General features: G+C 40.2%; 7 protein-coding genes across 7 annotated transcripts; 6 read left to right on the top strand and 1 right to left on the bottom strand.

The window, feature by feature from the left end:
- The first annotated feature begins 4,178 nt into the window (after nucleotides 1–4,178).
- mks1 (MKS transition zone complex subunit 1) lies at nucleotides 4,179–14,393 on the top strand. Its single transcript, XM_022194337.2, has 18 exons — nucleotides 4,179–4,548; nucleotides 4,723–4,844; nucleotides 5,799–5,851; nucleotides 5,950–6,117; nucleotides 6,642–6,739; nucleotides 7,534–7,662; nucleotides 8,692–8,796; nucleotides 9,029–9,137; nucleotides 9,231–9,287; nucleotides 10,211–10,253; nucleotides 10,335–10,397; nucleotides 10,482–10,552; nucleotides 10,645–10,714; nucleotides 10,792–10,899; nucleotides 11,183–11,316; nucleotides 11,831–11,913; nucleotides 13,483–13,580; nucleotides 13,882–14,393. Exons 1-18 carry the CDS (start codon nucleotides 4,472–4,474, stop codon nucleotides 13,983–13,985), a joined length of 1,692 nt encoding a protein of 563 aa, XP_022050029.2. The 5' UTR covers nucleotides 4,179–4,471; the 3' UTR covers nucleotides 13,986–14,393.
- A 704-nt stretch (nucleotides 14,394–15,097) lies between these two features.
- ap2b1 (adaptor related protein complex 2 subunit beta 1) lies at nucleotides 15,098–35,690 on the top strand. The gene is made up of 22 exons (XM_022194353.2): nucleotides 15,098–15,240; nucleotides 17,332–17,386; nucleotides 17,509–17,614; nucleotides 18,439–18,574; nucleotides 18,852–19,097; nucleotides 20,344–20,534; nucleotides 20,670–20,891; nucleotides 21,188–21,308; nucleotides 21,688–21,783; nucleotides 22,634–22,749; nucleotides 22,922–23,087; nucleotides 23,698–23,796; nucleotides 23,992–24,251; nucleotides 25,870–26,062; nucleotides 26,850–26,891; nucleotides 28,404–28,556; nucleotides 28,912–29,057; nucleotides 29,171–29,300; nucleotides 30,984–31,068; nucleotides 31,490–31,576; nucleotides 32,932–33,086; nucleotides 33,521–35,690. The coding sequence occupies exons 2-22, from the start codon at nucleotides 17,350–17,352 to the stop codon at nucleotides 33,593–33,595; spliced, it is 2,862 nt and encodes a 953-aa protein (XP_022050045.1). The 5' UTR covers nucleotides 15,098–15,240; nucleotides 17,332–17,349; the 3' UTR covers nucleotides 33,596–35,690.
- An 883-nt stretch (nucleotides 35,691–36,573) lies between these two features.
- zw10 (zw10 kinetochore protein) lies at nucleotides 36,574–49,954 on the top strand. The gene is made up of 16 exons (XM_022194352.2): nucleotides 36,574–36,932; nucleotides 39,393–39,527; nucleotides 39,614–39,715; nucleotides 40,185–40,262; nucleotides 41,682–41,841; nucleotides 43,111–43,263; nucleotides 44,340–44,537; nucleotides 45,052–45,188; nucleotides 45,331–45,513; nucleotides 46,056–46,273; nucleotides 46,408–46,479; nucleotides 46,568–46,737; nucleotides 46,917–47,047; nucleotides 47,646–47,777; nucleotides 48,309–48,511; nucleotides 49,307–49,954. The coding sequence occupies exons 1-16, from the start codon at nucleotides 36,828–36,830 to the stop codon at nucleotides 49,425–49,427; spliced, it is 2,298 nt and encodes a 765-aa protein (XP_022050044.2). The 5' UTR covers nucleotides 36,574–36,827; the 3' UTR covers nucleotides 49,428–49,954.
- Nucleotides 49,955–52,077: 2,123 nt separating this feature from the next.
- Nucleotides 52,078–63,450, top strand: pom121 (POM121 transmembrane nucleoporin). Its single transcript, XM_022194351.2, has 13 exons — nucleotides 52,078–52,677; nucleotides 54,460–54,666; nucleotides 55,542–55,691; nucleotides 56,041–56,121; nucleotides 56,231–56,402; nucleotides 56,949–57,037; nucleotides 57,118–57,197; nucleotides 58,575–58,696; nucleotides 58,782–58,881; nucleotides 59,004–59,267; nucleotides 59,353–60,849; nucleotides 61,292–61,390; nucleotides 61,956–63,450. Exons 1-13 carry the CDS (start codon nucleotides 52,148–52,150, stop codon nucleotides 62,054–62,056), a joined length of 3,492 nt encoding a protein of 1,163 aa, XP_022050043.2. The 5' UTR covers nucleotides 52,078–52,147; the 3' UTR covers nucleotides 62,057–63,450.
- Nucleotides 63,451–65,077: 1,627 nt separating this feature from the next.
- Nucleotides 65,078–70,652, top strand: tbl2 (transducin beta like 2). Its single transcript, XM_022194350.2, has 7 exons — nucleotides 65,078–65,291; nucleotides 66,720–66,841; nucleotides 67,201–67,385; nucleotides 68,423–68,574; nucleotides 68,676–68,802; nucleotides 69,039–69,191; nucleotides 70,046–70,652. The coding sequence occupies exons 1-7, from the start codon at nucleotides 65,165–65,167 to the stop codon at nucleotides 70,503–70,505; spliced, it is 1,326 nt and encodes a 441-aa protein (XP_022050042.1). The 5' UTR covers nucleotides 65,078–65,164; the 3' UTR covers nucleotides 70,506–70,652.
- A 2,933-nt stretch (nucleotides 70,653–73,585) lies between these two features.
- Nucleotides 73,586–110,042, top strand: mybbp1a (MYB binding protein (P160) 1a). Its single transcript, XM_022194349.2, has 27 exons — nucleotides 73,586–73,853; nucleotides 74,410–74,505; nucleotides 75,329–75,412; nucleotides 75,504–75,578; nucleotides 76,422–76,529; nucleotides 77,893–78,083; nucleotides 78,694–78,861; nucleotides 80,202–80,319; nucleotides 81,617–81,906; nucleotides 82,002–82,109; nucleotides 83,200–83,325; nucleotides 86,096–86,302; nucleotides 86,476–86,584; nucleotides 88,364–88,460; nucleotides 88,918–89,096; nucleotides 89,315–89,428; nucleotides 89,517–89,684; nucleotides 90,870–91,043; nucleotides 92,186–92,343; nucleotides 92,933–93,067; nucleotides 94,502–94,592; nucleotides 97,480–97,611; nucleotides 97,716–97,784; nucleotides 99,993–100,106; nucleotides 102,928–103,029; nucleotides 103,125–103,249; nucleotides 108,064–110,042. The coding sequence occupies exons 1-27, from the start codon at nucleotides 73,677–73,679 to the stop codon at nucleotides 108,392–108,394; spliced, it is 3,846 nt and encodes a 1,281-aa protein (XP_022050041.2). The 5' UTR covers nucleotides 73,586–73,676; the 3' UTR covers nucleotides 108,395–110,042.
- Nucleotides 110,043–120,749: 10,707 nt separating this feature from the next.
- LOC110951344 (uncharacterized protein C11orf87 homolog) lies at nucleotides 120,750–123,156 on the bottom strand. Its single transcript, XM_022194348.2, has 2 exons — nucleotides 122,621–123,156; nucleotides 120,750–122,238 (listed from the first exon to the last, which is right to left on the bottom strand). Exon 2 carries the CDS (start codon nucleotides 122,134–122,136, stop codon nucleotides 121,708–121,710), a length of 429 nt encoding a protein of 142 aa, XP_022050040.1. The 5' UTR covers nucleotides 122,137–122,238; nucleotides 122,621–123,156; the 3' UTR covers nucleotides 120,750–121,707.
- Nucleotides 123,157–135,005: the final 11,849 nt, after the last annotated feature.

Genomic DNA, 135,005 nt, shown 5'->3' with positions numbered 1-135,005 from the left:
TCATCACCTTCAGGTTTTTTGGCCTGTGGAACCTTCTGACCCACCAACTGAATATTGCAATGACCACATGTTCCCATGGCAGAAGTAGCCAATGACCAAACTGGACACACTTACAGAGACACCTTTGCTTTGCAGCACTTTTCATAAAATAAAAACATGTGGAGTGATACACAAGTGATGGAATTTGTGGTGTTTAGCTTTATGCGTTACATTTTGTGTTTTCTGCATAATGCATCATATTTTGAAAATGGAAAAGATGAAGAGAAGTGGTGGAGATGGTTCACAGCTTCGTTAATTTCGGTTTAATTGTGATTGTAGTCCAATGTTTGTTATTCACAAAGTCACAACGTTAACAGGGACGCCGTTACAAAGAACACTGACTTGCTGCTGCTGCTTCGTGTCTCTCTCCATCTCTTTGATCGACAACTCAACCTCAAGGATTCTCATCTTGAGTTCATGTTCTTCTTTTAAATACTGCAATTTACGCTCATGGAACTCCACGGCCAGTTTCTCGTGGAGGTTCAGCCGCTTCCCTTTCGGCCTGCCGACTGGGTTGGAGATGACGTCTGCTGCTGCTACAGATCGCTGGTTTTCTTGGCTCTGCTCCAGCTCCTCGAACATCTGGTTCATGCTCTGTTCATCTTTTTCTAGAAAAGAATTCCAACGTTAGACATAAGGTTTCAAGAGTTGAGGCCATGACAGTATTTTTTTAAAATCAGAAAACAAAAGACAAGACTACTAAGCTTATGCTAATCTGCTGGGGAAATTAGTACACACTAAAGCTAAACAGTTTGGAGTGTTTCCCCACCTGAACTGTCCAGATGATCAACATCTAGGATGCCTTCCAATGGCTGCTGCCTTTCAATCACTTCTTGAATTTCCCTCGAGATTAATAAAGTATCTATATTAACAAAGAATTCTCTTGCCAAATTTGGGGGATTTTTTAAAATAAAATTTTTAAGGGAAACTTTTAAGCAATTATTGGAATTTTCTTCCTGAAGGTTTTGCAAACTTTCAGAAATTTTGGGAATTCTTTGTTGATTTTTTTTTTTTCAGACAAGGAAAGAATATTTTTTGGTGCCTGTAAATGAAGACAACAGGATGGTTAATTGCGTCCCACCACTAATAATAATATATAACCTAACTGTAGTTGCAAACTCTGTTTATTGTGCATTTTTCCACAGATATAGAAGAACCTAGACAGGTCTAGGCCTTGGATGTTAATATATTGAGAACCAGTTTTCCAGACAGCACTACCGCCATATCCTGTTGCTGTTGTTCCAGGATTTTGAATGGCAGGAAACCAAACCACTTTTGTTCCATGTGGCTGATTTCAAACAGGCCCTGATAACCTTGTTGTTACATGACACAATTTTTTCTAAAAATAAACATTTGATTGATTTTAATATTTCGTAAAATAAAAGTTTTAATGCTTAAATATCATTGTTGTCGTTTTTTTAATATGCCACTGTGATTAAACTCCATGGCCCCCCAGTAAAAATAGTCTAGAACCGCCCCTGTAAACTACATCTAGGCTGCGAGTGTTCAATCAAGATTTGAAATCCTTAATTTTCGACAACTGATAGCTGTTGGTCATCGAGTATAATGAAGTTTAGCAGCTTCCTTTTAGCTCTTCTGATGTCTGGAGGAAGTTTACCTTGTTTCAGGAATGCCTCCAGCAGGGGTTCCTGCCCCCTCCTCTGGTCTTTCTGCCCCATGGATAGAAAGTCCTCGTGCTCTTTAGTGTGGTGCGTCCTCAAATGTCTGATTAAGTTCGTCGTGTTGAAAGTCGCCGCGCAGGTTCCGCCTCTCGGTACACCGGCTTTACAGACATCGCACCTCGCCGTCTTGCTTTTCGGTGTTTCTAGTGAAAAAAACCTCCACACAGCCGACATGTTGCTTTCACAGACCGTCTGCGCTTGTGATGAAAAGTTGGTTTGTAGCCGCAGCGCTGCTCGATGCTAGCCTGCTAGCTGGCTGCAAAATGTGGAGTGGATATTCTAAACGGAGGCGGATCTCAGTGAGCTCCAACAAATTCATTGAGATCCGGTCAGGAAATCCAGTCCACAGTTTGCAGCCAGCTAAAAGAGCAGCCCTCAAGGAGTCTCAGTCCATTCAGCCCAGTTTGATCTCCAGTGGGCCGGACATTTTGTAGTTTGTCAATTTTTTTTGTCGTTTTGTAACGTTTGTTTGATTTTTTTGCCTCTTTTTGTTTTGTTTCTTGTTGTTTGTCTCATTTGTTGTCGTTTTTGTAGCATTGTGTCTCATTTTTGTAATATTTTGCCTTGTTTTTGTCATGTAGTGTTTTCCGTTTTCGTTGTTTTGTGTATCTACTTTTTTGTTTTTCACTTTTGCCATTTTTTGTCTCATTTTTGTAGTTTGTCAAGTTTTTTGTCACTTTGCAATGTTTGTTTATTTTTTGTCCCCTTCTTGTTTTGTTTCTTGTCGTTTGTCTCATTTCTTGTCATTTTGTTTGTTGTTTTGTAGTATTGCGTCTCATTTTTGTAATATTTTGTCTCATTTTGTTCTTTTTTGTCTGATTTTTGTAGTTTGCCTCATGTGTGTCGTTTTGCTTCTGTTTTTTGTCATTTTGTGTTTCCTTTTTGTCTCATTTGTGTTTTTTGTCTTACTTTTGTCATTTTGTGTTCCACTTTATTTGTTGAGACAAAAAATTAAACAAATGCTACAAAGCGACAAAAAGTGGACAAACTACAAAAATGACAAAGAATAACAAAAGCAAGAAATAAATGAGAAAAAATAGACAAATGACAAACAGTACACAAAACAATGACTAAAGCAAAACACAAAATGACAAAAAACAGACAAAAAAGACAAATGAGACAAAAATGAGACACAAAATGACAAAAGAACAATTTAGTATTTTACTTTATGATCAAAACAACTTGTCATGGTCTACAAATTACTTTAAATTTATAGTTTTACTAATTTACAATCTGCAGCTAATGTCTTCTCTGTAGTTTTTAGGTTTTGATTTGTGGGCCGCATATTTGACACTCCTGAATTACGGAGTCATTTTAAGAGACAACATTCAAGCATAGACATGGATCACAGATCGGAAATCTCTGCAGGTTCGATCGGAAATTTCCGATTCGTGAATTATGTTGGAATCGTATGGAAGTTCATTTCCGCCACTTGAAAAATAAAAAAAATCACATGCTACCTCATCATTATGAGATACACAGACATATTTATGAGATCCTAAGTCATAAGCCTCCACCCCCAACGAGTCAACGAGTGGCTGACAACCTCAACCAGGTCTACTGCAAGTTTGAAAAGAACTTCAAACCCATACCCACACTGACCATCCCCCTTCCTGCAGCCCTGGACCTCCTACCATCTGATAGTCAATATGCAATCGAGATCCCTGAAGAAAACGTCTGCCGGCTCTTCAGGAAACAACAGACCAGGAAAGCAGTGGGCCCACCGAGTCTCAGATCAGTTTTCACCTGTCTTCACTCAGATCTTCAACATATCACTTGACAATGCGAGATTTCTGCCTGTTTCTTGAAATTTCTTAAACCCTAATTAATATCATCTCTTCAACGGCCATCCATCTATTTATCTATCAGTCTTAATGACCAAGCTCCATCGTATCCTAACAACCTTATTGTACCATATCATCCTTACAGAACTCTTCTGTCTCAGACTACAGGTTTACTTGGGGGTCCCACAGTTTTCAGAAGCAGAGTGGGAGGCAGATCCTTCAAATATCAACTCCTTTGTTCAGGAATCAGCCTCCAGTTTGGGTTGGGAGTCTCTCTACTTTTAGGATTAGGCTTGAAACCTTCTTATTTAAGTAATAAAGCTTGTTGTTAGGGCTGCTCGGGATCACCTGAGCTGTACCTTAGTTAAGCTGCTGTAGGTGCTGTAGGAGACGGCATCTGTAGTGACTCCATGCTATATAAATAAAATTGAATTGAATGGAATTGAATTGACGCCTCCATGTGTTTCAATGTGGAATAAAGAGGATTAGAATCAATTTTGCAACAAGCAAACCACATTATGACATTAGAATGTCTTCAAGTGTGTAAATAATTACTTTAAAAAGACAATAAATAAATAAATCAGCAGAAAGATCGTAGTCGTTTCCTTCTTGTTCTTGTCGTTGTCTTCTTATAGGTCGATAGGTGACGGTAACGCTCTTGGAAGCTGCAACAAATCCAGCCACGAAGAAGAACCATCCGGATCTCCATGGCAACGACAACTATCCGTCTTTAGCTGCTCACGTTCGCTGTTAGTTACAAGACCAACTATTTGGATCCGATTTTTGCTGCATAAATCTACAAATGTGACAAGAAACTAGCTAAAAATTATCATTTTGTTTTTTCAAACGGTGTTTAAAGACAAAAAGACAGCAAACGAGTTGTGTGCTAACTGAAGCTACTGCTGCTAAGTGCTACTAGCTAGCATCGAAACAACATTCTTTCCTAGGCATTATTAAAGCGCATTCATGGCAGACTGCTGGAACACTGATACCGGAGAAGCTGTGTATCGGTCCAGGGATGCTATCAAGAACTTGAGAATAAAGTAAGTAGCTAACAAAAATTGAAAATTAAAACTCCAATCCTAGTCCGATTGACACCAATGAGAAGAGTCGTGGTTGCACATTTTAGCTGTGATGCTAGTGGGTAGAAGAATCTGCTTCTGCACACACAGTCCTGAGTTTGACAGGTTATTTCCGCATTTGTTTGCGTCCTTTAGGGTGCGGATAGAGAGGGTGACCTCTACCGCAGCTCTCTCTCAGCACCTCCAGCAGCAGGTTCTGTCCCAGCAGGACAGAGGAGACATCGAGCTGGAGACCCTCACATCACAAGGCCAGACAGGTAAAAGGTGTTCTGCTGCACAGAGAAGCAGCTGATGGCCAGGAGAAAATCCACACTTTATTCTGAGTCACAGCACGAACACCAACATGCCTTCTTTGTTTAATATTTAGTAAACAGTGTGTGTTTTTTTCTACATTTGCCTGATTTGACTTTTGTCAGGTCAGCTAACAGCAGAATCATTTCAGATCACAGTGTTGCTCACCAGCTCAGATTTTATTCAGTTTACTTTGTTATTTTGAACCCCAAATGAAGTTTGTAAAATATCTTGGCTGAATTTAGAGGATTTCATGTGTCAAACCAGGATTTGTTTTTGTATTTTCACCTTACAGAACAAAATGTCTTATCTCTTAGGCCATTTGTAGGCTTCAATGTTTCCAGAAATATTGCTCTCACAGCTGTTAAATTTGGTGAGGACCTGGACATAATTGTTCCTGTACATTCAATGATTGAATGACTCCAGCAGAGACCAAACATTAAATTAATGACCTTTGAAGATGGGGGAAAAAAATTAACCTTTTTCAAACAATACATGATATTGAGGCTGCAATTTAAGTATTGCAAGATACTATTCAATTTTTTTTTTTTTGCCATTTTGATCCACCAAAACCCTCATATGTGGATAAATTTCAACATGAAGACAGCATGGAAGCATTTTTTACTGTGGATATACAATGACAACATATATACCTCTTTGCACACCAGTTTTTGCATCATAATCAACATTTTGTATGTCAAATAACAAAAAACTGCAATATTGGATTGCAGTACTTACCACACATAAAAAGCTACTGATGTTAGTGGCTTCAGAAGCTGGTGAAATGTTGATCAATGACAGTTTTTTTTTAAGTAGGAAATATACCTGCATCTTTGTCTAAACATTTACAGGAAGTTTGTGGGGTGTAATGCCACTCTTATTTGACGTTTTTGGTTTGATATTTCTGTTCCTGTCTCCAGGTGAAAATGAGGAGGAGGTGGTGGTGGGCTGGCAGGAGAAGCTCTTCAGTCAGGTAGAACTTTGAGTGTTTACTGTCTTTGTCTTTCAGCCAAATATATACATAAATCTGTTTATGAACCTCTCTATCGTCCTGTTTCTCTGTGGGTCCAGTATGAGATGGAGCTTTTCCAGAGCGAGGCGGCGTGTCAGACCCCTCTGGACCGTCAGTATCACGCAGAAGTCAAGGCCCTCAACAGGACCAAGGGGCGACGGAATCACAGGATTTTCACTTATACCGATCACGACCGCTACACCAGCTGTCTTCCACTGCACCAAATGGTAGGTTCTGAATCAACACCACCATTCAACATCTTTTTTAATAAATTTGCAAAAATTTCTACATTCCTGTTTTTTTTCTGTCAAGATGGGGTGCTGAGTGTACATTAATGAGAAATAAAATGAACTTTTTTGATTTTGGCAAATGGCTGCAGTGACACAGAGAGTGAAAAATTTCAAGGGGTCTGAATACTTTCCGTACCCACTGTACATTATTCTGTCAGGTGTTCCTTTATTTTAGTCTTTATTTTTGGAACGTTTGTAATAGTAAGATCTCAAACTCAAACTTTATTTATTTGTATAGCACTTTTCATGCAAGAACAACACAAAGTGCTTCACAAGCAATTAAAAACAAAGAAGACAATAAATAAATACAATTGACATGTTTCTAGGAGCCAGACTTTCAACGGCTGCTTTCATGTAGCGCTCACTCCACTGAAGGCTTTCTCAAAATAAATGTAATATCTTAAATTGTACAGTTCTTTCTGTAACTATAAATCGCTGTTTGTCTTTGATCCCAAATGCAGCAATCCGGTGACTTACTGACTACAACCAAATCCAGTCCGACCTTCCTGGCTGAAAGGATGGCCAGCGTGAGACACAGACGACAGGAGAGACGCACCACGTAGGTTTATTATAGCTCACGTTTTCACATAGCCTAGCCGTGTTAGACCCAGGTCTGAAGACGCAAGGGTCTAGGAACTCTCGACAGGGAGGGAGGCGGGCTAAAAGGTTGTCTTTCAAATCACTCTGCAGCAATTGGGTAGGTATACACCCAATCAGCAAATAGGCTGACGTAGTTCCTAGAGCGCCGGAAATCAGAGGATGCGGGAGTTCGTCTTTCTTCTCAATGACACACTTCAGTGCCGTCCTTTGTTTATCTTTCAAGTTGAATTTTAGCTTCAAATCTTTACGGGCTGTGGCCAAAGCCGAGTCGAAAGATAACTGTTTATTGTGCGCAGCCATCTTCTTGTCTATCCTTGTTTCTGTGGTTGTTTCCGGTTGTTTCTGTCAGAATCGTCGCACCTCTGTTGTCACTTAGTTACGCCCGCCTTCTGACTCTACACTTCATGGTGATTCGTCGACCAGTTTTAGGAGCATCCAACCTCGAGGCTTATGGAGGGTAACTAGACCCACCCTGGCAGAGAATTAAATTTGTTGCCGTGGGTTGTCTAGCGCGGCTAGGCTAGTTTTCACATGGATAAATGGGGAAATTTTGATGCTGTTTCCCATTTCTCAAAACTGTGCTTTGTATGAAACAGTTATGTAAATCTAGCAAACCAGTTAAGATTAAACTTCTTCAAGGAACTTTTATCCAAATGATGTTTTGCAATGTTAACAGTTTCCCCTCAGAAATGAATAAAGTATTAATAAAGTAGTAATTTTGATTTATTAATCCTGGTCTGTTGTGTTTTTCAGGGATTGTAACATCCCAAAGACCAAAATCATCAACTGGGAACCCACAGAGGAGTTTGTGAAGAACAGTCATGTGGTGAATAATGCCATGCAGACGATGCACATCATGGGAGACCTGGGTCCTACTGGAAGGTGAGACCTTAAACACAAACCCCCTGTTTCAGCTCAGTTCAGTCTTATCATCCTGCGTCAGTAATACAGAAAAAAAAAGACTCATCTAGTAGTCTAATATAACAATAATAATGATAATCAAGCAAGATAGAGGAGACAAGTCAGAGCGGTCGATTAAAATAAATAGTAAAAATGATAAGAAATTAAATGAATAATTAGCTAGATCAGCACTCATATCAAACAAAGAAACTTGGCAGTTTAATCAAAGTCAAAGTCAGCTTTATTGTCAATTCTTCAATATGTACATGACATACCAAGAATCGAAATTACGTTACGCTCTCTTCGTGCAACAATAGACATTAATTAAACATTTAGAAGGTTCTGAGATAAAAAAAAAAGGATAAATTTAGAAATGAAACGTACAAAATAAGATATAAAAAGACAAAAACTACGTAAATTAAGAACTAGAAAGCAAAATCAGGTAAACTAAGAACAAAGGAAGCAAAACTAGAACCAAGCAAAAAAAAAATGAAAGAATAAGATTAAGGGTTAAAAGTAATAATCAAAAAAATTTGAGAATTAAAGAATTAGAGAGACGACATCACGCAGGCAGCTAAAAGTAAAATAAAACCAGAGAGAACATCTAAAATAAACAGAACATGATAAAAAAATAGAACACTACAACTAAATAAAGCTAAAAGGAAACTTCACATAAAAGCAAATGTATAAAAGTGGGTTTTCAGAAGTAATTTAGAAGAAGTTAATGACTCTGCAGGTCTGATGTCCTCAGGTAGATGGAGTTTTACCTGGTGTTACACGTTTTCTGTATGTGGATGATGACATTTTATCAAAACCTTTAGATTTACACCTGGAATGAATTCTCAGTGTTGATGAGTTGATTGTCATAAATATGTAAATTAGACATTTCATTAAATTAAAGCAATCTATTCTGCTGTCTCTATTTGCTGTGGTTATTTTTCCTTCTAAACTGTGGATGTTTTGTGTTTCAGCTGTGCTTATCTCTCTCTATATATTTGCTTTCTGTCTCAGGCTGGGCCAGAAAGAGAATGAGTTTTTGCTGATGACGATAAAAACAGACGGCAGTGGAACAGTCATCGTAAAGCCTGATTTCAACAAAAACAAGGAGCCCTACAGGCAAGTTCACAACACACCTAAGGCACAGTAGCAACAGTATTGACTGATACGGCGTCCGATCAGCGTGTTTTTAGTGTTTGACCACAACAAAATGCTCTCCTGTGACTTTTCAGAATAAATACACTGACAAATGTTGAACAGATTACTAAAAAACGAATTCATCTTTGCTTCTAGGATAAAAAATACTTGATAATTGAACGAATGCCGGTGTGATGTGTGCGTTGTCGTGCAGAATTGTAACAGACGGGGAAAAGAGAGAAGTTTGGCGTCTCACTGTGGAGAATATATCCACAACCATGAAGCCAGAGGAGAAGGACAGGGAGCAGAACATGTACAAAGATGTGAGTTTATCTTCATCACCTGTCCTATAGATCATATAATGTTTGAAGTTCACAACAGAGGTACATGAAAACATTCATTTTCTTTGTCTCTAGCTCTATGTGAGGCACAAAGAGTACCTGAATAGCCTCGTTGGACAGGACTTTGAAATGGTAAGACATTTTAACAGGGGGAATTCCAGAGCTCAAAGTCACATATTCAGACTGATTCACCGTGAGAAATTCCGGATGGATCATTTTTGTGTCTTTAGGATAATTTCCGAGTTATGTAGGACAAATTTCATGTCATTCTGGACTAATTATCTGTAATTATGGACCATTTTCAAGCCATTCTGAACACATTTTGAGTCATTTTGGACCAGTTTGAGTCATTTTCAACAAGTTTTTATCTTGTCATTTTGAATAATTTTGTGTTTTTAGGATTATTTTCAAGTGATTTAGGACAAATTCACGTCATTCTGGACTAATTTTCCGTAACTCTGCATCATTTTTAAGTCATTCTGGATGGGCCAGTCTATAGTTGCGGGACTTTTTGTAACATAGTTGACATTTTAGTGATATCCAGTCATTTTTTATTAATCAGTGATTATTTCCATAATAAATAATTCTGGAATTTGTAATGACATGATCATAATGAACATAAAAATATATATATATTTTTTAACTTTAAATAAAAATGTGTGCAAGATTTATCCCATGGACTTCAAAAGTTCCTCAATTATATATTGACTCAATGACACTACAGGGTCTTAACCTCAATATTTTAACTTGTTAGGTCATTTTCATAACACAAATAATAATCCGTTTTGCTGAAAAGCACTTTTACGCAATGGTTGTTGTCATAAATTTGGTACATTAAACACATTGTCTTGACTAGATGTAACTATTTGATCTTGTTTATGTCGAAGGTTTGGGATTGTAATAATTAGTTGTCATTGTTTGCCAAATCTGACATTTGTTTTTATGTAAACTTTTGTTATAAAACACAAAGAATTCTCATATATGACAACAAAAAGGATCAAAAGTGTGTGACATGTTGAATAAATGCTGCTCTATAATCGTTCTTGCTCCTTCAGCCTCCTGCAGGTATTCTACGTTACCTCATGAACGGAGAGATAGGTGAGTAGGAAGGCTGTTCTCATTATCACAGGCACCTTTTAGAATCTGTAGCGTTTACATTCCTTCTTCTTCTCTCGACAGTCTCAGCTAAAGGCTTTGAATATGATAACTTGTACATCCACTTCTTCATGGAACTGCCCAACAGTGAGTCAAACGCAGTCTGTGATTATTTTTAAGATGTCTTGAATTCTTTTTAATTTCGCTCGTGTTATTTTTGTCTTCTTTAAGATTGGTCCAGCTTGCCCTTCCAGTCTCTGTCAGGAGTTACTCAGACCTGCCGGACCAAAACATTAGGGAAGGTGTGGATTAATTAACTGTCAGAAACTTGTTAACCGCTTCAGAAAAGGGCTACTTATATTTTCTAAACTCCCAACTTCCTGTCTTCCATCAGGAAAACGTAGCTCTCTTCAGTTACCCCTTCAACTTTGAGGCGTTCTACATGAGTGAAAAAGAGAGTGAAGGTCAGTATCAGTTGTTTCAGTGGATTACTGCATTTTAAAGAGCAGACTGATGCGTTCGTTTCTACTTGTAATTCCAGAATCTATTCTCCAGTGGCCGGTGCTGTACTTCAAGGTTCTTTCTCTGGACTCCTGGCAGCGCTACCGAACTGAAGGCTATGGATATCTGCTGTTTCCTGCCATGCCTGGTACGCAGGCCGGACTGAGAAACAAGATAGTTTTCCTGCTTATTAAGTCTTTTTTTCTAGAAATGCCAGAAAGTAGTGTCAAAATAATTAGAATTCTCAGCTGATTGATAAATAAACCAAATGTTGCAGTTTAAATAAAGATTTACAAAACATTTTTTATGTTTTCTATTTTAATTTGGATTGTTTCAGTTCAGGAAAAGGTGTATTTGCTGTAAAATGCTCAGAATAATCACTAATTATTTCAGTTTTGTCCTAATATTTGTGTGTCTGTGTGTGTTGCCAGGTAAACACACAGTGACGTGCCACACATGGAGGCCTCTTCAGACGGGGACTTCTTCTGTACTGAGGCGCTTCTTTATCGGAGGCTCTCCGGAGCTTGAAGACCACAGCTACGTCCGAATACCGGGAACCTTCAAGGTGAGCTCAACCCTCTGGAGAAGCTCTCTAGAAATGACAAAAGATTATTTAGACTTGTATGACACGTACGTCACAGTATGTGAGTGACGACTTCCAGCAAAAATTGAGTTACGTTGCACCGTAGGAACAGAATTCTGATGTAGGTGGAGGACCCCCTGTACTTCAAATTATATATTAATGTTTATTTTTTAGAATTAAAAAAACTAATAAACCCAAGAGGATTGCTACCACATTACTTAATTGCTCTGAATAAGATTTACTCAGAAATATCTAGTAGATTATAAAGGTGCTCAATTACATTTTTTCTTCTTAAATTAACACTTTTCTTGTTGCATTCATTGTTTCTCATTAGACACAATGTCTGCGCGCTTGATGCCGAACAGATGCAGTCCATTCATTTCCCTCCTGATAGAACATATGCAAAGCCTGAATATTTACATACATGTTTCATGTTATGCAAATACAAACACAAATGAATGTTATTTTAAGTTAATACCCCCATGTGTGTCTGCAGGGAGAGAGGCTGAGTCGCTTCGGCTTTTGCACTGAAACCACAGGGAGTGTCACCTTTAACCTGCACTGCATCCAGCAAGCCCGGTAAGATACAGGGTGGAAAGAAGACGTACAACACTACATGTCTGGGACTGATTTATTCTGGATCCACATTATTACAGATTGATCATGTGTCTCCTGTAGCTTGACTTATGTTGTTTTCCTCCTGGTGTCAGATGAAACATTATCAACTAAATTCAGTTCACTTGATCAGAGACACAAAACTCAAATTATTTTACAAGAAAATCAGTGTCTCAGGTTTTCAACCCACAAACCTCAAGTTTCTGGTGTTGCAAACTGGCTTTAAATCAAGAAAGAATTAGCAGCTCCAATTAAATTCACATACAAAGTTCTGTCAGATGTTTCAGATCATGTTCCTGGCAGACTCTGTCCATCGTCTGGGTTAGTAATCTATAAAAATAATAATAATAATACATTTTATTTAGAGGCGCCTTTCAAAACACCTAAGGTCACCATATAAAGGAAACAAAGTTAAAACACATTGAAATTAACAACATAACAACTTAAAGATGTAAAAGTAAATAAATAAAAGAAGGAAATTTAGCACTTTTAAAAACGGCAGAAGAAGAAAGAGGAATGGAGGTCAAAGTGAGTATGCTTGTTTGAACAGGTGGGTTTTCAAATGGGATTAAAAATGGGTTTTAAAAATTTGATTGCTTATGTGGAATAATCAATCAATCAATCAATCAAACTTTATTTGTATAGCACTTTGCATACAAAATTTGTAGTACAAAGTGCTTTACATGGAAATAAAAGGACAAAATAAATTAAAAATGAGAAATACAGCCACCCCTCCAACCCACCAATCCACATACAGCAAACACACTCACTTGAACACACACACACACACACACACACACACACACACACACACACACACACACACACACACACACACACACACACACACAAAGATATGTGGGACAGATTCTAACAGAAAAACATAAAAAGAGGACTGAGGAAACGCCATCTTTCATTAAAAATGAGGGAACACTGGAGCTAAGACTAAAATAACAATAAAAATAAATAAATAAATAAAAATGAATAAATAAATAAATAAGATCAAAAGGTATTGATAAATATGATTATCTAAAAGCCAGACTAAAAAGGTAGGTCTTGAGTTTGCTTTTAAAAATATGAACAGTAGGTGCTGCCCTCAGGTCTTCAGGTAGGCTGTTCCATAGACGGGGGCCGTAATAATAAAAAGAGGCTTCACCGTATGTTTTAGTTCTGACTTTAGGGACTATTAAAAGACCACTACCTGAAGACCTGAGGGCTCTACTGGGTTCATAGGGTAAAAGCAGATTGGATAAATAAAAAGGAGCAAGACCATTTAAAGACTTAAAAACTAGTAAAAGAATCTTAAAATCAATTCTAAAAGATAATAAAAAATGAATCATTAAAAGTCTAATGGAATTCTTTCATTCGCGCTTTAAACACAGTAAGACAAACATGGCTTGAATATGTGAGTGTAGGTGTCCTTTTTGCATCCAACCTTCTGTGAACTAAATCATTATTTATCACAACATTAAATAGAAATGTTTTATTTGCTCTACAGTGTAGTTTAATGTGTCCATGTTGAATGTGTTGCAGGTCCTTTGTGGATGCCGCCATGTTGAAGAAGAGGAGACAGAAGGTTTTTGATCAGCTGGGAGGATTCAGTCAGCAAGGAGCTGTTTGCAACATTCTGGGTAAAGAAATCACACTGAGCTCAGGTTCCAGAGGTTTAAAGTCTAAATTAAGTTGGAGATCAGCTTGTTAGGATATAAAGTGGTTCTGGCATTTCAGCTCCAAATATTTAAAATGTACTACATCTCTTAGTTGCAGCCGAATGGAGCCAAAGACTGGCAGAAAAATGAGGTGAACTGTATCACTTTTTAGTGCTACGTTTAGACCCAGTTTGTGTGAAGACAAACGAGCACATACGTTTGTCATTAACTGTTGACAGATTTTCATTCTATACTGTTGATAAGTTTTTGTTTCTTTTATCAGAGGCCTTCCAGAGAGCTAGGAGAAAGATGCAGGAAGCCAGAGAAAGTCTTCCAAGAGACCTCATCAGTGCCACTTCCCAACTCCAAATCGAATCCTCTGCTTAGGTGTGACAAATGCAGCTGGACTCGATCTGTCAAATATGTTTAAAAAGTCAAATCTCTACTATTTTGAGGTTTTGAATCATCAGTAAGTGTGAAAACAGACCTGGTGATGGACTGTAACCTGATGTACAGCTAACATGCAGGATGCTGGGAGGAGTAATAATTCAGTTAAAATGGATTTATGTGTGGCTTCACCGAGCAATGCTTTCTACGTACAGTCAGTGTTTGTGTCAGATTTGAGTATATAGTTTTAATTTTAGAGTTATGGGCAGTGAGTATTTTCAAAACTGATGTAATAGAAAGTAAAGCTGTTTTTAAATGTTATATATTTTTTATTATATTTTATGTATATCGGTTACTTTAAACATTAGAATCATATTTGCTGTAATATACACTTTTTTATATGAAATACTACTGTTATTTTTGTATCTTATTTCTTTTGTGATTATCTCCACTTTGATTCATATTCAAAATTGCTTTTACACTACATATTTGGGATATGATAGTAAACTGCCATCCAAGTTTAAATTTACAGATTTAAATTTTACATTAAGAAAACACTGATTCATCACTACGTTTTACTGTACTACATACTAAATTAATAGATTAAAGTAAAAATCCCTCTACACTGGCTTACTGCATTTAAATACTACTTATTACAGGACGCCATGAAACAGATATCTAGTACAATGAGTGCAATGAGTACTTTTACTCTAGATATTTGAAATTAGTAGTAGTTTTCTGACAGTCAGGATATCAGAGAGACTTTTCTCTCGTGTTGCATTTATAACTATGGGAAACTGCGGCGCCCTAACCAGTTACTGCTGAGATCCATTGTGTGTAATTGTAAAACTCAGTATCAGTTTAGTCTCAGCTTAGCTTACACTAATTGATTTTCACCTGTGAACCTAAACAACAAATTAACTAATTCATCTGTCTACACAGAATCGGTTATGGGTGTTAATGGACAAGCAGGGCTCTGGATGTCCTCACCCACTATACTATGCTATACTTTACTATACTATACTATACTGCCTCTTTGCTGTACAATCTTACAAAAACCAACCTTCAGATAACGTTCCCTGAAGGTTCCCGTTTGCTGGCTCTGGTCTCAGCTGAATAGGGAAGCGCTCCAGTTTCCGATGACAGTGAACGCACAACAGTCCCGGTTCTCCATCTTCCTCCAAACAGGCGAAGGACCAACCTGCGTCTTAACCCGCTGGAATATTTTCCCACTGACAAACCCTGACCAAACCAGGTATCTGACTCATTTTACACTTCAGAATTTCTATAGCATTATAGTTATTTTAGTGTGATGTTGACCGGGCAGTTCATCGTCTAGCTACGGTTAGATCGCTACTCGAAACTGGGCCGCTGCTCACTTTTCTGGTTTCATGTCAGATTTAACAAAATAGCTTAATGAAAACATATCTTACGAGACTGAAAACAGCCTGCTGGTGCTACAAACCCCGCAGATGGTTGTTGTTTTGGGATTTTTATCTGTTGTGTCGCTAGAGGCAGCTGATGCGGTTAGCATGTAGCTAACGTTAGCTGAGGCTCCAGTCAATAGAAGCTAACTGGATGTTGAGGAGAGGTCAAATGTTGTCACGACCATTAAGAAGCTGTTTTAAATGTCTCTATGATTAGTTATAATAACAACTGAGTTAATAAAGTTGGCAAACAGCTGCTTTACCAAACACTGGAGATGTTAATTTGCTAAAGATGTAACGTTAGCTACGCTTAAATCACGTAGAAATGCATTGATCTGTTGTAAAACGCCAACTAGCTAGCTCCTGAAATAAAATTGACTAAATATAGTTTATCATGCAGACAAATAAGTCCGTGATAGTCAGTTTAAATGTTAAATATTGAACCCTGGGCTATCAGAACATATATGACCAAAACGCTAGTGCCTTTTAGAGCTGCAACGATTAATCGACCAGCTGTCAACTATTAAATTAGTCTACCAGATTTCAAAGTTCTTATATTTCAGTTTCTTAAATGTGAATATATTATATTCTCTTTACTCTTCTGTTAGAATAAACTCAGTGGTTTTGGGTTTTGAACAACACAAGTCACTCATCATTTCCTGGCATTTTATTGACCAAACAACTAGTCGATTAATCATTACAATAACTGACAGATCCACTGACAATGATAGTAATAAGTAATAGTTTTGTTGATTTGTTTCTTGTTTTTGTCATGTTCTGTCTCATTTTTGTCATTTTCTGTCTCAGTTTGTCGGTTTGTGTCTTGTTTTTGTTGTTTATTGTTTTTGTCATTGTCTGCTCAGTTTTTCTCATTTTGTTTCTTGTTTTTTTCATTTTATGTCTCGTTTTTGTTGTTTCGTTTCTTTTTTGCCTCATTTTGGTTCTTTTGTGTCTTATTTTAGTGGTCTTGTTTTCTTATTTTGTTGTTGTCTTGTCACCACATATTGGAGGTATTTAACTATTTTCATGTATGCATAAGACTTATGTCTTCCTAAGACAAGTGCAAAAGGTTTGAAATTAATTTTATAGTGAAGTTTGTGTCTCAATTCCCTCCCAGCAGAAAAAATTATCAATCATTCTGGATTTTGTCGAGCCGTTTTAATGAAATTTTGTTCACCAGCAAGACAAATGTTGGCTCCGCAGAATTAATTTCTCCCTAAACCAGGGTTCTCAGTTTGACATCTGCCAACATAAGCCTTCTTCTACACAGCTACTAATGTATAGCTGGCCCCTAAATTATGAAAAACAACCTCAGATTGTTATTTCTTCTCTACCAAACTTCCAACTTCTAAATCTGGAATGGCCCGCTCCAATCCCTGATAGTAAAGCCTGATTTATCTCCATGGAAAACATGCTTCTAGTGCTCCTCAGTCCAGAGTCGGCCTGCCTTAGATCATCCCAGGAGACATTTGGCAAACAACGGTGCTGGCATTACGTCCCAGTTCAGTTTGGAAGGATTTCAGATGATCTGGTGATCCCGTTCTGCGAGCTCTTGTGGCTTGCTGCTTCGTGTGGAGACCTGCTGCTGCTTCCAGACAACTCTGTGTCACAATAATAACATTTACAGTTGAATTAGACAAAGCTAGCAAAGCAGAAATCTGACAAACTGAAACCGACTTTTAGGAAATATGGCATCCTGTGGCAGTTATTTAAAGGTCACTGAGTGTATTTCAATTTTTATATTATTTTTATATCTGTAGAATAAGTAAAGATGTAAACAAACCTGCATTGAACTTCTCTGTGGTTTTGATCACCACTGTGTCACGTGGCAGATCTGGGAGGAAGGGTGGAGTTAGAGTAAAGAAATGAGCTGTATGTAGAAGGCTGACGGCGTAATTCTGTGCATTTCTTTCCAACAGACTTAAAGGACCACAAACATGACGGACTCCAAATATTTCACGACAAACAAAAAAGGTGAGTGACTGAATTTCTTCCATTCAGGTGATTTAAGGTGGAATATGTAATCTTATTTCTCACAGAGTATCAGTAGGTTTGAACTGTTCTGCTGTCAACTCTGACTGTGATTCATCTTTCAGGGGAGATCTTTGAACTGAAGGCCGAGCTGAACAATGAGAAGAAGGAGAAGAGAAAAGAGGCAGTGAAGAAGGTCATCGCTGCCATGACTGTTGGCAAAGATGTCAGGTACAGAAGAAGATTTAAGCTTGATGTCAAATCGTCATTTCTATATTTTTATCAACAAACTGTGGTATGTTCAGCACAGCGACATGAGGCAGCGTTTGTAGTTTTGTTGTACCGGGTTGTTACCACATATCATTTACTGGGCGGCATGGCTCAGTGGGTAGAGTGGCCGTCTTGTAACTGGAAGGTTGCCAATTCGGTCCTCGGCCCGTCGTGCTCATGTCGAGGTGTCCCTGAGCAAGACACCTAACCCCTAATTGCTCCTGATGGATCGTGGTTAGCACCTTGCATGGCAGCTCCCACCATCAGTGTGTGAATGTGTGTGTCAATGGGTAAATGTGACATATCATGTAAAGCGCTTTGGATAAATGCGCTATATAAATACAACCATTTACCATTTAGGAAGATAATTGTGGTGTTACTGACACTGAACCTTCTGCTTTAGTTAGCAGATTTAAATAACTGAAATTTGGGCGTTTGCGAATCGATTCAGATTCGTCTACGTCCGAATCGTGATGCATCAAAGAATCTGAAATTTCCCCCACCCCCTAGAATTGACCGTTGAAAAACGAGTTTGTTGAGATCTGGAAACTCTGGCATTTTCACGCTTCAGCACATTTGGCCAGTACCCTCTGAAGTCAGGCATCAAATTGGCGAAAAAAGATGTGGATTCTCATCGGGAGGTTGAGCTATTTGTCCTGTTTAGATCGTCGAAACAAGACCTCTGAGAGAACGTATAGAGGGCTTTGCTTTGTTAGTGTAAGATGAAAGAAACAGCATTATGGCCTCAGACTGTAAACTCTGATCACGTCTTGTTCTTCTATCAGTTCTTTATTTCCAGATGTGGTCAACTGCATGCAGACCGACAACCTAGAGCTGAAGAAGTTGGTCTACCTCTACCTGATGAACTACGCCAAGAGCCAGCCCGACATGGCCATCATGGCTGTCAACAGCTTCGTCAAGGTAATCAGTTTTTTTTAACTGCATCTTAAGCTGTAGCTACTCTCCTCTACAGTCAGGTAGACGGATCCATACATGCTTTTTTTCTTCCTTTTCTGTGCTCACATGAGAAAAGATAAACTATCAGAATTATCTGCCAGTGTTTCTACATGAGCTTCCCACAGGCCACAGGAGGTTCTGATTAATCTGCTCTTTGCTGATGACTTTCAAAGCCTTACAAAGTGAAGAAATGTTTGCTTTGTGACTGTATACTTACTCTAATGAAATCTTTCCTCTCCAGGACTGCGAGGACCCCAACCCTCTGATCCGGGCTCTGGCTGTCCGGACCATGGGCTGCATCCGGGTGGATAAGATCACAGAGTACCTGTGTGAGCCGCTGAGGAAGTGCCTGAAGGATGAGGACCCGTACGTGAGGAAGACGGCGGCCGTTTGTGTGGCTAAACTTCACGACATCAACGCCCAGATGGTGGAGGACCAGGGCTTCTTGGACTCCCTGAGAGATCTCATTGCTGACTCCAACCCCATGGTAGGCATCGGTTGTTTTCATCTTCAGTCTGTTTTTGATTTTCACGACAAGAAAATCCTTTTTGCAGAATTTGAGCAAAAATTCTGGTTTGTGCAGCTGTTTGTTATCGAATCTAGTGGAACAAAAATATGCTCTAATAGTTGCAGGGAGTTTTTCCTCAAGCTTGCGTGCATTTTAATGTCGGTTGTTCTCCACTGGTCCTCGTTGTTTCAGAGGAAAATGCTAGATTTATGTTTCCCCCTTTGATTTTAGCTGTAGCTGTGGTAATTGTGTTGAAGCAAATGTATTTTCCAGTCTTGATCCAAAGATCAGTATTGGTGCTGAAGAAGGCAGTTTTGTTTTGTATTAAGCTCTGAGGGTGGCTGTTGCGCATCTCACTGGGATCTAGGAATTCTGTCCTAGTTGATCCTCAGCTTGATGTAACACGAGTTCACTGGCTGGATGTCATTATGTCTCATTGTAGTGTCATTGTCATTGTGGTGGTATCCCAGTGTTAATTTTTGACATCCAAATACTTCACTTCACTCGTGTTTGTACGCAGAAGACAAGATGCTGAAGACAGATCCATGCTAATGCTGTCAGACTCGGACATGAACGCCCTGAGAGCAAGAGGAAGTGCCAAGTGGGAGATGGAGCAGGATTTGGTGGATTCTGCTTGAGTCCAGTCTGTCCCACTTGGATGGTGGAAACTAAACTTTGACGGCTGTCCTAAGCTGGCATTAGCAGCCAAATGCTGCTTGTGCGTTCCGGCCACTTCCACACTATCAGAACACATTTTCTCATTACTTTGTGAAAAAAAAACAAAAAAAAACAGGAGTTCACTCTTGTCCAAAAATGTAGATATGCTCATCTTAGTGGCGCATATCATGAAGAAAGTGTAGGTAGACTACTGAAAGGTCCGTTCTTGTAGCTGAGCCGAATATTCAGATATTCGTCATTAATTGGGCCCGGATATCCGGAGACCAGAAAATGTTATTCGGACCAGCCCTAGTGCTCCTTTACTAAAACCCCACAGTGCTCTCTCCTTTACAAAACAGAACTGTCCACCTCTTCTTGCTACTGCAGTATTAAACTCTGAGAGGGAAAATAGTACCAGCTATTGCCACATACTAAATATTAGATTGGATCAGGAGCAAATAAAACATCCGTAGTGCTGACTGCTGTTTTAGTTTCTTGTGGGTTACAGTAATAACCTCCTTACAGTCTTAAAGATGTGCTGAGTAACAGCTTCCCGTCTGTCTTTCAGGTTGTGGCCAATGCGGTTGCTGCCCTGTCAGAGATCAGTGAGTCTCACCCCAACAGCAACCTGCTGGACTTGAATCCTCAGAACATCAACAAGCTGCTGACGGCCCTCAATGAGTGCACAGAGTGGGGGCAGATCTTCATCCTGGACTGTCTGTCCAACTACAACCCCAAGGATGAGCGTGAGGCTCAAAGGTAGCAACGACGCCAAACCAAACCAAACGCTTTTAGATATGTCTAGTTAATCTGTGCTGCTCAGGAAGAAAGACTGATTCACCCTTCTCTCATGCCTGATTCAGATTCTCACCTCTCTCTGCCTCCCTCTCAAAGCATCTGTGAGCGTGTCACTCCTCGGCTGTCTCACGCCAACTCAGCGGTGGTTCTGTCAGCTGTTAAGGTGCTGATGAAGTTCTTGGAGCTGCTGCCCAAAGACTCGGACTACTACAACACGCTGCTGAAGAAGTTGTCCCCCCCGCTGGTCACCCTGCTGTCTGGAGAGCCAGAGGTCCAGTACGTGGCCCTGAGGAACATCAACCTCATTGTCCAGAAGAGGTGTGTGATCACAGATGGCTGAGCTGTATTTCTACGTTCACTGGATTTCGTATCGCTAATATGTTCTTAGTGGAACTGGATTTAAGCAGAGAGACAGCAGTATGAGCACTAGAAACAACACTTTTAGTCGTATCTGTACTTTTAGAGCTGGAAGTTGCATCTTTTAAAAGATGTGAAGAAAACACTGTCTTATATTGAGACGAGTAATTTTTAAAAAACCATCGATATTCTACAGAGTCGCTCCTGATTCCTCTGTGACTTGTTTAATGTGGGTCTAATGTGTTGATTGTTTTCAGGCCTGAGATCCTGAAGCAGGAGATCAAGGTGTTCTTCGTCAAGTACAACGACCCGATCTACGTGAAACTGGAGAAGCTGGACATCATGATCCGCTTGGCGTCTCAGGCCAACATCGCCCAGGTACGTAAAATGGACACTTACTATTTAGTGACTGGAAACACTTTTTTAAAAATCCGTATGGGCCCAGATAGCTCAAGGGGTGAAGCGGGCGACCCATAAACAGGGGCTGTAGTCCCCGATGCAGCGGCCTGGGTTCGATTCCAGCTCGCGGCCCTTTGCTGCAGGTCCTCCTCCCATTCTTCTCCCTATTTTTCTGTCTGCCTCTCAACTTAACCTGTCAAATAAAGCCAAAAAAAAAGTTAAAAAATAAATAATAATCTGTGTGTCTATTGTTATGCCCTGAAACACCAAGTCAAACTCAAACATTAGTTTTTAATTTCCAAATCATGTCGTTCATTGTTCATACCCTGAAAATCCATCTGAAATGGGTCCTTTGCAGGTTTTGGCTGAGTTGAAGGAATACGCCACAGAGGTAGATGTCGACTTTGTGCGTAAAGCTGTACGAGCCATCGGACGCTGTGCCATCAAAGTGGAGGTAGGAAATGCCGTCGCTGCTTCTTCACTTCAGTCTTGTCACCACAGTGGAAATGTCAGAACACAGGAGCAGAGCAGACGGATGCTAGCTTTGTGAGGACCTTCTTGTCTCCATGTAATCTGTGTTATTAAACAAATTTTGAAAGAAATCAAATCAGTTTGTGGGGAATTGTTTGTGCAAAAGATAAAAACGTGTTTGTATATTTTAACATCTTATTAGGGCTGAAACGATTCCTCGAGTTATTAAAGTAATTCGATTAGTAAAATTCCTCGAGGCGAAATTCTCTGAATCGATTCTTTGTTTAATCCACTACATACTAGACAACAGGTCACAAACTGATGGACCCTGACTTCATCCTATACAGACCCGCACCTATGATCAATAAATGTTGTAGGAGTTTTAAATTTGATGGGACGCTTCTATTTTAACCGGCCTAGCTTTTCTAGTGTTTGCGGCGTTTAACAGATCAGAGGCTGAACTATGAAGACAGTTTGACAAAGTCAGGTTTTCTTTGTGTGAGTCGACAAAAACTAAAGCTGCAGCCCAGTATCTTATGCTGTGTCCATGTAATCTGTATTATTAAACACATTTTCATTGAAAGAAATAGAATCCATTTGGGCTGAATTCTTTGTGTAAAAGAAAAAAAAGATTAGTTTGTTTGTGACTTTTGTATATTTTAATATCTTATACTAGGAGATGCTTCATTTGTTCTCATAGATGCTTCTGGTGAAAAATGTTTATCACGTTTGTTGACACTGCTGGGGTTTGCTTTTTGAAATTATGCTGCACTAGACTTTTTGTGGCTCTTTTTTTCCAATTAAAAGTGATGTTGAACTCTGTTCCTCTCCAGCAATCGGCCGAGCGCTGCGTCAGCACTCTGCTGGACCTGATCCAGACCAAGGTCAACTACGTGGTGCAGGAGGCCATCGTGGTCATCAGGGACATCTTCCGCAAATACCCCAACAAGTACGTTTCTCACAGCCTCCTGAGAAGTGCTCAACAGTTAACACATTGCTAATCAGCTTTGGCGTAAACGTTTTTAGTTGCTGTCGTCTATCCAGGACTGTGAAGCTCACATGTTTACGGTGGTTACATGCTGGATAAGAAGTTAATCTTTCAATGTCCTGCTGTTCCTCAGGTATGAAAGCATCATCGCCACGCTGTGTGAGAATCTGGACTCTCTGGATGAGCCTGATGCTCGAGCTGCCATGATCTGGATCGTTGGCGAGTACGCCGAGAGGATCGACAACGCCGACGAGCTGCTGGAGAGCTTCCTGGAGGGCTTCCACGATGAGAGCACTCAGGTGGGTTCATCAAAAACAGCAAATGTCAGGTTTACACCGGCAATTAACTGAGTGTAATCATGTAAATACGGAGTCTAAATCAGTTATCAGGTTAAGCAAATATACAAGTATGGAGAGAAAGGGAGCATTATGTGCTGATTTATTTTCTTACACAAAAATGAAATAAAATGTTGGAAAAAAATTTAAGTCCAGTTTAGTTTGGACAGTTTATTCAGCACAATAATTTTCCTCCAGGTACATAGTAGAGAATTTTATTTAGCCTAGAAACTCAGACAGCTTCTAGTTGTTTTTACTGACTGTGAGCTAATTTTCATTGCAATATGAAGTCCTGCATCTCTGTGGAAACAACACCAGCATGGCTCAGAAGCAGAGAGAACTCAAGTTGCTGTATGTGCAGCGTAACATAGTTTTAATGCCATGAATTATTAAAAACATTAAAACAAAAGCTGGGGTTTCTTTCAAGAATTAGGAAAAAAGGGATCAGCCCGTCCAACCTCTTCAGAGCCTGTGACATAAAGACCTCACCACACATTTCTTCAGTTCCCAGTGTTTGTTAGGCGGTGCACTCTGAAAATGACCACAGTATGGCTGGATGTTCTCTGATCTGCAGGTCCAGCTCACTCTGTTGACTGCCATTGTTAAGCTGTTCCTTAAGAAGCCATCAGAGACACAGGAGTTGGTGCAGCAGGTCCTCAGTCTGGCCACTCAGGTGAGTGTTGTCTTTACTCTGAAGAAGAGCAGCTCAGTTCATACCAGAAGCCTTCAGAAACACGTCTGTCTTCAACATGTTTAAGGGATTTTCCGCCAGTGTTCTTTAGTCCAAATGCTGTCCTCAAGCTCTGATTCCTCCTCTGAATTAACCCAGTTTACAGCTCATGTGCTGACCTCCTCTGTTCCCCTGCAGGACTCTGACAACCCTGACCTGCGTGACAGAGGCTACATCTACTGGCGCCTGCTGTCCACCGACCCTGTGACTGCCAAGGAGGTGGTGTTGTCGGAAAAGCCCCTGATCTCGGAGGAGACGGACCTGATTGAACCCACCCTGCTGGACGAGCTCATCTGCCACATCGGCTCCCTGGCTTCCGTCTACCACAAACCTCCCAGCGCCTTCGTGGAGGGAAGCCACGGAATCCACCGGAAACACCTTCCTGTTCAGCACAGCAGGTTCGACACAAATCCACGGTCATCACAACGTCAATACGGCACGTTATTGCTTTGTTTCATCTCATCTTATTAGCAGAAAACATTTCACAGTTTTTACCACCTGCTGTTCAGCCTCTGCAGACGCAGACACAATGCTGCTTTCCAGCAACATCCAGTCACTACAAGCAATGATAGACTCTCTCTGTGCCGCATGTAAAGCATATGGGATGGAGTTCAGTGCCAAAAAGACAAAGGCCATGTCTGTTAGCAAAACAACACCAGAGAACTTTGTGATCAGTGCAGAAGGAACGATCATGAGCAAGTCCATGAATACGTGACCCTACATGAAGATGGGAAAGTGGATGAAGAAATTAAGAGAAGAATCGGAAATGATATGACCAAGTTTTGGGAATGCGAAGAATTCCTTTGTAGAAACATCAGCGTTCCACTGAAACTAAGACTGTTGAGATGCTACGTGTGATCTGTACTAGCTTATGGATGTGATTCACAAAAAACACATCCAGAAGAGAATGCAATCCTTTGAGATGTGGTGCGTTAGTGAGAATGTTAAAAATCAGCTGACGAGAAAGAGTGACAGGCATGGAAGTGTTAGAGAGAGCTGATCCAAAAAGGAGTCCAGTGTGTGATCTAATGCAAAGGAAAATGAGTTCTGGTGGCGGTGCTGGAAAGCTCCATGACGTAATTCTGGAAGGCAGAATCAAAGGAACATAAAGAGGAAGGCAGAGAGGTAAATGGAGTGATGGTGCAGCCCTACACTGAAGCAAAGACAGCTGAGGAGAACGGGCACAAATGGAGATCTGTGGTGGCCGACCTTCAGAACGAAGACGGCACATGATGATGATGATGATGATGATGATGATGATCAGCCTGCAGGGCACATCATGATGTAGAACTTTTACCAGTTGCGTGCACGTCTTCCTTACATTAAAACAATCTGGCAGCTAAACAATGCAATGAATCCTTAAAAAAGTCGACATGGACTTAAATAAACAGTTGTTCTTCTTTTGATTACATGCAAATGAGTCCTGGTGGTTCCAGCTAACACTCTGTGTTTCAGCTAAGAGCCCGTAAATCAATATCCTATCGTGTGTTTAGCGCTCCAGCAGCTGCCTTGAATAACAGGATGTCGCCCAACTCTGAAGAGATTGCCTCACTGATATTTATTAGAGAGAAATATGTTGTGTGAAAAGAGGATCCAGTGCTGCTTATGGACAGGAAGTGAGTGGATGGGAGGTTTCACTTTGTCCGCTGAAATCACTGCCTTGTATCCACTGCAAATAGATTTGAGAACAGAAAATCAGAATTAGCTGCTTTCTTTTTACGCCCCCAATCAAGATGAAACCCCTCTGATACTTTGGTTTAGATGTGGCTTTGGCTTAATCCGTCTAAAGATGCTGTAAATTTGACTGTTTTTAAAATTCTACACTTGAAGATTGTAAATTTCAGACATAGCTTTTAGTAATATTCATGCTTTAGTGTGTGTGCTTTTGATTTGACGGTTACAGAAAGCATTCGCGTGACTTTTTGATTGCTATCTGAATTAGATTTTTGAGCTGCAGTGCCTCTCTGTTGACATGGGATTAGCCCCTCACCGGTCTGCTGCTTTCTCCTCTGACAGCATCGACACAGGTGAGAGCCCAGTGAGCGGTGGACCAGCTGCTGCCATGGACCAGCCACATGTGATCCCCAGCCAGGGCGACCTGCTGGGAGACCTGCTGAACCTGGACCTGGGCCCTCCGGTCAACGTGCCCCAGGTCTCCTCCATGCAGATGGGTGCAGTGGACCTTCTGGGAGGAGGCCTGGACAGCTTGGTGAGCTGGAACGCCCACATGCGCACGTTTGTTTACACACTTCAGAGTGGAGGCTCAACACGGCTAAAGATCCAGTCAGCCATAATGGTTTCTGTCTTTGTAGCGATGAGACTGATTATCCTGAGCCGAGCCGTTAGAAAACAACAGCTGAGAGGCACAGACAGGACAGTCGGAAAAGTAGAACATTATCGGCTACATATGCACAACAGAGCATAGTTTTTAAAATCGATGAAGCAGCAGTTTCTTTAAGGAAGTGATATGCGTTGAAATGTTGGCTGCTAATTTTAAGGTGTGCTCATATTTCTGATTCTTACTGTTGAACATCAGAACAGCAACTGACATTTTTACCATGAACTGAAAGCTCATTCAGGACTTTCTATCCTTTTAAAGTAAAATTCTTATTAGAATTTGTAAATATTTGTGTAAGTAAACTGATTCAGTCACTGATTTGTGCTTTTGCTGCAACACGTAAATGACTCAAACTTCAAACACGTCCCTGAAATGTGTTAAAACAACGAATGACGGTGGTTCATTATCAACAGCGACAGTATATTTCCTCTGCTTCACCGTTTCTCCAAGCTGCTGGAGTATCTGGATCTCCTCATAATCTTCTCACAGATTAATTTTTGAAGCCTAACATGCAGAGTTAAGCTCCTCCCAGACGGTGAGGGCTCCTCTTGATGGGCTGCGGTTGCTAAGAAAGTCTCTGTCTCTGTCTCTGTTTGTGTGTTCGGTGCGTCTGTGATGTTTGGATGCTGTCTTTGGGGGCCTCTCCTCTCTCCTGTAGCTGGGGGGAGACCTGGGCGGAGGTGTTGGGGGAAGTCCAGCAGTAAGTCCAGCCCTTCTGTTTGGCCGTCTGCACGCTGCATGCCTCCTGACTTTAACCCGCCACACTCTCAGATCTTCAACTTTGAACCCGGATTCTCTGTTTCACACTCACGTATTTTCAGTTTGAAGATCCACACAGATGTTTTGAGTTGTTTTAGCCCATTTTCTGGCAGGGAAAAGCCGTCATTTTAGCCGTCAACTTAATTTCATGCAACAACTATGCGATAAATGACTGGAAATTTTCTCTTTGACTCCTCAAACGCAGCAGTCGCTCGGCTTTAAAAGAGCTGCAAAGTCACTCGTTCCCTCCCTGGCTTCCAGTTTTATTTTTCTCAGTGCAACAATCCTACAAATCTGGCTTCTCTTTCGGCTTCCTGTTTGAATTATTTCAGCTCTGATAGTGGGAAATGTTTTGTCTTTCAGCTGGTACTAGACTTTTCAACTTTCCCACACTGCTGGTCTTTGCTTTTGATCTGTAAAGACAAGCTGTAAATGCCACTTTTTTGCCAAATTATTCCTCAAAAAATGTTTCTAAATTCTTCCAAAGTACTAATGAGCCACTATAATTATATTTAGAAGCTTCCAATGTCTCTTTATGGATCCATTAAAGGGCAAACAGTCTGACTTTGTACATGCAGTGGTGGAAAAATGTTTTTAGACACCCTTAAAATTTTACACAATCTCAGATATCTTGAAATATTTGTGGAAAAATCTTTTTTGTGTTTCTAAAGGCGCATTAGACAGACAAACAAATACAAATTATGTTTTTTTTTTGTTTATTGTTTACAAGAAAAACTACTCAAAATGTCTTTTTTTTAATGGAACCAATCAGTTTTAAGTTTTTAGTGACTTTTTTTTAGATTTGTTTAGTATTATGGCTGTGATTGGGATAAAATAAATCACACTTGAAGACTTAAGAGTGATTCTTAATGCAACATACATGCAGATGTATGAGGTGTCCACTGTTCTGTTAGATTTGGCTGCATTCAGATATTTTGCCACACAGTTTTTATTGTGGTTAAATTCTCCAGTTTTGTTGGAGCAGCGTGGACGGTCACTGAGCGTGTTGCATCATTTGTCAGGTTTTTAGGTCACAAAATTAGACTATATCTCATTCTATCCAGCATAATCCACCACGATAGAGATACTACTGCGTCTTTTTATATAGCTAATAATGAAAGGTTAAATCTATGAGTCTGAAGTATGTAATATATCTAGATTAACGGCTTCATAGTTTATGGGCTAAAACACACAAAACCCCTTAAATTAACCTCACATTTTATTTCTCTGGGCTCTTCAGCAAATCACAGTCTTGATACGGTTGAAATTTTGTTTTCCTCATAATGCCTAAATCATCATAACTCCTCTTTTCTTTTGGCATGACCTCTCTGTGTGATTCTTTTTGTAGGTTTGTAGTAAAGTTTCCCATGATGCCTCCTGGAGTTGCGGTTGTACTTAGATTGTGTGTTTCTGTTGTGTGTGTGTGTGTGTGTTTTTGTTGTGATTTCTTCAGGTGGGACAGAACTTCATCCCGTCGTCTGTCCCCAGTACTTTTGCTCCGTCTCCAACTCCTGCTCCTCCGGCTGTCAGCAGCGGCCTCAACGACTTGTTTGAGCTTTCCACAGGCATGGCCATCACCACCGGAGGCTACGTAGCTCCCAAAGCGGTGAGTTCACGCAGCGTTTGCACAGCTTTTTTCACAGCTTTTTTCACTGTTAATCGTATTTTGTACATGTAGAATGCTCCATGTTTATGCCTTTTTGCTCATATGGAAGACATGTAGAATGTCTGAATTTCTACATATGAGGAATCTGTTTCCAGTGCTGGACCCGAATATTCGGTTGTGATGGTGGTATTCGAATATTTATTTTGAGATCCGAATATTCGCATGATCGGTATTCTACTCGTCAGTTCGTCTGTCCCTCTGTCAGACGTTACGATACAAACGGATCCAAATACTCGGCTCGTTCCCTTGTCCACCGCAGAACTGTAGAATTAATCCCATTGCCGTGTTCTGCCAGGTGTGGCTTCCTGCAGTGAAAGCTAAGGGGCTGGAGATCTCTGGAACCTTCTCTCGCCGTCAGGGCCACATGTACATGGACATGACCTTCACCAACAAAGCCCTGCAGCACATGACTGACTTCGCCGTCCAGTTCAACAAGAACAGGTCAGTGACGTGAAGGGACGGTTACCTCCGGCTTCTTCTGCTTTACTTTTAGCTCCGTGTGCCTCAGAAATCTGCAGCTGAGCGTTCACCTTTTGTTTGTTTGTCTCTTGTAGTTTTGGGATGATCCCCACCAGTCCGCTGCCCGTCCACACTCCACTGATGCCCAGTCAGAGCATCGAGGTCTCTTTGCCTATCAACACCATCGGTCCAGTCATGAAGATGGACCCACTCAATAATCTGCAGGTACAGAGACACTCACACTTTAAACAGCTTTGTGACATGTTTGAAAGATGCACAGCGGCTGATAAGTGTACTAATGCAGGACAAACAGCGGCTCGTTCGTGCACACGGCACTGTTGGGGGAAAAAAGCATTTATTTAATTAAAAGTTAACCCGTTGTGCTTCAGTGTCCCGCCCGCGGTACACTTTGAGATCTGCATAAGCAATTTGCTAAATGTCTGAAACTGCAAACGCGATTATACAAACACTATACGCCGATGGAAAGCTTAGATTCTCATGAATCCGCCGGTATAAACCACTTTCAGATGTGATTACCACAGCGGGTAATATAAACACATTTGTCCGACAAACAACGAATATCCATCCATCCGTTCTCTATACACGGCTTCAACGCACACAGCGCGACTCACATTTCCGGGTTCATTATTACACACAGATGAAAATATTCCACAAAAACGGCCATAATCCAACCTTTTACATCCAGATGACACAAGCCAGTAAACTATTTTGTCCAAAACATGTCCTGAAGTCGGTATATACTCCACAAATAGGTTGTTTTAAAGGAAATGCACCTCACGATGCGCGTCCAATATTTCCTGTATTTCTCGTCATATTTTTATTTAAAAATAGAATATTAGCGATTTTTTTGTACTGAAAATGGCTGGAATTGACTGAAGCTTAAAGGGTTAAGAAAATCTTTCTGTGTAAATATCTCATGACACAACGTGGACACCTGCGGCTTACAGACAGGTATGACCTATACATGTACAAAAATGTTTTTCTTTTTAAATTTAGTGGGTGTGGCTTATATTCAGGTGCGCTCAATAGTCCGGAAATTACAGTACTTATATTTTCCTCATGTATGATGACAATAAAGCTCTTCTGTTCTGTTCTCTTCTGCTCTAACTACCAAACTGGACACGTAGAGAAAGCTTGGAGCTCATTTCTCCGAGTTAGTGCAGTTTTTTAAAATCTCCTTAAAGAAGCAAAGCAGCACAATGATTGGAAACACCGGTGTAAATTCTAATAAATGCATAATTATTAACACTGTGTAGTCATTCGTAAGAAAAATTATGTTTAACCGTAGACTGTATATATAGTGGACGTAGCATCTGGCTCCAGAATTGAAGCCAACCCGGAAGTATCAAAAACTTGCAATATCACGCCGTCTGCTAGGGTTGGCTCCAAAAAGCTTTTTCTCCATAGACCCCAATTCATTTTTGGAAAAAATAAAATTTGATAGACTGATGTTCTACAGTTCAGGATTTTTTTCCCGTTAGTTTTCGTGGTCAAAATGAGAGATCAGGTGGCCGATCTTAAAGTAAATCAATACTGAATTTTAAATAAATCGTTAAAGTTGGCGGAGCCAGGGGGCGTGGCTATACTTGATAGACAGCAACAGAAGCCTCTGCGGTAAAATGTGGGCGGGACAAGAGCGTCTTCAGCCAATCCTGCCCCGAGTTGCTCTCTGGTCCAGCCTGTTTGATGACGCTTTTTACGTCACTGGCTCCAAAAAAATCCGAAACGGCGACCAGGAAGTAGCAAAATCCGGGCTTCATTTTCTCTGCGTTGAAACCAACCGGTGACGTCACGGTTAGTTTACCCCTGTGTTTAACTCACCCTTTTTACCTTTGTTTTAGTGCATGTGTACTCATCCATCTGCTGTTTTTGTTTACTTGTGTACAGGTGGCTGTGAAGAACAACATCGACGTGTTCTACTTCAGCGTACTCATCCCTCTCAACATATTCTTTGTTGAGGACGGGAAAATGGGTATGATAGTTACTGAGCTTTTTAAAAATCTGTCTTTACACCGTCATGGCGAGACGATTACACCAACAGTGAAGCAGGAAATAAAGTTCTTATTAATTCATCTAATTTTCATACTGGATGTGAAATAGTTCATAAAAGTTAAAGACAGAAACCACCACACTGAGGTTTCTGAAAATAGAGATTACAGCTAGCAGTTTGAGCCGCTAAAGATGATTAAATCTTACAGTTAAATTAATGCTTTGTTGTAAAATTTAATTACTGTTGAATTCCTAATGTTAAACTGTGAATGAATCATTAAAAATACAATTCCAGATAGAGACACTTGAATATCTGTGGTACACATGACAGAATAGCAGACTGTCGACCATCCAGTGGTTTGTGTGTCTCCAGCGTTGATCATTTTGTTGTCTTCCTTCCTCAGAGCGACAGGTGTTCCTGGCTACCTGGAAAGACATCCCCAATGAGAACGAGCTGCAGTACCAGATAAAGGAGTGCCACCTAAATGCAGGTAGGAACATTTGTCACCAAGTTGTTTCACAAACAGATCAGAAAGTCTCTCTTTCTGTACGTTATTCTTCTATTTCCACATCATCTGGGCCTGTTCTTCTGGATAAATTAACAGTGAAACCCATTTGAAGATGCATGTTTTGTTTTCTTATATGTCAAAAATGGCTCAGAAAATATAATTTTTCTTGAGGGAATACGATTTATGCATCAAAGAAGGTTTCTTTGATTGCCAGTTGCTCTTTGTTCAGATGATTCATAGAGTTTTCGAGGCCTAAAGCTGAAAACATCCAGCTGGACATGTCTGAGAGCGTAGTGTGAATGACCCTGCTGTAATTCAGTCTACCCGCTAAAGACCAGTGATGATCAGGCAGATTTGTCGAACATGTGATAAAAATCAATTCTGGATCAAAGGGTGGAGTCTTCAAAAAGTTCCCAAGAAAGAGTCTTCAAGCGAATAAAGTTTGTTCAATCCAAAGGCTGTAAGAGCAAACATGAGCTCCAGATTTTAACTGACTGCACAAAGCGTTACTTCGTCTTTTGTACCCGTGAAAAATTCTTCTAAATACTCCTCTTCCGTTCTGGAAAGCCCCAACCCATCGCCTTAACACCCAGTCAGGACGTATATAATGTAATGGCCTCCTCTTTTTTTTATTCCTGCTAGGTTAGCTTTATTTCTGCTCAGCTCAGTGGGACCTCGCTTCGTGGGCTTCCGTTGGGTTTCCATTGCTTCAGTTGACACGTTAGGACTTCTAATCTTACCATTGTTGGCTCTAAAATTTGATTTCCACGTCACATTCGTCTAATTTTATCATTTGTTCAGTCTTAAAACCACAACAGCCTGAGGACATTAGGTTTATGAATATGAATGCAGTAAATGTGTGTTGGTGCAGCTCTAGTTGACTAATAATAGACACATGATTACTGAACATCAGCTAGAATTAGGACTTCTTCCTACAGATCGTGGCTACAGTTGTGTTTCTTATGCCTTACACTTATCTCTGTGTTTTCTCTCTCCACCCACATGCCTGTCTTTGGATTCTTCCTTTTCTTTTGTACCAAACAGCCTTTTCTACAGTTTCTTTCCTTTTAAAAGCTGCCAGTAATCGTGTGACTGTAGTCCTGGCAGTAGGATGGCTAGCAGCACAGCTCGGCCCAGTGGTCAGCTTTACTGAAATCTAAGAGTCCATTACAATCCTAGTAGAGCTGTTTAACCTTGTAGTCGACTTAGCTCATGTGTCCGCTAGCGTTCGTACCTGTAGTGATTCCTGCCTCTTTGCTTTTGTTCAGTAATTAGATGGTAGCAGTAGCTGGTCTGTTGATTATCTGAGGTAACATTCTGTCATTCTGGTGTTTCAGACACGGTGTCAGGGAAGCTGCAGAACAACAACATCTACACCATCGCCAAGAGAAACGTAGAGGGCCAGGACATGCTGTACCAGTCTCTGAAGCTGACCAACGGGATCTGGATCCTGGCTGAGCTCCGTATTCAGCCCGGAAACCCCAACTACACGGTAGAGTCCTCAGCACTTTCTCCTGATGTGTTCTTCTAGATAGAAACAGATCAAAAAGATTCTAAAAAAATGTTTTAGGTCTTCATAAGCACTGATGGTCGAGAACTATGAATAGAAAACTAGCTAAAGACTTCTGGCTGCTTGAATGTAGTAGGCATACAGACTTCTGTGCATGTGTCTGGTGTGTTTTTTTTTACTTTTATCGTCAAAATTTACTTCTAAAGAAATGTGTATGCTTTGAAAGACTTATTTTCTGACCATCTTCTTAATTTCTGAAGATCTGGCAGAAACATCCTTCTAGAGCAGAAAATAATGATTTTTTTTTGGTCTAGAAAATGGAAAAAAGCTTTTTCCAGAGTTCAAAGTGGCGTCAGTTTCTATTAATCTCTGAGCGACTCTTGGTGATTGAAGGCGTCTCTGTCGTCTTTCCACAGCTGTCCCTGAAGTGTCGGGCCCCTGAAGTGTCTCAGTACGTCTACCAGATGTACGACTCGGTTCTGAAGAACTAACCTACTCCAGCTCTGCTTCATCCTGACTACAAACTGCAGTGTTTTATCATTTCCTGTATCTGCAGCTAACTGCCAAAACAAGAGAACCCAAACAGCAAGCGATGGATTAAGTCTGGAGTAGCGGGCGTATTTGACAGCTGACACAGAGGTATTATAAAAGATCAACACACTGTTGGTGTTTCCTTTATTTTGGCAGTTGAACGCATTATTAAATCCTGTACTTCAGCTCCCCGTTTAGATTTTTACCTCCCAGTGCAAACACATTCGCCATTCCATCCTAAACTTAGTGTCTTAATGTTGTGAAGATGATGAAAATGTCCTGAGTGGAAAAAAAAAAATCCCCCATGAAGCCATTGTTTTTTATTACTTTGTACAGCGTGTCGCTCGCACTTCTGTCAGTTTATTTTTGATACCGGCTTTGCTTTAGTTGTGTTTTCAGAATGATTCCAGTGTTGATTTGCTCCGTTTGCCATTAATGTGTTTGAAGATTCAAACCCAGAAGCTTTTGATGTCTTTTTCCTGCCGTGACTTCAGCACAGCTTCTTTCCTGTTTGCTAGAAAGCAGCTTTTAGCTACTAACGCCTCAATGATTGAAAAACTGTGAAGTGAAATTTCAAAACATTGGGATGAGTGACTGTATCCTAACTCCTAAATCGTGGTGTTAAACTGTGGGTTTCCACTGCCGTTTATAGTGGAGGTGGTAAAACCCTTTTCCAGTCTTCTGCACATTCTGGCTTTATTAGCATTCCACCTTTTCCAACTCAGCTACTTGTGAACATCCTTACAATAATTTGGCTTTTCTCCTGAATACTAAATTGTTAAGAATTTAAAAGAAACTTTTAATCTATAGGGAACATCTTCATGGAACCTTTTCTGTCATAATTTGCTGCAGCCTCGTCAATACTGGATTTCTGTGGCTGAATGTATCGATACGTCGGCTGATATTAAATTGATAAAGTTAAAGGATGGCGTCACTGTTTACCTTCCAGCGATGTGTTTCAGAAGACACCCTTTGACTCCGCACCGCCGTCTGTTAAACTGCGATACATTCCCTGCTACATGTGCTGCAGACAGTGCGCACTCTGCTGGACAAACTAAACAATGACGCCATTTTTAAATTATATATTCTGAATTATGTTCAATAAAGGTGAAACTTTTACATCAGCACATATTATACAACATATAATGATGAAATCTGATATATTTTATACCGACCAGGCTCTAAAATTTGCCACCTTTACAAAAATATTCAGTATAGTGAGGTGTCTGTGGCCGAAAATCCCCAATATTTCCACCTCCAACCACAAGACAATCCACAGCAGCTGCTTGTAATGTGTAAACACACCAGTGCCACTCCGCGTTAAGAATATTTGCCAATTTGTTTTGCCCTGTTTACCGTACGCAGCTTCATTCCTTTATTCTGCATCTACCTCTGCCTCTTTCCTTTTAACTGCTCCACTTCTTTGTGCTTTAATGCCTCCACTGTTCCTCTCAAGAATGCCAGTGTTCTTTTTCTTTTTTTTTGTTTCGTAAACTTCATGCCGGTCTAAACTTGTGGCGACTCGGCCAAACTGAACCCACAGGACCAAGCATTCAGAGTAAGCGTCTGTTTTAACACTCCAGTGTCATTCTAACCTGAACGTTCCTTGCAAACACCCTCGGGTCCAGAGTTGTAGTGTAGTCCAGTGGTGGTGTAGTTTGTGTAGCTAATAAAAGGTTTTGTTGTTGCTCTGGAAATGAAACAAAGCATCGCCTTCTACCTGTCCAACCAGCGGAAATGGCTTATTCCATGTATGTTACACGATGACACAGAATATGTTTATGTGCCTGCATGACCTCGCTGTCATTTTATCCTTTTTCATTTCAACTCGAGTTAAAACTTCTCTCCTCCACACCTCTGTCGTAGATTGTTTTTTTAACGCAGCATCATCACCAATAGAAGTATATCCAAAGTTGTTGCCACTAGTACAGAACGTACGACCAGATCCATCATAGCAGCTTATGAAATTGAATATTTCCAGCGTTGTTGATGTAACCCTGTTGTAAATGATTTGTTACTGTCATAGTACCTCATGTCAATAAATTGTTAAACTCATCATGCAGCATTGTGTATGTGTTCTCTAGACCGGTATAAACACAGTAGAGCAGATTTTAAGAGACCTTAGAGACACTCTGGTGGATGATAAGAAAAAAGGACAGATTCATATGTGCCTTCATTTCTGAACAACACAAGCACCTCGATGGAACTCTGTAGAACAAAGTAAAAGTGTCCTGTCTTTTAAATTGATATTCTACTTATTACTATGAATATTATGCATGTAGCATAATCTAGAAGTGAAGTTTATAAATATATATACATATATATACAACAAGCTGCTAGTAGTAGCAGTGTATTATTCATGTCAGTTACAGTCATGGGCATCAGTTTCATTTCAAAGTTGGGAGGAAACGTTGAGTAAAGAGCTGATCATTCTTTTCCAGGAAACTTTGAACATTAAACACTTAAACTACTTTATTATGGTGAACATTTATGCAACATTTTTTCTGCATGGGTTTATGGTGGAAACATTTCATGTGAAGGAAAACACTAAATTCAGACACCAGGTTACAAGTAGGAATAGATTAAGGATTCAAAATTATATGTGTGTGTATATATATATATATATATATATATATATATATATATAATATATACATACATACACGCATATATTAGAACACAGGCGTGATGGTTGCTGGAAATGTTCGTCTGTACCCGTATGGAGATATTCCATTAAAGATTTCTAATCTAAATCTAGAATAGTCATTAACGATGTCTACACTGGATTTATGATTCATTTAATGTTATCTTCATTGAAAAAAAACTTGCTCATTTTGTCACATTTTCTGCTTTTATAATAATATATCTATATTATAATATCGAAGCCTGCTTCCAAGTTTCCTCCTCCAGCAGAAGTCATCTGCCACCTCTTGTTCTGCCCCAGGGTCTCCACCCAGGCAGACATGTTTGGTAAACCTCCAAAGGAAGTCTGTCTGGAGGCATCCCAATCAGATGTCCAAACCACCTCAACTGGTTCCTTTCGAGGTGAAGGATCAGCAGCTGTCATCAAAATACCAACGAAGAAGAAGAGGAGCCAATCAGCGGTCCTGGCGGGTCCTGCGCTGTTGCTGCCATAGACATATAACTGTCACAGTTTTCTTTAAACATTTTAACACTATTTAATCAAACGGCATGGCGTCGTTTGTGGCCGAAGTTCTCGCCAGTTCCGGTAAACTGGAGAAAGAGGACCTGTCGGGGAAAATAAGCAAAATGTCGCGCAAGGTGGAAGATACGAAGGTAATCCAGTGGCTAGCTTAGCATTAGCCGAGTAAAGTTTGAACTAGCTGTTAGCTGTTAGCTCTGACTGTTAGCTCAGTTTGGATGGTTTAACGGTGATTCCTGGAGGAACACTCGACTGTAAATAAACGTTAACTGCACCGTTAGCGAACACAGAGCAGAGCTAAAAAGTTCAAAACAAGTTTACGGCATCGTTATTAGAATAACCGTTAGCTTTCCATATGTGATGTAGGCTCAGTTGCTGACATCTGGGCTACGTGGCTCCTGCTGAGTTCAACATCAGGGCATATTTGAAACTCTCTAACTTTACTTTCACCCTAAAAACAACGTTGATACTGAATTTAAACTATAGAAGACACCGTGTTGATGCAGAGACTTCTCATTATGCTCATAAATAAACTATTGTAGTATAGCTGAATGAGGTAAACAAACATCCAACCGTCAAGTCAATGTAAACAAGCTAGAGTACCAGCTGCTAAAGTAGTCTGATTTAACATTTGTGGAGCAATTAGAGCTGCGACTAACGACTATTTTCAGTGTCGTTGTATTTGTTCATTTGCTCAATTAATTTGTTAGTTACTTGGTCTATAAAATGTCATAAAATAGTGAATAATGAATCTTAAAGTTCAAAATGATGTCCAAAAATACTTAATTTACTGTCAACGAAGAACAAACAAACCAGAAAATATTTAAATATAAGAATCTGGAATGAGACGGTTTAGATTTCTTTTTCAAAAAATGTATTTATTTCAGCTATTTGACAATAATTTTAATAGTTGATATCGAAGTTGATAATAGTTAATAAATATCAAATGACTAATCACTGCAGCTGTAACAGGAATGTATGACAGTTGTTAAAATTAACGTTAACGCCTTTAATCTAAGTATTTTTTGTCTTAATGTATTAATCATAAGTATATATGGGCAGGAGTAGTAGTGCTGCAGCGACTATTGATCAGCTGAACACTGAACAAATTGTAAGATCCATTATTTATTATAAAGCAATCCCTGATTTGTTCGATTCTCTCAAATGTGATGATTTGTTGTGAATGGACAACTTTGACTGAGTGAATGTTTTCATCCTGTTACGGCCACCAGTATTGATGTGCAGTCTGGTTTTTGTGGTGATTGTCCTGCTGGGCCTTTGTGTGGGGGGAAAATTACATGTGTGGGTTCAGCTGTGGTTGTTCCAGAGTCTCTGGAACCCCAGCTGCCAGCCATTCCAGCTGAGAACACGAGAGCTGAGGACCTGCACTGCAGCCCTGTTCTCCCCGCCCTCCGACCTTCCTGAATAGGCCACCGTCCAGCTCTCCACCTCTTACCAACCAAACACAGCCACTGCCACACCTGCAGGCTATATACCTGCAACCGTGCTGTCAGTCAGTGTGGCTGGTATTTGTGATCTGTCCGCCCTGGTGCTTCTGTGTGTAATCATTTGTTTGCATTTTGATGAGTTGTGGTCTGCAAGTATGTGTGGTTGGGTTGGTGGGTACCGCAGACCACTTTGGTCTGTAGACACTCGTGGTGAGTGCTACAGACACTGTGGGCTTAGTGAAGAAGCCATTCGAGTTTTGAGTCTTCGTTACCTGTGTGGTCAGTGTGTGTTTGTGGTCAGTGTGTGTTTGTGACCTGTGTGGTCAAATGTGTGAATGTGAGGCACCAGTTTTGTTGAATTTGTCTTTGCACTGTTTCATTAGTTTTTGTTACTGGCGGTGGGTGTTGCTGTTGTACTTATGTTTGGCTAGGGAGTTTAGTTGCTTTGTTTTGGGTTTAGATAAGTTTGGGAAACTCTGTTAGCCTACGTTTGGTTTTATTATGTTCTTTGATTTAGCAACACTCACCAGTCTTGTGTTCATTGTTGGAACTTTTATGTTCCTTTGCTACTAAGCAATAAATCCCTTCACCTCAACCAATAACACATTCTGGTTATTTTTGTGGGCTGCACAGTGGGCTAGTGGTCAGCACTTTGCCTTGCAGCAAGAAGATCCCCGGTTCAAATCCCGGCCTGGGCCTGGGATCTTTCTGCATGGAGTTTGCATGTTCTCCCTGTGTGTGCGTGGGTTTGCTCCGGGTACTCCGGCTTCCTCCCACAGTCCAAAAATATTCTGAGGTTAATTGGTTACTCTGAATTGTCCATAGATGTGAGTGTGATTGTGTGTCTGTATATGTAGCCCTGTGACAGACTGGTGACCTGTCCAGGGTGTCCCCTGCCTTCACCCGAGTCAGCTGGGATAGACTCCAGCACCCCCCATGACCCTAGTGAGGATAAAGTGGTGTATGATGGATGGATGGATGGATGGTTATTTTTGTTACATCCAGCCACCCCCTAGAAGTTGGATCGTAACAATCCTTATATGATTTTTGCTTCTACATAACTTTAGTCATCCACAAACGGTTGGACGTCTGTTACAGTAATAAAGTTTGTCTCATAGCTCAGTTTTCTTCATGCGTTTCCCCCAGGAAGAAGTATGTGAGATGATAAACAAGAGGTACAGCGACTTCCTGCCGACCCTTCAGGGCTCTGAGGATCTGATGGTGCAGGTTGAGACGGTCTCCAAAGAAATGGACGCCCTTAAAACTTGTATTGAGTCTGAGGTACGTGTGAAGCGTTTTTATAAATTACAGTGGGTGGGTTTAAAACCGTGCTGTGATTTTTAAGTATTTGCTGTTTGTGCATCCAGATGCAGCCGAACATCCACATGGCCGTGGCAGAATACACGAAGCTGAAGCAACAGCTGGAGAAAAATACGGTCATCATAACGATGCTCCGACATCTGAAAGAGGTAAAATATAGTTTATCAAGTCAGCTTTCATCTTTTTCTGTGTTTTCAGACATCTCATACATTTGTGAAATATTGAATCACTCTTAAGTCTTCAAGTGTAATTCCTTTTAGTCCAATCACAGCCATAATACTAAACAAATCCGAAAAAAGCCATTAAAAACTTAAAATTGATTGGTTCCATAAAAGTAAGGAATTTTGAGTATTGGGTCGTTTTGTTACTTTCTCTTGTAAACAATAAACAAAAAAAAACTTGTATTTGTTTGTGTCTGTTTCATGCAGCCACACCTTTAGAAACATTTTTAAAAAATCCACAAATATTTCATAATATTTGAGATTGTGCAAAATTTTAAGGGTGTCCTAAAACTTTTTTCCATCACTTTATATAAATAAAAGTCTTGTCTTCAGCAGAGAACAGTGATATTTTATGTCTGGATGTGCATGAGGCTGATCTATCTTCTGTATGATTCAGTTTCACAGTGCAATGGAGGAGTCCAACAAAGCTTTACAGGAGAAGAAGTATGTGGATGCAGCCAACCAGCTGGAAAGGGTAAGAGCTGCTTCTACTCTGAACCAGAACTGGACTGGGAATGTAAAACTGATATTTTTATCCTGCAGAATGAACGAACCTGAAACTGCAGAAGACAAATCCATCTCCTCGTAAAAACAACAAACCACTGCCAGTCAGTGTTGTAATCTGTAGAGGGAAGAACAAAACAAGCCTCTTGTGCTTACTGTCGGATAATAGAGCATTGTTAGATTAGCGCTGCTCATTTGGGATCACTGTGTGTTTATTTGTGCCTTGCAGTGACCAGTCACACTGGTGATGTCTATAAAAAGACAGCCTGGATCAGATTCATACCAGACTGTATCAGTCAAACACATACTGACAACAGAAAAACATGGCTGACGGCCTCCTGTGTGTCTGTTGTAAACGCTTTTACCTCCCTGCAACAGCGCTTATAGATGCACCACAGTCCAAAAGTTTGGAAGCAAGATCAGATTTGTACAAAAAAAGATTATAGTTTCATTTGCAACAGAATAAACATGATTAATATATAGAGTCGCTCATCAGAATGTATTTTTGTTCCTTTATGCAGCTGTTTCTTTCTGTGGTAGTTATAGAGATGTGGACACAGTTGAGCTTTATTGGAAGTTTTGTTTGCAAACTCTCAAAAGCAAAACAGCTAAAGGGAAAAAAAGCTGTTTTTTTTTTTAAACTTCTGTACTGAAGTTGTGACCCTAAAATTCAGCCCTCCTTTTCTTTTGTTCACATTTATTCAGCGATTGTCTGGTCACTTCAACGTATAGCTAAAGGTAAACTGAGGAAAATGGTGCACATCAATGAAAGCAAAGTCTGATCATGCAGGAAATGCATCCCAGAATTCATACTAGGTTTTAGGAAAGGCATTGTTGGCAGAAATTTGAAGTTGCTTCCAAACTTTTGACCTGAAGTGTTTAAGAACTAAAGATCTATTAATTGACTGAAGACTGTGCAGAACTCGGCTACCAAAGATCACTCCTGTCGTAGCGTCTTTCCATCGACCCCCAGCACGTTTTAGGAGAAACTTTAAAGGCTTCCTGTCCTGTCTGTATATCTGACCTCAAACTTTCTCTTATTTCCTTTAATATCTTTTAAGCTTTTCCTTCATTGGATTAGTGTTTAAGGTGAAATCACACATTGCAGCAGCTGGATGATAATAAAACAGAGTAAAAAAAAAAGTGGAGATATGACAGTTTTTCTCCTCTGTCTTCTGCTTTTATGACTTGTCTGTATTACTGTTATTTTTATTATTAAATTGGGCAAACTGCCTCTCTAACTGAGGTGAAGGATGGAAGAAGTCTTATCACAAATATGCTGATTTACAGTTCCTATGGAGCAGTGCGTTTTCTGATGACCTACCTGACCTGATTTCTCTTTTGTTTTTACTTTGAACGTAGTGATTGATGGGTCGTATTTTTCTTCCAGGCGAGGGATAACGCGGATTCACTGAAGAGCTGGAAAACTTCTCAGCTGCCGCTCCTCAGTGCGATCAGCTCTGAGCTGACGGTGCAGAGAGAAAACTTAATTTACCACCTGGGAGACGAATGGAAGCGCCTCGTCATCTGGACACTACCGTCCTCAAAGGGTAAAGCGTCCTGAGAAAACCCGCTAGAAATGTGTCAGATGTCGAGCCAGTACTCTACTGATTATAGACTTATATTTACATTTCATTTAACAAAATAAGCTCATTAAATGCAGCGCTCAGTGTTGTCTTAAAAGCGCGTGGATCTGCTTTTCTTCCATACAGAATCTACATGTTTGTGTGCTTCATGGTTCTCCCCTTTCAGCTGCATGAATTCTAGTCATAATTTTTCAAAAAAAATGGCTTTATTTGCTGACTGAGAGAGCCTTTAATGTAAATATCTTTATCATGCACAGATTGTTTAAGCCAGGTCTCAGATAAGACTCGATGTCAGCGTTTGTTGAGTCTGTCCAGATCTTTATCATGTCCAGTTTTGCTTTAAATAATCCCATGACCAGATCTAGCTTTAAAGTCTGCAGGTGTGTCTGGCCCTGGATTAGTCTCAACATTTCCTGAGAGCAAAAACAATAATACAACCAGAAATGTTGTACTTTGTTACCATCTACTGGGTCAGCTTTCAGTCTGACCAAAGGGGAGGTTGCAGTAGTCGTGCAATTATCTCTCAATAAGAATTTAGTCTCTAATTGTATGCAGCCATTTTGCTTTGTCCAGAGTCACACAGTTCCTCAGCTGAGATTAAATTTAGGGAATTTTGTAGCTGCCGCAATGATGATTTGTTAAATTATCAGAGCTGTCAAACTGCATCTTGAAGTAGCATAGCTGTGGCTGATGTTATCAGGGATGGCTTCCACTTGGCCTGTACACAGATATATTTTATAATGTAGTGTTTTAATAGTACAGGTGGTCCTCGGCTTACATCGGAGTTCTGATCCTACGGTGTGACCTAAGTCCATTTTCAACTTAAGTCGGAACTACGGTGAAAATGTGAACAAAGCCGTTACGTACATCACGATGTCGGTCAGTTTACATATTTGTACAACAGTAACGACAAACGGTCACTAGCTCACACTGAAACACAGCTCTGTAGGGAATTACTGACAAAAATGTAAACTGTAAGTCTGACTTGTGCTTGGGAGCCGTAACGAAGTTGGTGAATGTAGCATAATCCAATGTGGCGGCAAACGTAAACAAAGCTGTCTTGTAGCACAGCGTGACGACGTATTCAGTCGCTCCACTCACCAACTAGTTCCACTCAACCAGTACTGAGGTAACAACAAAACGCCGTAAGTTGAGGACCTCCTGTATTCCCCTTATTCTACGTGTCAAAGCTTAACAGACTATCTGAAGGTGTAGCTGGATGTCTTCCCCCAGAACCTGCAGGTCAGAAGTCCTTCCTGAAGGTGAAGCTGAACCTGAGCAACGCTTGCAGTGAAGACGGAGAACTGAAACCATCCGCTCTGCTGTGCTGCGTCCTCCAGGCTCTGGCCATCCAGGGAGAGCTCCAGCACAAGATCAAGCTCTTCAGTAAGAACCAGAACTCAATGACATGATAAAATATGCCTTCCAGACACTTATCTGTCTTTGATTGAATATTATTAGCGTATTTTTAGTGACTGAAAATAAACCGCTGAGTGGATTATGCAATAGAAACTAGGGATGGGAATTTCGACTAATTTCCTTGGCGACTAGTCGGTTCCGAAAACTTGCAATTTAACCCTTTAAGCGCCAAAGTCGCAATATTGCTACAAGCAGCATTGCTGAACATAACAAGCCATAGCTTCAAATATACTGCCTCGTGTGCCTCATGTACTGTACACCAGGAGATGGCGGACATCTGGAACTTCAATCTGAGCATCAGTTGTGGACGTGTTTTCATTCAAAGTTTTGGAGTTTACAGAGTTTGAAAACCGAGGAGACGAGACTCGCCGTCGGAGCGTATCAGAGCGCAAGACGGCACATTTTAGAGTGAGAAAACTCACCGTACCGAGAGGTCTGGTCAACGCTGACAAAGTACTTTGTCAAGTAATGGCTTACTCATATTCTGAAGAGGAATATTCACCCTCTGATGAAGATGTTCAGTCGTCCACTGAGACAGAAAGTGCCGCTGCGTCTGTGCATAACGGCAGCGGGTCGGTGCGCCATGACAGTCCACGAGCAGCACATACTGGAACCGATGCTTTGCTTCGGGGTGGCAGGAAGGGACGTGGTGGGTGTAGCTGGAGTGGTCAAAACACCACTAATGATGAGGGGGATAGCGGGGGTTGAAAGAAGAGACAAGCATATGCTACTGGCAGGATCAACCAGGTAGTCCAGACGGGACGAGCGTTGGGCTGCATGGCGACTAGTAAAATACTAAACGTTTAATAAATGAGTAGGCGGTTAAACGATTAAACGACTAGTGCGCACATCCCTAATAGAAACACTATCTTCTTTAACATGATTTCTGTCATACGGTTTGTCTTTGCTTACTCACTGATGTATGCTCTGATACTGATGAATTTTGCAGTAAGCCAACACCGTGTGCTTTTTTTTTTTTTTTTTTTTCCTCCCCAGTTACTGTATTGATCTAACGCTCAGCCTGTGTTCCTCTGGTCGCTCAGGTCAGGTGCTTCTGAAGAACCTGCTGAAGCCGTTGGTGATGTATGCGTCGCTGTCGGTGAGGGTGACGGAGCAGCAGGACGAGGGAACCATTCTGGCCTTGCAGTGTTTGGAGGAGAGCAACGAGGAGCGATCGGCGCCTTCTCAGGTCTACAGCAAACTGCTGCTGGTGCTCAAGGCGCTGCACTCACACCTGCTAGGTAAAGCACAGCCGCACAGAGCTTATATGTTATTATATACACCGATCAGCCACAACGTTATGACCACTGACAGGTGAAGTGAAGAACATCGATCACATTGGTTCTATGTGGCGCTCTGCTGGGAAACCTTGGATTCTGGCATCTGTGTTGATGAGATTTACGGCCTCGACACAACAAAGATAACAATCGTGGTGACATCTTTGACTTTATTATGCCAAATAAAGTAACTCAGACGCATTTCTTTCATTGCACCGATCATGTTTACTGTCATTAGTAGTCACCGAAGAGCTGTTCTGAGTCTGGAAAAGCCTTGAAGAGTCGTATGTGTCAGTTCAGTTTCTCATTCCCAAACCAGTCAGATCACCATGAAGACAGCAGCTGGACAAATTGTCTCTCTAACTTGGATTTACAAAGTAGTGACAGAGCCTTTAAATGAGAACAGATTCCCCTCGTTTACCTCAGACTTTGTTTGCAGATTCCTCAGTGAGCAGGCTGCTTTTGTGCTTTTTTTCAGACGTTTCCATCGGTGATAAAAAGCTCTCGGCTATCTTGGGCGAGCTGATCTGGGAGGAAATGTCCCGGTGCATCATCCACGAGTGTCTGGTCCACTCCATCCCCACCAACAGCAGCCAGCTGGAGAAATACAACACTGTACGGACCCAGCAGATGTTTGTGTAGCGTAAAGGTTACCTACAGAGAAGAACTGAGTCTTGCTGATCTATGAGATGATTTTCACATCAAGGACTATTGATGAGAGATACGTTTTTACTGAATATGTATATTTTTGTTCAAGGTGATCAAGGAAACGGAAGACTTTGAGAAGTCTCTGAAGGAGATGGAGTATCTGCAGGGCGACTCCACAGACCTGCTCAAATACGCCAGAGACGTCAACTGTCACTTTGCGAGCAAGAAGTGCAAAGACGTCATCGTGGCGGCGCGGAAACTCATGACCTCCAAGATGCACAACACCGTCAAAGTAAGTGAGCCGAAGCTGAACGTGTGGACGGATGAAATGGATGCTGGGGATTGATCCATTAGCCTTACACTGAAATAGAAGCTAAGAAATATTGAGCACGCGTCATATTTGTGAAGTCACCTGAACATGCTCTTTCTTGTCTCTGAACGTTGGACTCTGTCTGGTCTACCAGTCATCTAGAATTGTCCTATATTTTGGATAATTTGCCTTTGGGGTGTGTCCACATTTTTGCGTGATACAGACAATTATTAAATGCTTTGATTGTAAGTCGTCCTTTTCTGCTATAGTGCTGAAATCCACAGGTTCAACTTGAGTAGTAGCTGAAGAATAAAACCTGAGAACTTACCAGTCAATGATCCAATTATGTTTACACCTCAACTGTTCCGCTAAATGTCCTGAAAAATGAATGTACACTAGTCTTAATTCTGAGAAAGATACGTATAAATAATAATTCTATAATCGTTTACAGTGAGAATTTAACTTGGCACAGGTCAGATTGTCTCACCACAGTCATGTTTAACGTAATACATCTTCTCTGTTAGATCACACCGGAGTCGAAGCTGCGTCTCCCCAAACTTCCTGCTCAGAGTTCGAAGGTGAAACAAGACATCAAGAAGGAGGCGGCGACGATGGAGAACTCAAAGCAGCTTTCTGCTTGGAGTCTGTGTCTGCCTTCCTGTCGAATCAGTGAATCCGTGCAGCAGCTGATGGAGCTGGCTCTCAGCACCCTGTGTGAAGCCGTTGGAAGCTCCACTCAGTGGTAGGTTTCAGTCCTCAGAGACGTGAATATGAGCAGCATGGACTTAAAAGGATTCCTGTAACGCATGTTAGTGCTTTACAGGCTGGGTTGATTCTTGTCAGACATCATCTAATGAGTCTTTCTGTTCTTCTTAGCGCTCTGCAACTCTTCTTCACTGTGAGAAACATTTTCCAGCTGTTCTGTGACGTTGTGCCAACGTACCACAAGTAAGAGTGTTTCCATCACAGAGCACACATCAGACCAAACCGGCACTGGAAGTTTAAACGGTTTGTCTTATTTCTGCTCCTCCGTCAGGGAGAATCTGCTCAAGTTTCCTCATCTAGCTGCCATCCAGCACAACAACTGCATGTACCTGGCCCATCACCTGCTCACTCTGGGCCACCACTTCAGAAACCACCTCCCAAATCCCCTCAGTGACGGCGTGGCAACCTTTGTAGACATGGTGCCCGGATTCAGGAAGCTGGGTAAGCCAGAAACGAGCTGCTAATGATTTTACTGATCTTTTGTTTAAAACTTTTCATCTATGACACGATATCTGCTGATGTCATTACGGTATCTTAATATTTGATCCTCAGCTTGCCTTCAATTGTGAGCTCATGCTTGACTCCACCAGCCTGAACACTTTCCGTTATTTTCCTTGCAGGCGCCCAGTGCTTCCTAACGCAGCTCAACGTTCAGAGAGCTGAACTGCTGGAGAGACTTTCCACCGCTCACAACTTCTGCAACCTGGACGATGAAGACAACTACATTGCAGCCAGCAAAGCGGTCAGACAGGTGAGAGATGATCCTTTATCGCTCCCCACGCCAGGGGGAATTTGAAGAATTAGAATTTGAAGAAGAAGAATTAGAATTTGAAGATTTAAAAGAATTTGAAGAAGAAAAATTAGAATTTGAAGAAGAATTTGCAACGATTTCCAACCTTTTTTACACCACAGACTAATTTCAAGGAAGACAGTTTTCTGCAGTCCGGTCATCACACACATAATAAATAATCTTTGTTTTTATTATTTAAAGTGTCCATAAATTAATAAAATGACTTTTGTAGCCAAATGTGTATTTAATTCTTACTTCCCTCTGTCTAAGCCACTCCCATTTATCAAAGAAGCTCTCCAGAGACCTTTTTTTTTTTTTTAATAATCTTGGCAGGTTTTGGATTTTGCGTCTGAGTCAAGTACAGAAAACAAGCACATACGGAAGACAATCTAGTCATTTTTTTCAAAATAAAACGCAGTTTAGACTCCGCAGAAACTAAAATGAAACATTTTTCTTCTTTCTGTGCGGCCCAGATTCTGGGGACCGCTGAAATAGACGACTAAACACTCAGCTCTAAGCTTTTCTTCTGCCTCACGCTCTTGTGCTTGTTTGGCTTCAGGTCATCCATCAGTTGAAGCAGCTCGGCACGGTGTGGCAGGACGTCCTTCCTGTCAGCATCTATTGCAAAGCCATGGGCAACCTCCTCAACACGGCCATCACTGAAGTCATCGCCAAGATCATGATGCTCGAGGTTCGTCTTTGTCCCATTGCAATGCCCAAACATATATTTAGACCTTGTTTCACGCCGGTGCGGACGTGTTTCTGCAGTAAAATGCTCATGAAAATAAGTATCAGAAGTACCATTAGTATTTACTGTAGAAGTTTTGCTTAATCTAATTAGTTTTACAGGCTTGAATGTGTAGGGATCTGAGGCTTTTAATTATAAAATATCTTCTAAGTCTGCATGAAAACAGATCTAAGACCAGAAAACAAATAAATACTGATTAATAATGACATCCTAGTGAGGAAACAACAGATGATAAATTCCTCCTTCCTGCTGAACTAGTGGGTAAAGATTCTGATCGCCGGTTGGGTTGATAAACTTTATTAAATTCAAAAAACAGCCAGTCTCTTAAACAAAATGTTACTGAGTAAGATATGAAGATGCTCTGCTGTGTTTTCAAATAATTCAGAATAAGAAATACTTTATTGATCCCTGGGAGGAAGTTGCTTAAATGCTAATTAACGGTGTATCAAAGATGATATTTTTGGCCGTCTGCAGGACATTTCGTCTGAGGACGGGGAGCACCTCCACACTCTGTGTCAGACCATCATCGAGGAAGGTCCGCTGGTCTTCATCCCTCTGGCCGAGGAGCACAAGAACAGGAAGTACCAGGAGGAGGTGCCGCTCTACGTGAAGAAGTGGAGCACGTTCAAGGAGCTCGTCGTCGTGCTGCGGGCGAATCTGCAGGAGATCGTCGACAGGTAGGAAAGAAACTTCGCAGCAAAATACGAATAAATAAAACGCATCTGGGATGAAAAAAAGAATCGAACGGATGTTAGACATTTCCTAAATCTATTTCTACATACAGACATTAAAGTACTAAATTTCTTCAGTAAATTTTTATGTAAAGCTGTACTTTGTTTGGGTTTGTTTGTCATTCCTGATGAATTCCCAAAATATACCAAAATCAGATTATTAAAGCTATTTTTGTATTTTTTTTCTGTCTCATTATTGTCCAATTTTGCTTAATATGAAATTTATTCTCAATAATATAAAAAAGAATAGAGGACCAATAAGGACAAAAAGGAAGTTATTTTATTCAATATATTTTCAATTCATTGGTTATCGGTATTTTTTTCTGCCAAATACTGGAAACGGCCTCAAAAAATCCGTATCGGTCGGGCTCTACTTAATATTATTACTACTGACTTGAAGAGCCTTTTTTCCATAATGCACTTTAACGAATTGCATAAAAAACTATTTATAAAAAGTACAAAAAGACTTTGTTTTGGTTTTTTTTGTCTTTTTCTGCAGTCTGTTTTTGTTTTTTCTCTGTTTATTACTGCCTGTTATATATTTTTGCCTTTTTCCGATGCCACACGGCCTGTTTACTCCAAACCTGTGAATGGAAATGAGCCTAATTTGTTTTGTTTTTAACATTTTCTTGCAGCATTTCAGTAGTTTGCAGTTATGTGCAAACATGAGCAGCGATAATGAAAGAACATCATGTTTTCTCCCATGTCTGAACGTCTGACTCCTGTGGTTCTCCTCCACAGGTGGGCCGACAGTAAAGGTCCGCTGGCCGTGGAGTTCTCCAGTTCGGAGGTGAAGAGTCTGATCCGAGCCTTGTTTCAGAACACAGAGAGGAGAGCTGTGGCTCTGACTAAGATCAAGTAGATTGTTGGATCACACAGACGCCAGGAAGATACGATAGCACTTTTTCCTCTGAGGAAAATTCGCCTTTATTCATTTCCATTTTCTGTTGTATCCACCGATGTAAACGTTTCCATGCGTGTAGGCTGAACGGTTTGAATTGGAAGCATCATGTGGCGATATCAGCTGGTCGTAATCCATCTGTGCTCCTTGTCAGGCTGTAGTTAGTCCTGCAGAGATTACAGGGAGGCTTCTTTACCGCCACCAAACCGACTGGGGTTGTGTAACCAGTGACTGACCCTCTGTTGACGTGCTGCAGGATTCAGGGTTAACTTTGCTGCTCGTTCTTAGTCAAACTTCTCACCCTCGCTTCTTCCAGAGCTCTCAGCTTCTCTGTACTGATTGTTCTGTCTGATCCTGAACAAGTTCTGACAAACACACTCTGGACCTTTCATTTGTTATTGATTATTCTCATGTACGATCCATTAACCTCACCTCCACCATAATGTATTTATTACTTGTTCAAATAAACCCAAAGACTCGGAACCTTTTCTAAATGTTTGGTCTTAATGAATACAGAGCGGGTGCTGAAATGAAAATGCTTTGATCAGCGGCTGTAGCTCTAATAGCTACCTGTTCATTTCTTTACCATTTGCTTTGTCTTGGATCTCCTATAACTCCTAATGTATTGAGGGTTTTTTCTGAGGAATTTAATTAAATAAGGAGTTAGTTTGAGCCCTGATTGCCCACATTACAAAAATACACTCTAAGATTACTGGAAGCCTTTAAGGACAGTCACTGAAAGTAGTTTTGACTTTCTCGTCTTTTCCTTTTGCAGACGGTCAGCTCTCTACAGCAGCTCACAGCTGAAATGATGTTCAGGGAGCAGATGGAGTTAGCTTGGCAGGGCGAGGCTGAAACCACCTGAACGTCCCACAGAGTTGTGGGTTTTGAGTTCACTGATTCACGTCAGGTTGGTGCTGACAGTTTCCTCAGTAGGTCTGATCAGGATGAAAGAATCAGCCTGCAGGTGGACAACAGTTGTCCTGAATTACTACGTTCTGCATTCTGTAAAGAGAGGAACTTATTAGCCTGTTGGATGATAGAAACTTAGTGAAGAGTCCAGGAAGATTATTCTACAAAACAGTGTGACTCCTGTAATGTCATTAAATTAAAACTGAACACATGAATGTTTGTGGAATCCTGAGTAGCCCAAATATTGAAAAGAAAATGAGCAAATCAATAAAGAAATATAAAAAACAAACTATATATGTATCTAGGTGTGTGTGTGTGTGTGTGTGTGTGTGTGTGTGTGTGTGTGTGTGTGTGTGTGTGTGTGTGTGTGTGTGTGTGTGTGTGTGTGTGTGTGTGTGTGTGTGTGTGTGTGTGTGTGTGTGTGTGTGTGTGTGTGTGTGTGTGTGTGTGTGTGTGTGTGTGTGTGTGTGTGTGTGTATACAATAGCAAAAATAAGAAGTCAAGCAAAAAAATATAAAACTAAATATAGGAAACAATGACCAAAAACTGCATAAACCCAAATACAGAAATGAATATGTATAATAAAATAAAAATAACTGATGTATTTTTGCAAGTTTAATTGCATTTATCAATAAGGGCTTGCTCACATCTTTAGCTTGTTCTGTCTTATTGAGGGTGAAGCCTAAAGTACTGCTTCTATTACATATTCTGTGAACAATAATGGTCTTCAAATAATAGTTATGTACAAGACGACATTGGTAAGCCTTCTGCAGCACTGTATGGCCAAAATTGCATCTTAAACAAAAGAGAAAGCTCATTCATGCTGCCCAGACGATGAACCATTTCCATTTAAGATGATTAATAAGCATAAAAGAACTTCAGCTGATGCACACAAGTTTTCTGTTGATGTTTATGTGGCTGAATTAATAATAAGCAGTAAAAGTGACAGTATCGGTCAGGGCCTCATGTGGAGCTTTGGGTTGAGCGTTGTCAGTGTTTGTTCTGTTAAAGCTTCAGGGGGAGGAGACAAACGGCAGCTCTTTGCTTCAAACTGTCTCCGCCTTCATCAGATGAACCTGATGACTGCAGAAGTTTCATTCTACCAGCTGCTGTTTCATCTTCAGGATGCTCTGCAGAGGTACGTCATCACTCTCTCTTATACTGTGGAATGTTTAAAGTTTTTAGGACAGCAGCTATTTTTTTCTTTTACTGACATTTTTGTTTATTGTTTTCTTCATTAATTCATCAGTTGATGGTTGTCTCATAAATAGCAAAAAAGTTGCTCAGACTTCAGGTGACATTATTATATTGTTTTCTTCCTAAACATAAATATAAATATTAGCAACATTCAGTCTGTTGTAAACGAGGAAAAGCAGGAACCACAGAAAGTTTTGAATTTTGGATTTAAAGAAATAATTGATCTCTCATATCTAAACGACACACTTCCCTAAATGTTTCCTGGAAGTAACTAATAATAAAAATATTCGCTCTGGAAATCAGAAGTTTCACTGTGAAAATATGCTGTTTTCCCCCACATTTTCACACTTTAAAACGGTTCAATTTTGAGATGCAGGACGACACGAGGGTTAAATTTGATGCATGGAATTCGTTTCTCTGCATTAGACTGTTCTTGTCGTCCCCCAGCAGCTCTGCAGGTGTCGCTGCTGCTCAGAAACAGGAATGTGACCGCCTCAAATTCCGCCGAAGAAGAAGTAAAGTGAGCAGAGCAGCATGATGGGATATGAGTCCTCCGGCGGCGCGCTGCCGCCATGTCACCGAGAGAGAAACACTTAGCGCTGCTCTCCGCTGTGGGCCTGGTTACTCTCGCTTTTTACTATAGTCCTACTTTCCTCTACGCGACTTTAATTCTCGCAGTTTGTTGTTTTGCTTGTTACTATCACAGCGGAGAACCTCTTCCCGCCAGACTAGGCCCCAATCCTCGGGGTGGGCTGAGCATCCTCGGCGGGCTCCGACGCTGGCTGTGGGGTTGGGGGGAGACCGGCGTGTCGGTGGGCGCCCGGGGGAGGACGAGGAGCAGCAGCAGAGCCGAGCTCCGGGAGTCGGAGGGACACTTTAGACAAAGGGTCGGTGAAACCGGGATTTACCGCAGGGAAGGTTTGGCGAGTGACTCGTTTCTCTTCAGCCCCCGGGATTTCCTCATGGGGAGCTACATCGGGAAGCCCGAGAGCCCGACAGGGAGGCCGAGAGCCGTTAGGAACCCCCGAGAGCAGCTGCGGGAGAAGCTATCCAGACCCAACCATGCCGTCTACACCCCCAACAGGAGGCTCTCCTTCGCCGGGTATGTCATTTCATTCATTAAACTGGAGCTCCAGCAGATAAACGGTCTCTTCTTGGCGCGTTTTAATTATTAACTCGAGCCGTTTGAAATCTTTATCGTCACACACACGAGAGAAAACACTCTTTAAGTTCTGCATACAATAAATTCACAACAATAGCAAGATAACTCATAACATAAAGTACAAGAAGGACAGTCTATCCACCATATATTATCATGTATTTACTGACACTGATAGAAACTTTAATCGTGAGGGAAATTGATGTATTCAGCAGCTTACATACTACAAAAAACGCAAGATTAGCATTAAAGGCTAGTATATAGTCTAAAAGACATGCTCTACAATACTATAAGCTTTAAAACAGTACTATAAACTTACAATTTTAATATCTATAGAGATGGTAAATGTGAACCCAAAAGTCAATAAACATTATTTACATATTTCAAGGCTCAGTGATTTAAAGTTATTCATGCAGGTAGTAAAAACACAGGTGTAGTTGTAGACATTCTCAGAGTTTATAACTGATGGGTAGAGACATGTCCTAAACACCATTATTGTCAACTTGTGTGCTGTTGTAATAATTGGAAACATATATGATCTAAAAATATTTAACTTAAATACATCTAACTGGTTTTGGTTTATTAACTATATTTTACTCTATTGTGTTCCTGAAGCACGCTGTTGTCGGCTTTTACCCAGAAAATAAAATAAAATCATGGCTATTTGGTCTGTAACATGTCAGAAAAGGATGAAAACTATCCATCGGTGTTTTCATGAGACCCAAAATGATGTCTTCAAATGTCTTGTTTTGTCCACATCCCAAATATATTCAGTTTACTGCTGTAGTTGAGTAAAGACAACGTTCCGCTTTTAGAAGCTGCCGTCAAAGTATTTTTAATTATTTTTTCCTTTAAAGTGAATCAAAAGCTTTGATTCAATAATTAAAATAAATGACAAATAATTGAATACTCAGTGCTGCTCTAGTTTCTTGTGTTTTATCATCTTTATCTTTCCTTTTATAGTACGAAACTAGAAAATTTAATCATATAAACAAAAAAACAACACTTTTTCACTACCTTCAGTCAGTGATGTGTATTTTTAGTTTCCCATCATGTGTATCTCAAATAACACTCACCAGGCGTCTCCAGTTACAAATAAGAACAAATAACTCACTAACCAACGCTTTTTCCAGAAGATTCAGTCACTTATGTAAGTTTTTAATGTCCCACAATGAGAATACATCCACTCAGAAAAAAGTCCAGCAGCTTGTTTTCTTTGATTAAAAGCTGCCATGTGTTCAGTTAAGGTGGATAGTCAGCTGTTTATTTACTCGTTTATGACAATTAAGTGAATATATTTGGGCAAAACAAGACGTTTGAGACACTGGTTGATATTTTTCACTGTTTGGGAAAATGTAAATTTCAAAATGCTTTGCTGCAGCAGATTTAAGCTTCAGAAGAACTTCTGATGAAGTCTAAGATGTGTGCGGTGATGAAATGTTGGCTCGTGGTGAAATCAGCGTTTCAGTCTAGTATTTCTATGAACTACGTCGGTCTAACGTTGCGACTTCAAACGCTGCAGTGTGTGGAAATATTAAATTTAGTCGGCTTGCAAACATTTTATCCTGCACCAAAAATATCTTCAAAAATCCAGATTTCCTCTCAGACTTTGTGATGAACACAGAGGAATATTTAAGGGTCGCAGATGAAGCTCTGTGCGATGTAGATCTGTAACATCTTTGCTGTATTTTTCTCATAACATTATTGCATCTTTTTCCTCCTCAGGGAGCCGCTGGGCACGGTGGGCAGGTTCACCATCACCCCCCAGCGTCACTACCCCCTGCAGCAGCCGGGTGTGTCGCCGGTGGGAGTCCTGCCTCCCGTCAGATGGGACGGCTTCAGAAAGAAAAGCATCCTCAGTCCTCGTAATTCTCCGGCCGCCCTCAGCCCCGTCACCGTGAAGATCGCCAGACCCGACCACAGCAGCCCCAGGTCTCCACACACACTGAGCGTCATGTTACTGTGGGCTGTTTTACAAATTAAATGATCAGTAAAAGTCAATCTGAGGCAGATCTTTGGATTAATGCAGTAGAGATGTACAGTTGTCCTCTAGCATGGTCTCTTTTTAAGGTAGTAATATTAGTTGACACCATAACCTCATTTGTTTTTTTTTTTAACCGCACACGTCAGTCCCTCCAGGATTTCTCTGACTTTTTTCCAGATTGTTCCGGCCTTAAATGTCTGAATTTGCAGCAGCTTTTCTGAAAAATCACGATGTTTAAAGCAGATTTGTTGCGGCAGAAGGCGATAGCTGCGAAGAAGTTGCATTTTTTTGAGCTTTTCGAACATCTTCCAACGTTTTAACTGACAGCATTTATTCCATTTTGTACCCAACAAGCATGTTTCAGTCATGGCTAGAGAATGATTTGTTCTCTGCCATGCACAGTGTCTATTCATAAAAATGGTTACTGTTTCAGTAACGTTTCAATTAATTGTTCAACGACTGAAATTCCACCACAATATTGCACGGGTGCAACACAGTTTAGCTCCGCTTTGGTGAAGAACATCAGGGAATTGTTTTTACGGTCTTCAGCAGTAATTTTTGTTGGTAAATGAGACATTAGAATGGGACATGTCTGCATCGTCAAACCAGAAACAGGAAGTGAATTTGTTGACGAACGTGCATTATGACTGGTGGAACTCACAGGAGGCGGGCTAAAATTGCGTTAAAGTGGCAGTGATTGGACAGAAGTGGGACTGTATGCTGTTCTGTGTTTATTAAAACCTTGATTTGTTGCTGTGGTTTTTCTGTTTTTCCGTTGACACTGACCGGAGCTGCACCGTCTGTCTGTTGTTTGTGTTTTCAGTTTGGACCATCTGAGTTGTGCGGGGCTGTCCAGAGCCCCGGCAGATCCCTGCTCCAGAGAAAACGTCCTCAGGGTGTTGAAGGAAAGCCGCAAGAGAGAGGTGGAGGACGAGGACAGGAGCTTCATAGGCGAGCAGAAAAGCAAAAGAAGGTATCGGGCTGAACATGAAACAGTTTGATTGTTTTTGCTTCAATATGTAGTTTGATTGGTTTTATCTGATGGCACCACAAAATAGCAAGTCGATGGTATATTTTCGCTTTTTTTTTTATTAAAGAGGTCCGTTTGGTTAATGTGGCTGAAAGTTGTTCTGTGTTCAAGCTCTTTAACTCGAGTAAATTTAGTAAATACTCATGAGAAGCAGGACAAATCTAAACACCAGTGTCTGTCAGAAAAATATCAACCATGTATTTCCCTCTGATCATTCAGCACGACTTTCTACGACTTGATTCCAACATTCAGCCGGCTGACGCATGTTTTTAATCTGTTTTCATTCCTCAAGGCGTAACGACAGCGGTGGAAGTGCACACTCTGCGTTTGAGCCTCTGCTGCCCAACGGAACGCCGTCACAGCTGGTTCCTAAGTGAGTCAAAGTGTTCCGGAGCAGCTTCAGACTGCCGGATCTCATCTTTAAAGGTGTGAGCGAGTGTAGGTGGAAACACTTTCCTATTTCTTTCTTTTTCTCTCTCCAGGCCAGGAAGCCTGAAACGAGGGATGACCTCAGTGGCGGAGGAGTCCATCATGAAGAGGTCTCGTACCTCCTCCATCAGCTCGGCCAGTGGAGTCCACGCCCCCAGAGGAACGCCGGGCACCAGGAGGAACGCCATCCAGAGCTCCTACAGCTCCACACTCGGCCTCAGCCAGGTAAAGCATGGACGAACTACGTCATTTTAGCATCCGCGCCTCCTCACACAGAGCTTCTTAAGCAGAAAATTACCACGTCGTGCACCTCCAAATTTTTCTAACATGGATGGAGACATGGAAAACTGGCGGAAGAACAGGATCTCCTGGCAGCAGAAGTTCAGAAATACAGACATTTATATGATTTATCACAGAGATCACCATGGTAACCAGATTATGAACAATTCATGGTGTGAAATTAAAACTAACCGCTGAAATGCAACTGTTCGGTAACATGCATGTTGTAAGTTGTGTAAACAATGGCAGACTTCTTCTACTCCAGTTTAGTACCGTGGTAGACGTGCGTTTATGATACAGCGCCCCCTGCAGTTTGAGAGCAGACACCACATGGAGTTTAAAGTTACACATGTTCTCTACAGCGGATTTCCAAACGCTTCATTTCCGTGCGTCATAACCCAACCTCACACTAACCTGCTGTATTACAGTGAACATGATCCTGTGGTGGTAAAGAGGAGATGTGAAGCTTTAAATTAATATTTTCCTTCACAGTGGAAGAAACCGTCGGCTCCCAGCTCTCCTCTGTCCAGCCCCGGATCATCTCGATCTCAGACGCCAGAAGGAGCCTCCAAAAGGCCCAGGCATGTCTCTGTCGGTTTCCTTTTCATCATCTGCGTTTAATGTAATATTACAGCTTTTTAATTCTCCATTTCGTTACCAGAGAGGACGATGGACAGTCTCCCAGCTCAGCATCCTCAGTGAGGTCGGAGCAGACGGCCTCCGACAAGCCTCCTGTTACTTGTAAGTCTCATTTATCTCCTGCGTTAATGACAGAAGTTCCTCAGGAATAGAAAGGCAGCTCTGTGCAGCAGATTATTTAAAGTCTAAACAGCATTATCAGAACGTTTTAGCTGATAATTAAAGATGCATAAAGCTGCTTTGCCCGGTGGCCATTAGAGGCCACATTGATTGAACTTCATTTCCACAGATGGAAAGTCATTTCCCTTCTAGATCAAGGGCCTGTTTTTGTTTCTAATTTTCTACCGTGGGGCTTCCTCTACTCTGAACCCACTGATTAACTGAACATAAGATGCACATTTTGTCTTCTGCAGTCTCAACAAAGCACTACAACCCAAAGTCTCACTTTTTCTCCCCCTGGTGCAGTTGTGGTCCTTCATCTGGGAGAATCCACCAATATGGGATCCTGATCTGATACCAATAGTCAGCTTTTCTTAAATATAAAATCACGGGAATGTATTTTTCTTTTTAACCCTCGTAATGTCCTCCCAGTGGCCATCCACCTTTTGTCGTCTTCGATCAAAATGACCCCGCCTGGTTTATTTTAAGCATATACAGGGTTTCCCAAAAATCATTTAAGATGTCCATGTCAGAGTGAATACATGGTCAGGAGAAATGATACTTAGTAGGATTTATTTTTGACATGAAATGTTTTGTTCTGCAAATTTCAAAGGACTTCTTTGGAGTCCAACTAAATGTTCCCCCAACTTGGTTTTCCTCGTCTTCTGAGTCTGCCGGCTGTCCAGATCCTTTTTTCCGACACAAACAGCCTTCCTCCTGAAACCTCTTGTGCCACGTTCTAGTCTGTGCTTTCCTGTTGGTGCTTGGTTATGAAATCTTCTTACAAATTCGCCTTCCACATTCACATTTGACTGAGTTTGGGCGTATTTCAATACACAGAACGACTTTTATGTTGCAGAAAAGCAAAGAAATTTTAAACAGATTATTAGGTGATGAAATGATGTCTAATTTATTGGGCCTTTTGTGTTATAAATTGTCGATAAATTCTGCGTTACACCATTGGTTCAACCCACTACCACATTTTTTCCCTTTATTTTGGTATTTATGGCCAAACAGACCGTGTTACATAAAAGAATACGACAGCAAATGATTTTATTTGGGGTCAGAACGACTCATTTAACTAGGGTTAAATGACAGAAAACAATGAATTAGAAGCCAGATGTGAGCTTGAGGCGGTGAAACTCATGTCAGGGTCTTAACCTCTATGACCAGGGAGTCATTTTTATGAATTTACAGTATTAGTTTTGATGCAAATATCAGATTAGTGCATCCTGACTAAAACCTTTACTGTGAATTTCCACTGAAGGAAGCCGCTCACTTATCTTTGCATTTATTGTCTGTTTTATGATGATATTGCAGCCAAACTGACTCCGGTTCCCAACGTCCCAGTCCCTCCCTCAACAGACTCTGCTGGTAGTGGTGGGAAGAGGAAACGGAAGATCCAGCTGGTGTCCAGTCACCGGGACGATCAGATCTCTCTGGTGAGGAACGCAGGATTCTCAGACTTCTTTAGGAACCTTTATTAACACACAGATTTATCATTTTTTACTGTTTGTTGGTTTGCAGCCTCCACCCCCTGAGCTGGGATACACAATCACTGTGAAAGATCTGGATGAAGAGAAAAAGGCTGGCATTAGTAAAATCCAGAAGGTTCTGGAGACACCTGGTGAGTAGAAGCAGCCACAGGGATCAACTATTCAACTCCTTCACACTTGAATCATTCATACGGAGGTAAAATCAAATGCCCAGGTTGTCTGTAACTCTTTTCCTGGTTTGTTTTTCGTTTAGCTCCAGAGCCAGAAAAGTCTGTGTCTCCTCCGGTCACCACTTCCTCCCAGCCGGCCTCCTCGACCACCACCGCCACCCTGAGCAGCCTCCTGGCAGCTCCTCTGCCCACAGCTTCCAGCGCTGCCATCCCAGTCATCAACCTGGACCCCAGCCCGGGCAGCAGCGTCAGCACAGCTCCAGCAGCCTCCAACCCGCTGCTGGAGGCTCTGAAGATGAAGACCGTTACTCCTGCTAGCTCCACATCCGCTGCCAGCACAGCTACAGGTAAGAAGATTTAACTGAACCTCTTAGTTTGTTGGATTTTAGGTTGATATTCCAGAACTTCCCGTATATCTCGTTTCTTCTGTAGTGTCTGCATCGACCACACCTGTCCAACCCAGCAGCTTAAACCTGAAGACATCAAATCCCGCCGATGTTCTCCAGCCTCCTCCCCCCTACCAGCCTCAGTCCTCCTCTGCTGGTGTGGAGCAGCCCTCAGCCTTTACTCAGGTGTTGGCTCAGGTGTCCAAAGCTCCCAGCAGCACTCCACCTGTAGCAGGAACCGGCCTGTTTGGGTTGACCAGCCAGACCAGCACCCTCTCTTCTTCTGCAGCCTCCAACCCCGTCACCGCTACTGCCGCTCCGGCCATCAGCTCTGCGTCCGTCGGCACGTCCAAGCCTCTGCTGACATCAGGTTTCAAGCCCATCTTTCCCGTCACCACCACCCCCGCAGCCACAACGGCTTCAGAAAGCAAACCTCCTTTCAAGCCCATCTTTGGAGAAGCCACTTCCTCTGCTGGCGTTACGAAGCCTCCTTCCCTCACCACCACCAGCCCGGCCTTGACGGTTTGTTCAAGCAGTACGCCCTCAATATTTGGGGGGTTGACCAGCAGCACCACGGTCGCCCCTTCTGTTTTTCCTGGCATGACCATGACCAACACCCCCACAGCGTCCACAGTCTCCGTCACCTCCACCCAGCCTGCAGCTCCACCTGCTGTTAAATCCCTGTTTGGAAACTGGTCCGCACCATCAGCAGCAACCAGCACCAGCTCCACGGTCTCGGTGCAGGTGAACACAGGAAGCACATTTCAGTTTGGAGCTGCTACCACCACCACAGCAGCTCCAGCAGCAGCAGCTCCTGCAGCAGCTCCAGCAGCAGCTCCTGCCCCGTCTGCTGCCACCACTGCCCCCAGTAAAGGCACCTTCTCATTTGGCACCACTCAGCCGGATCCTCCAGCTGCCAGCCAGAAGGTGTTTTCTTTTGGGCAGGCTGCACCCAGCCAGAACACAACCACTGCTTCGTATGGAGGCTTCGCCATGGCCAGCACCTCCTCCACCACCGCTGCCACCAGCACCCAGTCCACCTTCGCCTTTGGAAAGTCGCCGTTTGAGGCTCCAGCTGCTCCGTCGACCTTCGGTTCCTCAGCAGCGCCGCCGAAACCTTTCACCTTTGGAGGCGGCGGGGCCTCGTCCACGCCTGCCTCCAACCCCGCCCCGGCTCCTTTCACTTTTGGGGCGACTGCTGCCACCACGGCGAGCACCTTCGGGACCCCAGCTAAACCAGCGTTCGGAGCCAGCTCCACTGGTTTTGCTTTCGGCGGCACCACGGCTCCCTCAGCCGCACCGCCGGCTGCACCGAGCTTCGGTGCAGCGACCCAGACTCAGAGCTCCGCCTCGGGAACCTTCACGTTCGGCAGCGCTGCTCCTCAGCCGGCCCCCTCCGGCCCCGCTCAGCCGGCAACCGGTGGGTTTAACTTCGGTGTTGGTATGCCGTGTCCCCAGTTTGGAACACCGGTTTCCAGTAATCCTGCACCACAGATGGGAAGCTTCAACTTTGGGGCTGCTGCTACTGACAAACCAGCTTTTGGTAAGAAAGAGACGGCTTTAGTTTGTTTATGGTTAATAATTAATAGGAAAGAAGGCACAGGAGGCCACTGAGAACTCGTGCTTTTTGTTGATATGAAACAGGATCTTAATGAACAAAAGAAGCAGATAGAGGTGTTTCAGGGAGAAACTTTTTTAAAAATTAACTGCAGTGTTTTGAAGAAGAATGAAAAGATGTGAATGGTTGTATTAACTGTAACCGTTGAGTGACATTTCCTCGTTCAAAAACTAAAACCTAATTACAAAAAAACAAACAAACAGGACAAACTTAAAAGGTAAATTTTGAATCCCAGGTTTTCTATTTCCTGTTTCAGTGGCATACTGTACTCTGATGTTAGTCGGACAGATGTTTTGGTGTTGCTTCAGGAACTCTTTTCCATTTATTTCTGTTTCAGTTGTATTTAATTGTGTTGCTTTCTCTGCAGGAACGTCAACTCCATCCTTTGGCCAGAGTGCTGCTGCAGGTCCGATTCCCTTTGGAAGTCCTGGAACTCCAGTCCAAGGCTTCAACGCTGTTCCATTCGGTACGTGATTTATGCTGCTTTTCTTAGACCTGGTCGTCCTCCTGCCACAAGGATTCAAGTTCAGATTCTGCCAGCAGTTGCAGCAGTAGTTAAGTGAAACTCTGCAGAACTTGTCGATGGGATTTTCTTTACTTTCTCTATTTGTTGCTGACTAAATACTTCAGATATTGTGAATATCTTTTCACCCGGTTTGGTTTGCATCAGCAGCTCTAGGACACCTGAAAACAAATTAGAAAATGTAAAATGAGGCTGACTGATTTGGGGGAAAACATCCAATTTTGTGGTTTTTTTTCTAACAAATATTTCCTTTTTTTTAATTTTTTTTTTGGCAAAGTAACATTTTAAAGTCGAGCCTCAGTTCAGTATTTACTGTAGGAAGTTCAAAATATGTGATGGCGCATTAACACATAAGACTATCAGAAGTGTGGCCGTCACACAAGGAGGACAGCATTAATTTGTAGAATCATCGAGTCGACAGGTGAAACTGTGCGATCAGTGTCTTTAACCCGAATCACTGTGAAATGTACAAACCTATTCCTAACCCTTGTTTTTGTTTCGTTCTCAGGATCTCCAGCGACTCCCTCCTTCTCCATCGGAGCCGGATCGAAGCCCTCCGGAGCTCGTCAGAGGCTGCAGGCTCGGAGGCAGCACAACAGGAAGAAGTAACCGGCTGCACGAGTCCCAGCGCCGCTTTCGGAGGACTTGAGCTGTTGCTGCTAAGGCTAATCTGGCTAACATCGCTCCGTTCTAAGCCCAACATCCCCCCCAATCAGGCCGCCACCTCTGCTTCCTTCCCCTTCTCCAGCGGGTGGCGTCTGCAGAGGATTAAGAAAGAGCACACCGGCTGGACGGCACTCGGCCAGGCGAGGGAACGTAGCAGCGCGGACGGAGGATCCACAGCGATGTACTATACTTGAAGAGAAAAGACAATTGAATAGTTTGATTCTGAACAAAAGCATATCCAAAGTTCTTTTTCCTTTTCCAGTACGCGGACACTCCCGTTGGTTCGTCTTAAGGAGAAAGTCGAGTCGGGCAAAAGGACTTGGAGCCTCGGCTCGTTTATTTTTTTACGTGAAGCGCTCACTGGTTTGTATGTTACCGAGTATTTGAGTACATTCTCTGAATAGGGTGAAAAACGCACAGTTGATTCAGACAAGGTACACGACGACGCAGAGTAAATGTAAAGTTATGAGACGTTTGCATTTAAATTATTTTTTTAAATTGGCTCTATGACCCTGGAAATGAATGAAGTGTTTGTGCACTCACAGGGGACTCAGTAAATGTCTTAACGTGGTTTGAGCAGACCTGCGTGTTCTCGTTTCATACTCTTTGTCATTACAAGCATTCCCAGAGTCCTCCTGTGGATGGCCTTTCTGTAGTTTCTTTGATAGCGATTGCCAACACTGGTCAGTGTGCGATTAGGACGACTACTCTCGACTTGTGCTGACAAACCAAAGCCAACTCATCAACTTCATGCCTGTGAAAAGAATCTGTGATCTGTTATCTTTAAACCCTGAGATGTGTGTGTTTGTGCCAGACTACCTCTCTTTACTCCCAGGCACTGAATCCTTGTTAATTCACTGAACAAAAACACAGATCTGACAGAATCGACTTGATTTCACCTTCAGCTGCTGTTAAAGCAGATGTACCCGAATGAATAGTGTTTTTTTTTTTGTTTGTTTTACAACACGTTATCCCACCGCTGAAATAGATCACTGTTACAATAGATAACTCCACATTCACACCAGATGTACAAAAATCTGATGAATTGGGACCTTTATCTGCGTGGTAATTACAGAAGTTGTCATGGCGATGCAGGGATTTTTGTTTCTATGTCTCTTATTTGCACCATAATTGGAGATTTTTTTTTTTTTTGTCAAGCAAACATGATCAGTTGATGTCAGCCGTTTTATGAAAAAGACTTCTGTTCTCAGTAATAATCACCTCTTTCTTGTGAAAAGTGAGCAGTATCTGATGCAGTTTTTGATGGTCAACTTTTAATTAATAAAAACTGAGTTTTGGCTGTGGATGTTCCGACAAGAACACAGTGAAATCTGCAACTTCTCCTTCTGATTTTCTACCGCGAGACCCCCGAACTGAGCCGACTCTATTTACTATTCGTTAACAGTAGGGATGTCCGATATCGTCCAACTCTCAATTTGCGATTCCGACATCAACCGATACCGACGTATATGTGGGGTATTTAACTCATTTTAGGTGGCGTCACATATCTCCTGTTGTGGAATTAACACATCAGTCCTCATTTTATTGTGATGCCGAATTGGATGCATTCTCAAGTGTAAACATTGTACAAAATAAGAAAACTACTTTATGTTAAGTTATGGGAAAAATGCCGTATTTTTTTTTTTTTTTTAATCGTCTCAAACTCATACTCTCCCTCCATCCCAAATGCTGGCAAAATCAAGGCATTTTTTTATCTGTTTTCATGACAGGCAAAAAAAATTGATAACGATATTGACCGATATTGGTGGGCCGATATTGATATCAGACATCCCTAATAAACAGTATATTGTTAATGTTTATTTTAAAATTGATTTTGGAGGTGGCATATAAGAAGTGGGGTTGAATGATTTTGGGAAAATTATCAGACTAAAATATTTTAAAGCTCCAGTTTGCCATTTATTGTGGAACAGATTTAAAACATGATGTAACATTACCACACGAGACACCATACACACATTAACTTTTCTGTTTTCCAATGCAAAGATAGGAACTTGATCACATATAGCTTCAAATGTGTGTTTCTATATTTTTTTAATAAGCGTAGCAGATTAAACATTTTCCACAAAAGCCCAACAAATCATGAATTATTGTTTTCAAGTGTGCTTTATATCAATTAATTTTTCAGTCCTGAAAAGAAGACATTAATTTTTACTACTGCTACATAACTGCAGGAAACAGTTTGTATAGCATGCAAAAAAACCTGTCAAATTATGATTTTAGAAACAAAAAATACAGGTTTGAAGTTTTCTCATGTTTTTATTTCATTATGGTTGACTGAGTTGAGGTTATTCAACAATAATTCAAACAAAAATGCAGAAATGGAATAAAAACTACCTCATTATCTGCTGATGAACGTTTAAATTGGATGCCTCCGGGCTACACATAAAAATATGTATTTAAAGTAGTAAAACTGGAATCACAATAAGAATTCTCATGACAATAATACTCAATTGACACTATTTTTATTGGCAAATATGTGTTTTTAATGTAGATAATTTAGGTAAACTTCAGTTGGATTTGAATGAAGGATGCTTACCTGTAAATGGAGTTCTTTTATGTTGTTTTTTTTTTTAATATTTATTCCACCTTTCACGGTTTAAAAAAGTTGTTTTAACCATGTTTTTTTAACAGAAACGCGCTCCAGTCCAGCAGCTGGCAGTAAAGGCTTTTAATTCAACTCATGCTGCGTTCACGTAATAGTGGCAGAAAACGAGATTACACGGTTAACGCCGATATTCAATATGGACTAAATTTGTGTTGTGTTTAATTTTCTTTTATTTAAATTGAGATATTAGTGCGTGTGTGTTCTTTCAACAGTTTGTTGACATGTTGGTGCTTATTTTCATTTATTTTCACCATTTAAGTAACAAGTCGAAGGCATTTAGTACTCGTATTTACGACTGAAACTAGAGCATCCAAATGCAGCACTAGTAGATTGTGAGCAATTGTACGCATGCGCAGTGCCCCAGTAGTGAGGGGTAGCAGAGTAGACGCTAGCGGCGCTAAAATACGTGGCAGAAAGCTTTCGACATGGAGGTAGCCGCTCTGGTCGCCTTGACTTTGTTACTGGGAGCACTGGTTGTTCTGGTGGCGTTAGCCGTGGGCCGACGGAAAGAAGAAATAAGAGAGGAAACGGAACAGGCGGCGGAGTTTGCCGGTAAGAGCCGAAGAAGCTAAAGAGCTAGCAGTCGAAGCGACTGTCGAGTCACCAACACAGTCATTAAAGCTGCATTCATTCATTCGTTCATTTATTCACCCTTTTATTTACTCTGTGTGGACAGAAGAGCCCCGTGTGGGTGACATTTCACTCAAACACGGACTCACGAAACCACAAATGAACACTAAAGCAACTTTTGAGTGGCTGTCACCTGTCGTCGGCCAATGGGCTCATGTTTTATTAACGGACCAATAGGAGCTCTGCTGACTCACCGCAGGTTTTAATGCTTTTATTGATCGTAAAGGTCCAAACCAAAGACCGTAGGACATTTAATTAGTTTATTACGAGTCTGAGAACATGATGGTAGAAAGTTTTAATGCATGTGAAATGGGGAAACTGACAGTCTTTAATAATAACTTCATATAAAGGAGGAGGTTTTCTGCTGACTTTTGATATTGGATTACATTATTTATGACTTTTGATATCAGCTGGCAAAGATCTGACTATGACTTAATAGTAAAAGCAAGGTTCTTCTCGCATCTTCCATAAAAATGCAGCTGAGTGAGATGTTTCTGAGCAAGAAGACAGCAGATATCCAGAGGACTGAAGCACACGGATCAATTTACAGCAATTAATTGGATTTATTAATGAGAAATATTGTTGTGTCAAATAATTATGTATATAAATAAAGATTTAGGAAAAGCAAACCATTTTTTTGCATTTCAGAATGAATTTACAGCTTTTTAATGCTCTAAAAATACTTTTAGAAGCAAATACTCCTGAGACATTCCTACGTTATTATTCACTCAGTGATGTTAATCAACTAATTGATAAATCAGCTGATCATTTCAGTTCTGTAATAGGCAGATCATCATATGTGCAGTTAGTAAAGACATAAACCCAGTAACCCTGCTTAGATTTTTGTTCAGCAGGATGTTAAATGCACCTGAAGTTTTGCATTTTAAAGGGCGAAAATGTGCATTTTTAAGGGTTTCAATGCTTCGATTCATTATTGAAACAAGAAAGTGAAACTTCTGGATGATGATCTCTTGATCTGGATAAAAAATGTGAACATATTGTCAATTTGTTTTTCTTTAATAAATGTCTGAAGACTAGATCCACATTTTTTCTGTGTCATACATCAAACATGTTTATTCTCATCTTTTCATATCATCTGTTCTGCTGCTACAGTAAAATTATAATCTGACTTGTGGTTTATATTCTCTCGAGAGCTAAAATAATCTTTCCTCGGCTATAACTCACCAGCCACTCCTTAACTTGATCTTTCCCCTGCTGTTTTCTTACTGCAGTCAGAGCTTTGGTCGGACCATGCCTCCTGTGTGACGACGACTAAAGCAGCCTCCTTGAGACTTTTACTTGCTTTAACAGTCATGAAAACATTCCTCTGTATCCCTGGTTGTCTTCCAGCTGAGAGCAGTGCGGTAAAAGGTCCTGCATCCAAGAAACAGAAGCAGGAGAAGCAGCGCAGCCGCAAAGACAAACCTTCACAGCACAGCTTCAGCCACCCGCTGCTGGCATCCTCCCTGAAGGTGAACCAGAACACACAGTAAAACACACATGAAGAGCTCGCTGTTCATCAAGTGTCTGCAGATACAAACAGCACAGATGTCCAAAAGGGATCTGTTTGTGTTGAATGCCTCTATTAATCTGTTTTAAATAGGATGAAGAGAATATCAGAAACGTCTATCAGGTGTAAAGTTCAACTACAACAATATAAACATCCAAATCTCCATGAATCTTTACATTGATGTCATGTTTTAATGCATTAGTTTTTGCTCGACCGAACGGATTTATGAGCCGTTTTTTTAAAGTTTTAAAGTGTTGTCTCCCTTTTTCATCCTTCTCCAGAGCCTTTTTTTGAACATGTGTGTATCTGTGTGCTTCTCAGGGCCACAGTGGAAACGTGACGTGCCTCGATTTCAGCAGCAACGGGAAGTACCTGGCCTCCTGCGCCGACGATCGCACCGTCCGGATCTGGAGCACCAAAGACTTCCTGGACCGGGAGCACAAATGTCTGAGGGCCAACGTGGAGCTGGATCACGCCACGCTGGTCCGCTTCAGCCCAGACTCCAGGTTTCTCACCTACTTTTTACTATCAGACTCAAAACATCTCCAGTCTGGCCCTAAACTAACCGTTAACATCTCAACTAGAAGCCTGACTAAAACCTGCTGTTGGTCCAACCAAGTCCTTTAACCATGTCCCACAGCTCAAACAGCAGTAAGACATTAAGAAAAAAGGAGTAAAACGCTGACAGAATAAAAATCACCACTTCCTCCTCAGTTTTTGTGTCATTTTAGTGTCATTTTTGCAACCTTTTGGGTCTTTTCGTGTCATTTTTGGGTCATTTTAGCATCATTTAATGTAAATATGAGCATTTTTCTGTCATTTTTGCAGAATTTTGTGTAGTTTTTGTGTCATTTCAGCATTATTCATCTCAGTTTTATGTCTTTCTATGTCATTCTAGCATCATCTTGTGTCATTTTTGCAACTTTTTGTGTCTTTTTTTGTGTCCTTTTATGTCATTTTCAGCAGTTTTCTGTCATTTTTGCAACCTTTTGGACCTTTTTATGTTATTTTTGGGTCATTTTAGCATGATTTTGTGTCAGTTTTGTGTTTTTATGTCATTCTTGTATCATTTTACTTAAATTTTTTGCATCTTTTTGTGTAATTTTTTATCATTTTTGCCTCTTTTGCAACATTTTGCGTCATTTCTGGGTCATTTTAGCATCATTCATGTCAATTTTATGTCATTCTAGTATGATTTTGTGTCATTTTTGCAACTTTTTGTGTCATTTCTGTGTCCTTTTATGTCATTTTCAGCAGTTTTCTGTCCTTTTTGCAACATTGTGTGTCATTTAAGTGTCATATTTGCAACCTTGTGGGTCTTTGTGTGTTATTTCTGGGTAATTTTAGCATCAATTTGTGTAAATATCAGCATTTTTCTGTCATTTTTGCATCATTTTGGGTCGTTTTTGTGTCATTGTAGTGTCATTCATGTCAGTTGTATGTCTTTCTATGTCCTAGTATCATTTTGCAACCTGCTGCTGTTGAGGTGATTTATGGACACAGGTACTTGATAATAACATCAATTCTCTCCTCGTCACTGCAGGGCGTTTATCACCTGGTTGGCCAACGGAGACGCCATTCGAATCTTCAAAATGACCAAGAAGGATGACGGCACTTTAAGCTTCAAAGCCGCCGCTGAGGATTTCCCACAGAAACACAAAGCTCCCATCCTGAACATCGGCATTGCAGAGACGGGTACAGATATCTTTAAAGCACATGTTAACCTGCAGTTTGCGTTATTATTATGGTGTGTTTAGGCCAGTGGTGCACAAACTAATTCTGACTCTTCTCCTCAGGTAAGTTCATCATGAGCGCCTCCACCGACACCAGCATCCACATCTGGGACCTGAAAGGAGACATCCTGGCCTCCATCAACACCAACCAGATGACCAATTCTTACGCTGCCATCTCCCCGTGTGGAAGGTCAGTCCCACCCTCTAGGTTACGTTCTGAAAATGATGCATGTCTTTATCTCCACCTCACAAGAATGCTTTTTATAAATGTTTCTTTCATCCGAGGCCTCGATGACGTCTCAACAAACTTGGATGTCATTTTTATGCATAAAATAAGATCCTCTGAACGTTTTATCAGTTGGTAAAATGCTGCAGTAGAAGAAGAACTTAATATTCCGTTAATAATACGTCCGTCTCTGTTGTCAGGTTTGTAGCTTCCTGTGGTTTCACTCCTGACGTGAAGGTCTGGGAGGTTTGCTTCGGGAAAGGAGGAGAGTTCAGAGAAGTGGCGAGAGCCTTCGACCTGAAGGGCCACTCAGCAGGAGTTCACGCGTTCGCCTTCTCTAACGACTCTCACAGGTGATTAAACGTTCCTCATTGCAGTGCAGAGACAAAGAGGCGACTTTAGAGCTTAAAGAAATGAGCTGGTGTTTGCACATATCTGTATCTTTTCTTTGTGTTTTTATTCAGTTCTGTCTTTCAATCGTTTTTATGTCTTATGAGTTTCTGTTTGTAGTTCTACAACACTTGGGTTCAACTTCTGCTGTTTTAAATGTGCTTCATAAATAAATTTAACTTTCCTGTTCATTGGTAGATTGGTGCCGCTCACATCTGTAAGATAAATATGAAGACAGCAGATAGTGAGCTCAACATAACAGACGGCTCACCTTTATGAATTTATGGCCTGCTGTTGTTGCTTACTTTCATTTAACTTCATTAGATTTTACATATTTGACAGGTTGGGGGAGATGTGATGATGTTTGTGTCTGTTTTTTGTATTTTTACTTGTTTCATAACCCCTTGCTGCTCTTTAATTTAATTTATCTTTAAGCTTAGTTTTAAATTCTTTTCTGTGGGTTTAGATGAAGCCGTGAGTTAGTCGTGTTTATTTGTTTTTCTTTATTATGTGTGTGTTTTTGTTTGTCCATTTTTGAGCTGCATATGAATATATACAAAAAAGATGTAGTTTAAATAAAACATTTGGTTAAAAAAAGATATTTACTAGAAACTGTAGATCTCCTTTACTGGAGTTCTCACAGTGATGATGGGACTCCAGAAAGTATCAGGAAAGTCACTGCTAGACGTGTTTATTTACAGTTTAAAGAACTAAAATCTAACCTCCTATTCAGCTGTGGATGGTACAGACATCACATTTCTGTCCTCCGTTTCTCATGCTTTAAATATGCAGAGTAACGTGTCCTTGTCTCTGTCAGAATGGTGACGGTCTCCAAAGACGGAACGTGGAAGCTGTGGAACACCGATGTGGAGTACAAGAAGCAGCAGGACCCTTACCTCCTGAAGACGGTTCCCTGTTCCTCGTCTGAAGGCAGCCGGGCGGCTTTATCTCCGGACGGCCGCGTGGTCGCCATCAGCGACGGCGTTAATGTGGCGATGTACGACGCCGGCAGCGGAAAGCTGGAGGAGGAGTTCCACGGCGTCCACAGCGAGGAGATCACCGACCTCAGATTTGACGTTAACGGCCGTTTCTTGGTGTGCAGCGGCGACAAGGCGATCCGAGTGTTTCACAACGCGCCGGGCTACCGGGCGGCCATCAGGGACATGCAGGACATGCTGAAGAAGGCCCAGAACGAGGCCATGAAGCAGAGACTGCAGCAGCAGATCAAAGAGGCTCAGAGCGCCCTGGACACTGTGCTCGCTGCTCCCATCGACTGAAGCAACCTCCAGGAAGCGGCTCTGGTCGTGTCTGACTCTGACTGCTGGTCTCTAATGTGATGTCATCTCTCCTACTGGCTCTGAATGATCCCAGAGGAATCATGGAATCTGCATGCAGTTTTAATAAAGACTGTGTTTTTATGGAAAGTGCAAGTTCTTTGTGTTTGATGTTCAGTAAAGTCTTGAAGGTTTTTTTGATGGTGAAAGCTTCCTGCAGCGCTGCACTGAAAAGTTTTAACACATAGAAGCTCTACCAGAAAATCAGCGGCAGAAGAGGAGCTGCTTGGTGGTTTCTCCTGTCAAATAGCTGCTGGTTTCAGGAAAGTTCACAGTCCATACGCTTAGTGAGACTCTGTTTTTCTTTTAGCTTTTTATGCCCCCCCTCAACGAAGTGGAAAAGGGGGATATAGGTTTGGCCTCCGTCCATCCGTCCGAGATGAAGGGGACAGCTTTTCTCGGAAACTATTACAGCTAGGATTACGAAATTTAGAGTGTAGCTTCACATCATGGACACCTTGATCAAGTTCGAAAATGAGACCTGTGCGATAATATTTAACAGAGTTATGGCCCTTGATCACTATTTTGGATATAGACTCATAGACATCACATGTGGCGGGGGATATTGATGACCATGTCGTCTTGTTGCATCTGCAATCCTTCAACAAACTTGTCAAAAGCCTTTTTCACACAGAACATTTTAACCAGCGCCGGTAGGAAAACACACGTACAGAACAAACGTGATGCCCGGGTTTCATTTGTCTTCGTGCAGATTTACTGTCAGGAACACATGAACAGAACCAACATGAGTCTTTTCAGTCATATCTGTACTTTGCCTTCTTTTGACAAGTCAAAACGTCTGCTGTGGAAAAGGTTCTCATGCCAGACAAGTTTTATAAAATCTTCTCTTTGAAGACTGCGGTGTTTGTTTTTAAATATTGAAAGTATTCAAGGGAAATTCATCCCGTTTGTTGAAAACTCCTTTAATTATTTTTTATAATAAGGGGTCAGAAACCAGAGTAGATGGATTAAATTCCTTTTGTCATTTCTTACTTTAAGTTACTCAAGTTAAAAGTAACGCTATTCTAAAAACCAGAGTGTTTCTTAATGTAAAATCTTATTCCCTCAGACACAGCGGCTCATCAAACCTCTGGTCAGGTTCAAGTTTTGTGGCAATAATCTGAGATTCACTTTGTCTCATGACATCAACACTTTGGAATATATTTTTAGTAATTCTTTCAAAACTGTTAAAAACAAACAAAAAAAATCAGCATCAGCTCCTCAGTCGTCTTAAAACTCCACGTTTCCTACTTAAAACTTTAAATATCTGACCAAAGCTCTGCAGCATCACACAGTCTTTAACTCTGCTTTTTGTATTTTCTATTATGAAATGTACCTTAGTCAGTTTGTGTTGCTTCACATCCACCGTCTCAGATTTATTCAGGATTCATGAAAACTAACCTCAGAATGATCACAGTGAAGCGTGTTTATATTTTACTGACATGAAGTCTAATCAGGAAATGTGAATAAAAACGTGTGAGTGGGTAAAAGAGGAAAGGAATCCTCACGTCTCCTTTCCGGATTTGGAAGCAGCGTTTCACTTATTCTGCTAAAAGTTCATTATTAAAAATGTCCATCATCGTCTCAGCCTGTGGAGGATCGGGGTAACCGGTGCGTTTATACATTTTACTATTTCAATTCTTTGATCTTCACAAATTCAGTATCGTTCGTCTGAATGCGATCGAGATGGAAGTCAAGTCAGGTAAGCGATGGGATGTAGCTTTTACATTTGAGAGAACTGTTTCTGTTCATTAGAGGGCGTTAACTGGAGGCTCTGGTTAAGTCTGAAGTCGAGTGAAGTCACCAGTAGTTATGTGGAATATTTATAGCAACATAGAATTAAAGTGGAAATGAATTCTGTCAATCCAAAATAAAAACAATAATATTCTTGTTTTTTTCTGGTTGTTAAAAACACATAAATTATTTTTGCTTGTAGTTTTCTGATATTAATCACACCTTATTTGTGCAGCAAATAGAAATGTTCCACAGACAGCAAAGAAAGGAATTATAACAGAAACGTAGAAATTTACACGTTTATGAAGCATCTTTGTTAGGAAAATGCCATTCATAAATATATCGTTATTATCAAGGAGGGATTTTTTCTGTTATTGTGAATTATTTCATATTAAATAACTGAAAAATAGATATCATGGGATTACTATAATTTTTGTTATTATCATTGAAGTATAGCAATGTTGATGCAAAGTATAATTTTATTCTAACATTATATTATTATTATTATTATAAATAATACTATTGTTATATGATCGAGATAACATTCCATTTTTATGCATGATTATTAATATTTAATTATAAATGTTTTAATGCAGTATTCTGTTATTGTGTGTTATTGTTATTATTAATATTATTTTGATGCAGATTATTATTCATACAGTAGCAATGGTGATAATGATAATAACTTTCATTTGGACTGTTGGTCTGTTCTTCTATATTATTATCATTATAGTGGTATTACTATTAATGTCACTATTATTATTATTATAGCTATATATGCAGATTAGTAATATGCTATTTCGTATAATAATTATTATTTTAAATTCTAACATTTCCTTGTAGACTACTGGTCTGTTCTTCTTCATTACTTTAAAGTCGTACATTGATAATAATGGTGATAACAATCTTAAATTATAGATCAATTACAATTAGATTTTTTTTGCAGACGACTGGTCTGTTCTTCTTTAATATTATCACTATAGTAGCATTGCTATGAAAGTCACTATTGTCTTCATCGTTATTTTTAATAGCATTATGTAGATTATTATTATTATTTTGTTATTTCGTACACTGGTAATGCTGACGATAATAACTGTAAATTATATTTTTTGTAGACTATTGGTCTGTTCTTTTTTATTATTATCACTGTAGTAGCATTGCTTTAAAAGCCACTATCGTCTTCATCGTTATTATTTATATTCTTATTATATTTGTGTGTGACGTTCTCTTGTTTTTGTCGATCAATAAAGTTTTTTTTCTGTTAAAAAAACACACACGTCAGAGTTGACCCGGAAGTAGTGCCTGTTGGGTGACCACGTGTTCGTGCAGCATGAGCAGCCTGGATCCCTGCTGTTAGAGGAGCAGTAGATCTATCAGCAGATGTCTGAGGAGATGGTGGAGGTCCCAGTGAAGGCAGCCGAGCCGCTCCGGGCCGCCGGCAGCCTGCAGCAGAACCGCCTCTTCCTGGACTTCTTCTGGGACCTGGCGAAACCCGAGCAGGAGGTCCGACTGAAGGCGGTGGAGAACCTGATCCAGTACCTGAAGACCCAAAACAAGGTGAGACTGTCAGCGTGGGTCTGCCTCACATGTTGTCCTGTGGAGTTTTAAAGTAGAAACACGAGTAGTATAGTAGTAGTAGTAGTTATTTGCAGCCATTTTCAGCAGTAATTTATGTTGGAAATGTCTCATTTATGTGAAGAAGAACACAAATTTCAGTCACCAAATGTGATAAATGTTCTGAATATTAAGTCTGATTTATCCCCTGCTTCCTTCTTAAATCTGCAGCAGGTATAATGTTGTATTTTATGAGATTGTTGTACTGTTTACTACTAAGTTCCAGTAGAATTTACTGTCATATTATTAATCTGCAGTATTATGTCACCTTTTATTAGCTCATCATAAGAGATGTAAGTGCAATATTTACATCTGAATTACAGTAAATGCCTCAAATTTGTGAGTAAATCAGTGCAGAACCCAAATAGTAAGTGTAAATATCAACCTCTAGAGGCTGGTTTCTTTTTTCTGCTGGTTCCAGATGTTCTGTCTGCATACGCTAAGTGATAAATGATGTGTTTTAAAGATAATTTGCGGTAAAAGTTGTTGTTCTCTGCAGGAAGATGAGCTGGAATACACCTTTAAAAGACTCGTGGATGGACTCGGTCACACACGGGAGACGGCCAGACCCGGATTCAGCCTCGCTCTGGGGCAGGTGGGTGGAATTCAGCACCAGTTTGACCCTTTAATCTGTAAATTGATGTCAGCTTTCAGTCACATCACACAGTCTTCATCACTAATAGAGCAGGAACTGGACTAAAGGATGTGTTATAATCCAGATCATCAGCAGGTTTCTGCTCACACATCTCTGATATGCTTGAAGCTTTTTTTAATCATAGACTACAGATATTTAAAATTGTTTCTATGAAAGTTTAGCCCGATATATTCTTTTCAAATTAAACCAACTTCAGCACGTTTTTTTTCTCAAAATATCAGACTGTTTGAACTAGGGCTGGACCCGAATATCCGAATATTCATTCCCTATGGCACTATCCGGATATTAATTTTGGTATCCGAATATATTGACTAAAATATCACAAGTATCTTTATACAAATCCATAATTTACAATAAATACATTTCAGGCAAATCAGAGATGGTTGAGCAGAGACTGTTAAAATGTTTGATGATTTGAGATGAACTGACCCCTGTGTCTATAATGCCTAGGTTCTCTACCAGAAAGCATTGAGAAGTTCATTTTCCAGCTGTAAAGTGTAGTTTGCAGTCATTAGAGTAGATTCTTACCGTACATATGATGTTGTGCCTCTTTTATCTGGAAATAGGAGGGACTAGAAACCCCTCAGTATTGTCCACTGATCGTTATGCGCTTCAGAAAGACAAACCTTTTGTCGTTTTATTGTACAGATCTAACTGAAGTGGCCTCTGTTAATGAGCTTCATCGCTGCCTGTTGGTGGATTTTGTTGCCTTTTAGACAGAATTATAATAAATGTATTCATGCAAATGTGTTTTTCTCTGCAGGTCCTGAGTGCCTTTGAGGACGTCTCCCTGCAGAGCGTCCTGGACAGAATCAAAGAAAAGCACAGCCTCCAGGCCGTGAAAAAGGTCAGCTTTGGGCATTTTGTTTTCCTCTTTTGGCCTCAAAATCTTCACAAATTAGATTCTTTAGCGTCAAGATCTTGTCTTTGTTTTCCAGAAACTTGCCAGAAATGCGATGTTTGGAAACTTGTTTGGCGTCCTCGCCCTTCATCAGTCCGGACGCCTCTCCAAGGTCAGAAGAGTTTTAAAACCCAAAGGTGGAACATTCTGGCGGATGTTCTAGGGAGTTTGTCGAGGGAAAGTATCATAGAACGTTCTTCTATAAACCGTTCCTACGATGTTGCATGACTGGAGAAAGATGTAAATCCTTGAAAAACGCTTTTAGAACTTCTCTAGAGAACGGTGTCCTGCCTTCAAAAAGAACATTCCGGAAACTAAGCAGAACCTACGTTAGACAGTTCAAACGGAACTAAGATAGAACGTTTTAACGTAAATTTAAAAAAAAAGAAGAATTTTAAAACCAGACTATCCCAGAACTTTGAACCTGCAGTTTAATGGAGATGAGCATAAAATGATGCTATGACGTGTTAAAGGAGGAAATATCAGTAATACAATGAATGAAAGCTTCTTTCTGTTCAGCTGCTTCAGTTTTATGCTGCTTCACTGACACAACTTTAACAGAACAAACTATTAATAATGTTATTTTCCTGTAATTACAAGTACAAATGTCTGCTCTGACAAAAGGATGCAGTATGATTGATGGTTTCTAACAGGATGTCACTGAACATGAGGCTGTTTTAAAGGAGAACCAGCACATTTATGTCTCATTATTTACTGTATATATTCTGGCTTTCACTGTTGCAAGATCAACCGTCTGTACTGACTTTTGCTGTAACGGTTCATAATTGATCATCAAGTAAAGTTTGAGATGTTCACCGAGGTTTGTCCTGTAGAGAAAGTGATCCAGATGTCGGTCAGGATCAAACACAGAGGAGAGTCCTGACAGCTGATGTTCCTGTAAATGTGTCTACAGGTTGTTGTGTTTGAGCTCTGCTGTTTGTGTTCTGATCTGCAGGAGCCACAGGTGGTTTTAGGATGCGTGAAGCTCCTACAGAATCTCAGTCAACACAAGCAGCATCTGAAGGACCTTCCCAACAAGACCATGACGGACATCCTCAGTGAGGTGAAAACATCTCCACAAACACAGCACAGGAGGAGATGTGAAATATCTTCATACGTGTCTGTAATTTATAATAAGAAATAAAAAATCAGGCAAGTCAGAGATGGTTGAGCAGAAACTGTTAAAAATGTTGGACGATTAAATGACTCCCTGTACGGTGGCCGACAGGGGCAAACACGCTGCAAACCGCAAAAGCTCTGCAAACACAGAAATGATCCAAAACCAAAAACTCACAAACGCATGAAACACATGGAAGAAAAAAAATGCTGCAAGAGAAACATGCTGCAATCACAGAAACGACGCAGAAGCAAAGACTTACAAAATCACAAAACAGATGCAAATGAAAAATACTGCAAATATATAAAAACACACACAAACCCCCAGAACAACCGCAAGAGAAAAACGCTGCAAATTCAATCCACAATGGAAGTGCACCAGACACGAAGAAGAAAGTGAAAGTGTCTGATATTTTTTAGTGTGAAAAGGTACGTTTTCATTTAGTTTTAGCATCATGTTTTACTTGGCTGGCATCTTTTATACAATATTATTTTTATACAATATTATCGAAGAGCAGCGCACAAACGTTGTGGATTGAATGTAGCCTATCCCAAATATGGGACGCGCAGCACGAGGTGCATGTTCACAAAAACTAGCTATTTTTGGATTATTTACTGATTTCTAGACATGTTTTGGACAAAATATTTTACTGGCTTGTTTTGTCTGGATGTCCAAGGTTGGATTATGGCTGTTTTTTGTGAAATATTTTCATCTGTGACTAGTTATGAGCCTTCAAAGGTGAGTTGTGCTGTGTACGTTATTTGCTGTTTGTTGGACAAATGTGTTTATATTACCCGCTGTGGTAATCACATCTGAAAGTGGTTTATACCGGCGGATTCATGAGAATCTAAGCTTTCCATGGGTGTATCATGTTTCTGTCATCGAGTTTGCAGCTTCGGTCAATTTAGCAAAATACGTTTGCACATACGGGCCGCTGAAGTTTAACAGGCTACAATGTCATTTTAGGTTCTTACAGTCGGGGAGAGTTTGGTAAAATGAGCCGGTTTTAACTTGAGGTGTCGTTACAGTCATATCTAAAAATAAAACGTACATATAGTTCAGGATGTGGAGCATTCACGGGAATAGTTGGTTTGGATTTAATATAAACAGTTTCTAAAATATGACTTTCCAAAAAAAGTGTTTTCTTGTCTCAGCTTGCCCCTGGCTGAGGCTAAAATGAGCATTTGGGGTAAAATGTGCCGTCATCATCTTCAGCTGCTCTTTTAAACATCTCTGTCACCTCAACACAGCAGGACATCATCTTGTCTTTTGCTTCATTTATTCTTTTCTCTAAACGTCGTCCCGTCAGATCCCAGAGGAGGTGTTTGAGGAGGTCCTGCTCAACGCTCTGCAGACTGACCTGGCATCAGCCTTCAGGACTCCAGAGCAGCTTCAGCTGCTGCTGGTGGCTCTGCAGCGCTTCCCTCAAACCCTCAAACCCAAGAAACTGAAGAACCTGCTGGGCTCGTCCACCATCATCAACGCCGACAACATCCCCAGGTAGGAGCTCAGCGTTTTTATCTTATTTTATTGTGCCAAACAGATGAGAGTCCAGAATATGTGGTCATGATTGAACCTCCAACAGTTTGTACCAAAGCCTGGATGTCTCTGTACTGCAGGAATAATGAAGAATCTGTCTCTCTTCAGCTGCTGAATGAGGAGTTTCCCATTCTATTTTACAAATACTCTCCCATTCTTCTCCAGATTTCAGCACTCTTCCTTCTCTTCCACATTTACTTCTAACATGTTGTGATCGAGGACACGTGAAAACTTCTGTATATTCTGGATATTATTCCACAGTTTTCCTGATCCTTTAGCCATGATCTCATATCAGTAAATACCTGAAAAAGTCTTTGTTCTCCAGTTGCACATTTCATAACTTTCTACAACTCCTTTCTGTATGAATCAACAGTCAGCTCGGTGTTAAGTTTTATGTATGTTTTATCCTTTTCCTGCTGCCTTCCTTTTATTCTCTTACAGTCATTAAGTTCTAAACTTCTCCCACATTGTGCTAAAATCAGCAGCTTTGAATGCACATGCTCTAGTTCTGCTCCAGTTCCCCTCCTGTGTGCTAATTAGCAGCTTCCGTGTGAAAATCCACGTCTGGCAGGTTGACAGAGGTGCTGAAGATGGCGGCTCAGTCGGTGAAGAAGGAGCGCGTCCTCCCAGCGGTGGTCCTGGACCTCCTCAAGCTCTCTCTGAAGGAAGACAGCTTCCAGCTCTTCTGGAATAAAGCCATAGTGGACGGCATGTTGAAGGAGCAGCAGGGCCCGACGCAGTGAGTCAGAAACGTTCATTAAACGCTCAGAGCAGCAGAATTACTTTAGATTGTTGGATAAGGATGTGTTCTTATACAGACAGACAGATAGATTTGTTGTAGCTGCAGCATGTTTTCATTACTTCAGCCTCTTTCAGACATGTTCTTCTTTTTATTATCTGACAGCATCTGCAAACATTCTGCTCGTTTTCCTGTGAAAATCACATCAGTCTTAGTGAATCTGTGACATTTCTGATTCACTTTCAACACAATTCTGCACAGCATACAGCCACATTATAAGAAAGACACAAGTTCAACGTTCTCTGAGTTGTTGGAAGTTATTTAATGAAAACGTTTTCCACAATTTATAATGAGAACTTTATTTATATAGCACCCTTAAGAACAGCGTTTACAAAGTGCTTTGACAGTTAAAACTTCAAACTAGACGTAGGAGACAAATGATTAGCTCGGTTAGCATGCACATCAGACAAGGGAACGAGGCAGTTTTTAAATTAAAGAACAAGACCGAGGGTTAAAATTAAAAGTCAAAAAATGACAGAATTAAAGAATTAGAGAGATGCCATCACACCAAAGAAAAGTGAAAGGTTAAATAAAACAGTCTAATTATTTGTCATTTTGTGTCTTGTTTTTGTCTTTTTGTGTTTTATTTTTGTAATATTTGGTTGTTTTTTTTGTAATTTTTTGTCTGATTTTTCTCATTTTTGTCATTTTGTGTCTCGTTTTTGTAATATTTTGTTGTTTTTTGTCCTTTTTTGTCATTTTATGTCTCGTTTTTGTCTTTTTGTGTTATTTTTGAAGTATTTTGTTGTTTTTTTGTCCTTTTTTTGTCTGATTTTTCTCATTTTGTGTCTCTTAGTTGTAATATTTTGTCTTGTTTTTGTTGCCTTTTTGTTTTTGTATGGCTTGTCATTTGGATCATAAAGTAAAACACTATCTCATTAATTTCCAGAGGAGTAAACGTTGTGTTTCTTTGTCGACACTCTGTGATCAGGCAGTTGTAATGTGTAAATGATAAACTGAGGCTGAAAGTCGTTGAAATTGAATTTATTTTTCTTCATACATTTCAGGTTGTTCATGATGTTTTGTAAAACGATAATTCCTTAAATGTGAACATACTTTTTTGCACTAAAACAAAGTGTGAAACATGAGGAGTTGTGGTTATTTATTTATAGGTTATGCTGTGATTTTACTGGTCACTGGAGATCAGATTGGACTGAATGTGGCTCCTGAACTAAAATCAGCCCTGATTTAAACCATCAAATCTGTTTATTATCTGTCACCCTGTCCAGTTTTCCTTCAGGTAATTCCACTCCTCTAACTGTTGTCTCGTCTGTGTTCAGTTTCCTGAGCTTCCGTCTGCTGGGCGCTGCTCTGCCGCTGCTGTCTTTGTCTCAGCTGAAGGAGGTTTTGTCTGGAGAGGTGATGATGCTCTACGGAGAACATGTGGTCACCGCTCAGGTCGGTTTCACGTCTAGTTAACTGTGAAGTTCAGGCTTCTGTCACACTTTTTTTAGAATATGTTTTGCATAACGGAGGTGAACAGCCGGCTTTTGTGATCCAACAAACTCCTCAAATCAGCTGTCGAGGCTCCACAGTTTGCCCCCAAATGTAAAATAAAAGCCAAGAAAATGCCATCTTCTGTGAGTCGCCATAGTAGCAACCACTGGTTTAGATGAAGCTCCAGTTGAGGACGTCACTTTGGAAAGCTCTGATCACCTCTATTTATCTAATTAGTTAATTTATAAAACCATCAGTTCAGATAACGGTGAAAACAGCCGTTAGTTGCAGCCCTAGTTACCAGGAAGTTGTAAAAGATCTCCGCAGGTTTAAGTCATTCACTGATCTTCTTCCTCCTCCACTGTATGAGCGGTAAGATGACAAATAAACTCATCAGTCTGAGTAAACTTGATGTTCTGATGAATTAAAACCCTTCAAAGACAAATCAAGTGTCAAACCAGACGATGAGAAGCATCACAGGGATTTTTTCCCCACCCTCCAACCTAAATATCCGTCCTTTACATAAAGTTTTAATAGTTTGAAGACATTTTAAAGTCATTTTGGGTCCATTTTTAGTCATTTTTTTAACCCTTCTCAGCCATCCTGGACGATTAACTCATCTTGGACAGATTTTAAACAGTTAAGGAGGATTTTTTTTTAGCAAATTCTGGACAAATTTGAGTAATTTGAAGTCATTTTTCACATATTTAGGGTGATTTAACAACATTTAGAGAGAACACATTTATTTTATGAGTCATTTCAAACATGTTTCAATTCTTTTTAGTCATTTTGGAATCTCTCTAAGCCATCCTAGATGTTTAACTCATTTTAGACAGATTGTGAACAGGAAAAGAGGATTTTTTGAGCAAGTTCTGGACAAATTTCTAACATTACAAAATACTCCTTCAAAATAAAAGCATGGAGGGAACGGTTATTTTAACACGAGCAAAACAAAACCTTGCAAATGTGGTGAACTGATAAACAGACCTTTATAAGAGTCATTTATACATATTTAGGTCACACCATTTAGTATCTGTGGATAACACACGCCTGAGCCCGGTGTAAGGTCATTTTGTTTGAGGATAAATCTATATTTCTGATCATCAATAATAATAAGAAACAAATGTTGCATCTCTGACGATGCCATATGGGGAATGAGCAGCCTTGGAGGAGTACTGCTCTCGACGTGCTTGTCTTGTTTTCGTATCGGTATCTTCTTCTGCTGACATGAACCTCCTCCATCATTGTTCTCTCCCAGAAACCCGACCGCTTCAAGCTGGCTCCAGAGATGGACGACTACGTGTCGAGCTTCCTGCAGGGCTGCCGGGACTCGGACAGACAGCTGGCGGTGATGCTGGGCTTCTCCTCGCTGACCAACCAGGGCTACCCGGTGGTGCCGTCGGTGTGGAGGGTGGTGCAGCACCTGCAGCCCGCGGCGCTGCTCGGCTACGTGGACTGGCTGAAGAACGCGTTCCTGCAGCCTCAGATGGACCGGCTGCTGGACTTCAGCACCCGCAAGCAGAAGAGCAACCAGGAGGGGAAGGAGCAGTGAGTCAGCCGTCCTGTTTGGTCTGGAGAAGCTGGACAGAAAGAACCGAGTCTGAAAAGTGGATTAATGTCTTATTTTTTTTAATCTATGTTAGGGAGAACTCTGTGTTCCGCCTGAGGAAGTGGATCGTTGCTCGGCTGTCCTCCATCATCGACAACCACCAGGTGAAGAAGCAGGAGGAGCTCATCATGGACGTGGCCCGGTGAGAGCCGACTCTGCTTTGACCCTGTTGACCCGTTTTAGTTTGAAAATGTGGGAAAAACGAATATTTTCACAGTGATACTTCTGATGGCCACATTTTCTACATTTTTGAGAAATCTTTGAACAATTTTTTGGTAGAAAAAAAGAAATGTTAAGAAGATTTCTTGAACGAATTTCCCTGGATTTTGGTTGTTTTTGGTGTGAATGCTCCTAAAGAAAATAGAAGTTTTACTGATACATATGTAATGATTTTAGATATTTTTAGGATTTTTTTTGGAAGATTTGTACTCATTTTCTGAAAAGATTTACTTATTTATTTTCATGCCAAATTTGGAGGATTTAAAAAATTTGAAGAAATTATTGGAATTTTCTTCCTGAAGGTTTTGCAAATTTTCACAAAATTCGGGGAATTTTTTTGCTGAATTTTTGGATTTTTTTTAGACTAGCAAACAATATTTTTTGGTGCCCGTAAATGAAGACAACAGACAAATCAAGTGTCAAACCAGACGACGAGAAGCATCACAGGGATTTTTTCCCCACCCTCCAACCTAAATATCCGTCCTTTACATAAAGTTTTAATAGTTTGAAGACATTTTAAAGTTATTTTGGATCCATTTTTAGACATTTTTTTAACCCTTCTCAGCCATCCTGGACGATTAACTCATCTTGGACAGATTTTAAACAGTTAAGGAGGATTTTTTTTTTATCAAATTCTGGACAAATTTGACTTATTTGAAGTCATTTTTCACATATTTAGGGTGATTTAACAACATGTAATGATTTTAGATATTTTTAGGATTTTTTTTGGATGATTTGTACTCATTTTCTGAAAATATTTACTTATTTATTTTCATGCCGATTTTTTTTTTTTAACTTTTAAGAAATTATTGGAATTTTCCTCATGAATGTTTTACAAATTTTCAGAAATTTGGTGAATTTTTTTGCTGAATTTTTGGATTTTTTTCAGACGAGGAAAGAATTTTTTTGGTGCCCGTAAATGAGGACAACAGGAGGGTTAAAGAAAACTATTAAAGTCTCAGTTTCTGATGAGGAGAAGGTCATGAGCTGGAGTTGTGTTGCTTCTTTTCCAGGTTTGTCTTCTTCCACGCTTTCTTCAGCACCAGAAAGGCTTCAGCTGACATCGCAGAGACGAAGGAGAAGCTTTCTGTCCCTCTGGATGAAAGAACCAGAGGAGTGCTCGTCAATTCTTTCTTTGGGTGAGAGATGAATGCTCTTCTTCCTCCTGCAAACACTGATCATTGAAGAAACGGCATCGTCACATGAGTTTAAGATCACTTAGAAATGTCCTTATTTTTGAAAGAAAAGTAGAATTTTCCAATGAAGATAACATTCAATGAATGATACATTTTTATATATTTTGCTATATTTTTACTCTATTTTTTTTACTGTATTTGTACTATATTTTTTTCAGTTTTTTAAACTTTATTTACTATGTTGTTACAGTATTTTTATTATGTTTTTACTGTATTTTTAATATATTTTACTTTATTTTAACTGTATTTTTATTATATTTTTACTGTACTTTTACTATATTTTAGTCTATTTTTTCTATATTTTTACTGTTTTTACTCTGTATTTTTTACTATATTTTTACTGTTTTTTAACTTTATTTTACTATATTTTCACAGTATTTTTAAGCTGTATTTTACTATATTTTTTTAACTTTATTTTAGCTATATTTTTATTATATTTTTGCTATATTTTTACTGTACTTTTACTATTTTTTATTTTTTTTATTTTTACTGACCCCAAACTTTTGAACAGGTGTGTAAAAGTTTTCCAGCGTTTAATGAACACACCACCTTAAATCAGCCCACTCTCACCATTTAAATTAAAGATAAAATCTTACAGCAGCAGCTTGTAAAGCCTGAGTTTCAGTTTAAAGTGTCTCTGTGTGAATAAAATGTGTTTTCAAGTTAAAAATCTGCACTTATCTCTAGATGAAGTAAATGAGGCAAAGTGCTATCATCATTAGCATAAATGTAATCAAAATAAACTTCTATAAAAGCTGGCATTTGCATCACATTATGTAAATTATCCCAGTGAGGGATCACTCATGTTTTTATTATACTATGCTAACTATTCTAACCTGGTTATTTTAGACTGAAATGATCTGTGTAAATGCTCAAAAGCCACTGATCCAGAAAAACAAAACTGCTTCATTAAGTGCGTTACAAAGTGTGTGATGTTGTGATCACACGGTAACGCTGCTGCATCGATCAGAACACACAGTGGATTTTATCCCTAATGACGCTCGTTATCAGGTTCTTCTTGGAGAGATCTTTGTGACACCAGAGAACATAAATAAACAGAAGTGTTGAAGAGCTGCACGAACTGTTGTCAGACTTCAGAATGTGATTTATTTAGCTGATAACTTACTGATGATGTGGTTAGTTGCTCAAAAATAAATTAAAGTTGCTCTAAATAAGTTAAAGTTGCTCTATATTAGTTACAGTTGCTCTACAATGAGTTGAAATTGCTTTATATTTGTTGAAGTTGCTCTAAATTAGTTAAAGTTGCTCTAAATTAGTTAAAGTTGCTCTAAAATGAGTTGAAGTTGCTCTAAATGAGTTGAAGTTGCTCTAAATTAGTTACAGTTGCTCTATTTTCGTTAAAGTTGCTCTAAATTAGTTACAGTTGCTCTAAATTAATTACAGTTGCTCTAAAATGAGTTAAAGTTGCTCTAAATTAAAGTTGCTCTAAATTAAAGTTGCTCTGAAATGAGTTGAAGTTGCTCTAAATGAGTTAAAGTTGCTCTAAATGAGTTACAGTTGCTCTAAATTAGTTACAGTTGCTCTATTTTCGTTAAAGTTGCTCTAAATTAGTTACAGTTGCTCTAAAATGAGTTAAAGTTGCTCTATTTTAGTTAAAGTTGCTCTAAAATGAGTTATAGTTGCTCTAAATTAGTTAAAGTTGCTCTGAAATGAGTTGAAATTGCTCTAAATGAGTTACAGTTGCTCTAAAATGAGTTATAGTTGCTCTAAATTAGTTAAAGTTGCTCGAAATGAGTTGAAGTTGCTCTAAATGAGTTACAGTTGCTCTAAAATGAGTTATAGTTGCTCTAAAATGAATTGAAGTTGCTCTAAATTGTTAAAGTTGCTCTAAATTGTTAAAGTTGCTCTAAAATGAGTTAAAGTTGCTCTAAATGAGTTAAAGTTGCTCTAAGTGAGTTGAAGTAGCTCTAAATTAGTTACAGTTGCTCTAAATTAGTTACAGTTGCTCTAAAATGAGTTACAGTTGTTCTATATTTGTTGAAGTTGCTCTAAAATGAGTTTAAGTTAACCTACACTATCGTTCTCAAGTTTGGGGTCATCCAGATAATTCCATGTTTTCCAGTAAAACTCCCACTTTTATCCATGTTCTATCATAACTGCACAAGGGGTTTCTAACCATCAATGAGCCTTTCAACATCATTAGCTAACACAATGTAGCATTAGAACACAGGAGTGATGGTTGCTGGAAATGTTCCTCTGTACCCCTATGGAGATATTCCATTAAAAATCAGCCGTTTACAGCTACAATAGTCATTTAGCACATTAACAATGTCTACACTGGATTTATCATTCATTTAATGGTGTATTCATTGGAAAAAAAACTGCTTTTCTTTCACAAATCAGGACATTTCTAAGTGACCCTGAACTTTTTTATGGTACTGTATATGGAGTATAGATTTTTGAAGCAATGTTTTGTGAAATGGAAATTGCTTCAATTCCACATTTGGGGATCAATTTGTTGATGAGATCCTACATTTTGAGTTGATAAAGTTTATTTTTTAGTAAACTGCAGTCCTGCTGGTTAGATGTAAAAATAACACTCGGGTTTCCAGTTCAAGCAGACAGTTTAGATCTGCAGAAACGCGTCACTAACAGACTCTGTATAACCTTCTCAGCCAGAGCAGAGCCCTGCTGATGTCCTGCAGACTGTTTAAATGTGACCTCTGCTGTCTCTCTGACTTCATCCATCCAGACTCCTCATGTCGATGCACCACCTGCCGCTGTCTGACGACTCGGCTGAAGCTGCAGCTGTGAACCAGAAGCGAGTGCTGGGTGTCACGGCTGACGGCAACATGTGGATCTACCACCTGGTCCAGTACGCCGACGTCCTGCTGAACCAGCCCAAACACGTCCAGAGCAGCCGTCCCTTCAGCCCCGAGCAGAGACAGGCCTGGGACAGGTAAGGACGTCCTCGAAGTGAAGACACTGGGATCGTAGAGCTTATTTTTGTAGCTTTAGCTTCATTTTTCCATTGTAATGACGTACTCTTTACATGTCTGTACGCTTAGAGGGAACGTAGAATTGATTGAAGGGAACATCTTTGATTTCTCTAATTCTTCTGTTTTCTTCCAGCATGTTGGAATCTGTGGCAAACCTGAAGAAGAAAGCAAAGAAAGGCCCGTCAGCAGAGAGCAGTGCTTTCCAGCAGCTCTTCCTGTTGGTGGGAATGCACCTGTTCAAGGTAAAACGCACGATCACACAGCTGGTAGTCGGTTTTCCCCCTCAGATCCAGCACAAGTCACTGAACAGTCATTATCTGACGGTACTGAGCCACGATCTGATACCGTTCACCTGTTTGTTCTCCTGGTTTTAGCGTAATGTTTTCCTGGTTTTAGCGTAATGTTCTCCTGGTTTTAGCATAATTTTCTCCTGGTTTTAGCGTGATGTTCTCCTGGTTTTAGCGTGATGTTCTCCTGGTTTTAGCGTAATGTTTTCCTGGTTTTAGCGTAATGTTCTCCTGGTTTTAGCGTAATATTCTCCTGGTTTTAGCGTAATGTTCTCCTGGTTTTAGCGTAGTGTTCTCCTGGTTTTAGCGTAATGTTCTCCTGGTTTTAGCGTAATGTTCTCCTGGTTTTAGCTTGACGTTCTCCTGGTTTTAGCGTGATGTTCTCCTGGTTTTAGCGTAATGTTTTCCTGGTTTTAGTGTAATGTTCTCCTGGTTTTAGCGTAATGTTCTCCTGGTTTTAGCGTAATGTTCTCCTGGTTTTAGCGTAGTGTTCTCCTGGTTTTAGCGTAATGTTCTCCTGGTTTTAGCTTGACGTTCTCCTGGTTTTAGCGTGATGTTCTCCTGGTTTTAGCGTGATGTTCTCCTGGTTTTAGCGTAATGTTCTCCTGGTTTTAGCTTGATGTTCCCCTGGTTTTAGCTTGATGTTCTCCTGGTTTTAACGTAGTGTTCTCCTGGTTTTAGCGTGATGTTCTCCTGGTTTTAGCATAATGTTCTCCTGGTTTTAGCGTGATGTTCTCCTGGTTTTAACGTAGTGTTCTCCTGGTTTTAGCGTGATGTTCTCCTGGTTTTAGCATAATGTTCTCCTGGTTTTAGCGTGATGTTCTCCTGGTTTTAGCATAATGTTCTCCTGGTTTTAGCGTGATGTTCTCCTGGTTTTAACGTAGTGTTCTCCTGGTTTTAGCGTGATGTTCTCCTGGTTTTAGCATAATGTTCTCCTGGTTTTAGCGTAGTGTTCTCCTGGTTTTAGCGTAATGTTCTCCTGGTTTTAGCTTGACGTTCTCCTGGTTTTAGCGTGATGTTCTCCTGGTTTTAGCGTGATGTTCTCCTGGTTTTAGCGTAATGTTCTCCTGGTTTTAGCTTGATGTTCCCCTGGTTTTAGCTTGATGTTCTCCTGGTTTTAGCGTGATGTTCTCCTGGTTTTAGCGTGATGTTCTCCTGGTTTTAGCATAATGTTCTCCTGGTTTTAGCGTGATGTTCTCCTGGTTTTAACGTAGTGTTCTCCTGGTTTTAGCGTGATGTTCTCCTAGTTTTAGCTTGATGTTCTCCTGGTTTTAGCGTGATGTTCTCCTGGTTTTAGCATAATGTTCTCCTGGTTTTAGCGTGATGTTCTCCTGGTTTTAACGTAGTGTTCTCCTGGTTTTAGCGTGATGTTCTCCTGGTTTTAGCTTGACGTTCTCCTGGTTTTAGCATAATGTTCTCCTGGTTTTAGCGTGATGTTCTCCTGGTTTTAACGTAGTGTTCTCCTGGTTTTAGCGTGATGTTCTCCTAGTTTTAGCTTAATGTTCTCCTGGTTTTAGCGTAGTATTCTCCTGGTTTTAGCGTAATGTTCTCCTGGGTTTAGCGTAATGTTCTCCTGGTTTTAGCGTGATGTTCTCCTGGTTTAGCGTGATGTTCTCCTGGTTTTAGCGTGATGTTCTCCTAGTTTTAGCTTGATGTTCTCCTTGTTTTAGCATTATGTTCTCCTGGTTTTAGCATAATGTTCTCCTCCTGTTACATTTGTTTTTTCTCCTGTAGGCCCCTGAAGAACTGCTGGACATCATGAAGGACCTGCAGAGTTGTATGGACAAAGCTCAGGAGAAGAAGGCCAAGAAGAAGAAGAAGAAGAAACAAGGTGAGGCCTCAGTCACGGTGATGCTGCTGCTGTTTTCCTCGTCCTTACATTTCACGTATACAAACAAATCCACTTTGTGGCCTCCACTTCAATGAGAAGATCAAACCACTCTCATGTCTGACGGTTTTATTCTGCAGGTAGAGCCATGAGGTGATTAGTTTCTCAATACTTTGAAGACTTGAAGCAGAAAGTCTGTCCACTCTGTGCAAAAGTAAAAAAAAAAAACTCCTTTAAAGCTCACAATGTAACGCCAATCAGGTGCATTTAATACGTTCACACATATCAGTTTTACCTTAATTTAGCTCTGTGTTTGCTAAATGTGTAAAAACACCAACATGACAGCTTCATATACTGTCTATAGATGTGAGATATTCTGATTAAAACTGATTTTGTTGCCTCAAAGCGACCAAAAAATCGAACTAAAGCTGCGTTAAAGTTCATGGATGTGTTTCTGCAGCCAGCGAGCAGCAGCAGCAGCAGGAGGAGGAGGAGGAGCCGGAGTGGGTGGAGGTGATGGTGGACATCCTGTTGTCTCTGCTGTCACAACAGAGTCGACACATCAGGCAGGTCTGCAAAACCGTCTTCTCCTCCATCTGCCCCCACGTCACTGCGGCCGCCCTCACCACCATCCTGGACGTAAGTAATGCTTTTATGAAGAAACGTCTTCAGGTTGCAAATTTATACTAGCTTGTTGTTTTAAAAGAAATGAGGTTGTAGCTCATAGCTTTCTTGTGTTTGAATTACCCGGTAGTTTCATTGTGTATTAAGGATCTATAATCTGGTCTCTTTAGTCTTCTATTGATTGAACCGACTGGTAGCTCAGTGAATATTTACTACGATGGTGTTTTGTGCAGGTTTTGGACCCAGACAGGGACGACGAGGAGGACGGCGCTGTGGTCGTCACTGATGACACGAATAAACCACAGAAGAAGAAGTCAAAGGACGGAGATGAGAACGAGGAGATGGAGGTCGGTCGTCTTGAATTCTACCCAGAACTACGTGACTTTTCTGCTATTTACTGATCAATTTTGAGGCTGATGTTTTTGTGTCTCCTAGGACGACGAGTCCGACGAATCTGATGAAGACTCTGATGAGGAAGCGGAAGATGAAGCCATGGAGGAGGAGGAGAAGGACGACGACGAAGAGGAGGAGATGGAAAGCGAAGAGGTGGATCAGAACTTCCGCCTGGAGCTGATGAAGGTTCTCCAGCAGCAGAACGCTCTGGTACGCCGTCTGTTTTTAAAAAGTAGTTTCCACTGAGCATAGAAGTGACGTCCAGAAGAAACAACGTACGGACGCTTCTGCTCTTCTTGGAGTTTTATTAGAAGTGCAGCTGAGATGTAAAGATGTTCCAAACAAACTTTATGTGTTCAGCTGTTGTGATTTTAACACCGTCTGATCTCAAAACTGCTGCAACTCAAGATGTTGTTTGTCTATGTTCGAGATTAAGAGAGCAAAGATGGAACAAAACCAAACTCTGGCATCCCTCAGCTTTAGATCTTAGACTTTCCAAGTGTTTGGTTTCATGGTGATGTGATGTCACCTGATCAGTTCATCATCAGCAACTGTTTGGTACAGACGTCAGCATCCTCCTCACAGTTGATTTTAGTCCTTTATTTATCTTCCTTTACTCTTAAATCTTGTAGTTTCTCCATGGAGTCCCCCTGACATTGTGTCTGACGTTGAGACGATCAACATTTCATTTGATTTTTGCTGTTTATGCATTCAAAATCCTCTAAAATCGCAAAGGAAATACAAGGAGACTTGCCGAAAAACCCACCAAGCATTTAAAAGTGAGATTCTCCAGGTAGTATACTACAAAAAAACATAAATTACAGCAATGTGGTCATTTGTATTTATCGTTAATTTGAAACTCGGTTAAAAAAAACAGGCATAATACATACTAGAAAAATGGTTCCTTTAACAGCGACCTGTTACACAAATACGATGAATCCACACATAAAAACACTAATTTGAAATAAAAAACTGTTGTTGACACAATAAGAGCATGAATTCATGTAACGTGACTTAAAGTTAAGCAAGACAAAGCAGTAGTAAAAGCGCAAACAATAAAAAAAGCGAGCAATATTAAAAAAAAAAGCCTTTTAAAATCAATAATATGAAGAAAAGTGGTGGTTGGACCCCAGCGTATGGAATGTGGAGCATCCATAATGCAAAGATGTGATGTCTGGGTGCTTTAAAACTGGTTTTAAGACAAAATAAAAATATATAAAGGCATAGAATCCCCTTTTTTGGACCCCCTCTAGAGTATACTATGCATGTAAGTCATAAAAAGATGAGCTTAATTGATCTTTTTTGACATTTATGAGCAAACAAGCCTTGATAAAGTTCAGATCACAGATTTTAGGTCGTCATAGTAACGAGTCCTCCGTCCCGCTTCGTCTTCAGGCCACCGAGGAGGACGGCAGCAGCGACGAGGACATGGACGACGACGCCATGATGGAGCTGGACAAGAGTCTGTCGGCGCTGTTCTCAGAGCAGAAGAAGAAGACTCAGGCCAAGAAGGACGAGAAGGCCAAGCTGCAGAAGGAGAGGACGCTGGTCCGGGAGTTTAAGATCAAGGTTCGTTTTCTTCTAAAGCAACATCTGGGTGTCCAACATGAAAACCCACCCAGTCCTCCAGAGGGTCCAATCCGGCCCTCAAAGTGTAAAAATTACAGAGAAGACATTAACTGCAGGTTGTAAATTAGTAAAACTATAAATTTAAAATAGTTTCTAGACTAGTTGTTTTGATCATAAAGTGAAATATTAGATTTTCTTTTGTCGCTTTGTGTCTAATTTTTGTAACATTTTGTCTTGTTTTGTCTGATTTTTGTCGTTTTGTGTTTCCTTTTGGTCTTATTTTTCTCATCTTGTGTTTCACTGTATTCATCATTTTGTGTAATTTTTTTGTCTCGCTTTTGTCGTTTGTCCATCTTTTTGGCGTTTTGTAACTTTTTTACCTAATTTTTTGTCTCGTTTCTGTTGTTTGTCCATCTCTTTGTAACTTTTTTACCTAATTTTTTGTCTCTTTTCTGTTTTGTTTCGTGTTGTCTAATTTTTTGTCATTTTGATCTCGTTGTCATTTTGTGTATGATTTTTGTAATATTTTTTCTTGTTTCTTGATGTTTTTTGTCTTTTGTTCATTGTTCTTTTGTCGCTTTGTCTCATTTTTGCAATATTTTGTCATATTTTTGTTGTTTTTTTGTCTGACTTTTGTCGTTTTGTTTCCTTTTTGTCACGCTTGAGTTTTTTGTCTTATTTTTCTCATTTTGTGTTTCGCTTTGTGTAATTTTTGTCTCGTTTTTGTCGTTTGTCCATCTTTTTTCCGCTTTGTAACTTTTTTGCCTAATTTTTTGGCTCCTTTCTGTTTTGTTTCGTCTTGTTTGTCTAATTTTTTTGTCGTTTTGGTCTCCTCATTTTGTCTTGTTTTTCGGTGTGTTTTTTTTCTTTTCTTGTCCGACTGTTGCTGCTTTGATCGTGACTAAATGTTTTGTGCCTTTGTAGACACTCACAGATGTGTAAATGATAAACTGAGGCATATTTCTGCTGAAACTGAATTAATTTTTCTGAAGAAACTTAAGGTTGTTTATCATGTTTTGTTCATTAAATGCAAACATTTGAAGAACATACTTTTTTGCAACAAAACAAAGGAAAGATTTGGAGTTTTATGGGTTAATATGCTGTATTTTAACGTCTAAACGTCTCCTGTCTACCTGCTGCAGGTGCTGGACCTGGTGGAGGTGTTCGTGGCTCGGCAGGCCGGCAGCCCTCTGGTGCTCGGTCTGGTGGAGCCTCTGCTGACCATCATCGACCGAGGGATGAGCTCCAACAGCGAGCAGCAGGAGCAGGACTTCCTCCGTAGAGCTGCGGATATCTTCAGGTAAAAACGCCTCACCTGTAGACGGAGGGGCTTACAGGCTTGGTGTTGAGTTTGAGTCCACCTGCCACAGATTGTGAACTGTACTGTGATGTTACCAGCTTAGATTTATTGGTATATGTGTGCTAAATTTTTCAGAATAAAACTTGCTGGTGTTCCGCTGGCAGTCAGAGAGAGCAGGAGTTTCTGATGGTTAAAATATGTGATTTTGGTGTCTGTGCATAACGTACTCGTGCATAACACACGCCTGTGCTCAGTGCAGGTCATTTTGTTTGTGGGTTCATCTACATTAAATGTTGCTGTGACTTCTGGTCATCAATAACTAATATACAGACGCTGCCACATGAGGGAAAGAGCAGCCTTGGAGGAGTACTGCGCTCTCTGAGTGCTTTTCTAGTTTTACCTCTGTGCATCCAAACTATTTGGTGATGAAATCTAAAGCAGGCAGAAACATGTGCAGATAGAAATGAGATCAGCTAAATCAGGCGTTTCAAACCTCTGTGTCTTTGGGCTGGATGATGTGGAGATTTATTGACTATTTCTTTCCTTTCAGTAAACCCACATGCTGCCTGTTTTGTCCTGTTTTTCCCAGGAACCAGCTGTGCAGGTCTAAAGTTTACTGCAGGACCGCCGGCGACAGACAGGGGGAGCTCCACGACCTGCTGGACAAGCTGGTGACTAAAGCCCAGAAGCTGTCCGACTCCTCCGTCTGCCTCTACTACTTCAGGTGCAACATTAGCGTGGGATGACTGAGCTGCAGAGAAAACGATGCTTGACTTCCTCACACACTTTAATATTTATGAATGTGTGATGAAACAGGAGTTCATTAATCCTCAGTGATGTTGTATGAAGAGAAGAAGTCGCAGATACAGACAGAAAAATAACATACTGCTCATTTAGAAACCAGTTTTTAATCAGATGTAGCAGAAAAGCACTAGATTGTTTGTATATGTATGTATTAGATAGATATACGATAGACAGATAGATACACTAGATAGATAGATAGATAGATAGACCATAGATAGATAGATAGACGATGGATGGATGGATAGATGGACTATGGATGGATGGATAGATGGACTATGGATAGATGGACTGTAGATAGGTGGACTATGGATAGATGGACTGTAGATAGGTGGACTATGGATAGATGGATAGATGGATAGATGGACTATGGATAGATGGACTATAGATAGATGGACTATGGATAGATGGACTATAGATAGATGGACTATGGATAGATGGACTGTAGATAGATGTACTGTAGATAGATGGACTATAGATAGATGGACTATAGATAGATGGACTATGGATAGATGGACTGTAGATAGATGGACTATGGATAGATGGACTATAGATAGATGGACTATGGATAGATGGACTGTAGATAGATGGACTATGGATAGATGGATAGATGGACTATGGATAGATGGATAGATGGACTGTAGATAGATGGACTATGGATAGATGGACTATGGATAGATGGACTATAGATAGATGGACTATGGATAGATGGACTGTAGATAGATGGACTATGGATAGATGGATAGATGGACTATGGATAGATGGACTATGGATAGATGGACTATAGATAGATGGACTATGGATAGATGGACTGTAGATAGATGGACTATGGATAGATGGATAGATGGACTGTAGATAGATGGACTATGGATAGATGGACTATGGATAGATGGACTATAGATAGATGTACTGTAGATAGATGGACTATGGATAGATGGACTATGGATAGATGGACTATAGATAGATGAATAGATGGACTATAGATAGATGTACTGTAGATAGATGGACTGTATATAGATGGATAGATGGACTGTATATAGATGGATAGATGGACTGTAGATGGATAGATAGATGGACTGTAGATGGTTAGATAGATGGACTGTAGATAGATGGATAGATGGACTGTGGATAGATGGATAGATAGACTATATATAGATGAATAGATGGACTGTAGATAGATGGATAGACTATAGATAGATAGACAGATTGATAGACTGTAGATAGATACACTATAGATAGATAGATATAGACTAGATAGATAGATAGATAGATAGATAAACCATATATAGATAGACAGAAGACAGTATAAAATGTGTATTCCTAGGTGTTTATTGTTGTTTTGCTGCTGTCCTTGCAGTGCGTCTCTTTACGTGGTCAAAGTTCTACGAGGAGCTCCTCCTGCTGAGACCAAAGACGATCCGACAGCAGGAAGAGCTGCAGCGACCGACGTATGTTTGCTCTCATTGATTTCATCCTCTGTTAGATTTCACTCGCCTTAACCTCCCCAGTGGGAGCTGCTGGATTACTGGACTGTAGTCAGGAGGAAGTGACTCCCAGAAATCAATCGGGTAGTCGCCTGATAACACCATGTGTGTGTTTGTTTGTTTTTTTCCCAAACCAGTCTTTTATTTTGCTTTTAGGTCACAGGGTAGTTGAGCAGACAGACTGCTATTAAATATTTACGCTGTATGCTAGTGCTACCGTTCTCAGATTGTCTGCAGCTTTGCTCCGCATAACTTCCACCTCTTTTCCTGTGTTTTTACTGGGTCAGGAAGTGGCCTCGATACATCGGCCCCTTTTAACTGAGATTTTCTTCGTCACACAGGTTTCTCGTCTCCTTTTTCTTTTTTTGAAAGCAACGTTGCCAAAAAGTTGTAGTGACAGCTTCTTATATGTGATGTTTGATGGATAGATTCAAATCAATATTTACAGCTTTGAAGGCACTGTTATATGCTAGTAAAGTGAACATCTTCAGGTTTTCAGGTATTTTTTGCTGCATTTTATCGACTGTGTTGATTGATCAAGACACTACTGAAATTAATTTGTACTTTCAGCCCTAATTCGTCATTTAAAGTGTCAGTATGAAGGCAGAAAGCTCAGAATCAGAGTCCACTATATATAGAATCTTAATGCATGTTGCCACAGTTACCTGGAGGAGGGTGATTCAGTCAGATGTTTTCATTACCGCAGAGAAAAGTAGTCCATAAATAGTCTTTTCTGTCCGTCTATGCAGACTTCTTTTGACTTGTTTGTCTGCTTCTGTCTCTTTTCTAAACCTTTTTCATGATTAATCGAAGCTTCGTTTTGTCCAAGAGTCCCTTTGCACCACGGTTGAGAGTTTTATGACAGAATTACATGCAAAAGAAAATGCACACGTATGTTTCAGTGGACGTCACAGTTAGCTCTGATTCTTCAGTCAGCTGCTGTTTATTTTATGCAGCAGAAGAACAGGATGCAGTGAAGTGATAACTTTATTTATAGAGCACATTTTAGAAGCACCTCGACAAAGAGCAAGAAAATGAGATAATTAGAGTTTGCAACAAAACAAAGCAGAAGCAAAAACTGGAAAAATAGAGCAAAAGATACAAAATACAGGATTTAAATATAAATAAATTAATAGAACAAAAAATAATTGATAAAAAAGCCATATTCTATCAAAGAAAAGAAAAATATGCACATGATGATAGCGAGCAAAAAAAAAGACATCAAATAAAAAAATAGAGGACAAAAAAGAATAAAAGAGAATAAAATGAAAGTCAAAGCTTAAAAGTTTGGATTACTCTGTGGATAACTTTGGTGAAAATGGATTTTATGTCTCCTTCCTTTGTGTTTGGAGGTGTTGTGTTTCTGGTTGTCCGTCCTGTTCTTGTGAATGTTTCATCTGAGGAACGCTTTCAGAGAATTTCTGTATAAATTTGGCACAAATGTTCGCTTGGATTTGACGATGAGCTGATCAGAGTCTGGTGGAGGGTCGCTCTGTCCTCACGTCTGTCCTTTTCTCGCCACGTAAATCAGCAGCACCCAAAGGGATTTTAAATACTCAGAACTTTGCAAGGAGAGTGAGTTTCTGGTTGGAAATGATGTTGAATTGGACTTTGGCTATCGATATTAGTGACACCACAAACATAATAGCTTTGTGTTCTTGCGTTTAATCCAGAGGCTTTAAACGGTGCAGGTTTAGAACAAAGGGTAGGAGCTGTATCTCATCCAGAGCTGGAATGAAGATGGGGTTGGAAACGCTCACAGGGTCTAAGGATCAGACTAATTCCTGGGTAGATTTACAGAGGGTCAGGAGGAGGAAGAATCTGGGGAGCCGATGAAATCACAATGTGATGATAACCTCGTTTCATTTTGATAATTTGGTCAATATTTGTGCAAAACTTCTGAAACAGGAAATGCTCTTTTAACCCTTTAAAACCCACTGCTGCAAAAATACATCAGTTTTATTTTTGTTGTTACTATTTTCTACTATTATAGAGAGATGGATAGATATTCTTTGTCATTTCCTTTGCTAATTTTTTCTGTTTGTGTGTGTGTGTATATGTGTATATATATGAAATTATTTTGATGAATTTAGTGTTATTATTAAAATTTACTTTTCTTTGCAATTTTTCTACATTTAGGTTTATATATTTATGCATATAATTTTAGCAAATTTTTCTGTATTTAGGTTTCTATATTTATAAATATAATTTTAGCAATTTGTACTATATTTAGGTTTATATATTTATACATATCATTTTAGCAATTTTTTTCTATATTTAGGTTTATATATTTATACATAATTTTAGCAATTTTTAAAAAATATTTGGGTTTATATATTTATAAATATAATTTTAGCAATTTTTTTTCTATATTTAGGTTTATATATTTCTACATGTAATTTTAGCATTTTTCTATATTTAGGTTTATATATTTATAAATATAATTTTAGCAAATTTTTTTCTATATTTAGGTTTATATATTTATACATATAATTTTAGCAATTTTTTTTCTATATTTAGGTTTATATATTTCTACATATAATTTTAACAAATTTTTTTCTATGTTTGGATTTATGTATATATTTATATTAATGTTATTTTTTTCCAAGTTGTTTTTTGTTCATCTTTTTCCTGTGTTTGGGTTTCACTGTTTTAAGATGCATTTTTACGTTTAAGTTGCTTTTGTAATGTTGAGTACAGACTTTTTTATGTTCTTGCGATATTTATGCTTGAAGTAAAAATGTTCATGAAAATGAAGCAGCTAAATTAAAATCCATCCATAATTTCCAGCTGTGTTTTTCTTCTGTAGCATCGAATGATGATCTGAAGTCTGTTGTCTTTTTACGTCCAGATTGAGTTCATGGGGAATGTGGACGTGGATCGAGTCTCTGCCGTCTTCAGAGACGCTCTGAGCTCCTTCATGAGTCGGAGGAAGAGTCCGCTGACCGCCCAGATGTTCACCGACTTGTTCTCCAGATTCCCTGTGAGTGCGACCAGACGTGTTACCTCAGGTCACCATGGAGACACGAACAGAGTCTCTGCAGCACTACCTAACGTGTGTTTTCCTGTTTTTTTTATTTTTTTCAGGTTTTGTGTGTGAAACTGTTGGACACAGCGGTGCAGAACATCACATCTGGAGTCAGAGATCATCAGCAGGTACAGAGTTTTATTTATGCTTCCATCCTGCAGCCAAATCCTGAAGGGCAAACATAAAAGACAGAAGTGGAGGAAGTGGAGCCGAAAGCTGCCAAAGTGAATAAATAAGCCTCCAGTTCGTAGACTACTTACCCGTCATTAGTTTGGGCAAAGCGGCACAAAAGTAAATTAACAGATTTCTCAGTGCTATCTACTAGAATTATGCCTCGAATGAGTTTGTGCTTTTCAAACCCTGCCTGGTTTTGCTGTTAACAACCTGCATCTCATTCTGCCTGACTTCATGGCTCTGGAGTTATTGTGCCATGTGGCTCCTTAAGTGTTAAAAGAAAACGCTGGTGATATTCTGTATTTATGATTTTGTCAACAAATCCCATAAAAATGTGAAAGTCAACACTTTTTTAGTGGCTCTCTGACTTTCCTGCTCTAATGGAGGCATAAATCTGTAAAAACAGCTCACAAATGTATAATATCCATTTTCTAAAGGCTCAGTGGTTTCCTCTAACAGCAAAAGTAAACATGCATCAGTTTTTCTGCTGTGGATTAATTCAGTGTGGGTATTTACTGCAGCAGGACAGTGTGAGGAAACGTGACTTTGATGGTTATTATTGAGCTCTAGAACACAAAGTCTGTACATAAAATCTATTTATTGTTGTTCTGGTGTTGAATTTCACCAGTAGCAGCATTTAAAGAGTTACTTTTTACAATCAGACTTATGATGAACACAAAGTCAAAGTTAATACAGCCACTACACCGCCTGTCCAAAACAATCCGCACCTGGATTTAACGAAGCAAACAGGTAAGAGCCTTCCACTGGTTATTTACTGCAGTGATGATGATAACTTCTTTAACCCTAGCTGATGCAGTGAGGAGCTTCTCATTTCTGAAACAACCAGAAGACATATCCTCTGGTCATGGAAAGGATGTTAATCTGTCTCAGAAGGGTCAAATTATTGGCCTGCATCAAGCAAAGAAAACAACTAAGGAGATGAAACGACTGAAATCAGGTTCAGAACAGGACTTCCAGAAGACGTTCCAGATGTTGCAGGAGCACTAGTTAGGCGGATAAGTCAAATGACAGTTCACTTTTTCAGGAAAGCACCAAATTTGGTACAGACATAGTATATGACCATACAATTGATTTAAGAGGAGTACCCCAAAAATCTAAGCCCCCTGGTGGCTGTTATATGTAACACTGTTATAAATGGCTTTATTGAATCCGCAGACCCTTAAACAATGGGGGTAGATCTTGAAAGTCACTTTGTATCTGTCGTATTAAGGGAGATATTACATAAATAGGTTTAGCAAGGCGGCCATATTTGAATTCAAGATGGCGGCCACCAGGGGGCTTAGATTTTTGGGGTTCTCCTCTTAAATCAATTGTATGGTCATATACTATGTCTGTACCAAATTTGGTGCTTTCCTGAAAAAGTGAACTATCGACCCCAAATTTAGGTCTTATCCGCCTAACTACACTGGGAGCAGAGCGTCGCTGCACAAGGAGAACAAATTTAAAGAATCTCTTCATCATGCCTTGTTTAGTCTGAAATCTTGTCTCTTATTCGTTTCAGAAAATCCCTTTTTGAGTAATTTAAGATGTCGTTCTGCATCTAGAATGAGAAACAAACCTGGATTAAGCAAAACATATCAAGAAATAAATTGAATATGAAGCATCTTGTCTCTTTGCTGGGCATCAAACTTCTGCTAGCATCACCTGCGTTCTGATAGCTTTTCATTTTACCGTTTGTTTGATTTATTTTACGGGGAAATCACACCGAAGTTAGCAGCTGTTTTACGTCTGGTGTCACTTGGCAGGTGCACAAAACAAACTACCACAAAACAATAAGTGCAACCTAAAGCCTAAAGAGCTGTCAGTGTGAGATAATAAACAGAATCGGTGAATAAAAGGTGCTGACTAGAGGCTGGTTTTAAACACTGCAGAGCTTCCTGAGTCTCTAATAATTCTGGGGAGTGGATTCTTCTTCCACGCTGCTTTAACTGAGACAGAAGTTGTCTTTGTGAGCTGCAGTCTGCTCCGGTAGATGCTCCGGTAGAGTCACGTCAGGTTAAAGTTCTGTGTGTTTGATTCTATTTCCAACAAAGCAAATCACACAGGAGCTTTTGTAAACTTCAAACTAAACTAAACCGAAGCTCCTTGGTGCTCTGTGTGCGTTGGACTTCCCTCTGATAGGTCTTATTGTGTGTGTTCAGGGTCAGGCGTGTGTGCTGGTGCTGCGGGCGATGCAGAGCAGGGAGGTCCAGCAGCTGCTTCACGGAGCTCCGTGGACGAAACTCTGTGGGAGCGTCACGGATCAGCTGGCGGCGGTGAGTCCACACACGTCTGCATTAGAGACATGCATCACTGGACGGGGAATCAGGGTATTTACTACGTCTAGGAACACGGCGGAGTTATGTGACGATCTACGTATGTTTGTCCGTCCGTCTGTCTGTCTGTTAGCAACATTACTCCAAAACAGACCAACGGATTTGGATGAAATTTTCAAGGAAGGCCAGAAATGACACAAGGAACAGTTGATTAAATTGTGGGGATGTTTCTGAGTCCCATCAATTCCCGCTACATATTTAGATCACGCTGTTCAGTATCTGTACATAACGTCCACATGCCTGAGCTCAGTGCCAGGTCATTTTTTTATCAAAGGTTTCATCCGTCAGAAATGATACGACGACTGAGCATCTCCGGAGGAAACTGCTCTCTGAGTGTTTTTCTTGTTGTCTAGTTTAACCCTCTGGACTCCAAAGGTTTCTGGTCATTTTATTTTGTGCCCGTCACATTTTTACTTTGAGTCATTTTTCACTGCAGTATAAATATCTGCACCTCTACAGAAACAGAACAATCATGACTAGAAATAGAGAGATCAAAAAAAAAATGTTTTCTGAGATAATACCATGAATTATTAAAAGAAAAAGAAAATGTTGGACTTTTTTGGATTATTTGTTTCCGAATAGTTGAACTAAAATGGAACAACACTTTTCTAAGTGTGTAAAAGTTGCTTTGCATAATATCCATAATGTACGATTTACATTTTTAATTAGTTTCCAAATAAGGCTCCATCTCATACTAACTCTGCTTTGCGTAAACACATCCTGCAGTTCATCTGAAAAACGTCTTCATTTTTTAAAGAATCAGATTTGAACAATTGGTTTGATTCATTTTTAAATTACATGTGTAGAAATAAGGGATTTTTGAGGGTTTAAATTGAATTTTAAGCTCAGATTTTGGTCATGTCCTCCTATAGAATCACAGGAGAGAAGTTCAAGAACCACTGGAAAGTTAAAACTTCAATGATTTTCTCAGTTTTTCCCATTTCTGGCTGATTAATGGTGTCATCTTTTTACAGATATCATGACTCTCACACTTGCCGAGGGTTTATGTGTGAACTTTTGTCCTCTCCCTGTTCTAAAATTTTCCTGAAAAGCTCATAAAAATCCCACTGGATGCTTCCTGCACGGCAGCAAACATCAGACAGACACAGTTAGTGATCAGCAAGTAAACATTAGCAGCTAAAGAGGCAGATATTTTCCTCAGGAGTTAGCAGAGAACAGAAATGGAGCTGAACAGAGAGGAAATAATGGACTGAAATTAATGCTAATGGCGCTAAACATCTGCTCACCAACACATTTACAAAACCAACTTTGTGAGATGAATATGTGAGTGTCGCTGCGCCGCTTCCACTCGTTTCAGGAAAGAGTTTTGGTCGTTGTTGGTCAGGATGCGCTGATCCCACTTCTTCTCCATCATCCAAACCCTGCCAGAGCTCCCTGTTCCCAATTTAAATTCTGTAAACTTCTCCTTGTGGCCCTGATTGAAAGTCACATTACGGCGTGTCTAATAGCGCCGGGCTGCAGCTGCACATCATGTCTTCGCTGTAAGTAGAGACGTTCGCCGTGCTCTCGGCTTGTTCACGTTTTAATTGTATTATTGTGGAAGGCTTATGAGATTGCATCGTGCTGTGATAAATGATGATTAGAGCCTCCGCTGTCCTCTGCGTGTCCTCTGGAGAGACCAGGGTGAAGACATGCTTAATTGCGAGTTTCTGCAAATCTTCACCAAACAACTGCAGCCCTCATCCCGTCAGCTCCTCCCACAGAGACACAAACCTGCAGAACAACACCGAAATGTTCCTGAATCTCTGAGCTGGATGTTTGTTCTTATAAGATGTTCATTGAGCTTTATTGGACTGTTTTGCTCGTATTCTAAAATCCCTTTCTGACCGAAACTGCTTTAAGTTGTCCTCTCAGAAATATATGGACCAATGTATAATTGAGGGAATACGTACATTTTTATTAAAAGTAAAAAAAAAAAAACACTAATTTTTTTATGTTCGTTATGATCATGTCTTCAAAATCCACAATTATTTTTTTTGGAAACAATCACTTAATTAAAAAATGACTGGATATCAATAAAATGTCAACTATGTTACAAAAAATCCCACAATCATATATTGACACATCCAGAATTATGAGAAAATGATCCATAACTACAGAAAATTAGTCCAGAATAGCATGAAATTACTTGAAAATTATCCCAAAGACACAAAAATGATCCCAAAATGATGAGAAACGATCCAAGCTGACATAAAACTTGTTGAAAATGACAAGAAAGTTGTCCGGAATTACTCAAAAATTGTCCAGAATAACTTGAAAATTATCCATAATTACGAGAAATTAGTCCAGAAGGACATGAAATTTGTCCTAAATGACCTTGAAAATTGTCCCAAAAGCACAAAAATGATGAGAAAAGATCCAATCTGACATAAAGCTTGTTGAAAATTAAGAAAAGATTGTCCAAAATGACTCAAAAATTGCCGAAAATGACTCAGAAATTGTTCAGAATGACTTGAAAATTATCCTAAAGACACAAAAATGATCCCAAAATGACGAGAAACGATCCAAGCTGACATAAAACTTGTTGAACATGACAAGAAAGTTGTCCAAAAGGACTCAAAACTGGTCCAACATTACTTTAAAATTGTTCAGAATGACTTGAAAATGATCCACAATTTCAGAAAATTAGCCCAGAATGACTTAAAATTTGTCCCAAATTACTTGAAAATTGTCCCAAAGGTGGTTATAAATGCAGCAAAAACATGAACCTCAGTCTAATTTCAGCATCTTCTTCCCTCAGAGTCTCCAGAACGTCGGCCAGGCTGAGAGCAAAGTGGTGAAGGAGAAGGTGGTGAAAGTCCTGGAGCTCTGTCAGTTCGTGGTGAAACAGGTTCGCCATCAGGTCGGTGGTCTGAGAGTCCAGATGAACCCTGAGAGGAACCAGATGATGTGGTTTCAGTCCAGACTGACTCTCTGCTGTCTGTCTGTCCTGTGTAGAAGCTGTCTGTGGACCTGGATCCCCTCCAGAACGTCCTGCAGCCGCTGACCAGCAGCATCGCCTTCAAGAAGACCGGCAAGCTGGAGGACACCTACTGGGCCGTGATGAAACACTTTGGAGTCACGTGAGTCTCTGAGGGGTTTAAATCTGGAGACAGGAGGCAAGTTTCTGCAGAAATCAGGCTTTCTAACTGCCTCACAAACATTCAGAGGGTCTAAGGATCAGACTAATTCCTGGATAGGTTTTCTTTTCTTCCTCTGGAAGAATCTGGAGGGTTTATTTTAATTTTTGCATAAAGTAGACTGGACTTCTACTTAATGCAAATTTGATGCGGCGTGTGGAGATCCAACCATCATGAAACCCTTAAACATCTAAACTAGCCGTCAGTGAACTAAAACCTGGACAGATTCAGTTGCTGCACAGCTATTTCTCACTTCAAATGCTTTCAGGAATAGTTTTCGCTTAACTGTTTTCAAAACAAAAGAGAATGTTTGCGGTCGAGCCGCCATGTTGGTCCGACGCATCTGCTGGACTCGAGCTGAAAGCGCGGTCATGAGACCACGTAGCGGCCCGCTAAAGAACACCCACCAAGCGGATTATATTCAAATGTGGCGAGTTTACATGCAGGAAATTTGGTTGTGAGTAGGGCTGGCCCGAATAGTGGTTTCTGGCCTCCGAATATTCGGGCCCTATTAAAGTATTAAAGACGAATATCCGGATATTCGTAACGTCCGACCGGGGGGGCGCGGCGGCGGAGACGGCCCGAATAGTCGGATCCGTTCATCTTTTCTCTTGGGTCCACATTTTGCCCTCGTTTAGTCTTTAGTTAAACTGAAGAATTCCCAAACACCGGTCTTCAGCATCTTGTCTTGTGTTTATGCAACAAAGTGAAGCGTGACGTCAGAGTCGGCAGCAACCCGGCCATTCGGGTGGTGTTTACAAACACAAATGGAGGAGCGGAAATTAGCCAAAGAACACGGCGGGATGAGCCGAGATGGGTCGAAGGCGCAGGGAAGAGACGAGCTCGAATATTCAGATACCAAAATTAATATCCGGATAGTGCCGTAGCGAACGGATATTCGGGATATTCGGGTCCAGCCCTAGTTGTGAGTGTGATGCGTTTTGGTCAAGCAAGAAATTTATCTCGTGGGACCTGAGAGACGACCAAGCAGTCCCTGATTGACCAGGTGGAGCCCGTTTTGGTGGCAAACAATCAATGTGGTCCAGTGGGGAGAACAAACTTTTGGTGTTTGGGAGCGAAAACATGCTATTTTGACGAATGTAGATCCAGAGGTATGAGTGAAAGCAGAACGAGGCTAGCTTCACAGATAAGAACATTGTGATTGAGTCTACAGATGGACGAGGCAGACCGTCCAACTGGAGCTGAGGTTTAGAAGCTTTTGGCACCGTGGATCGTTTATTTTCCAGCTGAATCAGTGAACATCAGCATACAGACGGATGCTTGGTGCTCTTCTTCTTCTGTTAAATGTCATTCATGATTGCCAGGACTCCAAACACCACCCACCACGCAGAAGTGCATATTTTCACATTCCCGGCCGTTGGACTGTTGTCTAATCGTCACCTCTCTGCTCGGTCCCAAACGTTGGTGCATTAAATCACATTTCTTTTGTGAGTCATGGAGTGCAGACTTTTCAATTTGTCTTAACCTGCTTTACTGATGCGTGACTCTGCTTCCTGAGTTTCTTTTTGTTTCTTTTTTTTTTTCTTTTGGTCTGTGTGTGTCGGAGCTTTAGAGCTGACGGTGGCAGGACGGCCAGTTTGGGCTTTAGTCAGATTTTTATTAATTGATTTTGAAGACAAGGATGCACTGCTACATGTATTGATCTCAACCAGAGGCTGCGGCACTTTTTTCTGTCTGCAGTCTGAACTGTGCACGAGTGAAAAAGACAATTAGACTTAAAAATGGCCAAAATGTTGACATGCAGAAGAAATCTAGATGTAAAAGTGGAATAATTTACCCGGTAAGGTTTAAACATGTCGAGAAAACACCATCTTAGAGTCATTTCACAGAAGAAACACGAGCTTTCATGGTAAAATTTTGGTTTGTCATTGTGTAGTTGGATAGATTAAACCTATACACACTTTTCCAACACACAGTCATCCCCACCGACAGTCTGCTACCTTACAAGTAACTTCTCCTAAGACTCTGAACTCTGTCCGACCTGGTGAACAGCCCACTGTGTTCTCTGATACTCGGCTGCTGAGAAGTTCAGCTGCAAAATGAAGGTGAATCTGAGGTTGTGTCGCTCTGATTAACTTTACCTGAAGCTTTACGTAACAATGCAACCCTGGAAAGGAGCGGATATGTAAGCAAATGTTTGTGCATAGAGGATAAAATGAATAAATGATTAACTTTATCGCCCATTTGGACATTTCTTTGTTTTGTAGCTGAAGGGCAGTTCGTGTAGGTAGACCTTTGTCCTGCATTTTTATCCAGAACTTTCTGCACCAGAGTCCATTAAAACAAACCAGAGAGGTTTTGTCATTCATGGAGAGCTGCTTTAACATTTAAAAGCCAGACTGGACGTGTACCTCAGATGTCTGTAATTCAATTCCTCCTGGTCAAAAGGAACATTTCAGACATCCACAATGTCATTCCTGCAGGACGGATCACGTCGCTGTTCATGTGTCTGGCAGGTTTCTGAAAAATGGGATGAATTCTGATGAGTTCCAGCTGAAGGTTCTTTTATCTACAGTTTAATTCTGACTTGTCATAATTATAACCCGAGATCTTATTAAATCCTTTCGATACAAGTCGTCTGTAAGACCCTTTATGCACATCTTAAATTCAATTTACACAAATCAGGATGTCAAACTGAGTAGATACCTTGAATTAAAGTTTGGATTCAGTAAAATGATGCTGCAGATTTCTGCAGTTAGAAGCCACAGTAAGTTGGATGCAGCTTGCATTTCAAACATACGATGAAACTGAAACCATAACTGCATGTGACGGTTGTTTTACCGGCACGTCGGAGCAGACTGAGGCCAAAAGTCCAATAAAGTTTGACCTCGAGTCTCTCATAAACGAAGCTCCTGCTGATGAGCTTTTCCTGTTTGGCTCCAATTTCTAAGTATTTTATCCACAACAGAAGCCGCTATCACTTTAGATGTTTTAATGAACCGACATCCAGCAGGAAGCCTCATGTACAACAGTTTAGACTCATCATGAAGATGTTTGAGATATCTGCAACCACGATTACAAACTGAATTACAGATAATTAACTGTTGTATTGACTGTTATAACGTTGCGCCTTTCTCGGCACTCGAGAACAACGTACAAACAAACATTTCCATATATACACATTAGAAATTAAAAACAATAGAGACAGGGCAATATCAGATGGAATATATATTTTGAACGGATGTGTTTTGAGTTGTGATTTGAAATGAAGGAATGAATCCATGTTTCTTGGTTGGGGTGGCAATGAGATGATTGATGTTTCGTAGATGGAAGTAGGCAGACCAGGTTATGTTACTGATGTGAGACTGAAAAGACAGAGTGCTGTGGAGGATGAAACCCAGACTCCTAACCTGGGGTGGGGGTGAAACGGAGGTTAACAGAAAAGCTGCTGGTTTTGGATAAAGTGGAGTTGGTGATGTTGAGGAAAACCTCAGTTTTATTAATGTATAAATTAAGGAAGTTTAGGGTGAACCAGGTTTTTATTTCAGTGATGCCATCAGTGAGGAAGTTGGACGGGAGAGTGGACGAGGGTTTACTGGTGAGGTAGAGCTGGGTGTCATCAGTGTAGCAGTGGAAACGAATGTTGTATTTAGATATTGCCAAAGGGAAGGACATAAATGATGAAGAGGAGAGGCCCCAGTACAGAGCCCTGGGGCACGCCTGTGGAAGGGATGGATTTAAAGGATTTGAGTTGAGTGAACTGGGTGTGGCCAGAGACGTAAGAAGTGAACCAGTTTAACGGAGTCTGGGAGGATGTAGCATGTAGATGTTTACTGGTTGGTACTTCCTTATTTGTATAGGAATATGATGTTTAGTGTAAATGACAGCAAAAATATGATGAATTAGAACATAAGAAAGATTTTGAAGTATGAAGCCAAACGTCAAGAGCTCCTAATTCTGATAAACACACCGGCAGAATTGAAAGATGAGTTGTCTTTCAGAAACTGCCATAATTGTACCAATGCAAGACCTTCCAACTTTCCAACGTTCCCTAAACTGATCATCTGCTCCTCTGTCAGAAATCGTCACCAAATCTAAGCTTAAAATTCGTGACATTTAATCCAATCATGTTCTTCCGTGTGTCTCGTTTAAAAAATCACCAAAAATATAACTCTTATATTAAACAGACTTGGTAAAAAGGTCAAAATTCTGCTCTCCTCGGTGCAACCGTGAAGCCGTTAATGACTCGGCTGTGACCAACAGTCACAACAAAATTCAGAGACTTTTCAGTTGAACTGCAGGCAGTGTTTACAGAAAAGAGATATGAAACGACTCTGAAAGCAAATTCCAAATGTAAGTAGTGAAATGTCTATATTGTGGAAAGTCACCATTTATTTCCACTGCTGGTAACACCGGGGGGCACTTGGAACAGCGTTGATTCTAGTTTTCTAGATTTTGTAAAATAATAAATTTTATTGATTCTAGCTTCATACCTGTGTCATACTGCGTAGAAAAATTTTTTAAGTTCTCTCTACTTCTAGTCATGGGTGTTCTGTTTGCATAGAGTTTCAGGACTTTGCATTTATGAATAAATAAAAGTGTAACAGAAGCAGAAAACGCCCAGAAACTGCTCATGGTTCAGAGTTAATATTCTTAAATAGATATAAGGAATTTATTTGCTGATATTCTTGATTCATTCTTAGAACCAACTTCTCATCCAGGATTCCTTTAAAACAGATTCATGTTTTCTGTATCTAAAGCCTTCACGTTGACCTTGTTTGTGTTCACGTTTGCAGGAAACCCAAAGTTGAAAAGACGAAACCTGACGGAGACGCAGACCAACAGGAAGCTCCAAAGAAGAAGAAAGGTTTTCTGCCCGAAACGAAGAAACGTAAGAAGCGTAATAAACCCGTCCTGGAGCCGGCGGGAGACAAGTCGGCCTCCACAAACAAACCGGGGGCAGACAAAGGACAAGCCAAAAAGAAACCTGACAAGAAAGCTAAACAGAAGCGACCGGCCGACGGAGCGACGGCTTCACAGGAGAACCCGTCCAAGAAGAGCAAAACACAGTCTGAGAACCAACCAGCCAAGAAGAAGAAGAAGAAACCCAAACAGAAGAAAGAGTGAAGTTATTTAAATGGACACAGAAAGGCTTTTTCTAATTCCCTTTTAAAGCAACTGTTTTAGTCTTTTGTCTGCCGTTTCAGTTCTGATAATGTTTTGATGCGTTTCTTTATTGAAAACCTCTGATGTGTGGGAGGTGAATTAAGACTGATTATTTTTCTAATGTGTGACTGCTGTTGATTAGAAAAGTGTCTCCAAGCAGAAATGTGTTTCTCTTCCTGGAAATCCATCAGCTCTGACAATAAACAAATGAAAAAATGCTGCTTGTGAACTCTTAAAAACCCACTAAAAGCTCTACAGACAACAGAACTGTTCCTGATGCTCTGAAGCAGGGATGTCACACTCATCTTAGTTCAGGACCACATTCAGCCCAATCAGGTCTAAAGTGGACCAGACCAGTGAAGTTTGCATCACAACTTCCCGATCAGAGCATCTACAAAGAAACACAACTTTTAGTCACAGCTATCTGGAACTGAATGATGGTATTTTACTTTATGGTCAAAATGACAAAAAACAACAAAAACAAGACAAATTTCCAAAAATGAGGCATAAAAATGACAAAAAAGAGACAAATGTCAGAAAAATAAACAAAAATAAACAAAAACTTTGATAAAGAAATTACAAAGCGACAAAAAAATGGACAAAAACGAGACAAAAAATGAAAAACGTATTTTTACAGTCGACAGTGTAAAAGAATGAAATATAATTTATAAAACTACCGATTTCTGCTGCCTTTTTAAAAAAAAAACAGTTTTGGTCCTTTTTGTTTGTTTTTAAGATAAACGTGTAGACTAATCCCCTTTTCCCTTCCTGTGATTTTACTGGATATTATCTAACAAAAGAGGGAAAATCTGTTCAAAAACAAAAATTTGCATTTTAAAACCCTAATTATAACTCATCTTTTTTTCAAATAAAAATCTAAAATAATATTTAATAATATTGTATACAGATTCAAATACAGTAAAACACAGTGCAAAAAAAATAAATATAATTTATAAAAATACAGATTTTGGAGGTGGACATGTAATCTTTTTTTTTTACTGGCTATTATCTATAATTTACCAAAACAGGAAAAAAAATCTTTGAAATAACAGTAAATATTTTTGAAATGTGTTTGTTTTGTCCATTCTGAACTCCTGTGGACATGAAGTTCTCTTTCTAAATTAACAAGACACATTTTTCGATGATTATACACTAAAGTAAATTAAATGAAAGCATAACTTCTGCTAATCGATCCAATTAAATCATATGAACTGGACCTTTCATGTACTTTTTGAATATAAATCTAATATTTTCTGGTTTAAACTCTCCTTTTGCTCTACAGATGCTTCATATTCGAGGTTTCTTCTGTTAAATTCTCCACTGTTTTCAGCTCTTGAAATCTTTCTGTCTGCAGTTTGGTGCAGAGCAGGTCGTGTTCAGTGATTTTTTTTTTTTAGGTGTAAATGACATTATGAAGGCGGTGAGAACGAACCGAGACAGTGAAGTTATCGATCCGGCAGATAATGAGTTGAAACTCGTTCAGCTAATAAATCTCTGCAGGTTCTGAACCCTTTTACATTGTCATTAAATACGTTGTTGTAAAAAGTATTGATTATAGACATAAAGGATGAGCATTAAAGCATTCCATGTTATTTCTTATGGAAATAAATCCTGCGTTGGTTCATCTCCTAGTGCTTTCAGCTCACAGATATAGTTTCATTTTTCCAAAAGGTTCAGCTGTTTCACGCTGAGCGCCGCAGTTTCCAGCAAACACGAGTTAATAGCGCAATTACTGAGAATATTTTTAGCTGCAGATTAATGCAGTTTGTTGGCAGCAGGACAGCAAATGTGTGATTCAGTAAAAATATAATGAGGATGTTCATTTTAATGAGGGGTCTTGTCATTAAGTGATGTATTTTTAGTTTTCTGGACAACAGTGGATCTCTGTTGGTGGAGTAAAGGCACAAAATACTCCCAGCTTGGGATCAGATGCAGGTTTGGACTCGTGCTTTGGTTCATTTAAAGCAGAGAAAACAGAAAAAAAAGCTATAAATGACCATTTTTGTGTGGTTCATTAATTAACAGTGTAACAGTCGGTGCAGACAGGAAAACCCTCTGACCTGTTTAGTCTGCAGTATTAAATAAATCATTTCCATTAAGTCAAGTGCAACATGTTCCCATTTAAGATCAGATAATCCTTTATTTAATCCCACAGTTGGGAAATAAGATAGTCCAAGCATTTCCAGAAGTAGTACAAAAATAGAAATAAGCCACAATGTACAGAAGTACTTGTTCTTAGAAGTAACATTACTGCACAGATCAGTGGAGCTGCACTACATGTTCTAATAATCAGACAAGTCCTAATACTGCACAGATTGTTATCATTATTGCACAGACTATATAATTAAAAAAAATACTGATATAGCATATATTCTAGCATATGTAGAAAAACTGTTATTGCACTGGGTTTTTAAAGTACAAAATGTTCCTGATTGACAGAATGTGTCGATGTTGTACCAAGAGAAGTTTGACAGTTTTACTGGGAGCAGAGCTGGTTGTAGAGTTAAATTCACATGGAGGTGGGTTCAGTTTTAGGACTTTAGAACTATTTTCATTTCATTTTCAACAAATTTCCCATAATTTTGGATAATTTTCAAGTCATTTTGCACGAATTTTGAGTCGTTTTCTACAGTTTTTGAAGCATTGTGGACTAACTTTGTGTCATTCTGCAAATCATCAGCCAATATGGATCATTTTAAACCTGAACTGAAATATCAGCTTTAGTCTTTGGATTACAAATTTATATTATAGTCAGACTTGTCCATCTTCTGTTTTGTTAAGATTGAATCAAAAGTTTAATTCTAACTGTAAGATGGAGTAACTACTAGGGCTGGACCCGAATATCCCGAATATCCGAATATTCGTTCGCTACGGCAGTATCCGGTATCCTGTGGATGAATTGATGGTGAGCTACCCTGGAATAAACTGGAAAACATTTGGCTAGATTCACCCCTTCACCACCCCACTCACTGGCAGGCCTCAAGCCTCACAGCTTCATCCCTTCCCCAGTGGTGTGGTAGGACTTGCTTGGATAAATCGTTTCACCCTCTTTGGAGTTGTTTTCATTTTGTTAGGATTTGTTCGTGGACTTGTTTGATTAACACCATTGGCAGCAGTGGACCCACGCTCACCTGAATTTAAAACTGTCATTCAATTGTTGAACTGAACATAGCACTGTCTCTTTTAATTGTTAAATATGAGTCTAATGACAAACTCGTGTTTTTCATTTTACATTTGGGTAAAGCAAATACCTAAGTTAGAAAAATTAACCTCACGTTGCGTTTCTTTAAAAATAAATTCAAATAGTTAATTGGAGAGGCATCAAATGATTCAAATACATCAAACTTAAACTCGTGACTTTAATATCACTTCTGTTTAATTGTCTTTTTCAGTGTGCCGACAGACAGAAGTGTAATCTTGTTACATAACAGTCTCGCTGGAAAATGTCTCCGGCCTTTGCACAGGACTTGATGTTGCGAGCCTTTGTGCTATAAACTAAGGTGAGCAATCACAGAGAACCCTAATTCAGCTGTCAGAAAAATGATGCAGTGTCCCACAAATGGATTACTATACAGGACATGAAGCCGTGCAGCCATAAATCTACAGTAGCATGAGCAGGCTGCTGCCTCATCCATCAGTAATCTCATCTTAAAGCCCCTCCGCTCTGCAGGAGGCTTCAGCCGAGGGTATCGATAGGAGCCATCGGACTCTCAGGAAGCCTCACGTTTGCTGTTTGGGCCTCCGGGCTCTTCTGGAATCTGCTCAACGGCCCGAACAAGGTGAAGACACAATAAATCAATGCACATCATGAGTTTGTGTGCAGCCAGTAGGAGGAACGGCCTGCCTTAGTGTGTCGTTAAACAACAGCATCAGGAGCATAATAAGCCTGGCGTGAATCAATAAAGCGTTAATGTTACAGCTGCTTTAATCCATATTTTTATTAGCAGTCAGTCATGTGACCAGTCATGTGTGAAACGGGTCAAACATTGAGTAATCACACAGCTCTGCAGAACGTTTTTGCTTCTTTCAGCCGTTTCTTTTGGGTTTTTTCCACCCAAGACTGCTGATAATAAAGCTCTCTGCTCTCCTCAGTCTCACTTCCAGCAGCAGCTCTGAGAGCAAACGTCAGGTTTTCAATACTTTTATTTTACAAATTACACAAAGAAAGTATAAATTTAGTTGAACCACAGAAAAACAGGTCAAAACCATCTGTATTTGTATTAAAGGTAATTTGGTTCTTTACCTTTGACCTGAAAATGACATTTTTTACAGTTTTGTTAAATTACAGAGATTAGCTCGTAAAAACTCAGAAAACAAATACTAAAATAATTGCCAACTGTAAAAGCAAACAAGTCAAAACTGAAAAATGTTCATATATGCATCTGTATTTTGATCAAAAGGTGGTAATTTGTTTCTTTACAATGTTAAACTGTAAAATTACTGTATTTTATTTTTTTAAAATCAGCAAACAAATATGACTTTTCAGATTTTTTCACTTTTTTAAAAAAAAAAGATGTATATTAATGTATAAAAATGGTAACTATGATTTCAGTTTACAGATTTTACCAGAAAAAAATATAAATCTGCACTTTAACTGTAAAAACCAAAAACGGCCATCATGTCACATCAAATATCTGTGTTCTTACATCTTAAATTACACATTTTTACTGTATTTAAACCCAATTATTTTACACATATTTTAATCATTTTTGGAGTTTTTTTATTTCACATTTTTTCTTTATTTTTTTATCCACCTCACCAGTGCTAAACATCGCACAGACTATATTAGCTACTGGCTGGTAAGCGCAGTGAAAGCTTTCATAGCTGGAGAGTCTATTTCCTTCAGGAGTTGGTGGAGACCAAAAATAGAGCTAAAAGAAAGTGACTATTGGACTTATAATAGTGAATGACCGGCAACCGAACCCAGAGAATGTATATAATCCTTTAGATCTGCAAAATAAGCCGCATGCTTTCATTTTTTAACACCATAAACTTTGCTATCGCTGCAATCTCCCCTTTATTGTGCGTTTAACAGAATCAACAGAACAGCGGTTGAGCCAGACCGTTGTTTATACAACTGTTCAGGCTGACACCATTACTCACTCTGGGGGTGGTACAATGTCTCATTATCTTTTTTTTTGCCAGGAAATTGCTATGGGTCAACTATCTATTTTTTTGATCGCTCACTCTTGTCATTTGCAAGACTGACACTTAGAAATGCATTGGAGTTCACAGACAGAGTAGTAAGGTTTTTATGTAACCTTCAATTTGATAAAAATCTAGAAACGTTGCTAAATTTATCCTACTTAAGATGGATAACAGAAGTCAAGTGTCCTGTTTAGGACATCTTCCTGGTTTAGACATTTCACTGTGTCCACCTAGATTTTAGATTTCTTTCTTTTGGTTGCAGGTTCTGGGTCAGTCTTTCATTGTTCAGCAGCTTGTACCAAGGTTCTTAAAAGTAGGTTTCATCCCCACAGTCTGTAAGAAACTTGAACTACATCTACCAATCAACATCAGTCATACACACTGTAACTAATAATACCATGTACAGAAACAGTCTTATTTACATATACATTTTATTTAAAAGCAGATGCATTTGTGTACTTTTCAGGTACGGTCATACAAAATCTCTAAATTGTGACAAATACACTTTAGCATTTTCCAGTAGGTCAGAACTATTTGGTTGGATTTGGTTTAATGGGGATGGATGCACTGTTAAAGGCATTAGAGGAGATTTAATTTCCTACGACTTTGAACGTAGCATGCGCATGCGCATGCGCATGCGCACATACAACCTCTCCTTCACCCCCCTCTAACCTCCCCCCTCTTAACATTTACGAAGAAACGCCCCCCTACAGAAACTTGCGTAGGACTCGTGAAGCTTTCTTTTACGGCTGGGTCCCCCTAGATCTTTATCTGCCATTAAGTAAAAAAAGATGAGCAAAACAAGTCACCAGCTAACTACGAAGGTATACCAAAGCAACACATACAGAAAACACGTAAGTCCAAGGCATATGTAATCTACGTAACTAGGCCTGAGCCGGAAGATTTTTGATTGACAGGAAAGGGAGCAAACCAAACCCCTCGGTCCGAGGGTGTTGATTGGCTGATGTTTTTCAGGTCCTGCCATGTCCACAGTTATTTTTTTTAATTTTTTATTCTTTTAGAGACCATACATACAAGTCCACTAAAGGTCAGTATATTCATTTTATGTGAATCAGACAAATTAAACAAAAAAAAAACATCCTCCATAATGCCTTTAAAATGTATTGAAATGGGAAGATAAAGGAAATACAAGTTGAGCCGCCTAATATGTGTTGATTCATCTTATGTGGTCAAAAATGCTCTGAGTCTGGACCAGAGGACCTCTCAGGGTGTCCAACGGGGTCTGGACCAGGACGTTGGCAGTGGATCCTTTGAGTACTCAGGGTTGTGGAGTCGAGTCTCTGGGAATCAAACTTGTTCCACTGCATCCTGTTGATGTTGATCAGAATGGGTTCCAGGAAGTTCGGAGGTCAAATCAACATCTTGGACGACTGTTCTGTCCTCAAGATGGTTCTGATTGTTTGATGTTTCTACAATGTGGTGGGGTGCATTTTCCTGCCGGGGTAGGTCAGTGACATTTGGGATTTCCATTTGAATGAGGGAGTGGGCTTGTCCGTCGCTATCGAATGAGTTCAAGTATCTCGGGATCTTGTTCATGAGTGAGGGGAAAATGGAGCGAGAGATGGACAGGCGGATATTGCGCCATCAGCAGTAATGTGGGCGTTGTATTGAACTGCCATGGTGAAGAGGGAGTTGAGTCGCAAGGTGAAGCTCTCAATTTACCAGTCCATCTGTGTTCCAACCCTCACCTATGATCATGTGCTCTGGGGAGTGACCGAAAGAATAAAATTGCAGATACAAGTGGCTGCAATGAGTTTCCTCCACTAGGCTGGGCTCAGCCTTAGAGATAGGGTGAGAAACGACGCAGAGCCGCTGCTCCTTCACCTCTAATAGAGACAGTTGAGATGGTTTGGACATCTGATTTGGATCTCTCCGGGAAGATTTCCTTTGGAAGTCTTTCGAACATGTCCACCTTGAGAGGAAACCCCAGGGCAGACCCAGAACCCGCTGGAGGAATTATGTATCTCATCTGGCCTGGGAACGCCTCAGGATCCCCCAAGAAGAGCTGGAAAGCATTGCTGGGATGAGGGACGTCTGGAATTACCTGCTTCATCTGCTGCTTCTGCAACCCGACTCCAGATAAACGGAAGAGGATGGATGGATGGAGTGAGTGTGTCTGTTCTGGGATAATGTTTATTTGGGTGTCTAAGTGTCATCAACACAGATACCAAAATTAAAGGTTTTCCAGCAGAACACCACATAGTACCAATGTGATCAATGTTATCCACTTCCCCTGTCAGCGGTTTTAATGTTGTGGCTGATTGTTGTAGATAACTGCTGGTTGTGTGGGGTGACCACAGTTTAATTTGTGGTAGCTGTGGCCACTTCTTGACTTCGCCCCTGCAACAGAGATCATTCACATCTGACAGGAAAGATCTCAAAAGCTGTCAACTTAGTGAGGCCTGTATGAATGGCAGGACAGTGAAGGTAGAGCTGTGCATGTTTCAGGTGGGAGAACTGAAAAACAAGAAGTTTAACAGCACAGTAAATCTTTCACTGTAGAAAAATCATACAAGCCGTGATTATGGACCATTTGTTACTCCATCTTTGGCCTCCGGAGCAGCGGAGGTAGTCGCCTGACTTTCTGGTACTGTACCCTGACAGTCACAGCTTGAACTTGCAGTAATGAAGCATATAAACAGACACCGGTGGTGACAAATCATCCTCCTCGAACCCTGACAGCAGGGGTGAGAATCGGAGCAGTGGTGTCCTCTCTTTCTGACAGCGAACTGACACTTATCATCACTCTGAGCCGAGATATGGAGCCCAGAACCAATCTGCTAATGCAGCTCGGTGGAATAATCAGAGTGAGCTGTAAAGCCTTATCAATATGAGAAAGCTGTAACTGAATGCAGGTCTGATTCATCCGCTGACCTTGAAAAATGTTTTCACTCCCAGGGATTCATATTATGGATTGATTTTTTTTTTCTTTCTATGATGCAGCGGGCTGTGGAGTGTTTATCATTCCACTTCTTTCAGCCTCACACATGCTGCTTTTGTTAATGTGTCGCCCTTTTGGAGGTCTGATGCTCCACAGCAGGTAGCTGGCAGAGTGTTGGCTTTAAATTGAGTGCAACCTTGAACCGGAACCCATTAATTAGCACATCCAGTAGTTTAATTCGCAGGCCTTGTAGGAACAAGGTGAGTTTAGTTTTACCACCACTTGGAGGAGACCCAAATCTGCTCACCTCATACAGCTAGACAGCTGCTGTCCACAAACCTCTCTGTTCTTGTCATAACAATTTGAAGGCCATCTTCTCCCATGCCTGTTTTGACTGCCTACAAAAACCATGCTGTATATTTTATAATGATGCTATTTTCAAAGCAGAGAGAGGAACAAACTCTGTCTGTGGAACCAAGGGACAAGCCAAACCGCTGTAACTTTCTATATGCTCCATTTCTGTAATGCAGTAGGCGCCTGGAGGCGGAGACCATCAGGGTAGTTGGAGGCACTGTGGGCCATAAATCCTCCCCATCCTCCCACCGAGTGGAGCTCTTCTTCTCTCCTGTGCAGCTCTGTGTGTTATGCCATTCAGTGTTACATCCTCACACTCATCCACAAACACACCTTAGTGGAAACTATACCTCATAGTGTTGTATGTTTCTTTTTGTTAACATTTATCTGTTTTATTAACCCTTAGCTTGGGTCTTCATCGCTTTTAGTAGATCCTAGATTTCAACTATATTATAAAACTGAAACAAGGTACAAGTTTAAATTAGGACTGCGACTAACTAAATATTTTTCTTTTTATAGGTTAGTCCCTTAATAAATGCCATTTGTGATTTTTCTCTCCAGAATGACGTCCTCAAAATGCCTGTTTTGGTCCAAATAAACAGTCTACAGTCCAAAAGATAAGCAGGTCTCATAAGACAAAGAAAACCGTAAATGAGAAGGTGAAACCAGCTAATAATAATATTAGGGCTAAAATGTAACATTTGGTCTTTTCAGAACCAGAGATTTAGTCAATCAGAGCACAAATACTTAGCACAAACCTAAAATAAACAGCCTCAGAGGGCCAGTTCCACTCGCTGGCCAGCCAACGCCCCTTCCAGTGTCTTTGTGCAGCACTAAAGAGCAGATCTCCTGGGACAACAAAACCCTGAAAACTGGCCTCATTAATTCTAAATTAGGCTATACACAATAACTAGGCTATTCCCAGAGCAAACGTAAATCACAAAGTCTCTGCCTCTGCCTTTCAAATGCAGCACCATGTGTTTGACAACAGATAACAGCAGATACAGTTCATTTCACTGACCTCTGATGTCCATCATTCCCAAACACTGACCTCTGATCCCCATCTGTTCACAACTACTGCACTCTGAACTCCATCAGTTCCTAGACATTTATTTCCATCCTTTCCCACTGACTAAACTTTATTGATGCCTTGCTACTGACCTCCCTCCGTTAATTCATCCTTTCCTAGCCACTAAATTCCATCACTTCTTAACCCTGGAACTTTAACCATTTCTACACATTGACCTTATACCATTCCTTCATACATTCTTAATCACTGACTTCCATCCTTTCCTAATCACTGACATCCAACCATTCCATTGACTACCATTAATTCACACTACTGGCTCTGGTCCCCATCATTTCCTAGCCATTGACCTCCGTTCATTCCAAGCCACAGACCTATTTTGATTCTTAGCCACTGACCATTATCCATTACAGTATCCATTCCCTGCCACTGACCCCCAATGATTAGCCAATGACTTCTATCTCTTCCTTGACAGGGACCTTTACTGATTCTTAGCCATCGACGTCTATCCATTCTACCATTTATTTCTACCCAGTGACTTTTATTCGTATCTAACTACTGAACTGCAACAAATACTTTATTCAGTCCCAGTCACTGAAATCATCCATCCATCAATTGGTCTCCATTAATTTTACTGACCTCTGATCCTCATCATTTCCCAGCCATTCTTTCCAAGCCACCAAGCTTTTGTTGATAACTAGCCACTGACCTCATCCACTCCTCTCTGTTCTTTGCTACTGATGCCCATGTATTCCTATGCTACTGACCAATTTTAATTTCTCTAAGTCTAGCCAATGGAGAGCTACTTGATTCCCAGCCACTGATTTCCACTGATTCCTTTCCTCTAAATTTCATTCATTCTTAGCCACTGACCTCAGTTCATTCCTAGCCATTGACCTCCATTTTTTTTATTCACTGACCTCCATCAATTCCTGCAACTGACTCCTGATCCCCACCATTTCCTATCCACAGAACTCCATTCGTTCCAAGTCCTTGACCTTTTTTGATTCCTTGCCACTATCCATTTCGAGCTAGTGATCATTATCCATTCCTCTGTCCATTTTAGCCAATGACCTCCATTTATTCCTCATAATTGACCTCCATCCTTTTCTAGCCACTGACCTTCATCCATTCCTCTGTCCATTCCTTATCGCTGAATTATTCATCCCCAGCTACTGACCTCCAATGATTCCCAGCCATTGGTTTCATGAATCCCTAACCACTTACCTTTGTCCATTCATAGCCACTGACTTTCATTATTTCTAAGTCGGTGACTGAAATGTATTCCTTGTCATTGACCACCCTTCATTTTTATTCACTGACTTCCATCCATTCTGACAATTGACCCCTGATCCCCATCAATCAAAGCCACTGACCATTTTTGATTCCAAGCCACTGACATCCATCCTTTTCTTGTTCTTTGCTACTGATTTCCATTCATTTTTAGCCATGGACCATCACTGATTTGTAGCCTCTGACCTCAATCCTTTCTTGGCCACCAACCTTTATCCATCCCTATCCAGTGACTTCCACTCATTCCTGACTGCCGACCGACCTCTGATCCTTCATCCATTGCTAGCAACTGACCTCTATTGATTTTCAACCACTGACTACCATCATTTACTTGCATCAAAACTTGAATCCTAGCTACTGACCTCCTACTATTCCTCCATACACTACTAGCCCCTGACTTCCATCATTTCCTAGTCACTGATCTCAATTCTTCTCTAGCTAGACATCCAGCCATTCCTATCAATTGACTTCCATTCATTTTTACTCACTGACCTCCATCCATTCTGTGTATCTGTGCTTTTCCACTGACCTTCATCTATTCCAGTGTCTATTCCTAGCTACTAACCTTCATCCCTTCCTAGCCACTCACTCCACTATTCGTCCATCTCTAACTGCCAATATCCATCTAGTCACCACTGACCTCCATCTTTCCCCGGTCACTGACATCCATTCTTTGTCACTACAACCAGCTGAATCGATCATCATACTTCCCTGACAGGAAGTAGTCTCCCCACCCAAATAAATAAAATTTAACTCCACTTTTAGCAGAGAGGAGTGTCTCAGAGCCAGTTTAAATGAAGATGTATGTATTTTCAAATTATGGAATGTAAAAGTATTATAATTACTACAGAGTACCACTAGCGAACAGTAAGCCTGATCTCGGTTACTTGTCATTTACTACAGTTTTATCCTGAAAATGTGCATAATGTTCTGGATTCTAATCTATAAATTGTTTTGAGGAAAACACATGTTTGAATGTGGAATGCATTAGTCATCTTTCATTGACTTACTTCCAATTTCCCCGTGAAGACAAATGGTTTCACTCTGTTGCACTTATGCCAATGAGATAAGATAGATGGGCAGCCTGTCAGTGCATCTTCCAGTGCTGGCGGCTTGCCAGAAATGGCTTCATATTCCCAGGCTTTTTTTGTGTTTGGAGACAATTAGGAACATGGTGTCCTGGTAGCTTGCCAACATACTGACTGATGCCCACTCACTTCCAGTGACCTCCAGTGAGACATGTTGTGGTTTCATTATGGGGAGATGTTGAGTTTACAAATGGTACATGTATGGATAGCCTTCATGTCGCTAAACAGGGTCTCTATGCAGGCTCTGGAGGCAGCGGATCTCATTTTGTATTCAGTAGTAGTTTGCAGGGTTCAAGGGTCTTTAAGCATTATACTCTGCAAATACCAATCTCTATCGGTGAGGCTTTTTGTGCTCACCAGGAGGACTGTATGATGTCACCAAAATCCATTTAAAAACTAGCAAATTATGTCATCTGTACAGTGGGTTAATTCTGATCGTTTTTACAATTCAGTGTACCGTGTAGCTGCACATTTCCCTCAGTAGAAGCAAGACACATTAAAGGATTGATATTCATATATTATGTATTTATTTATAAACTTTGAATATTACATGTCCTTTGATAAGGCAGATTATATGAACTCCAGAAAGATGATGTTACTGCAAAACATTCCAGCTCTCATGTCATACATTTACAGTGAATTCATAGAATAAATGACACAGAATTTCTATTAGGCCCACTATGATACAATATGAAGGATCAAAAAAAGAAGGAAAAGGAAAAGATTGGCTTCACTTGAAAGCCTCTATTGGAGGGTTGGAAGAATTCTCAATTTATTACATGTCAGAGGATACATTATAAATACTCAAAAATGAAAATACTGTATTAGCGCTAAAAGTTACTATCTGACACTTTAAAGGAACAGAAATCTTATGTGCATAACTACAGCAAAAAGTCTTGCATCCTGTCAGGCAAACTAGAGCTACCTACAGATGTCTAACAGACATTGGAGGACAGTACTTTATGCAAATATGCTAAGTCACTTATTTGAAGGAAAAAATACTACAGCAAACAAAGAAGCCGCTTCTATAGCCTATATGCAGCTTTGCACTGCCTAACAGCACCACAACATCCATTATAGTCTAACTACATACTGGTAGTGTGTCAGAGGACATGCCGAGGAAGATCTGTGTTGTGTCGCCAGCTCTTAATAATTTAACACAACTGCGTGTCACATCCCGGGGAGGATTTCAACATCTTTGAGGTTGGCTTTAGGCTGAGGGGGGAAGAGGAGGAGGTCCAGAAGTCAAAGCAGGCAAATACTTTACAGGGTCCCATAAGGAGGTGGCTAAATACTAATGGAGGAGTGCCCACCAGCTAGCCTGTGAGTCACTGCACTAGTTGCCCTCTACGGTTCTGCTCAGTGTTCTGCGTTCTACCGGTTCTAGTCTACAAGCAGCAGAGATGGAGTTCTTTGTGCCTTATTGCTTTTCCTGTTTATTCCACAGTCTCGTTCCCTGAAGTTAACAGTCAACAGCGGCCGTCTCGTGCGGCGCCTGTCCCTCCTCCGCCTCCACGTGCCCGCTCTCCGCCGCCACCACTGCGCTCTGGCACGCGAGCTTCTCCTCGCACCTCACCGGACGCACGATGACGCACGGCCTTGCGGACTCCGAGCTCGCAGCGGCGCGCGCCGGGCTGCGACTGTCGCGCTCGTATTCCTCCTGCGCGCGCTGGATCTTCCTGTTCCGGAGCTTCCTCTTGTGGAAGTGGAACGTTGCCAGGGAAACCAGGATGATCCCCACGAGCACGGCCACCAGCACGAGGAGCGCGAGGGCGGAGGAGAACGGCGGGAGGAGGCTGAGCTGCTCCGCGCAGGTGCCGTTGGTGGCGCCCCCGTGACAGCGGTGCGGAGGGACCGACAGCCCCGAGGCCTCGGCGGTTCTGGCCGTCATCCGGTCCACCTTTGTCCGGCCACTTCTTGTGTCTCTCTGACCCCAGTACCCTTCGTGCTCTCCGGGCTCAGCGCGGTGACACCGGCCCGCGCATGTGGTTACCTGCGCCGGAGAGAAGACACATGAGAGCCGCTGATTGAGCTCCAGAAACCCACCCACCGACCCTCATTAGCTCCATTAACACAACCAGAGCCGCACAGTTAACATGGCATGGCGCAGCATTTCACTGTGAATGTGGGATAAAAGCTGCCAGCCCATAATGAGAACATCCCCTGAATATACGATGGAGCAGAAGAGTGGACAAAAGGCTCCATCATCTATTGTAATGAGCAGGCCTCCAACATTCACATCCCTCCTTCAGATCCACGCAGCTCCGTTTAAACACTTAATGTGAGTTTTACGCAGAGGATGGAGCCAAAGCTGCGTTAGTTCAGCCTGGAGCGGGAATATTTAAAGAAAGGGGAGAAAAATGCAGAATTCTTACCTGATGAAGCAGTCAGTAGGGGAACCAGTCCGCGAGTGGAGAGTCGGTGTGTGTAAATGGGAGAACTGGATCGCGGTGACGCATTTCATACAGAGAGATGCTGCTGTTGCTGGTGCTGAGCTCCGATCATTCAGGAACCTCTGACTGCCGCAATCCGCTCCGTCTGCGTCCCGGACAGCGCTGTCCCGGATAAAGACTACAGGTAGCGCAGAAAGCCCTCACTATGCATCAAAGTGCTTTTTTCCTCTCTCTCTCTCTCTCTCGCTCTCTAAAATGCGATTAGAATAAAGCTGCGTGAGGTTTTCCGTGAACCGCGTCCCTCCTCCGGTCTGCTCCTCTCAGCATCTGAATGAAGAGCTGCAGCTGCATTAAAGCTCCACTCAGCTGCCTCATCTCATCTCTGCTGCCAGCTTCACCTTCCAATCACGACTCTAATCCACGTTTGTCAGTCAATGTCTGCATTTAACCGTGAACAAACATAAGTGAGTTAATGTGGATCCTGAGGGGTTATTATAGAAGCATTCCTGAGGGTGTGGCCAGGAAAATGCTTTGAAGCTTTCAGCCTCATTAGAAGAGCTGGAAATGCATTAATTTGAGTCAAATACATGGTAATTGTCGCTTATTTATGGAATCACAAGAGTGCCGTAATAATAGATAAGTGTGTTTTTAAAAATAATGTGAATTTGGAAATAAATGTGTAAATATATGAGGAATAAATTTAATTAATTAATCTGTTTAAAAATATAAGGAAATGTGTACCGTAAATATAAAGAGAAATAAATGTGAAAAAGAATAAATCGGTTAAAAATAAGGAAATAATGTAAATACAAGAGGAATAAATATATAAATCTGTTTAAAAACATAAGGAAATGTGTAAATATAAAGAGGAATAAAAATATTAAAAAATATGAAAATGTAAAAGTAAATTGGTTTCATTTCTTTCCTTATTTGTTTATATATTTTCTTTACATCGACACATCAATTTCCCTTTTTAAGAGATTTGTCGTTCCATACTTATTACCCTTTACACCTTATTATTTGACAGATTTCCCCAGTTTCATTAAAATGCAGACAAAACAAAAACAATATTTATTTAAATGTTGACCATTTAAAAAATCCCAAAACTTTATATTAATTATAGATAAATGAATATTAAAATTATATCCATTTTAAAAACATGCATTTCTATAAATACTGTGTTTTGTATTTCTGTTTGCTTAAAATATAATTGTTTTTTACAGATATTTGCCATTATATGACAGAAAGAAATTGTCTACAAAAGACAAAAAAACCCCTGCTTTTTAACTGTTTTACAGATTTACCTAATTTTGGTAAATTACAGATAATATCTGGTTTAAAAAAAAATCACAGAGAAAAGTATTCATTTGCGATGTGGGACCATTAAATTACACCGTTTACTGTATTTAGTTCAGTCAAAACAATTATTATTTGACAGGTATTAGTCTTTTTTTCTTTTTCTTTCTTTCTTTGAGGTTGAGAGGCATTAAGGAATATGTGCTCGGTAAACATCGATTTATATTTATTAGACATCTACAGCTGTTTAAACTTTTAATCTTCAGGAACATTCCCTGCAGGTTCCTGTTTTCTCTGATGTGTTTTTATTCTTTATGACCCAGAACTGAGATCTTCCAGCTCTTTATAGGTTTTAAATATGCACATAACACTAAAACACCTGAAAGAGGACAAAATAAAAGATAAGGCAAGCTGCATTTTTAATGGATCGGGCACATTTATTCCCAAATATATTTGAGAAGCAAAGGAAAACAAGCAAACTTAATGGAGAAAGTGATCAAATTGGCCAGTCTGAGAATATCAAAGTAAAGTTTACAATAATATTCTTCAAGTTTCCATTCTGAACAATACTTCATGAACTGTTCAGTTTTACAGTTTCCTGCTTTTAATGACTTTTCTTCTTCATGGCTCCAAAACGTCATCAGATTTTACAGTTTTTTGAGCGTATTTTGGAAAAATAGAACCTTTCTGTTAGAATTTGCCAGTATTTGAACAGTAATTTAGTAAACAAGTTCAAAATAATTAACATCAGCTGTTAATTTCACACCATTAAAGTGTCATATCAGCTAAAGCAGCCAGTCACAGCCTCAAAATCCCAATTTCTTAACACTTCTGTGGTGTTTGCTGCTTTCTCATCTCCACCTTGCAGCACAGAACCTTCTAGCACAGCGATGAGTGTTAAACTGAATCGACTGAACTGACCGTTGTCTCGTCCTTTGTTCTCCCACTCGTTTACTTGAATAACTGGCAAACTTCACAAGTCAAAATTCACTTTGAAAATAAGGAAATGATCCAAAGAAGGAGCTTAAAATAAGGACGGGGAACCTCGGAAGCACTCGTTTGTCACAGTTAAAGACTCTTCAGTAGTAATATGTTAATAATGTGCGACACCTACAAGTCTTTTGCAAATATTTCATCAAAAAAAGACACTAATTTAGATCACCACCGGGCTCAGCTCCTCCCTGACTGTAGGATTCCTGCAGGCGATGTGACACGAAGTTTAAATATAGAAGTGAGGGTGAAGGAGAACGCAGCGTTTCCACAATGAGGCCACACCTTGACCCACTGAGGCTTTAAACCGCAGTGAAATGTGTCATTAATGCTACTTTCACATGCAGACAGTAGTTTCTTCCACTTCTTTTGACAAGTGTAAGACTAAAGTTTCATTCAGTAGATAATCTCCAGACTTATTTCTCACTTTGAGGTTTGAGTCTTTGTGAAAAACAGTTATCTATGCGTGCTAAATGTGTGTACTTCATCATGGAATTTGCATTTAAATGAACTCAGTTTGAGGTTTGAATGTATAATGTGAAGACTGGTGATGTTTGCTTTATAATGTGCTGCTGATGGATAAATTAAGAGGAGTTCAAGCTCACAGCTGCAAAACATTAAAGCTAAATTTGGATGGAGATTCGTGACAAGCAGAAACGCAATTAAATCTTTAGGGGAAATCCAATCTTTTCATTAAGTTTAACTGGCATTGCGGAGAATTTGTTTGAACAGTTTCTGATAAACTACTCGTATGTGTGTCCAATACAGCTGGTATGAATAAACACAGAGATCTATTTATTTAAACAAGTCCAAAACCAGCCAACAGTTGAAATCCTTCACCAGTTGTTGATTCCACTCATGAAAACTCATCTCCGTGTGTCAAAATTATATATTTAGATGGTTTTTCTGCCTTCAAATGTCTTAAAAGTACCTCTAAACTCTTGCTTCCTCTAGAATATGCAGATGTATGAAGTCCCTCCACACTCGCTGCAGCTCCAGCACACCAGCTCAAACACTGTAAAAGTACAGAACAGAATGACTGGTTGTAGTATTAGACTAATTCAGCCGTATGTCTTTGAAATGGAAGCTGAAGAATGATGATACAGAAAATCCCAAAATGCAAGTTGAGTTTTTGGGTTTTGGTGCAGATGAAACTCCAGAAGTCTAAAATAGTGTCTCTGAGTCTGTGTGCTGCAGTATCAAAGTAGAAATGTGCACCAATAACGTCTTCCAAGATCTGGAACAAACCATAAGGACGTGTTACAAGGTATAAAAAAACAGCTTGATCTTCACTGTAAGGGCCGTTAACGGGTATCAGACTGAATCTGTGCCTGTGTGTTTGGCCTAAATAAATAAACTGACTCTGTGTTGAGATGTCGCAAGTGTCAGCATCATTGTTGGTCCAAAGATCCAGCACTGGAAACAGAATAATGAGCTGGAAGGCTTAACAGAAGCCAGAATGCTGCACAGTGGATTATAAAACCATGTGACGAGATTAAACTCCAGACTCTGGGCTTTAACTCTGGAAGGTATCAACGTCAGCAAACAACAATTTTGTGGGTAAAGAGTAAAAATATGGTCATCACAAAGGAAGATTTTCTTACATGCATTTGATTGGCCAAAGCAGCAGCATCTCCTGTGACACCTGAAGCATGTTTCCCATAAAACCAGAGTTCCTAACTCTGCCCTCTAAAAGCAAATTCTGTAACGACCTAACACCAAGCTGTATAATTGTAATATCTGGAAAAGCAACAAGAAGACTCACTGGACTCGTAGCAAAGCAAGTACAACAAGAAATGTAATGCAAGATGTTGCAGGAGTCAGGACAGTCTCAATTCACCAGGAAAACAGACTGAGATAGCACCTGCGCTTTCATTGAATGAAGCGATAGGAGAAGGTATTTAGGCCTCATTAAACATGTTTATTTAACAGTAGATTGAAAATAGCATTCAGAGCTCTGGGTACAAACTTCTACCCCTGACAACATCAGGATTCTTGTCAGTTCGTGTTGATTCTTGTTCATTGTGTTGGTGTCAGCTGACCTTAGTTTGCTGCCAAAACACATCACAGAGTTGAACAGCATGCTAACCACCACAGGATTGATACTATTGTCAAAGAAGAATGCTTCCATGCTTTTCTTTTTACATATATCTGCCTTTTTTATCCCCCGCCGGCAGTAGGCACGGAGGGGGGTATTGGCGTGGGCACGTCCGTCCGCATGTCCGTCCGTACGTCTGCATTTCGTTTCCGGAGCATATCTCTGAAATTACTTGAGGGATTTCATTCATATTGCACCCAGGCCATCTCTATATAGTATAGATGTGCCTTTTGGGGTGCATGACCTTGACCTGATTTCCAAGGTCATAGTGAGGCACTTCAAATATTTTTTGGTTTCCGGATCATATCTCAGAAACTAGTTGAGGGATTTCATTCGTATTGCGCACACTAAGCCTGTTGGTAATGTAGATGTGCCTTTTGGGGTGCATGACCTTGACCTGACTGTTTTTTTTTATTGTAGTGAAGATGTATCATTTTGTAAGTGTATCGTCCAGTATATATTATTATTTCTTGCACTTAGAGGTACTATATATAAGGCGGGGGATGTTTTATTTTGTATTATCACCTTCTATACAACCTGCACATGACAGCTTTTGTTTGTTTAAAGTGAAAAACAGATTATGCGTCCTGTTGTTGAGGTGGGATGCAAAACCTTGGGTTCCACATTGGTTTGGATGCTTTTTTTTTGACACAAACCACCTGCCTAAACATTACTACAGACCACATGTACCCCTCTATAGCAGCTGTACTCCCTGATGGTGTCTTTCAGCAGGTTATGCTCCCCATCTCACTGTAGAAGTTGTTCAGGAACAGTTCGGGCAACATGGTGTTGACTTGGCCTCCAAATTCCCCAGATCTTAATACGATTGAGCATCTGGGGGATGAACTGGGAACACAAGACCTTGCACCTCCAGGACTTAAAGATTCTCCTGCTTACGTCTTCTAGCTGATACTATAAGACTCCTTTAGAGGTCTGTGGTGTCCAGATCTTTCAGACAAGAGGGAAGTAGCACTTTTAGGCAGGTGCTTTTAAGGTTGTGGCTGATAATGTTTAGTTAGGATTAAGAAAACCTGCAGTCAGTGGTTTTATGGCAACTTGGAGGCATCTGAAACAAAATAATGTACTCAACTCAGACATATCATCTCCTTTTACATTTATGACTTATATGTTGATTATTTTCACATCCAGCAGATACAGAGCAGCATTATAGTTAATTTGGAGTCATGAATTGTCCTCCTTTTGCCTTTGTTTTTGGTTTTTACCAATTCCTGAGCGATTGACTTTAGCAGTTTCTCCACTGTTTGGCAACTAGGTGTTGGGTCCACCACAGGAAGCAAAACAGAACATTAGACAGCTGGAAACAGGATGAAAGTCTCAGTGTAGCTGTTTGGGAGTCAGTGGATGATTCTCTGCAGGTTCATAATCTTGGTTATGGTAAACAAACAACAAAGAAAGAGTTGTGCAGTATGAATAGAACTCCAGGGATACTCGACTGGAATGGTGTTGTAGATAATGAACGATCAGAGCTTCAACAGAATATATGTCGCTCTGAGTACCTCTTTTAGGCTACTCAGTGTTCTCTCTGCATCCTCTGATGGAAACTGTGCACTTGTCTCTGCTCTGACCAGCTCTGTGGCCATGCCGGGCTGCAGGTGGTTCAGCCCACTCCGCTCCAATTCTGTCCACAACAGCTCGGCCTCTTGGTCCCACGATGGATGTCACAGCAGCAGAGTCATCCAAGAGCTGAGAAATGACTCCGTGTTAGTTCTGCACTGCTGTTGTCAATGTGACTGTTAGCCGTCTCCAAAAGCCCAAAAAATCATGCAAAGACTCAAATCAGACGCACTGAATGCCCAATGTTTAACAAAACAGCAATTTTACAGGATTTTCCTCCCTGAAAGTTTAATAAAAACCAAGGATTTATGTGTGAAACGGGAGATTTTTTTTGTATTTTTCCTTCATTTTTTTATGAATAGATTTCATTTTTCCTCCTAAATCTGTTTCTTCCCGGCTGTGGGGCATTTATTTCACTGCAGAGGCTCATGTAAGATAAACTGGGAAGTTACAGCTGCTTAAAAATAAATATGCAAGTCCTTAAATGCATCTCTGAAACCATAAATCTTTAACAAGTTAATTTCAGAAGTCGAATAAACTGGAATGAAAATGAAGATTTGTTTGAATATTTTAGACTCAGACTATCCACAGTGAGCTGCAAGGCGATTTTAGGATGTGATTATGGTGATTTGTGCTACTAGCTTTATTTTAAAAAAAAAAGCCTTAAATTTGAGACTTGCTTTTTGAAATGTTTTTCTGTCAAAATTCTAAAGATTTCACAGCACAGTGCCTCGATCAGATTGGTTGAAACGCAGCTTGTGATGAGTGAAACGATGCCAGTTTCTCTGGAGGTGAGCAGTGATAACGGATAAAAGCGAAAATGAGCGTTTAATCAGATTAAGGCCGCTTTGCTTTTTTGTATTCGTACTGCAAGGCGTGTAAGATTCTCACAGTAATTTCCCAGTCCTGCTCGTGGACGTGCTCTATCACCAGCAGGGCTCCATGAAAAATGAATGGCCTTGGAGGGAGTGAGGGTCCCTGATGATGAACTCACAGTAGATGAGTGCACGCTGAAAGATTTATGCAGCTGTTCATGCACAGTTTAAAGAGTGGCATATGTTTGAGGGGCTGTTAAATGGTGAGTGATTACAGCACTTAGTTTAATATTCATGCAGGTCCCCTCAGCTGTCAACTGACCCAAACTGAAAACCAACCTCTGGGGTAAAAGCATTGAAAGAGTCTGTCTGTCAGGGCCTCTTCAAACAAATGAAGCTCCACAAAGCGTTGTCCTTCAACATCCGAGCGTGAAATTTTCATACATGCCCACGCTGTAAAAACAAAAATATGTTGTTTTTATGGTAAAATTCCTGCAGCTGTGGAAAGAAATGTATTGATATTGTTGATTTTAGGGTTAAAAAATGTGCTTCATTGCATATTTTACTGAAAAAAAGAAGAGTTTTAATCTTTTAAAAAATGCAAATTTGCATGAAAATACCATATAAAATAATATTTGCATAGCTTATTATTAATATTACACAATTTTTTTCCATTGTCAGCTAAATTTTTTGACCTCAATTCAGTCAACTAATGCAGAAATCTGATTTACTTTGCATGTGATATTAATAAGTTGCAATTACCAACATTATTTTGCCCAAAAAACAATTTAAAATACCTTTTGTGACTTAAATTGTGGCATTTTAGGTGTTTTTTAAATGTTGCAACTGTGCCTTTAATTAAAGTAGTAATTGCAGGTTCCAGAAAAGACACAATTTGATGCATAAAACTTCACCAGAAAGCACTACACTGTAAAAAAAAAAAAAGAAAAAAAAGAAATTGTTTTTACAGTAATATTCTGGCAGCTGTGGTTGCCGGAATGTGGCTGCAAAATTACGGTAAAACATTTTCCACATTTATGGTAAAGAAATGTATTGATATTGTTGATTTTAGGGTTAAAAATATGCTTTATTCCATATTTTACTGTAAAAAAGTAGTCTTAACCTTTGAAAAACTGCAAATTTACATTAAAATACCATACAAAATAAAATTAGTGTAACTTATTATAAATGTTAAAGCATTTTTTCCATTACCAGCACAACAGTTAATTAAATTATCATTAAATATGTGTGTTTTTAGCACAAATTGCAGTTAAAGTTGTCATAAATATTAAAGCATATGTCTGCTATTAACACAAAAGTAACAAACTGTATTTTTTACATGTAATAAATGCAGAAATTTCCATGTTACTTGTTAAATAAATATTGCAGCATGTTTCCAGTACAACAATTTGTACATTTAACTGGGAAAAACTATTCTTTTTGAGAATTAAATGCAAAAATTACAGTATTTTTATACATAGTGTCGCATTTTTACATAAAAAAAACTGTGCAGGAGTCGAGAAATGTTTTTGTTTTCAAGAGAAAAAAATCTAACAAACACACTTTTCTCCTGATATTTGCAGTGATTCAGTGTTATATAAAGTGCATCAAACTGTTTTAGAGTTGACAGATTTTTACCGTCATGGTTTGACAGTAAAATTCGGAACATTTTTGGTGCAGAACATTTGGCCTCCTCCTGGCTCGCCTGTTCAGCCTCTGTCCAAGAATCCGGCGCCTTTCTGAGCATCTTTGTACCCTCGATGCGATGAATGGTGCAAATGGTGCACACACTGACACAGCCTCCTGTCGAAGGTTTAGTCGTACGCACAAAGAAAAGCGCTTGTGAGAAGGATGAAAAGAGAACTCAAGAGAGAAGTTTAAACCCTGTCCAATTTCACACCTCTGCACACTGTATGCTGTCTGCCCCGCACCAAACAGCAGTTGGTTTAACTGCATGTTTTCTTTCACTGCCTGCTGGGGCTGGAAATGAGGCTGATGAGAGAATGAGCTACGACAGTCGGGTTGTCGGTCGTAACGCCGCCACGACGGCCTGAACGAGGCCGAGATGTTCTGTGGCGCTGAGTCAAACCGCAGAGCTGGTGATAAGTCTCCGTGGGTTTCTCACTGTGAGCGACAAGTTTTGTTTGTCCATGTCCAAAAAAAAAGAATTAGTGCAACTTTAAAGCTGCTTAAAATACAGCAAATTGAGGCTAGGTTAAAGAGCGATATTAGCATTCATTTGGGTGTTTGTGAATCTCGTATTCCAAAACTTTCTCCCAAAATGACGTTCCTGTACAACTAAACTGAATTTCATTTTGAAAGAATCCTGTTTGCTCATTTAAAAGTGAGACTGTTATGTAGTAGGAAACAAGTTTGAGGCTAGAAAGTGCAGCATAAATCAGCGACATGACTTTCTGGGAATTGCATCCTGTGTGGGACCATTTTTCTGACACTTTAGTTTTATAATAACTTGTTTACTTTTGGTTTATGTGGTTAATTTTAGGAAAAGCCTTTATGACATGTTTAAAACTTCCTCTCCATTTTCTGGTTAACCAGGGTCAATATATAGATTAAGATAAAATGCAAAACATATCCATAATAAGCTGCAAACAAATGTAATAAGATGGAAAATAACTACAAAAATAATTGAGAATGCAGTTCAGTTATAGAAGAATATCCACTACCAGACAAAAGTTTGGACACACCTTCTCATTCAATGGCTTTTATCTATTTTAGAGATTGTAGATTAAAACTGAAGACACCAAAACTAAAAGAATGTAGTAGTACATTTATGGAGACAAATCTAGATGTTCAATCTCCAGTGAGCTCTTCTACTGAAGCTCATAGGGTTAAAAGGACCTGGACGACTGAGAATCTACACAGGCTTACACCTTTAAGCTCTGTTTTTGGTCTCCACCATCTACTAAGCGAAATGTCCGTCTCTTCAACTGTTAAATGCTTAATGATGTTCACCATCGAGCTGCTGCTTGTTGGGCAGGAAGTGTACTGCGGCTTTTTTAGAGCTTGTTGTTTTACTGAAAGTAGCCTACTGAAACCCAAAACATTGTGAATCAACCAACAGTTAGACTGTAAGCCAGAAAAAGTGCAAAAGTTGTGTAATTCTTGGTGGGCTTAGCACAATTTTACATTCCACATTTAGTCTGATCAGCCACAGCATTAAAACACCTTTCTAATATTGTGTTGGTCCCCTTTGTGCTACCAAAACAGCTTTGATCCACTGGGGACACAAACACTAGAAATAGGTTTGGTTTTCCTGTTGTGTTTGACACCAGGATGATGATAGAAGATCCTTTAAGTCCTGGTTGTTGCTGGATGTTGCCTCCATGGATCAGACTTGTTCTACTGCATCCTAAAGATTCTCAGTCTGGAATGACCTTTTTCATCTGCTGCCTCCACGACACAACCCACAAGGACGGATGAATGGATGGATGGATGGACGGACGGACGGATGGATTTATGGATGGATGGACGGACGGATGGATGGATTTATGGACGGATGGATGGATGGATGGACGGATAGATGGATTTATGGATGGATGGATGGATGGATGGACGGACGGACGGATGGATGGATGGATGGACGGATAGATGGATTTATGGATGGATGGATGGATGGATGGATGGATGGATGGATTTATGGACGGGTGGATGGATTTATGGACGGATGGATGGACGGATGGATGGATGGATTTATGGATGGATGGATGGATTTATGGATGATTGATGGATGGACGGATGGATGAATTTATGGACGGATGGATGGATGATGGATGGATGGATGGATGGACATTGTATTGTAACAAAACAATCACTGTCATTCATTTCAGCTGTCTGTGGTTTTAATCTTGTGGCTCATCAGTGCATTGTTGACATAGAAATGTTCATTCAAATGTTTTATGGTTTGTTAAACTGCTCTTTGAAGAAGTACAGTGTAAATTTTTAATAATTTCATAAATACCTGAATGAAAATGAGACCTTATGGAAGCAGAAACTGAAAAACATCAGCATATAAGAACAGGAGGATGACCTGGGTCCAGAGGAGCTTATCCTTGGCTTTAAGAAGCAACAGCTAACGTGTCCGAAGTGCTGAAAATAATTAGTGTAAATTACTTTTTAATTATTTATCTAACCACATATGGTCACATTTTCAAGTATTGTGCTTTTTCTCATTCCCACCTGAATCCCACTGAGCACGTCTGCATGTGCAAATGGCCATAAAGTGATTTTAATCCTCGAATCCATGAAAACCCAAACAGCAGCTCAAACTATGTTTTTCTCTTTTTTAATGACACTGTACCTCATTTGCCTGCCTATTATTGAGCCATATTATTCTCTTTCGCCGCAGCTTGTGCTAATCAGCATTACTAACTGTAATGAGAAAGGTTGGTGGGTCTGAATACTAAACATATATCGATGTCTGGCTGGCGTTTGTGTGTGATGTTGCGTGTCTTCATATAAAGGAGCTGATATCTTTAAAGCTGCAGGCCATCTCCAAGCAGGAACGGTCTTCTTGATATTCCTTCCACGGGCACACAACTGCTTTCACTGCAAGTCTCTGTCAGCAGAATTTCTAATGAATTGCACAAAAGCAGGTTTACCATGCATGCACTCATGCGTGCACACACACACACACACACACACACACACACACACACACACACACACACACACACACACACACACACACAGACAGACACAGGCCAACTTTCCCTTTTGTGTACAACAGAAATGGCTTTAGGAAAAAATGAATGAAGCTCTTGCGTATGCAGAGAAGAAATGTCCTCCGTAAATTGATTTTTCTTTCTTCTTAGCGATGACCCTGTCACCAGACATTAGCATGTGACAAAATGTGCGCCTTTATTTCATGAGGATTTTACCTTTTTGCATTCTGCAGGAAGACGTGCAGCCTGGCTGGATTGTTCTTCTTGTAAATGAGGATCATTTACATACACTTACACTGCAGACTCGTATTAGCAGCTAGGCAACCAGCATACTGACCTCTGGAGACTGAATATATACATATTTTAGGTCTATTTGAAGCACAGTTAGCTCAAACAAAACGTGTTGTCACAGCGTTTGGAGAAAATATCACCTGTGCAATCTGTTTTGAAATCCATGACAAACTTCACGTTTCCCGTTATTCAAATCAGTTCACAGCCAGCAGAGAACGTACGCAAACACTAACACCTCTGTCAACGTACAGATGGCCATTTGAGAATAGTGTTAAAATAGACATGAGAAAAATGTGAACGTATCCACAGATGTGTCTGAGACGTGTTGACTGAACCCTTCAGAGGTCTGTCTGGCTGTTTTGTTGCACAGATATTTAAACTGTAAGTTCACTTTTTTAACTCCACAATGCCATGAAGACATCTATCTGTCAGTCTGTCTGTCCATCTACACACGTGGACAAAATTGTTGGTACCCCTCAGTTAAAGAAGGAAAAACCCACAATTCTCACTGAAATCACTTGAAACTCACAAAAGTAACAATAAATAAAAATTTATTGAAAATTAAATAATCAAAAACAGCCATTACTTTTGAATTGTTGATTAACATAATTATTTAAAAA

The sequence above is a fragment of the Acanthochromis polyacanthus genome, chromosome 17 (assembly GCF_021347895.1).
Source record: "Acanthochromis polyacanthus isolate Apoly-LR-REF ecotype Palm Island chromosome 17, KAUST_Apoly_ChrSc, whole genome shotgun sequence".
NCBI classification, from domain to species: domain Eukaryota; kingdom Metazoa; phylum Chordata; class Actinopteri; family Pomacentridae; genus Acanthochromis; species Acanthochromis polyacanthus.
This window is presented reverse-complemented; position numbering and strand designations above follow the sequence as displayed.

Excerpts from the sequence above, each read along its gene's own strand:
- mks1 (XM_022194337.2), top strand. The coding sequence starts at position 4,472 with ATGGCAGACTGCTGGAACACTGATACCGGAGAAGCTGTGTATCGGTCC. Across the intron at positions 6,740-7,533 it reads CGACAGGAGAGACGCACCAC|GGATTGTAACATCCCAAAGA; the intron begins GTAGGTTTATTA and ends TGTGTTTTTCAG. Across the intron at positions 10,398-10,481 it reads CTTCATGGAACTGCCCAACA|ATTGGTCCAGCTTGCCCTTC; the intron begins GTGAGTCAAACG and ends GTCTTCTTTAAG.
- ap2b1 (XM_022194353.2), top strand. The coding sequence starts at position 17,350 with ATGACGGACTCCAAATATTTCACGACAAACAAAAAAG. Across the intron at positions 20,535-20,669 it reads GATGAGCGTGAGGCTCAAAG|CATCTGTGAGCGTGTCACTC; the intron begins GTAGCAACGACG and ends TCCCTCTCAAAG. Across the intron at positions 31,577-32,931 it reads GGAGTGCCACCTAAATGCAG|ACACGGTGTCAGGGAAGCTG; the intron begins GTAGGAACATTT and ends CTGGTGTTTCAG.
- zw10 (XM_022194352.2), top strand. The coding sequence starts at position 36,828 with ATGGCGTCGTTTGTGGCCGAAGTTCTCGCCAGTTCCGGTAAACTGGAG. Across the intron at positions 47,778-48,308 it reads CCAAGATCATGATGCTCGAG|GACATTTCGTCTGAGGACGG; the intron begins GTTCGTCTTTGT and ends GGCCGTCTGCAG. Across the intron at positions 48,512-49,306 it reads CTGCAGGAGATCGTCGACAG|GTGGGCCGACAGTAAAGGTC; the intron begins GTAGGAAAGAAA and ends TCTCCTCCACAG.
- pom121 (XM_022194351.2), top strand. The coding sequence starts at position 52,148 with ATGTCACCGAGAGAGAAACACTTAGCGCTGCTCTCCGCTGTGGGCCTG. Across the intron at positions 52,678-54,459 it reads AGGAGGCTCTCCTTCGCCGG|GGAGCCGCTGGGCACGGTGG; the intron begins GTATGTCATTTC and ends TTTCCTCCTCAG. Across the intron at positions 61,391-61,955 it reads CTTCAACGCTGTTCCATTCG|GATCTCCAGCGACTCCCTCC; the intron begins GTACGTGATTTA and ends TTTCGTTCTCAG.
- tbl2 (XM_022194350.2), top strand. The coding sequence starts at position 65,165 with ATGGAGGTAGCCGCTCTGGTCGCCTTGACTTTGTTACTGGGAGCACTG. Across the intron at positions 65,292-66,719 it reads ACAGGCGGCGGAGTTTGCCG|CTGAGAGCAGTGCGGTAAAA; the intron begins GTAAGAGCCGAA and ends GTTGTCTTCCAG. Across the intron at positions 68,575-68,675 it reads CATCGGCATTGCAGAGACGG|GTAAGTTCATCATGAGCGCC; the intron begins GTACAGATATCT and ends TCTTCTCCTCAG.
- mybbp1a (XM_022194349.2), top strand. The coding sequence starts at position 73,677 with ATGTCTGAGGAGATGGTGGAGGTCCCAGTGAAGGCAGCCGAGCCGCTC. Across the intron at positions 74,506-75,328 it reads TCAGCCTCGCTCTGGGGCAG|GTCCTGAGTGCCTTTGAGGA; the intron begins GTGGGTGGAATT and ends TTTTCTCTGCAG. Across the intron at positions 89,097-89,314 it reads CCCTCACCACCATCCTGGAC|GTTTTGGACCCAGACAGGGA; the intron begins GTAAGTAATGCT and ends TGTTTTGTGCAG.
- LOC110951344 (XM_022194348.2), bottom strand. The coding sequence starts at position 122,136 with ATGACGGCCAGAACCGCCGAGGCCTCGGGGCTGTCGGTCCCTCCGCAC.